Source organism: Eumetopias jubatus, unplaced genomic scaffold, assembly GCF_037043125.1.
Source record: "Eumetopias jubatus isolate StellerSeaLion01/CBP00866 unplaced genomic scaffold, mEumJub1_p1.0 scaffold_5, whole genome shotgun sequence".
Taxonomy (NCBI): domain Eukaryota; kingdom Metazoa; phylum Chordata; class Mammalia; order Carnivora; family Otariidae; genus Eumetopias; species Eumetopias jubatus.
Window position 1 is genome coordinate 17,147,612 of NW_028274811.1, and position 144,179 is coordinate 17,291,790.

Consider the following 144,179-nt stretch of genomic DNA (forward strand, 5'->3'; position numbering starts at 1 on the left):
GATTCAGAAAAATTATAGGATGATATGCAGTGAAATTCATAGGACAATTACAGCTCCTGGTAATGGTGAGTGCTGCCTGAAAATTATTTCATGGAAGTAATTCAAAAATAACAAACTATACTTTAAAAGTCTTTGTCATAAAAATTGCCACAGACAGTAGCTGGGGGGCAAATTAGGGAGATGAGCCTCCGGCAGTCTAGTGAGCTTGTAAGATTAACCAAATGTATGTCCATCAAGACTAAAATGTATACAGCTTCAGCACAGCAAAGGAATTGGCAAGTCACTAAGGTTAACTGTTAGAGGTACACAACATGTACACACAGCACTAGCCATCACAAAGCCCTCTCCACTCTCCACCACAGGAGGGGCACGTAGGACAGACTGGAGACAACAATTCTCTATCTGCCTTCAATTCATGAAAGTAGGGTTTGGATCAAGTGTCCATTCTTACCACTATGATATCTTACTGATAAATATTTATTCCTCCTTCTCACATGGTCTTTCAGTCTGCTCCTTCCTCCCTTCCTTTCCTTCCTTCCTTCTCTGCCTTTTCCTCCCCACCTCTCCCCTCCATTTCCCTTCCCTTCCCTTGCACCCTTCCACCCTCCCTCCCTACTTTCCTTCTCACTTTCTCGTTTCTTTTTTTTGTTTCTTACTGAATAAATCCAATTGTTTATAATATACTGTTCAGGGCTATCATGATTACTGGTCCTTACAAGGCCTCTTCGGTTTTGTATCCATTGTTATATTACTTGTATCTTTTATTCCCTTCAACCAGACATCCAGGTATTAGCTTCATACAGATTTATCCATGAAATGTAACAGGGTCATAGGTGACCATAACTTAGAACTTAAAATAATGGTGCTTGACAAATTTTCTGTTTTTTACTCTCTACATACAATCTAAATTCACTCCTCTGTCCTCTACATAGTATTCCAAAAGTATGCCTATGACACATTTGTGGTGTCCAATACCCCAGCAGCAATTATCTTCCTGGGAGATAAAAATACTAACAATACAAGGTTGTTATTGCTGTGATTAAACCTATTTAACACAACGTGTTTATTCTGAAATAATCCTTTCTAACTTGTCTACTCCTTAATCCTATATCAAGTTAACATTCTTTCATTTCTGAAAGTGAGAAAGATATACATAGTGAATAAATAAAGCATATAGTTAATCTTTCACAACTAACCTTTAGCAGAAAAAGACTGTCAAATTATCTTCTTCCCATGCAATTTATCACTGTCCTTTGTTTTCTGAAAAAGTGGAGAGATATCCTTGAGCCAGATAGCTTCACAGGATATTTGATGAGTTCCTAAGCATACATATGAAATGTCAAAGAAATATTCCTACTGGACATTTTAGTACCTTAATGAGATCTTTTTACTCTCCTTCTGCTCTTTACCATTCCCTTAAGGACTCCAGTTGCTTATTACTTTGACAACAATAGAATATGTTACTGATGTGACTACAAAATCTCTAGACTAAAATTCAAGCTCTTTTAGCTTGATGATAAAGGCATCAAAAGTTGATTTTAACAAAGATGTTGAGTCTTTTCTCTCATTCCTTTCCTCTATTTTAGGCTATTTGTACTAACCAGGAAGTCCCAACCAGTAACTTGAATTTAGAATTATGAGAAACAGTATATTCATGGGAAACTATGAACTGATGTGACTTAACTTTATTTGGCTGCTGTGGGGGGTAAATAAAATATGTGTGGATAGTGTTTAGCACAGTGCTTGTTAAAAAGTACCAAAGTCAGATTAATTTCTCTTCCCATCTCCTCTTTCTTGAAATCCCACTTTGGTGCCTTTCTTTGTGCTCTATATTTGGGATTTCCTAGAAAACCAAGTGTCAAAAATCTTAACCAGCTGAGAAATCACCTTCTTAATAAAGCCTCTTCAAATCACTATTCTTAAAGAATTTTAGTTAAATGTACTGACAATATCTTCCATCAAAATTTCTAAAAGAGTGAGTGACTTAAACACAGTGGAAACTCGAATATTTTTTTGAATGACCAATTTCAATTTAAAACTGAAATGGTTAGTTTGGGCATGAGGTCACGGAAAAAGATCCTTGATTCATTCATAAAGATCACCTTCTTCTGCGTATGATTCAAATAGACCGTATAAAAGTAAACCAAGGTTCGGGCACCTGGGTGGCTCAGATGGTTAAGCGTCTGCCTTCGGCTCAGGTCATGATCCCAGGGTCCTGGGATCGAGTCCTGCATCGGGCTCCCTGCTCTGCGGGAGCCTGCTTCTCCCTCTGCTTGTCTCTCTCTCTCTCTCTCTCTGTCTCTCTCTCTCTCTCTGTCTCTCATGAATAAATAAATAAAATCTTTAAAAAAAAGTCAAAAAAAGAAAAGTAAACCAAGGTTCTAGCATCAGAGGGGGTGAGCACATAATAAAAGTACACCCTTCCAATTACTTGCTCAGAGTTCTCAAGTTGAAACTTTAACTTTTAAGAGCAAAAGTACTACAAGGGGATGGTCATAAAAGTGAAGAGCACATCATCCCTATACTATGAGTCTTCAAAACTTTTTTATTGTTCTGCAGTTTAAAACTACTTATTTAGACTGGAAAATATCACTGATAACCTACTGACCTGCCACTAGAATGACATGCTGGCATTTGGAACTGCATGTTCACATAATTATGGTGAGCACACATCTCAGTTTACCTAGGACGATCGTGATTTATAATATGAGCAGCCCCACACTGCCACAGGCAAAATGCAATACAGGACTCAGCATTTCATTACATTCTCCTAGTAAAATATCCTCACAACAGGGTATTATTAACTTTTACTAACTCTTTTGCTTTTTGTATCTTTACATTTTAACTTAATATCTAAGTGTTAAATAAAAGAGATAAATCTTGTAAATTTTTTAATTACAAATAAATCTCTGCTTTTATCTTACCAATGAGACTACTTACAATCTTATCTATAATGTTTAAAGTTTGATCACCACCCACCATCTTAGTCCTCTTTCCTATGCCAGAAAAAACACTACAGTTAGATCGACATGAAACCATCCACATAACTTCTTGTGTATTATATTTACCTACAGACATACATAGCAGTATCAAAAAAAGAATGATCTTTTAATTGAAGAGAGTATTCACATAAATATCACACTGTTGAACTAATACTTCAATTTCCTTTTTCCACTCAACATTTTCTAAATGGTTATTTTTGAGTCTTGTAAAGAAATCAACTAAGTTTTGCATGTTGGCCTCATATTTTTTCAGATTTGATGAATTTGCCAATACAATCTAACAACTCATTTGTCTACTCATTTTAACTTTTTCTTCGTTAATTTCGGTTCTCTATATGGCTTTAGAAAATTGTCATGTCGGGGGCACCTGAGGGGCTCAATCGGTTAAGTGTCTGACTCGACTTCAGCTCAGATCACGACCTCAGGGTTGTGAGACAGAGCCCCGTGTCAGGCTCTGTGTGGGGTGTGGAGTCTGCTTAAGATTCTCTTTCTCTCTCCTTCCACTCCTCCCCTCCTGAGTGCTCTCTCTCTCAAAAAAAAAAAAAAAAAAAGGAAAAAGAAAAAGAAAATTGTCATTTTCTCTAGACGTTCTAATTTTTTTCCCATAAAGTCTGTCATCACCTTTGTACTACTGTCTGGTAGCACTACAAGCAACAACAAACTGAAGTCATTTGTGCTTTCTTCTTGATGACATTTACCAAAGGTTCTTATTACTTTCAAAAGAATATTAAATTCACTGATGAAATCTTCTGGGATTTTTGTTTATTTATATTTTATTTTTAATATGTCTGCCTTCTTTTCTGTTTCAGTAATTTCTTCTGCATTAAATGGAGGTATATTTTATTTTTAGTCTCTTAAAGTTCATTTCATTTGCTTTCAATATTTCATTAGTTTTACCACATATTTAAGTCCTAAATTTTTTGAGTGTAATGCTTTACCCACACCCACAAATCTGGATATGTGATACCCATATACTTGTTCAATTATGAACATCTTATAATAGCCATCTGCATTTCCATTTCAACACAAGCATCATTTAGAATTGTGTTTTTATTTTCTAGTTGTGTACTTTCCTGATTATTGATATCTAACTACATTATATTGGGATAGGAAATGTATTCTGCAGGAAAACAATTTTTGCCATTTGTTGAGATTTACTCCAAGGTTAAACATAAAAAAAATTTGAAAAATATTTTTATTTGTTTGAAAATAATGTATATTCTATATTTTTGGGAGTAGGAAATTTGTGCAAGTCTATTAGATCAACCCTAGTATTGAGGTTGTAATTTTCAATAACCTTAATTTATTTTTAATCTTTTAAGCTGTCTTTTCTGAGTGATGGATATTAAAATTTCCCTCTATGTTTGTAGATTTTATATTTTTCAAATTGTCTAATAAATTTTTTTTAAGATTTTATTTATTTATTTGTCAGAGAGTGAGAGAGCACAAGCAGGGGGAGCAGCAGGCAGAGGGAGAGGGAGAAGCAGGCTCCCCGCCAAGCAAGGAACCCGATGCAGGACTCGATCCCAGGACCCCAGGATCATGACCAGAGCTGAAGGCAGACACTTAACCGACTGAGCCACCCAAGCATCCCAAATTGTCTAATAAATTTCAAGCAAATTTGTTAGGTGCATAAAGGTGCTATTACATGTTTTTGCTCTTCATGATAAATTGTTCTTATTATGGGGAAACACTCCCCCGTGTTCCTCTGCTTATTCAGTGTTGTAATGAACATAAATATAACATCTATTATCTGGATTTACCTAGATTTACAGGTTTTTAAATTAATTTAAGCTCTGATTTTTTTTAAAGGTACATTTAACATATTCACATTCACTGTGGTTACTGATCTGTTTGTTGTATCTCTTACTGTATTATTTTGTATTTTTATTCTTACTATGCTTTTTGTTTTTCTTCTTTTGTGGGTTTTTTTTTTTTTTTTTGGCTTGTGTCATTGTTCTTTTTTCCTCTATTGGTTTTACATACACACTCTACTTCTTTCTTCTAGTCGTTAGGAAATTGCTACCTCTTACACTTTTTTTTTTAATAACATCTAGAATTCATCAATATGGTCTCCACTTCAACAGAACAGTAATATGCTGTATCTGTCTTATTCCTTCTACTTGCTTCTGTCCTTCAATTTTCCATGTTGATATAGTTTGGAAATTTCATTTCCAATTGTTTTTAAGCATTTTAAAGATTAGAGTTGGCACCGTTTCCTAATTCATTTTCTCCCCATTAATTTTTGATTTTCACTATTAGCTCATTCGTTTTTATTTTGCTAGAGTAATCCTTTAGTAATTCTGGGAATGCTTTATCTTTGAAATCACGTAATTTAAATTTTTGTCATAATAATTTGGAATCTATAGGAAGTTACTAGGTTTTTGGTTTTAATAATTTATAAATTTAATCATCTGCTTTTAGTTATATAACTTACCAATACAAGCACAACTTTATAAAATCTATTTGGTTCCATAGTTCCTTAGAGAGTTGTCTTTGACTACCACTGCTGCTCACTATGAACAATTAGGAAATTTTAATACTGCCAATTTTTCTTTCCTCATTTTCTTCTCTATCACCTGATTTGGGATGGCTTTATAATTTTTCCTACTTCAAGTGTTTATCTTCAAAGTTTCTGAAATTATATTTTGTACTTACCACTTTACCTATTAGTTCAGACATTACCTAAAACTGAAAGTGAAAGTCAGGATTCTTCTATCACCAAAATCCATTCTGACTTTTAAAAGCTCTAATTCTAATTGAATTTGCTCCATATTTTTCCTTAAAGAACTACAGAATGCTCATTTGTAAAGCCACCAATGTATAAAGGCCTCTACTGTCTGTGGAAAGTGAAGGTGAATTCAATTAAAATTTACTAAGAGATAATAATTCGGTAAGTACATACACTACTTAAATCCAGCACCATTTTTTTTTTTTTATTTCCAAGCTTTTCAGGGTCTATTCGCTTTAAAAAAAACAAAAACAAAACAAAAAACAGAAAGAAAAAAACTGTTCTCAGAGATAGTCTATAACATCAATCTACTGGCAATTAATTGTATGACATATTAACTCCTCAGTTTTCATAGCAGATAATTCTAGGACAAGGGGGAAGGAAAGCCTAGCATGTGCAAGAATAACTATGTTGCAGAAGTACCTAAAAATAAGACCACCAAAATCACGTCTGCTGATTCTATACAGGAAACAAATTATTCCGAATCCCAAATAAATTTTCAAAAAGAAATGTACAATGGAAACAGAGTAAGAATAATAATCCTGAAAAAATAGTGCAATTATGTAGATTACTGCATTGACAATGAAAAAGTAACAGCTATGGAAGGGTTGGATTTTAAAATAGCAAAATATGGGAAAATTTTCAAAAAGTAGTATGAAATGAAAGGGTTAACAGTTACTTCATGTAGGGGGTAAGGGAGATGAAGGAATTAAAATCATTCCAAGTATCCATGGCAACCACTGAAATGGTTCATTATCTTTACTATTTGTTAGTTTACAAGACTAATGTATGCTGCCTATAAAATATTTAAGTATAACAGAACTATGTAACATAGAAAGAAGTCTCCCATGATCCAAGCCCAAAGTAAAAAAACAAATTAGATTTTTTTAAAGCATACAGACACACTTGAACAATGTTTTTATATTTGTTTTGTGTTTCTGTTTTTAGGCATTTATAACATTTAATAGTTTGGGATTCCTTTTGACAAAAAGAAGGGCATAGATGGGACACAATTTGTTTAACTTGTCCCTTATTAGGCAACAATTTTCTTGTTTCCAATTTTTCACAATTTGCAAATGAGGGTACAATGAATACTCTCAATGGATATGTAAACATATCCATATACATTTGTGAAGTGTACCCATAGTTCTCAAAATAAGATTGCTAAATCAGGGGGTATAAACAGTTCACATTTTAAGCATATCACTACATTTCTGTAAAAATTACTAGAGTATTAGAGTATTATACACCTATCAAGGGCACTGGCTTTTCCCTCTCATTATCATCAACAGTGGATAAGAAATTAAATATGTTGATTTTAAGAAGTTGTTAAAACATTCTATTGGAAACACTCCAACCTATTCCCCCAGGACAGCAGAAAATAACAATATTGACAAAAGAGAAGGGTGTCTGGCGGGCTCAGTCAGTGGAGCATGCAGCTCTTGATCTCAGGGTTGTGAGCTCGAGCCCCACACTGGGTGTAGAGATGACTTAAAATATGTTTTTTTAAAGACTTATGTACTTATTTTAGTCAGAGAGAGAGGGTGCGTGAGCATGCATGCACACACATGTGCGCAGGGGAGAGGGGTAGAAGGAGAGAGAGAGAGAGAGAGACTCTCAAGCAGACTCCCTGCTGAGCTCGAGCCCAATGCCGGGCTCCATCTCATCATCGTGAGATCATGACCTGAGCCAAAATCAACAGTTGGACACTTAACCAACTGAGCCACCTAGGCGTCCCTAAAAGTACAACTTTATAAAATCTATTTGGTTCCATAGTTCTTTAGAGAGTTGTCTTTGACTACCACTGCTGCTCACTATGAACAATTAGGAAATTTTAATACTGCCAATTTTTCTTTCCTCATTTTCTTCTCTATCACCTGATTTGGGATGGTTTTATAATTATTCCTACTTCAAGTGTTTATCTTCAAAGTTTCTGAAATTATACTTTGTACTTACCACTTTACCTATTAGTTCAGACATTATCTAAAATAAAACCTAAAAAAAAAACCCAAAAAACAAAAAAACATTGACAGGAGAGAGACACAAATGCAAATGTGAAGCCTAAAATCCTAACTAAGGAAACAGTTAAAGATTATTATGAAGAGTAGTCCACACTCTCTAAAACTCTATTGTTTTTAAAATAATAACCTTCTAAAATGCATAAATTCTATGTGGTTTTTCTCCAACATAAAAAAAAACTTGCCTGTGAAATATTGATCAACCAGAAAATAATTATTTCCAGCTCAAATGTAACTGTTACAGAAGATGTGATAACAAATTACCTGATGTCAATGACAATAAAAGTTAAAGGCTTCTTCTGAGTTCAGACTCAGTTTTTAACTGTCTTTTTAAATCTGTTCAGTCAGAACCAACTGTGTGCTCTATATTTAAGAAGCATTTTAAGCTTTGCTATTTCCTCTAACAGTATCATCATGTATGGTATTACCATTGAAATAGAGGTCTTGTGATGTTGTATTTTCTTTTATTTTAATAGAAAGGAGTAATTAAATAGAAATAAAATTAGACTCAACTTACACAACTAAATTGAAACCACCACTTACCTGAGTCCTTCAAACACTCATTTAATCAATACGTGTTTTTAATGGTGATAGTTACATGCTTACTAAGACAGCTTAATTAAGAAATACAATGATGAAATTAGAAAGGTACTAAAGGAAGCCATCTGGACATTTAATCTCTCAACCTATAGACTATCTGTATTCCTTTTATGTTTTTAAAATGCACTTAGGAACAATTTGATGAGCCAATATAGCAATACCAGATGTACTCTGCAAACTGATTATGAAGCAGATGGTTTTATGATCACACTTGTGTTTTAAAAGGTGTTATTCTATTATGTAAGGTTCACATTTACGACACATGCTTCTTGTTTAGCATTGTGGATGGTGTCATTCTGTCAGAGCATCTCACACATTTCTCTTCCTCTGCATCTGTTCAGTAAATAGGCTGACTGAATCTCATAGCAGGAGGGATAAATTATCCAATTACATTGCTGGGAGGATGGTATATTACACAATCCTTATGTTCTTATTAATATGATGACATCAGTATAACTTCTACTAGAGGCAACCATGGAAAATCAACACAGAAGTCTAAAAGCGAAGTCAGGTTGTGTCCAGTTTATTAAGTGACTGATCCATGTAACCTAACAAGATTAAACATGAACATTTTATTCCTTAATGGTGTCTTTCTGCTATATACCATAAAGTTTGCTTAAACAAACTTAAAGGTAAAACACACTCTGGAAATAATTCTATATTATGAGACTATAATCATAATTATTCTAGGCATACTAAACTAATAATAAAAATATTAGCCTCTACTTAGCCATAATAGAAAATAAATGTGACTGCAGTGATAAGCATGCCTTTCTGAAGAAAGCAATTAAGTATTATGCTTTTTGCTCATGCACCAAATTTCAATGTTGTCATTTCTTTAGAACATAATGAAATGTAGGACTTTAAGAATGATGGCTCTTGGGGGGCGGAGCAAGATGGCAGAGGAGTAGGAGACCTGGATTTCATCTGGTCTCAGGAATTCAGCTGAATAGGGATCAAGCCATTCTGAACACCTACGAACTCAACAGGAGATCGAAGAAAAGAGTAGCAACGACTCTCTGAACAGAGAAGCGACCACTTACTGGAAGGTAGGACGTACGGAGAAGTGGATCCGAGGCGATATTCGGGAGGATAGACGGCGGGGGAGGGGGCCTCCGACACCCGCTTCTGGCAAGTGATAGAGCCACGGAGCACAAAATCGGAACTTTTAGAAGTCGGCTCCACTGAGGGACGTAGCTCCAGTGGCTAAGCGGGGGTGGAACCCTCGCGGGACAGTGGGGTGTCAGGACCCTTGGGGTCACAGAAAGACCGGGGAAGCCTGAGTGCGCCAGAGCTCCCAGGTATCAGAGCGGGGAAGCCGGCTGCAGAGGCGGAGCCGAAGCGTGGGCTCTCAGCTCGGGGTTGCCAAAAACTGTGATTGGTGACAGTCAGGCCACTGGTCCTCCAGCGGGGACCCAACAAGTGGCAGATCCCAGGAGACTCCCCTTCCTCCCCGTGGAGCAGCGGCGCGGGAGCGCACCGCAGGGATCTGCTGGGTTTGGAGACTCCACACGGGGTCGGGTGCCAGAGACAGAAACGCTCGGTCACAGGCCGGGTGAGCACGGAGTGCGGCGGGAGACCGGGGACACGGGAGTGACTGACTGCTTTTCTCTGGGGGCGCACTGAGGAGCGGGGCCCTGAGTTCTCAGCTCCTCCGGGTGGAGATTAGGAGGCCACCATTTTCACCCTGTCCTGCAAAGCTGTACCAGAGAGGACAGGGAACAAAAGCTCCTGAGAGCAAACCCAAGCAGCTTCCTTAGCCCGGACAGACAAGTGCGGGGCAATTCCGCCTCCGGCAAAGACATTTGGGAACCACGGCAACAGGTCCCTCCCCCAGAAGATCAGCACGAACAGCCACCAAGGCAAGACCAAGTTTACCAATCAAGGAGAACGGGAGAACTCCAGCGCTAAGGGAATACTGCACATAGAATTCATGGCTTTTTTTACCATGATTCATTAGTTTTTTCAAAGTTAAATTTTTAACTGTTTTTTTTAATTTTTCTTTTTCCCTTTTGCAACCAACATCTTATCAGTGCCTATTTTAAAAAAACATTTTTTATTTTTCATTTTTAGAGTCATATTTTATCCCTTCATAGTAGTTACCCTTATTTTTGGCATATATATATAGTTTTCTCTTTAAAATTTTGAGATACAGTTTCTTCTAACAGATCAAAATATTCCCTAAATCACTAGTGTATGCTTTGTTCTAGTCTCCTGCCTGATCACAGCCTCTCCCTTTATTTTTTCTTCTTTTTTTTTTAAATTCTCTTCTTTCTTTTTTCAAACAACTTCTTATCTTATCAGTTCCTTTTCTAAAATATTTTATAATTTTCATCCTTAGAGTCATCTTCCATCCCTTCATTGTATCAACCCTTATTTTGTACATATATAAGTCTTTCTTCCTTTAAAATTTTAGGAGGCACTTTTTTCTAACAGACCAAAATACGCCCAAAATCTAGTGTGTGGTACTGATCTATTCACTAGCCTGATCATATTTGATCATATTCTGTTTTTTTTTTTTGTATTGTTCTGTTTCTGTTTTTATCTTTTTCTTTTTGTTTTTTTTTTCTTTCTTTTCTCTTTCTTTTTTCTTTCTTTCCCTTTCTTTTCCCCCAATTTCAGGTCTCTTCTGATTTGTTTAGTGTATATTTCTCTGGGGTTGTTGTAACCCTGTTAGCATTTTGTTCTCTCATTCATCTATTCTCCTCTGGACAAAATGACAAGATGAAAAAAATCACCTCAGCAAAAAGAACAAGAGGTAGTACCATCAGCCAGGGACCTACTCAATACGGACATTAGTACGATGTCGGACTTAGAGTTCAGAATCATGACTTTAAAGATACTAGCTGGGCTTGAAAAAAGCATGGAAGTTATTAGAGAAACCCTTTCTGAAGAAATAAAAGAACTAAAATATAAACAAGTCGAAATCAAAAAGGTTATTAATGAGGTGCAATCAAAAATGGGGGCACTAACTGCTAGGATAAATGAGGCAGAAGAGAAAATCAGCGATATAGAAGACCAAATGATGGAAAATAAAGAGGCTGAGAAAAAGAGAGAAACAACTACAGGATCACGAGGGCAGAATTCGAGAGATAAGCGATACGATAAGACGAAACAACATTAGAATAATTGGGATCCCAGAAGAAGAAGAAAGAGAGAGAGGGGCAGAAGATATATTGGAGCAAATAATAGCAGAGAACTTCCCTAATGTGGGGAAGAAAACAGGCATCAAAATCCAGGAGGCACAGAGAACCCCTCTCAAAATCAATAAAAATAGGTCAACACCCCGACATCTAATAGTAAAACTTACGAGTCTCAGAGACAAAGAGAAAATCCTGAAAGTACCTCAGGAGAAGAGATATGTAACCTACAATGGTAGAAATATTAGATTGGCAGCAGACCTATCCACAGAGACCTGGCAGGCCAGAAAGGACTGGCATGATATCTTCAGAGCACTAAACGAGAAAAATATGCAGCCAAGAATACTATATCCAGCTAGGCTATCATTGAAAACAGAAGGAGAGATCAAAAGCTTCCAGGACAAACAAAAACTAAAGGAATTTGCAAACACCAAACCAGCCCTCCAAGAAATATTGAAAGGGGTCCTCTAAGCAAAGAGAGAGACTAAAAGCAGCATAGATCAGAAAGGAACACAGACAATGTACAGTAACAGTCACCTTACAGGCAATACACTGGCACTAAATTCATACCTTTTTTTTTATTTTTTATTGTTATGTTAATCACCATATATTACATCATTTGTTTTGGTGTAGTGTTCCATGATTCATTGTTTGTTCATAACACCCAGTGCTCCATGCAGAATGTGCCCTCTTTAATACCCATCACTAGGCTAACCCATCCCCCTACCCTCCTCCCCTCTGGAACCCTCAGTTTGTTTTTCAGAGTCCATCATCTCTCCTCGTTCGTCTCCCTCTCTGACTTACTCCCCTTCATTCTTCCTCTCCTGCTATCTTCTTCTTTTTCTTTTTTCTTAAAATATGTTGCATTATTTGTTTCAGAAGTACAGATCTGTGATTCAACAGTCTTGCACAATTCACAGCGCTCACCATAGCACATAACCTCCCCAAAGTCTATCACCCAGCCACCCCATCCCTCCCACCCCCACTACTCCAGCAACACTCAGTTTGTTCCTGAGATTAAGAATTCCTCATATCAGTGAGGTCATATGATACATGTCTTTCTCTGATTGACTTATTTCACTAAGCATAACACCCTCCAGTTCCATCCACATCATTGCAAATGGCAAGATCTCATTCCTTTTGATGGCTGCATAATATTCCATTGTGTATATATACCACCTCTTCTTTATCCATTCATCTCTCGAAGGACATCTTGGCTCTTTCCACAGTTTGGCTATTGTGGACATTGCTGCTATAAACATTGGGGTGCACATACCCCTTCGGGTCCCTACATTTGTATCTTTGGGGTAAATACCCAGTAGTGCAAATTCATACCTTTCAATACTTACCCTGAATGTAAATGGGCTAACTGCCCAATCAAAAGACACAGGCTCCCAGATTGGATTAAAAAACAAGACCCATCAATATGCTGTCTGCAAGAGACTCATTTTAGACACAAAGACACCCCCAGATTGAAAGTGAGGGGGTGAAAAACCATTTACCATGCTAATGGACACCAAAAGAAAGCTGGGATGACAATCCTTATATCAGACAAATTAGATTTTAAACCAAAGACTGTAATAAGAGGTGAAGGACACTATATCCTACTTAAAGGGTCTAACCAACAAGAAGATCTAACAATTGTAAATATCTATTTACATAGATATAACCCAAATTATCCCATCCCTAACATGGGAGCAGCCAATTATATAAGGCAATTAATAACAAAAACAAAGAAACACATTGACAACAATACAATAATAGTGGGGAACTTTAATACCCCCCTGACTGAAATGGACAGATCATCTAAGCAAAAGATCAACAAGGAAATAAAGACTTTAAATGAAACACTGGACCAAACGGACTTCACAGACATATTCAGAACATTCCATCCCAAGGCAACGGAATACACATTCTTCTCTAGTGCCCATGGAACATTCTCCAGAATTGATCACATCCTAGGTCACAAATCAGGTCTCACCCACTACCAAAAGATTGGGATTATTCCCTGCATAATTTCAGACCACAGTGCTTTGAAACTAGAACTCAATCACAAGAGGAAAGTCGGAAAGAACTCAAATACATGGAGGCTAAAGAGCATCCTACTAAAGAATGAATGGGTCAACCAGGAAATTAAAGAAGACTTAAAAAAATTCATGGAAACAAATGAAAATGAAAACACAACTGTTCAAAATCTTTGGGATACAGCAAAGGCAGTCCTGAGAGGAAAGTATATAGCAATATAAGCCTTTCTCAAGAAACAAGAAAGGTCTCAAATACACAACCTAACCATACATCTAAAGGAGCTGGAGAAAGAAGAGCAAATAAAGCCTAAACCCAGCAAGAGAAGAGAAATCATAAAGATCAGAGCAGAAATCAATGAACTAGAAACCAAAAGAACAGTAGAACAGATCAACAAAACTAGGAGGTGGTTCTTTGAAAGAATTGACAAGATTGATAAACCCCTGGCCAGACTTACCAAAAAGAAAAGACAAATGACCCAAATCAACAAAATCATGAATGAAAGAGGAGAGATCACAACCAACACCAAAGAAATACAAACAATTATAAGAATATATTATGAGCAACTCTATGTCAGCAAATTAGATAACCTGGAAGAAATGGGTGCATTCCTAGAGATGTATCAACTACCAAAACTGAACCAGGAAGAAATAGAAAACCTGAACAGACCTACAACCACTAAGGAAATTGAAGCAGTAGTCAAAAATCTCCCAACAAACAAAAGCCCAGAGCCAAACGGTTTCCCAGGGGAATTCTATCAGACATTTAAAAAAGAATTAATACCTATTCTCCTGAAACTGTTCCAAAAAATAGAAATGGTAGGAAAACTTCCAAACTCGTTTTATGAGGCCACCATTACCTTGATCCCAAAACCAGACCAAGACCCCATCAAAAAGGAGAATTACAGACCAATATCCTTGATGAACATGGATGCAAAAATTCTCACCAAAATACTAGCCAATAGGATCCAACAGTACATTAAAAGGATTATTCACCATGACCAAGTGGGATTTATCCCTGGGCTGCAAGGTTGGTTCAACATCCGCAAATCAATCAACATGATACAATACATTAACAAAAGAAAGAACAAGAATCATATGATCCTCTCAATAGATGCAGAAAAAGCATTTGACAAAGTACAGCATCCTTTCTTGATCAAAACTCTTCAGAGTATAGGGATAGAGGGTACATACCTCGATATCATAAAAGCCATCTATGAAAAACCTACAGCGAATATCATTCTTAATGGGCAAAAGATGACAGCCATTCCCCTAAGGTCAGAAACGCGGCAGGGATGTCCACTCTCACCACTGCTATTCAACATATTATTAGAAGTCCTAGCCACAGCAATCAGACAACAAAAAGAAATCAAAGGCATCCAAATCGGCAAAGAGGAAGTCAAACTCTCACTATTTGCAGATGATATCATACTGTATGTGGAAAACCCAAAAGACTCCACCCCAAAACTGCTAGAACTCATACAGGAATTCAGTCAAGTGGCAGGATATAAAATCAATGCACAGAAATCAGTGGCATTCCTATACACCAACAACAAGACAGAAGAGAGACAAAAAGGAATCGATCCCATTTACAATTGCACCCAAAACCATAAGATACCTAGGAATAAACCTAACCAAAGAGGCAAAGGATCTGTACTCAGAAAACTATAAAATACTCATGAAAGAAATTGAAGAAGACACAAAGAAATTGAAAAATGTTCCATGCTCATGGATTGGAAGAAGAAACATTGTGAAGATGTCAATGCTACCTAGAGCAATCTACACATTCAATGCAATCCCCATCAAAACACCATCCACTTTTTTCAAAGAAATGGAACAAATAATGCTAAAATTTGTATGAAACCAGAAGAGACTCCGAATAGCCAGAGGAATATTGAAAAAGAAAAGCAAAGCTGGCGGCATCACAATTCCGGACTTCCAGCTCTATTACAAAGCTGTCATCATCAAGACAGTATGGTACTGGCACAAAAACAGACACATAGATCAATGGAACAGAACAGAGAGCCCAGAAATGGATCCTCAACTCTATGGTCAACTCATCTTTGACAAAGCAGGAAAGAATGTCCAGTGGAAAAAAGACAGTCTCTTCAACAAATGGTGTTGGGAAAATTGGACAGCCACATGCAGAAGAATGAAACTGGACCATTTCCTTACACCACACACAAAAATAGACTCCAAATGGTTGAAAGACCTCAATGTGAGACAGGAGTCCATCAACATCCTAAAGGAGAACACAGGCAGCAACCTCTTTGACCTCAGCCACAGCAAATTCTTCCTAGAAACATCGCCAAAGGCAAGGGAAGCAAGGGCAAAAATGAACTATTGGGATTTCATCGAGATAAAAAGCTTTTGCACAGCAAAAGAAACAGTCCACAAAACCAAAAGACAACCGACAGAATGGGAGAAAATATTTGCAAATGACATATCAGATAAAGGGCTAGTATCCAAAATCTATAAAGAACTTATCAAAGTCAACACCCAAAGATCAAATAATCCAATCAAGAAATGGGCAGAGGACATGAACAGACATTTTTCCAAAGAAGACATCCAAATGGCCAACAGACACATGAAAGAGTGCTCCACATCGCTCGGCATCAGGGAAATCCAAATCAAAACCTCAATGAGATACCACCTCACACCAGTCAGAATGGCTAAAATTAACAAGTCAGGAAACGACAGATGCTGGCGGGGATGCGGAGAAAGGGGAACCCTCCTACACTGTTGGTGGGAATGCAAGCTGGTGCAATCACTCTGGAAAAGAGTATGGACGTTCCTCAAACAGTTGAAAATAGAGCTACCATACGATCCAGCAATTTCACTACTGGGTATTTACCCCAAAGATACAAATGTAGGGATCCGAAGGGGTACGTGCACCCCAATGTTTATAGCAGTAATGTCCACAATAGCCAAACTGTGGAAAGAGCCAAGATGTCCATCGACAGATGAATGGATAAAGAAGAGGTGGTATATATACACAATGGAATATTATGCAGCCATCAAACGGAATGAGATCTTGCCATTTGCAACGACGTGGATGGAACTGGAGGGTGTTATGCTGAGTGAAATAAGTCAATCGGAGAAAGACATGTATCATATGACCTCACTGATAGGAGGAATTCTTAAACTCAGGAAACAAACTGAGTGTTGCTGGAGTAGTGGGGGTGGGAGGGATGGGGTGGCTGGGTGATAGACATTGGGGAGGGTATGTGCTATGGTGAGCGCTGTGAATTGTGCAAGACTGTTGAATCACAGATTTGTACCTCTGAAACAAATAATGCAACATATGTTAAGAAAAAGGAAAAAGAAGACGATATTAGGAGGGGAAGAATGAAGGGGAGTAAGTCATAGGGGGAGACGAACCATGAAAGACGCTGGACTCTGAAAAACAAACTGAGGGTTCTAGAGGGGAGGAGGGCGGGGGGATGGGTTAGCCTAGTGATGGGTATTAAAGAGGGCACATTCTGCGTGGAGCACTGGGTGTTATGCACAAACAATGAATCATGGAACACTACATCAAAAACCAATGATGTAATGTATGGAGATTAACATAACAATAAAAAAAATTTTTTAAAAAGAACATAATGAAATGTAAGAAAAGCATTTCAAGGAAAGCCTGACTTGTCTATAAACTCAGTCTGTGTCCTGACATCCTGGCAATGTTCCCTGCCTGATTTGTTAAGGTAACTTAATTCTGGATTGGAGCGATCCAGTGGGATTTATTCTATTATCTTAATGACTAGATTAGTACTACTGAGAGGTGAAACCTTCATTCGTTCAACTCAACTAGCACTTATGTGCCACCTACAAAATGCTCCTGTACCAGCCACCAGGGATACAGATATGAGTGGACCTTGTGCGTGCCCCCAAAGGAGATCACCGTCCAGTGGCAACATAGGATGCAAACAATTATTTGTGTGTGTCAAAAAGAATTACCATTATTGTAACAAATATTAAACTGTAGTTAATGGTGTTCATAATGAGGTATTAAAGAGGAAGTTTACTGATGTCTGTCATTTACATTAAAATGCACCTAAAATAAGATAAATTAGTAATGGATAGAGGGATGAATATACAGATAAATAGATACGCTGTATAGCAAATACAGTAAAAAGTTCAGGATATAATCTAGGTAGTGGATATACAGGTATTTACTATAAAACTATTTTAACCTTTTTATATATTTGAAATTTTTATAATAAAATGTTGGAAAGGAAAAGAAAGCAGGATGCTTACAACTGAAATTATGGAAGAAAGAGGGAAGTTGTTAGTTATGGCTAGTTTATAGTAACAACATGAGAGAGTTGGCTGTTTTCGGTGAGAAATGGGATAAATAAATGAAAATCAAGGAATTGAGAAACCAAGGCAGGGAACTGGAAGATTCATCTACTTAAGTCTATATAGGTACTGAAATCATCAAAATTTTAAATTTGTTGTACCAGAAAAAGTTACAGTTAACCAGTATGTAAATATTCAAGGAATGAGAAACTGGCCAATAGAGAGTGACACAGTCTGATGGCAGAAGCTTCGAGGCTAGAGGCTTTTAGGAAGGAGAGAGAGAGACAATGTTCTGGATACAACAGAAAGAAATAAGAAGGGCATTTATTCGAATTTCAGGCTCAGGGGCACAAGGACCACAGCAGAAAAATTAGTCACTACTTGAGAAAGCCACATAAAAAATAGTACAGTAAGGGTAGAACCAAATCTTGGTTAGAGTACTAAGGGAAGGAAAATGTTTAATGAAGAGTCTGAAGGACATTTGATAAAGACGAATCACAAGTTTCAGAGAGTGCACTAGCAGAATTTAGAAAATGAAATTGTGAATAGCAGTAAAAAATGAGTCAGATAAGGTTAAACACAGGCTATAGGAGGATGAGAGTCCAGATCTTCTAGTGGGGAATAAAATACACAGTAATAAAAAATATTATGGGTCTCAGAAGATCAAATGGGATGATTAAGTTTTGAATGATAGAAGGGGAGAAAGACTTGTGGGTGTCTTGTCAAAGCATGCAGAAAGAGTAGATATTTATCATGTAGACAGGCAAGGAAGGGATTTCTAAGCAGTAGGAACAGTCTGAGTAGATATTCAGAAGTATGTAACAAAAGAATGTTTTTCAGGGAATACAACCAGTTGAACATCTGAGGTGTATAAAGGGCAAAGGTGAGAGTTCTAACAGTTGAAGCTCTAGACAGAGGCAGGGTGTTACAGGCCATGGGAAGGGTTTAATAGTTATCCTGTAAGCATTGGGGTACCACGGAAGAATACATAACCTTGTCACAAAGATTATTCTGGACACAATATGGCCTAAATTGGATAATGTCACTCTAGAAGTAGAAAGTCCAGCTAAGAGGATTATTCCAGGAGCAGGTGACAAATGACTAATGCCTGAGCTAGAAATGTGGCATGAGGAATGGAGAAGCATGGATAGGAGATGTCTTTAGAAAAAAGGACCAAGCTTTAGGGAAAAAAAAAAAAAGCCTATAGCAATTGATGCAAAAAGCAAGGTAATGAGAAATATCTGTGACAGACTCAGGTATCTGGGATCATCATGGAGCCAGTCACTATATAGGAAGTAATGGAAGCTGGGAGGATTTAGAGGAAGCTAAGAAGCTTTGATTAGGAAAAGTATAATAAATTGCTTTTGTAATATGAACTTGAATACAAATGTGAATGTGTATAGTCACATTTGGGTTACAGAATCAGAGAATAAGTGAGGATTGCTAAATAATTTTAGCCATTTTAAACACTGAACTAAAATCTGATCATTCCCTGTCTGTCCATTGCTAGTTCAAGCATAACAATCAAAGAATGAAAATTAGTAGGAAAGAAGCATAGAAATCAAGGGAGATTTACAGGATTAACATATTTATTATAAGACATTCTCACTTGAAAAAAATTAATATTCAAAAGGTTAAAATATGCAAATAGGTAGAAAAGTGTAATTCTGATATATGATCTCAATATTTTTGATTTAGTAATACTTTTATGAGTCATAACATTTTAATTATGAGCCTATTACTATTGGGCCCTGATATGTTATGGAGGCAACAAAATGGGAAGGAATATCTTCACTTAGAATAGCTATAGAGTTGAATGAAACAAAGCTTAATGTTATTCCAATATCTTTGCTTGTGTCAACCTAGAAATTCACATGGTTCCTTTATTCCACGAGCAGTGATGACCCAATATTTTGGCTATGGCACCAGATTGGTGTTATTCTGCAAACCTCAATGCAAAGTCAATGAAAAATGGACTTAAGCCCTAGTAAATATATTAAAATATACATGACCATAGGAAACTGTGTTTCTTCAATTAAAATTCAGAATCATTTCATACATGCATTTTTTTTTTTATATCACATTCCAATACACTTAGGGCATAAAATATCTCTGATCAGCGGATCCATGTAGAAATCACTTTTCATTAAGAATATACACCAGGGCGCCTGGGTGGCTCAGTGGGTTAAGAATCTAACTCTTGATTTCAACTCAGGTTATGATCTCAGGGTCATGAGACTGAGCCGCTGTAGGGCTCCATGCTGGGTGTGGAGCCGGCTTAAGATTGTTTCTCTTTCTATACTTCTGTCCCTTCCCCCACCTCCGCTCCTGTGCACTCCCTTTCTTTCTTAAATAAATAAACAAACAAACAACCATACAACATTGCAATTGACTTCTACATTTAAAAATATTATTATGAGGTTTTCTCATGTTAAATATGATAACCTGAAAATTTAAAGTTCACTTCCTGAAAACTGAAAAAAAAAAAAAAACACATATTTATCTCAAAACTAAAAGGCCATTTCTCTGCTGTGAAAGCTATCTTGCAAAAATCTTTATAAGGTAAAATTCATATCTAAAACTATAGCTCTAAACTTATTTTTTCTGACACAAAATACATCATTCTTCTAAATTAATAAGTCCATTTTTCCCATTTCTGTTTAAATAACAGTATTCTAGACTAGGTAGACAATGCTAGCATACTGTCAAAATTCTAACCAAAACTGACATTTCTTAAACTACTTCTGTCACTACTTGGATTTGACATACTATAAGGAGTAAGACACATCTAGAATTCTCACATGAAATATTTCTTTTCAGCCCTTTTCATGATTTCTAATTATCTAGTTTTGTTCTACCCATTCAACCTTGCTGTTCTGTCCATTGATCGAACACTATTTATACTATTGTTCCTTTGGCTTCTATTGCATTTGAAACTTCTAGAGGCTGTCTTCCTTTTATGTATTTGATCGCTAGTATTTCTTATATTAATGACTGGACATATGCTAAGTAAGGTATAATCCTCTTTTAGCTATAGCCAATATAACAAAACTGAGGCAACCGTAAGAATTTTAATACTTATAGTCTGGTTGTGGCCCTGCATTAGTGCTGCTGAATCTATACATTGAAAATAAAGAAGGTAGTTTTTAACAGGGCAGGCTGATGATGCTGACAAGCAATTGTTATCCATCTATCTAGGATTCCTGACAAGAGGTTGTTATTCATGATTGCTTAATTTAAGCACTATTAGAATTAGGTCTTTTTATCATCCAAATAGCAAAAACTGGAGCAACTGCATTTAAAACTGAGTTCTATTCTGATAAAGATATACATAGCATTCAAATCAAGATATAATATGGGCGCCTGGGTGGCTCAGATGGTTAAGCATCTGCCTTAGGCTCAGGTCATGATCCCAGGGTCCTGGGATTGAGTCCTGCTTCAGGCTCCCTGCTCGGAAGGGGGCCTGCTTCTTCCTCTCCCTCTGCTGTTCCCCCTGCTTGTGCTCTTTCACTCTCTCTGTCAAATAAATAAATAAATAAAATCTCTTTAAAAAATCAACATATAATCCAACATACATAATCAACCACCTCCCCAAAATCTGAAACAAATTATGTCACTGCAAAATAAATTAAGGACCAAGTACTTCAGCAATTGTAAGAATTTCTTCCTTCCACATCTTTCTACTCAAGTCTTGTGTAAATGGCTCAATGAAAATGACCTTTGGATTCTCCAACTCTTTTAAAGCAATTATCTTAGACCCTTTGACTTTACCATTGATCTTGATCTCTTTCCATCCTACAGCCTAAAGAGTCCCTAACATTCTTTCCTTTGCCTCCAGTTTTCAGCCCAATAATCACTTCTGGAACTTAGTAACAGAACTTGGTTTTCCTGTTTTTAACTTCTGCACTATCCTAAAATACAACTGGTTCTCCCTCTCTTGACTCTTTTTATACTAGTTTACTCTGGGAAAGCAGTATGTTTGATCACAATGTAGCCTAACTGCACCCTCCCCCAGCAACCTGATTGATTTATGAATCTCCACCTTAAGATAATCCATATCCCTTTGCCTACCCTATTTTTTCCTTATGATTCTCATTCCTGTTGCTTTTTCTCCTAGCAAAAAAGAAAACTATTAAGGAGCAGTAACGTTTCAATTCGTCTGAAATACATCTAGGAAAAGAGAGGAAGAGAGTAGCTGAGTAGCTTATATGTACCTTCTTATGTAACATGAATTACCCTTACTAATTCTCTGACCAACTGGTCAACAGAGTAGGATTAAGAACCCAGTGAGGTAGACTTTTTTTCCAAAGTTGGTGCTTATTTTCTAAAAAAGTATTAAAACAAACAAAAAACCCCAGAAAACTCCTTAGTCAATTTTTTGATTATGCTAACAAACCAATTCATTTTTAACTAATAAAGGCAGGACACCTGGGTGGCTCAGTCCATTAAGTGTCTGCCTTCGGCTCAGGTCATGATCCCAGGGTCCTGGAATCTAGTCCCATGTCCAGCTCCAGGCGCCCCAGATTTGTTCTTTTAAATAAAAGAAGCAGAAATGAAAAGTAGGGAACACCTTAAATTACCCTTGACAGATATTTCTTTTAGATTAATTAGAACAAAATAAGGGTAAGTGGAAACCCACCACTTCATGCAAGAAATGTCAGATGGACTTCCAAAGCATGTGGTTTGCAAGGGTACCGGCTGTAAGTTTTATCTTATGGAATTAAGGCAGTCTATGTAGAGGATCCATCTACTACCCTAGTTTTACAGGTGATGATCCTGAGGTTCAGGGAAATGAAGTGACTTACGCAGGGCCACAGAGCTAATACATTTTATTTTTTTTTAAAGATTTTTTATTTATTTATTTGAGAGAGAGAGAATGAGAGCTAGAGAGCACGAGAGGGAAGAGGGTCAGAGGGAGAAGCAGACTCCCTGCTGAGCAGGGAGCCCGATGTGGGACTCGATCCCGGGACTCTAGGATCATGATCTGAGCGGAAGGCAATCGCTTAACCAACTGAGCCACCCAGGCGTCCGAGCTAATACATTTTAATACTAGGACAACTGACCCTTGAACAGCATGGGTTTGAACTGTGAGGGTCTACTTACACACAGATTTTTTTTCAATAAATAAAGTCCTTCCTCCTCCCTATAATTTTCTGAACATTTTCTTTTCTCTAGTTTACTTTATTCCAAGAATACAGTACAAAATACACATAACATACAAATATGTGTTAATTGACTGTTTATGTTATTAGTAAACTTCTGGTCAACAAGTTATTAGTAGGTTAGTTTCTGGGGAGTCAATTGTATACGTGGAGTTTGAATGTGTGGGGGTTGGTGCCCCTAACCCCATTCCATGTTATTCAAGGGTCAACTGTACTAGATACAGAAGCATTCTTATTTATTTATATGGATCTTAAACCTAGTTAAATATTGTCTTGGCAGCATCGTAAGTTATTCATTAAACTTTAGCTTGCTCAATCTTGGAAAGGTCTCAGTACATCAATTTAGAATTCTCATTTTCAAATCTATGTTAACACTGAGTCAAAAAGCCAGTTTAACTTAGATTCATTCTGTATTTGCTCAATTCTGCATTTTTATGAGGATTCATTTAATTCACTGCTCAATCTGCCTTTATGCTCACACAGATCCAACTTTCTGTTCATCTTCTACTATTAATAAAAGTCTTGGATATTAAGAAAGCCTGATTTTTTTTTCTATGCAGAATATTGTGAATGTAGCCAGGTATTCAATCCCACCCTGCACTACTATGTAACCCTGGGGCATAAAAATCACAGACTAGTCTATGTTAATAGCCTGGCTATTCTGCTAGATGCTGGAGAATAAAATAAGGAGCCAAACTACCCCTGGTACCTGCTGACACTGAGGAGACAGATATTAAACCAGCACACTAATGATCATATGATTTTAAAAGTTATTTAAGGAAAATAACAAGTCTGGTGAAAGCACACAATAAAGACTTTCAGGAAATGTTTATGGAATAAATTTGGGGGCACAGATCACATATGATGACTGTGAGGACTGGTACAAAGAGATGGTAACATTAAGCTGTACCACATTGTCAAGGATCTTAAACAGCAGGCTAAGTGCTTACACTTTGCATAACAAAATGTATAAATTAAGTGAGCCATTAAAGGTTGTAAAGTAGAGGAACTACATAATCCTATTTACATTTTAGAAAGAAGACTATGATAATAGTGAGATGGTGACATGCTTGGCAAAAACTAGCATCAGGAAGCTAGGTTTGCTGACGATTCCAAGAGTTCAGGTAAAAGGTAATGAGGGTCTCAATCTAATAGTGAGACAAAAGGGGCAGGAATGAATTTGAAAGACATTTCATGGATACTTATAACATACTGGTGACTAATAATCCACTAAAATGTCAGGATAAGAGAGATAAGAAATTATAGTTAACCAAATGTTTCTTGTTTGGGTGACTAAGGCTATGCCAGTAAATAAGGCAGAACAAAGAGAGGTATTGTAAAAAGATCAAAGGAAGAAAAAAGTAGCTCCTGATGTAGAAGACCTGGTCTGAAACACACACAGGTTGGCCTAAGTGTTACTACAAGACGTCTGATGCTCACAGTTAAACTATGATCTGCTCTTGGACACTAAAGATCTCACCAAATATCAACATCAAGCAAGGCAACCCTGAGACCATGACTAAGACAAAAAGATAACCACTGTGTAAACCACAAAACACCAAATAGTTCCCTCCCTCAGCTCCTACTTATTTACCAATTACAGTTTATCCTCACTCTAGTTGGCTTTCCTCTACATAGCTCAAATTTACTGAGCTACCCAATCATAGATTTTCCCTGCTTTCTGAAAGTACCCAAATCTACAGCTTTGTCCTTGCTTCCTTAGCTCCTCTCCAAAATTACTTAAAATAAACCCAAATGCAATAAGTTACTTCTAACATCCTCCTAGTGAGACATCCTGCATTTCACTATGTTGCACATTCTTCCTCATTGCAGCCAGCAATATTCCCAACTTTTTAAATGTACTTCATTGGCCTTTGACTTGAGATCATTGACACAGTGATGGGCCTAATACTGAACAACCCAATCTTGAAGAAACTCTAGGTGTATAAGAGACAGTTGGAAATTCAGTTTTGGAGTTCAGATAAACGGAAGGAGTCAATATACATATATGTATACTGGGAGTTACCAACTTTACCCCAATATTTCCCAAACTAGTATATAGAGTTTCAGTAGATTTAATAAATGTAACGTGATATGACTTGTGCTCCAATGCAGTTGGAGAAAACTGGTTTAAACATGATTGTGAGGGTCTTTTACTTTAGAACTATTATAGGATTTACTTTATATTATAAATGTTACTTTACATTATGAATCATACAAAATTTCTAAATGTATTTCATTATAGAACCATTTTTCTAGCCAGACCGATCACTGTGAAGTTTGACACAGAATATAATTTGGGAAATGTTTCAAAAGAAAGTTGAAAAAGCAAAAATGAACTATTGGGACTTCATCAAGATAAAAAGCTTCTGCACGGCAAAGGAAACAGTCAACAAAACTAAAAGGCAACCTATGGAATGGGAGAAGATATTTGCAAATGACATATCAGATAAAGGGCTATTATCCAAGATCTATAAAGAACTTATCAAACTCAACACTCAAAAAACAAAGAATCCAGTCAAGAAATGGGCAGAAGACATAAACAGACGCTTCTGCAAAGACATACAGATGGCCAACAGACACATGAAAAGATGCTCAATATCACTTGTCATCGGGGAAATACAAATCAAAACCACAATGAGATACCACCTTATACCAGTCAAAATGGCTAAAATTAACAAGACCGGAAACAAGAGATGTTGGCAAGGATGCAGAGAAAGGGGAACACTCTTACACTGTTGGTGGGAATGCAAGCTGGTACAGCCACTCTGGAGAAGAGTATGGAGGTTCCTCAAGAAGTAAAAATAGAGCTACCCTACAATCCAGCAATTGCACTACTAGGTATTTACCCCAAAGATACAGAGGTAGTGAAATGAAGGGGCACCTGCAATCCAGTGTTCATAGCAGCAATGTCCACAATAGCCAAACTGTGGAAAGAGCCAAGATGTCCTTCAACAGATGAATGGATAAAGACGTGGTTTATATATACAATGGAATATTACTCAGCCATCAAAAAGGATGAATATTTACCATTTACATCCATGCGGATGGAACTGGAGGGTATTATGCTAAGGGAAATAAGTCAATCAGAGAAAGACAATTATCATATGGTTTCACTCATATGTGGAACATAAGAAACGGTACAGAAGAACATAAGGGAAGGGAGGGAAAACTGAATGGGAAGAAATCAGAGAGGGAGACAAACCATAAGAGACTCTTAACTTATGGAAAACAAACTGAGGGTTGCTGAAGGGGAGGTGAGTGGGGGATGGCGTAACTGGTCAATGGGCATTAAAGAGGGAAAGAGATGTGGTGAGCACTGGGTGTTATACACAACCGATGAATTATTGAACACTACATCTGAAACTAATGATGTACTATGTGTTGGCTAATTGAATTTAAAAAAAGAAAAAGGAAGTTGAAACATTAAGGGTAGATGAGCTCTCTCAATAAGTAAAAATACACCAAAAGGAGAAAAAAAATCCAAGAATATAATCTGTTGTAAAACATAGCCACTGTTAACAGTTAATTAATATAAAGTTATCATTAAGCAAGTTTTATTAGAAACAAAAGTAACAGATACTCAAAAATAAAAAATACATACCCTTCCTAATTTTTTTACCACACCACACTATCATCTGTGCTTCTGAGATTATGACTGACTGATCTTTATGGTAGATTCCATAAAACAGTGTGCTTCTGCACATCTTTTATGATCCCCCCACTCAGTGATATCTCCTTAGTAGCTTGAAATAGCTAACAGTGGGAGTAACTCTGTGAATAACGGCAAATACTACAAATCAGGGCTTGATTATTTTATTGACTGACTCTAACTTTATGACAATGAAGGAGAAAAAAATGCAGATTAAGAGTTTGCTGTGTGTACACCCATTCATTGTGGATAGCACAATGTTCTTTTGAATGGTATTCAACAACCATATCCAATTCAGCAAAGAAGTGCTCTTGTCATTTCTGAACAAGTGAAGTTTCAGCATATGTCTTCACGGTTTTCACTTTCATCTACTCATTAATGTAAATTAAAATACCAATCAATATTCATGTCAGAATTACACTCATTCATCAACTGAAACCATAATACTTTTCAATTATATTAATGTATTACAAAGGGGAAAACTTATTACTAGAATATTGGTCTGTCAGGGCATTCAATGATAACATTACTATTTGTATTTTCAAGCCTGAAATGCATATTTGTCAAAAACTTCATAAAAAATTGATCTTCATATATTCATGTTTACTAGATAATATAGTCAGATTTGTCAATTTCTCTTCACTTACAGCTCAAGAATGCTTCTAATTAATTTTAATCATGTTTCTTTCATATGAAGCAACATATATGCGACTACTGAAAAAAATCTTAAACCTTAGAAAATATATGGCCGCGATTCCCATTCACAATAATTTCTAGAAATTGTAATACCATCCACATCTTTGTTTCTCCAGGATGTATGCCAGTGTTTCAGTCAAAAGTATTTCCAGTAGAATATTTTCACATTAAAATTCATCATAAATTTCTCTAATAGTGGTTACTACACATTTTTTTTTCTTCTGCAAAAAACAGAGAAAATGGGGGCACCTGGGTGGCATAGTCAGTTAAGCATCTGACTCGGTTTCAGCTCAGGTTGTGATCTCAGTGTCCCGGATCAAGCCCCACTTCAGGCTCTGTGCTCAGTTTAGAGTCTGCTTGGGATTCTCTCTCCTTCTCCCTCTGTTCCTACCCCACTTTCTCTCTCTCTCTCTCTCAAATAAATATTTTTAAAAATCAGAGAAAATGGCTGAATGATAACCAAATGGGCATTATTTAATCCACTGCTTTAGAACAAGCATCCATTCTTAGTGAAAACCATTGAGGCATTCGCCTATACCTATTTTGGTTCTTTGGGTTTTTTTTTGTTTTTAGTGGCAATGTAATCCTGGCAACCTCTGTGTTGTTTCTTTTGGCATTCTTCTTCGAAATTTGATTTTTTTTTCCTATGTGAATGTCCATTTTCTTTTTTTTTCATTGTTGATGTTGCATAGTTAATATCTTCTCCACATTTCCTATGTGTCTCCCTCCAAGAAATTATTTTAAAACTTAGCGTTTCATTCTACAATGTTCAAGGATGATTCTAGCTGTCTGCAAATTTTTTATCTGATAAACCTCATCTAAAACTTCACACTAGAAAATAAAAGCTAACTACAAAAATCACATAGAGCTATCATGATTCATTTTTAATAGCTGTTAAATGCAGGAATATGTACTCTCACAGAGCTGCAAATCAACTGTGTTGAAAAGTGAGCTCAATTGATTCCAAACAATCACAAACTTACTATTGAAGAGGTGTCTCTGAGTCTATATGTATCACAGGCCAATTATATAACTAGCAGTTCTCCAACTTACTTTCATATAAAATACAATGTTTGTTAAAGTTAATGCTAATTTTGGAGCTTACATCTATATTTTTAAAACTCAGTAGTAAAACTGAAGTAATTATTTGGAACTTAAGATGATAAAATATTCGTTTGGTGAAGAGAATTTTATCACTTTTTTTTTTTTTTAGAATTTCTAATGCATGGTGATAATGGAAGCAGGTTGACTTTTAGTCAGGATTGTAACTAATTTCATTTTTTTATTTTTTATTTGTTTATTTTTTAAAGATTTTATTTATTTATTCATGAGAGACAGAGAGAGAGAGAGGCAGAGGCAGAGGGAGAGGGAGAAGCAGGCTCCCCGCAGAGCAGGGAGCCCAATGTAGGACTCAATCCCAGGACCCTGGGATCATGACCTGAGCCGAAGGCAGAGGCTTAACCGACTGAGCCACCCAGGCGCCCAGATTGTAACTAATTTTAAATTCTCTCTCTCTTTTTTTATTATGTTATGTTAATCACCATAGATTACATTAGTTTTTGATGTAGTGTTCCATGATTCATTATTTGCATATAACACCCAGTGCTCCATGCAGAACGTGCCCTCTTTAATACCCATCACCAGGCTAACCCAACCCCCCACACCCCTCCCCTCTAGAACCCCCAGTTTGTTTTTCACAGTCCATCATCTTTCATGGTTCATCTCCCCCTCTGATTCCCCCCCCATTCTTCCCCTCCTGCTATCTTCTTTTTTTTTTTTTAACATATAATGCATTATTTGTTTCAGAGGTACGGATCTGTGATTCAACAGTCTTAATTCTCTACAGAAAAAATCCCTGCTCCCTCCTTCTTTTCTTGCATCCAGAGGTGACCTCTCCCATAACATGGCCCTTGCTTGGTACTTTCTGTACTATAAGGTGGTGGTTGCAGACATGAACATAGAGCAGTTCTCAACCCCAGCACTATCAGCATTTGGGCTGGATAATGTTCTGTTGAATCAACTGTGTACATACAGCTAAGGTTAAGGTCAGGTATGAAAAAGTCTGGTATGAAGTAACACTACAGAGTAAATATATCTGGCAAGGCTTCTAGCTCAGACAATGAGAAATGTGAGGAGACAAAAGAAGAAGGGGGTCACTGGCTCAGCCAACACATTCAGGTGAGTCAATCCTGGCAAAAGAAAGGGGTGATATCTTATACCCTGAACATTCTAAAGTGTAGTTGAGTACCTGGGAGGTCACTGATGACCTTGACAAACACAGTTTCAGTGGAGTGGTAACAGGGATTCAAAGAGCAGTGCCTTGAGGAATAGCTAAAAAGTGAAGCAGAGATAGCATTTTCAAGATCTCATCTATGAGTTGGGGAAAATAACAGAGCTTCTTTCTCTAACCCTAATCCTTCCTAATAAAACAGCTCTGAATTCCTTCAAAGAGAAGCTAAATGAGCAGCTAAATGTAACTCCTCAGGCTATACACCTTATCTCTCTTGGCCTCTCTGTCCCAAATTTCCATCTTATTATTTATTATTATTTAAATATAATAAATAATATTATATTATTTAAATATAATAAATATTATTATTTAAATATAACTGCAGCAAAATTTCCTTTAAATGCATAAATCCTCAGATATTTTGAGACCCATTTCTTCTAGTCTTGGGTTTTTTTTTTTTTGATTCATAATGTTTGATTTTTGTTTTAAAAGATTTGGCTTCACTTTTTAAAAATTTCAGTAACTTAAGAGAACTATCATTTTTGGGGTGTGTCAGGGGAAATATATTTAAGAAATTTAAAAGTTTTGGGGCACCTGGGTGGCTCAGTCATTAAGCGTCTGCCTTCAGCTCAGGTCATGGTCCCAGGGTCCTGGGACTGAACCCTGCATCAGGCTCCCTGCTCAGCGGGGAGCCTGTTTCTCCCTCTCCCACTCCCCCTGCTTGTGTTCCCTCTCTCGCTGTGTCTCTCTCTGTCAAATAAATAAATAAAATCTTCAAAAAAAAGAAATTTAAAAGCTTTTAACTTCTATGTCTAACGATGTTTTTAAAAACTTCAAGAATGTGTGAAAAATCCTTTATATTACTTTATGAAATACAATGTCTTTTATTACCTTGCTTTTATAGGACAAATTTCCTTTGCTGAGAATTTTCTCCCGATTCTCTACTGCTTATGTAAGTATCAGCCTTCTTCCAAAATAGAACTCAAAACATATCTCCTCTAGGAAGTCTTCTCATCAAATTGTTCTCTCTCTCCCCTATGATATTCTTTCTATGGCACTTAAGACAATTGGCCTTGGTGTTAGAATTATTAAAGTCATTACTCTGTAAGTGTATGGTGAACATGGATAGGACAATGTCTTAGTCATTTCTCCTACTGAAATTAGTACAATACTTTGCAAAGTAGATGCTCAAAAATGTTGATTAAAATGAATCAAAGCCATATATTGAAAATGAATATACTGGGCCTTAATAATATTTTCTGGACTTAAATTATTATAGGCTTTGTTGCATAATCTTGAGCTTATCTTGGGTTAAATGGCAAATAATTAAAAGAAACCAATCATATATATGAAGGGATTTATAGTTTATAAAGTACCTTCATTCATTAATTACTGAACAATCAATAAATAATTAGGTGAATGGGAAAGAATAGCATGGTAATCGTAAATTATTAATGCAATTTATACTTTCATATCATAAAGTTGTTATAAAACTGCCACGAGTGATTTTATGTCAAGAGACTTGGATTGCCCTCTTACTACCTCTACGACCTCAGGCATATTTGTTATTCCTAAGACATGACTCCCTCTTATGTACTATGCCTATCTCACAAAGTTACTGTCAAGATCAAATGAGGTAATGGAAAATAATAGCAGTTTAAATTATTGAGAGGTAAATATTCATTAAGAACCTACACTGTGTTTTTGTTTAATCATCACAACAATCCTGAGGTTGATTATCATTCCCATTTTTATAAAGACAACTTGTCACAGAGAGCTTACATAATTTGCCCAAGGGTGCATAGTTATTAAGAGGTGGAATTAAAATTTTTCAGATAGTCTGACTCCAGAGCCAAACCTCTTAGCCAAAATACTACATTGCTAACTAAGTGTCAGCTCCATTTCTTTAGATTTTGTAAAACTTGGCTATATAACATTACTAGCTTTTTCAAATTTATAATGTCTAAAACTCCTAGAATAGAAATTTTTCTTTAGATTTCCTAGAGATATAATAACAAATCTATTCAAAACACTCCACAAAAATTCAAATGAAATTTAGGCAAAAAAATAATGTTGGAGGATTAATTTAGTAAACATATTAGCCTAGTGACTTGCCAATTACCTGTCTTCTATACAGTAACTAGTTACATTCTTCAGTATGTTACATACCTATATACATACATATACATACATGTATATATATATATATATAATTGAATCTTAAATAAATCCATTCTTAAATAAATCCATTTAGTAGTCCACCTAGAGGGTTGATTAGTTTAGTAACTCACTCCAAATCAAAAATTAAAAACTGAGGGGTTAATCTTAGGCATTAAAGAAATACAAAATCTGATAGATCCAACTGTTTTCTAATTTGAAAAATGCTATCATAAGCCATTTACTTAGATTGCTTTCTTTAACATTCCAAATTTCAATTGTAATGTGAAATTTGGAGAACACTGCCATCCAGGGATAGAGAACTGAAAGTGCAGAGACAGAAAACCAAAAATTTACGGCAGTAGTTCTCGGTATTGAAACACTCAGTTGGTGCTGCAATCTCTTGTGAGGGAATTACCAATAACTGTTCAATTATTAAAGATTTCAAATGGCACCACATGCTTAAAAAATGACAGGATTCCCCAAAACTTCTCTTTCACCCACTCATTCAAATAAGAGAAAGGTATAGCACTACAATCACCTTGTTAGTACCAGCCCATGATTTTCCTTTTAAAAACAATTCACTGAGGGGCGCCTGGGTGGCTCAGTCGTTAAGTGTCTGCCTTCGGCTCAGGTCATGATCCCAGAGTCCTGGGATCAAGCTCCGCGGTCGGGCTCCTTGCTCAGCGGGAAGCCTGCTTCTCCCTTTCCCACTCCCCCTGCTTGTGTTCCCTCTCTTGCTGTGTCTCTGTCAAATAAATAAATGAAATCTTTAAAAAAAATAAAAACACTTCACTGAGGTTATAATATACAAAAAGCTATACACAATTAATTTAGTCAACCAAATAACTTTGGAGGTAAGTATATACCAGGAAACCATAACCACAATCTATGCCATTAGTATATCCAACACTTCTCAATTTTTTTCCTACCCTCTTTATTGCTTACAGGTTTTTTTTTCTTTTTGAGGATAAAAACACTCAACATAAGATCTATCCTCTCAGCAAATTTTAAGTATCCAATACTGTTAACTATAAGCACTATGCTGTGCAGTAAATCTCGAGGACTTATTCACCCATATAACTAAAACTCTGTACCCTTTGACTAATACCTCCCCATTTTTCCCTCAATCCAGCCCCTGGCAACCACCATTCTACTCCTTCCTTCTCTGAATTTGACTGCCTTAGATTCATGTAAGTGTTTAATGTAGTATTTGTCCTTCTGTGTCTGGTTATTTCACTTGGCACAATGTCCTAGTATCAATTGATATCTAATACTTAACGATAGAAATGGCAGTCATCAGGCGTGTTAGATAAAGAAAAGATTATTTTTTTAAGATTTTATTTATTTATTTATTTGAGAGAGAGAGAGAGAGAAAGCATGAGAGTGGTGAGGGTCAGAGGGAGAAGCAGACTCCCTGCTGAGCAGAGAGCCCGATGTGGGACTTGATCCTGGGACTCCAGAATTGTGACCAGAGCTGAAGGCAGACACTTAACCGACTGAGCCACCCAGGCCCCCAAAAAGATTATTTTTGAGGTAATTTTCTTTTCTCAGAGAAAGTGTCCTGAATTGTATGTCCTCCCCCCAATCCATATATTGAAGCTAAAATCCCCAATGTGATGGTATTTGGAGATAAGTCTTAGGGAGGTAATTAAGATGAAATGAAGTTCTAAAGGTAGAGCCCGAATCCAACAGAATCAGTATTTTTAAATGAAAATCAATAGACACCAGAGAGAGAAAGACCAGAGAAGTCCCTCTCCAGATGTGTATGTTGTAAAGGCCATCTGAGGACACAACAAAAAGGCTGTGTCTGCAAGCCAGGAAGAGAACCTTCACCAGAAGCAAACCTGATGGCACTCTGATCTTGGACTTCTACCCTTCAGAACTGTAAGAAAATAATTTCTGTTGTTTGAGCCACCCAGTATGTGGTATTTTGTTATGGCAACCAGAGTAGCCAAATATAGTGGGATTTGACAAACTCTTGAGAAACTTGAAACTGGAAAACTGGATCCCCATCCAACATGCTGTTGGATCCTTACTTTCACTAATAGAACACTGTAATAAGGAGGAAAGAGGTCTCACACTAGTTGCTTTTAATGATAATAAACTTGTTGTTTCATATATCTGACAGCATTTAACTGATCCAGGTCAACCCTTAAGGGAAAAAAAAGGTAAAGATGGTTTGATGTGTTGCTTTTGAGAGAAACCTGTAGTTTCTGATTAACACTAAAACATTGTTATTACTAGAGGAAATGTGAATAGCATAATAAGAGGTTAGTAGAGTCATCTTTGCAAAGAATCAAGGAAGTTTTTCAGATTGCAGCATTAAAATGGGGAGATGGATTGAGCTGGAAGTGATGTATCAGGGACAATGGAAAATTACTACTCACTTTTAAAAAGAGCATCTAGGTTTTCCATGAGCTTACATTATAAAAGAACAGTCTTTACAGAAAAAATTTAAAATTAAACTGTTATAAATAATATAAAAATGATCTGCTCATGAGAAAAATTAACCTCTGTTGGGAGCTATGGAAAGGATCCTTTAAAAGAATGGACGGAACTTAACCTCGTCTTGAAAAGTAGCCATTGAGAAAGCAGAGTTGGCAGTGGGAAAGGTCAAGGAGAGAGCCTGGGCTAAGAAAAGGTAGAAAACAAAGACTGACATGAGAAGATGATGCTGGTTGGACAAATGAGGTGTTGGACAAGAGGGATGGTCCAGAGAAAACACTACAGGGCCTTTAAGAGCCACAGACTCTTTCTGAAGTATCATGGAATCATAACAACACTTTTCTCCCCAATGAGAAGACACGTTTTTATAAAGCTCTACACTTATCTTTAAGGTGCCCTTTCCTGTGTATTTATGTATGGAGTGTCTACTACCTACCTTAGTTGAAGAAGCCATTACAGTCTAGGAACTCAGCTTTAAGAAGGAGAAGTAAATGAATGAGAAGACAATTACAATTCAGTGTATGGCTCGTTAGTGGCAAAACCACTTCCTATTCAAATAGGAAGTCAACTATGTATGTATTTGTGCCCAAATCACACATTAAACTAAAAGAATACCAACCCAAATGCAAGTCTGAGTTAACATAATTTGAGTACAGAATCCTGACTTAGGAGCATGGGCTCTGGGCAGGGCCTACAGAGGCTCATAAGTAGGCCTAGTTTAAATGTTCTTTCAATCAGTGCTGAAATTCTTCATTTTATCTGTGAATCTGAGTTTTGTATGTGAAGTCCAGGGAGACAACGAAACATATTTCAAGGGCTTAGTCTCAGGTCACCTGTGGTTCTGCCTCCCACATGCTCCACTTGGGTTAAGTGCCTTCCCACTTTCTTGTCTCTGCCCAGCAACTGCTGCCATCTTGTTCCAAAACATGCATCCACCCTAACTAAGTCCTGGGGTGCAAGTCCCAAGCACCTGTGAGGGTCTGCACTAGATCCACCCATATCCCTGTGCTTGAGAGAATGACACATTACATACCAAATAAAAACACATGACGGGGCAAAAGACACTATGGAAGAAAAGAAAAAAAACTTTTCCTACTTTTTGAAGGAGGGATCTTGCATTTTCACTTTGCACTGGGCTCTGCAGATGTGTGTAACCAGCCCCACAGTCCTCTGGCAGTGGTTGGCCCCAGCTGGGTAACTATGGATGAGAAACCTGGCTCCTCAGAAGTCAGTTTCCACATCTGTAAAATAAGAGTAGTTCCTATGTCCTTACATTTCTGTGAATATTTTGGAAACAATTCATGCAGAGCTTTTGCCCCAGACTTTGATCCATTTTAATGATCAATACGACCAGGTGTTAACTATTAATTAAAAGATTATCTAATTCAGATTGACTCCCTAATGCCTCCGCTGCCTACAGGCTAATACTTCAGCCATTCCCATAGGCAGTTGCAAATGTGCTTTAAACATTTGGCTTTAAACGTTCAACTTTTTCTTTTTGGGTTTCCTTTAAATTTAAACTTTCATTGCCTAAATTTAAACCTTATCACAGTGTACAGAAAAAAAATATGTTCGTGCTTCAGCTATAACGTGAGCCTAGGGAGAAAAAGCTGTATCTAATAAGGACTGTTTGTAATAAGCACAAGAATCTTCACAAACGCCAGATAAAAATTCAAAGAAAAATTGGTCACTCAACTGTTCCTTTCGCAAAAGGGCTGTCACCCCACTGGGACACAAAAACATGGTCCTTACAAAGCCGGGCCACGTCTACAGACGAATATAATAAAATCAGCATCTTGAAAAACTTCTAAACTTGGCAACAGCTTTCGGAGCGCCCCCTGGGCCACCTGCCCGTGCCTGGTTTCCATAGAAACGCGCAGTTCCGGCGCGTAGCACTCCACTCCGGAAGTTGTTCTCACTCGCTTCCGTTCTCCCCCTCGGAGAGTCAATCGGCCTATTGCCCAAGCGTCGGCTTGAACGGACGGCGGATGAGTTTGGGGCCGCAAAGGCTGCCGTAGAGGGGCGTGGCGATGGAGCCGCGATTCGGTTCCCGTAGTTCACGTGCCGGCCGCCGCGGATCTTCTCAGACCTACCATGGCTCAGCCGGAGACGTTAAATCTCAATAACGAGGTAGGCGCAGAGGCCGGGGGAACTTGTGGGGCTGCCCTTCAGGACCCCCTGAATGCCTTCTCTGGGTCTTTCTGATGGGCCCGTGGTCTCCTGGGGGAGAGGGTAGGGCATGTGGCTGGGGCCGCTTCTGGGTGGGCCCAGGCAGGTTTCCCGGAACTGGGAGCCTGGCCACAGTAACCGCCTCACGGTTCGTAGGTGGCTGATGCGGAAGACCTGTTTCTGGCCCTCGGGCCCCCTGAATTTTTATCTGTGGGATGTTGGGAAGATCATGTAATCTTAATCTAAATCAGTGTCTTCGTCTGTAGAACGACGCTCATGATAGTACCCCCTTCGCAAGGTGGTTGTGAGATTTAAAGGTAATTGGAGTATGGGAAGTGTTCGCACAGTGCCGGACACCAAATAAACTCTCTACGCATTACCTGCCTTTTATTGGATGCCGGAAGTGAAGGGGAGGGGTGGAGAGCTATAGCTTTTACTAAGATTGCTGATCTTCAATGCCATCGTATCGTTTATAAGGCTGTGCGCCCAGGACCACGTTTCTTACTCCAGCTACTGTCCCATTTTTCTCCTTCCGTTTACACAAAGTTTTTAAAGAGCTGTTTATACTTGCCGTCCCTAATTTCTCTTCTTTCTTAAATTCGGTCTGAAATCAGGTGTTGGCACTTAGTCACTGCTAACAGAAAATGTCAGTGTCACTAGGCTACCATTTCTGCCGCTTTCCCCTTTTCTAGTTTCTGGTTCTATTTAAGGAAGTTATAAGACACCTGAAGATTTAAAGTAAGCTGGAAAAGCAAGAATCAAATGAAGACCTCACAGCTACAGGAAAGGAAGTTCTTTATGTTCATTTTTCAGTGGCTGTTTAAGTGTTTGCCGTGAGCAAGATAGACTGTTCATGTTGTACAGTTGTGTGTAGACATACTTTCTGCTTTCAGGCAACCTGTACTCAGATAGAAAAGGGTAGGCAACACCCACCGATGGTACAGAATCATGCCCAGAAGAACAAGTGGTGCAGAAAGGTTGCCAAAGAAGGCAAAATGAATTCTCTTTAAGGATCCTACACTGGAATTGCATTATTGATTCAGTGAAGGGGAAGAAGGCATTTCAGGCGGAGAGACTGGTATAAGGCGGTAAGAGATGGTAGTAGAAACCTGCTTGGGTTCTAAAGGGCTAGATAACTCTCCAGAGATGAGAATTTCGGGGATTAAGTAGGAAATGAAACTCAATTATATTACTGCCTTACTGCCAGATTATTAAGTCCGAATTTCAGTTGACAGTGGAGTACAGAATATAGTGAAGGGGGAAATTAAGCTTGTGCTCCTTCCAGAAAACATTTGGTGGGCTTTTTCTCATTAGTTTGCCCAGGACATATAAAATAGTTTAATTGGATATCCTTGGGAATTTTTTGAAATACTAGTGAGCTTCCTATTCAGTTTTGAAATTGCCGTTGGAGTCATTTAGCACTCTTCACTTAAGGTGTTTTCTTTTTCCACCTGACTAATTCCCAGTCCTCTTTAAAACACTTAAAATTAGGAATTCCTCACTAATTCACCTCAATCTAGGCTAAATGTCCGTTCTTTGTGCGACCACTTTCTACTCTTGAAACACTTTCTACCTCTTTCTTAGTTTTTGTGTAGCTGTCTACTACCTACAACGTAAGTGCTCTGACAGTGTTTGCTGGGCGACTAGATGAGCTTATCAAATTAGGAAGTGTATACATCCCATGTTAAAGTAAATCTTACACGTTCTCATATGAAGGTGGGGGAAAGGACAGCGGAAGTGGAGATGATGAAAGGTGTTAGAATTTAAAGCAAATGGGAGAAAAATATCTACAAAGGGGAAAACAGATAGAGATTTGTCTACATAAAAACTGCGAAACATCCCCAAATTTAAAAAAGACAGCCGATTAGAAGAAAATACATAGGAGATATAACAGGTAAGTGGCTAATATCATTACTGTAAAATAGTAATTAAGAAAAACTGCCTCTTAGAACATTGATAAAAGAAATGAATTAACAGCTTCCCCAAGGAAGAAATATATCTGCAAAAGAGGTCACATTCACTACTTTAATGTATCCGTTACTTTTTCATCATCATCCCATCCTAGTCCAGGTTACATCTCTCACCAGAACTACCCTTTGGGCCTTCCAGCTACTGTCCTGCCTCTTCTCCGTCTAGTCTGATCTCCGTAGTGCAGCTGGAGTGCTCTCTTCAAAAGAGAAATCTAATTTCCTGACTCCCTTGCGTACAGCCTTTTTGATGGTTTCCTGTTGCTTTTGGTAAAGACCAGTCTAAACAAGGCCAGTCTCCTCTCCCCCTTAGAGTATACCACTGCTTGCCCCCACATCAGCCTCACTGGCCTTCCTCCACTAGGTAGCATAGCGCTCTTAAACATCCTTTGCACAAGTTCTTCCTTTTACCCAAAACCCCTTTTCCTCTCAGTCCATTTCATATTTCTACTTTACTTGCTATTTCTCAGGGAAACAGGGTTTGACTTTCATTTTAGTTCTGTAAACTTCTGTAACACCATTTACTTCTTTTCGGCACTTGGCAGAGTTGCTGAGTGTTATGTGTGTGTGAATGTGAGAGATTTCTTTCCTCCACCTGTCTGGAAGCTTTTGCTCACCATCCTATCCTCAGTACTGATGTGTTCAGTGAGAAACTTGAGCCATCATTTTTATGATACTTAGTAACTTAAATTAGCTCTCCCTAACTGGGATTTAGGAATTCAGAGATACTATAACTACCTGAAATTTTGGGTAAATTGGTATTTGTGTGCGTGCCTCTTGGGGGAAAAAAGTCCATAGGTTTCATCAGATTCTCAAACATTTCTAAATCTCTGTTATTATCTTTAGGATATTGGTACTTGTTATCTCTGCATGATTTTTAATTATGACTTTTCTTTTAAATAATTTAAATAATTAAATAGCATATTTAATTTCCCAAAATGTCTTTTGTGAAAATAAAAAGCCTGCCTGCGCAGGCACCTATTATATTATGCTAACTTTCAATGTCTTCTACCCTTAATATTTTTATTCTTTTCAAAAATTTTCCAAGGAGAAAAGCTGACATTATATTTGACTACCCGATTCTAAGTTCTTAAAATAACGTTTATTCTTCAGTATGTAAAATCTTACCTTTTTAATTTTACCTTTACTTTTCTTCAAAAAAAAATTGCTTTTTACTTCACCTTATGATCATTTATTACATTTTTTATTTTGACTAGTACTTTACATGGACCTCGAAGTGAGAATATTTAACTGACTTAAAGCAACTTCCCTAGCCTCAAGCATAGTACCTTGTTTACAGGTAATAATGAGTAAATAGTGTTGGGCAGATGAAAGTATAGATGGCTCAACATGAGTTACTTTATGTTCACATGAGGGAGGGAAATCTCCTAACTGTACACTTTTTTTCCCCTCCCTCTCCGTTAGAACTAGAGAAGGGACTCACAATTGGAAACAACAGCGGCCCTAGCATCTAGTGAATAAAGAATTTGTAAAACGAGAGCTGGATTTGCTCCAGTCATGTTTCTTTAGGCAGCAGTGAAATGCAAATTCAGAACTAGGAAGTGAACCAATCTGATCATGTACTTTAATTCTGTAGGAGGGCCAAGGGCCTTTATATTAAAGAGACATTATTTTATTCCTGATAACAAATTACCAAGAAGCCCATTAGACAATTGCTTTCCACTTCCTATAAGATGGTAAAGGTAGACTCTAAAGCGCCAGAGGACAAAGTGATTTGCCTCCACATATTGTAAAAGATAAGAATGTCAAGAACTGTATTTGTATGTGCTTTTGAAGTTACATAGCTCCTATTTCATAATTGAGTGCATAGTACTTTTTAATATTTTTTTCCCGAAGTAGTAAATCAGGGTCTATCCATAAGAAGAGAACCGTTTTGTTTGGTTGTTAAACTATTCTGGGAAGTTTTGCTAGGTGGCAGTATATGCTCAGTAATGATTAAGTTGTAGCTAATCACCAAGCATTCTAGAATTTTTGAATTGCTGCTCATCAAAAGTGAAAAAATACAATTCAACAGTAAGTTGTCACCAAATGGCCAAATTAGAATCCCTCTCTGTAATTAATACCACAATAATTAATACATAATTAATTTTGTCAACTATGAAGTCGTTCATATGGAAGATGATACAACAAATGTCCCTATAATCTACTTCTTATATTTAGCAAGTGTCAATATTTTGCTATATTGTAATGCTTCATTCCACCTACCTTCTTCTCTGTCTCAGAAGTAATTCTTACTCTTCCAGTGTAATTTTCTCATCCACATCTTTTTGTAATTTAGTAACATACCAGCATTTATTATCTTATATATGCCCAGAGTATTATGTAGTATATTTTTAAATTTGCGTGTTGCTGTGTTAATGCATGTTGTACCACCGGTATCATTATAAAAGTTACTTCTCAGGGCACATGGGTGGTTCAGTCCATGAAGCTTCTGCCTTTGGCTCAGGTCATGATCTCGGGGTCCTGGGATCGAACCCAGAGTCGGGCTCCACACTCAGTGGGGAGTCTGCTTGTCCCTCTGTACCCCCTCTCCTGCATGTGTGCACGCGCTCTCTCTCTCTCAAATAAATAAATAAAATCTTTAAAAAAATCTTTACAAGTCCCTTTTCACCACACAATTTTGGGGTTTACTCATGATAATACATGCATATCTCCTGCATTGATTTAGAACACCACATTGCTTGTGCTTTATTTATATGCATTATTTTATCTCTTTTGCACAATTTTGTAGGAACTCTGCAGTGAACAGTCTTCTGCATAGGCTTTTCCTGTTGTTGGAGGTGTGTCTCCTTGATGGGTTCCTAGAAGCAGGATTTTTGTTAGATGTTGGCCAGAGTCTCCTCCAGAAAGAGCATATCAGTTTGCATTTCTGTCAGCAGCATATGCTTTCTAATAACCATGGGTTTTTGTTAGAAGTTAATTTAAATGCGTGGCCAAGTCCGTGAGTTACCAGAAGAGGCTGTCTAATTGACTGGCCCGCAGATAGGTGACAGTTCAAAGTCATATTTACTTCTGTCTTTGGACCATAGTTTTCTCTCAGCTTTATAGATCAGAAACTTGCCATCCTTGTCACCCCAGAAGTATAGCTCATTCTTTCAAAAGCAAGTTCACGTTAACGATAGCCTAGAAGAGGCCATAAAAATGAGGAAGCTAGTTTATTAAATAGATCTAATGTAAGACAGTAATGCTCACATTGTAAAACATTCTTTTATTATCTACTGATCTACATTGGCTACTTGGAATGTAAAACCATAGAAAGGGGTTTTAATTGTACAGTTCATTCTTGTTGGGCTTTGATACATTTGTCCCCATAATTGAGTTACTCCAGTGCAAACTGGATTTCTCATCTCTGAACTGGGGAACACTTCTCTGGAATCTCCGTGAATTAGACATCGCCAGCTTTTGCGCTTTGTGGCTCCCTTTCCTGTATTTGACTCTTCCCCCTGTGCCCACGTGGTCTTTTCCCAAGCAGGTATATTAGGTTTCCACTTAACTTAGTTACGATCGTATTTTTGTACTCTCTGCCCAAGAGGTGATCCAGGTTACATTACTGGGTTGAAATTTTACCAGGTCAACAGAGGTCACCTGCATGCGTAGGTTCTCATTGACCCCTCACTTTCCGCACGTGTATTGTGTGTGTGTCTTTATGTCTTTGTGTGTTCCCGTGTGTGTGTGTGTGTGTGTGTGTGTGTGTGTGTCTCTCTCTTTTTCTTCAGAATGCATTCTTTTGCTGCTTGGAAGCCCTCAGCGTCGGTTTGGCGGTCTTACTGATGATGACCTACAGATTTGTCCTTCAGTGTCTTTCTTCAAGCTCTTCCCTTTCACTTTTTTTTATTTTGTTTCTTTTTTGTCAGTGCATTTCATTCCATTAGTATGCCTCTATTTTCTCTTTCCTCTACTTCTCTTTCCCTCCCAGACAGTATCCTACTCTTTTCACATTTTTAACAATGGTAGTTCTATTTGCTTTTGGTTGGAAAACCAAAGCACATTGCCCTTAAGTAGTGCATTGGCCTTCTGACAGTATTGAATGTTTTAGGCCTGTCTGTTGACTTGTGGGTTTTCTGTCAACCAACTTCCTAAGTGCAAATGAATTTTGAATCGTAACTGAGAGGCTCTTGGTACCTGTTTGTCAGTTTTGCAAAAATAAAGTGCTTGAAGAAAGCTAAGTGCTTGGGGTAGGCAGTAGTGAGAAAAATAAAATAATATTTCCATTGTTACATAAAATGAATGTACTTATTTTTCTAATATATTAAACTTAATCAAATTTTCCTACTGCCTGCACGCAAATACTGGAAAAGTCAATAAGCTATAAAAGGATTTTTTGGTTTTGGCATGAAACTACATACATAAAGCATTCCCTTTTAGAATTCCCTAATGCAGTAATGACAAACATAGTACTTCTTAAATTGGAATTTTAAAATTGGAGTTTAGCTTTCCCATGATTGGAATGTAACTGAGGACCAACTCTGCTCACTGCAATTTATTAGTTAAGTTGGGTTAACAGCAGTTAGTGAATAGCATATAATCATTTTATGCACCTGTAGGGTACAGCAGTTAGAAACAGTTAATGTATTTTAATGCATAACTTATCACTCACTATTGTTTTGTTTTATAAATGACCTTCAAAAAATGTGTCATAAACCCCCATTTTGCTGCATATGAAATACAACAATTTTGGGGTGCTTGGGTGGCTCAGTCAGTTAAGCGTCTCCCTTTGGCTCAAGTCATGCTGTCAGGGTCCTGGGATCTAGCCCCATGTCCGGCTCCCTGCTCAGTGGGGAGCCTGCTTCTCCCTCTCTCTCTGCTGCTCCCTGCTTGTGCTCTCTCGCTCTCTCTGTCAAATAAATAAATAAAATCTTAAACAAAAAGTTCTGTTCTGCAAATCTCCATATATCAACAGATACTGTAGAATTTATAAAAAAAAAAATTTAGTGTAAATGGCTTTTTGTTATGCAAGTATGAATTTTTTTTTTCTAAACCTAACTTCAAAATAAATTCCAAAGTGGTTGGTATATCTAGTGGGAAAGAAACCTGATTACTCTGCATTTTGTTACTATATTAGGCATTTGAAACAGTGAATGAACAAGTAAGTATTACAACTTTTCGGGTCATTTGTTTAAATTTTTTTGAGTATATGTGAGTTTATTGAAAACTCACACTATACCATCACTATGTTAGGTGGTAAGATGTAATGTTGAGTAAAACCAGACACTTGACCTTCACGGAATTTATAATCTGAGAAGACACATCAGATTGTAATCAGATTACAAGTAAAATGTATTCTGGGGTGCCTGGGTGATTCAGTCGGTTAAGCGTCTGCTTTTGGCTCAGGTTATGAACCTGGGGTACTGGGATTGAGTACTGCATTCGGCTCCCTGCTCAGCAGGGAGTCTGTTTCTCCTTCTCCCTCTGCTGCGCGTGCGCAGTCTGTGTGTGTCTCTCTGTCAAATAAAAAAATCTTAAAGAAATATTCTGACTTGGTTGTAGATAACTGGTTGGAGAGGGGGAGGAATGGATATAGACAAACCAATTACCAGTAACTCACCCAAGAGAGCTAGGAGGTCAAGAAAGGGGGGAAAAGTGGTACAATTTGGGATATAATTAGGAGATACAATTAACCCGACGTGGTAAGAGATTCACTGTGAGGGATTTAGAAAAGAAAGCTAGTTAAAATGAGCCCTAGGTTTATAATTGAACACAAGGATTGTTCTTTTCCCTGAAATTTAAAACAACAAAAAAGGAATCCATTTGGGGGTGAAGAACATGAGTTCAGGTGTGCGTTGTAGATGATTTTAAGCATGCTCAAAAGGAAGTATGAAGTAAACATTGCACATTTAGGTCTGGAGCTAATTATTGAGTCATCTTGTTTAGGTGGGAAATTAACAATATACACAGGTAAGCTCACTTAGGTCTAAAACGTATATTGTGAACAGAAGAGTTGGCTTAGGACTGCCCTATGAACTTATGACTGGTTAGGGGTGGATGAGTCTTCAAAGAAGACCAAGATAGAGTGACTGGAGAGAACAGAGGAAAACCTGGAGAGTATTCTGTCCCGGAAAGCAATGAATAAGTGTTCCTAGAAAGAGAAAGTGGTCACCATTGTCAAATGCTGCTGAGATCGCAAGTAAAGTGAAGTTGAAAAATTCCTGTTGGATTTGAGGGACTTTTAGAAATCATTGGTGTCTTTTGTAACAGCTTTTAGTGGACTAATAGGAATGGAAATCCAACTGGGATTATGTGGTATGCAGAAATGGAGTTAGGGAGTTTGAGCCTCTCTGAAAGCTTCGCTCTGAGGCAGTTGTAGAGAGAGGGTACTCCTAGTGATCTTCATAGTGAGAATGTTTTGTCTGTCTTATCTCTATTGAAAATGAATCAAGCACAATTAAAAATCAATAGAAACAACCATGTAAGAGATTGACAATGCTAGAGTAAAGGGGTAGTCTGTAGTAAGGGTTCTAAGAAGGCAGAAAAGATGAGATCCAAAATACATGTAGAAGATGAATGTCAGATATTGTGTAGGAGAATTTGTTAATAGAGGATGGTAGGTGATGAAAGTAAATTTGCATTCATGGTGGTAGAAAGATGGTGGTTCCCCTCTGATGTTCATTTTCTCCATAAAACTGGAAAAGAGGAAGAAGGTCAGATGTTTCAGAAAGCAGGCAAAGGTTTAAAATAGTCATTGTAGAAGGAATTGACCAAAAAAATATAATAGGCTTGCTAAGAGTGTAGGAGCCCATTTCATATTAGTTATGATGAATTTAATATAGATAGACTGTCTCAAGTATTTCCCAGCTCTTGGGGGGACTATGATAACTCAGGATTAGGCGTGCCTGGGTGGCTCAGTTTGTTGGGTGGCCAGTTCTTGGTTTCAGCTCAGGTCATGATCTCAGGATCCTGGGATTGAGTCCCTTGTCTCACTCGACGCTCAGGACACGGAGTCTGCTTGAAGATCCTCTCTCCCCCTCTCCTTCTGCACCTTCCCCCTCTCTAAAATAAATAAAAGAATGAATCTTTGAAAAAAATGAACTCAGGATGATGTTTTCATCCAGGATTAACTAGAGGGATAGTTAACAGGAAGGATAGGAAAGTTTAAGGTATTGACAAGTGTTGATCATGTACATAAACTGAATAAAAGGAGGAAAATTGAAAAGAACAGGACTAATGGTTTGAGGGAAAGTATAGGGGTCAGTGAACTGTTGGCCCCAGGGAAGTCAAAGATGGTGGTGGTAGGTGGAGTTGAACAAGGAAATAAGCATTGCAATCTCAGTGTAGAGTATTTGCATTAATGGTTGTAAAAATGGAATCCTCATGAGTGATAACAAGGACTATGGTGTGACCTTGGACATGGGTGCTGAGACTGAAGAGGTCATGAAGAAAGGAAATCAACAAGTGAGGATATTATAATGGATAGGTTATATTACATAGACATCTGTGTCACCCAGAATGACGGGGTAAGTTAGGACAGAGATGAATTGTAAGCGGATTGCCACTATCTTCACTGAATAAGGGGCTGGAATATACTGAGGGTGAGAGGCGGTGTTATAGCCAAATGTGCAACCTTGAAGAAACAGAATGATGTTGATACTGCTATTTTGGCAAGGAGATTTTGAGGGATTGTATGTTCCAGGTAGTCTAGCAACGCTCTAGAAAAAATTACTTAGGGATCACAAGGCCCCTGTCCTCTAGGAGTGCCCAGAGTATAGAAAAAGATGGTCACATGAGCAGTTAGGGACAGTACAGTGAGTTAGATGCTGCCTACAAAGTATAGTGGGAACATGAAGGTTGGAGGGTTTATCTCCATTTGAAGAAGTCATTGGAAGACTTCTCAGGAAAGATGATATCTGACCTGAATTTTATATAGTTCTTAAAGTGGAGAAGGGGAAGAAGGACATTATAGGAGGAGGGAGAAAATATATGTATGACAGGCAAAGTATAAACTCAAAATGATGGCATCCCATCGTACTAAGTACTTTTATAACGTGGCTCTTCATCGTTAGAATATTTCCATTTCTTGGCCAGTTTTTCTGGTTTTTTTGTTCTTAGAGTTCAGCACTTGTCTAATGGGATGATTTAAAGCATCTGTCAGTGTGTGTGTGTGTGTGTATGTATGTATGTGTGTGTGTACGCATGCACGCTTGTGTTTTTCACATTTCTTTTAAAGTTACACTTGAAATTTATCACCGGAAACGAATGCAGGGGTTGCTGTGTAAATAAGTAAAATATTATCACTTTCACACATTTGCTTTTGGTAACTGAATGGTAACACTCATTCACTAAATTAAAGTCCTGCCATTATGGGTAAAGCTCTGTTTTAAACCGCAAGGGTGCGGAGATGAATATGATGCTCTCTCATCTCAGGGAACTCACCATTTATTACGTTCCAAGCACAAAATACAAGTGCACTATTAAAATATTAATCACCGAGAACGCTATGTCTTTCTAAAAAAGTCCTCAGACACATTTTTAGAATGTTGATTTACTCCCTCACTGTTTATGAAAGAAGTTTGATTTCATCGAACTGTGAATATGGTTGAAAATTTGGTTAAAGTGACTAGACTTAATCTGTAATATTAAGACTCAAAGTATGTTTCTTCTCGAATTAAGAGAGAACCTTTCTAATTTCGATTTTATTCCTCAAAGGTTGTGAAGATGAGAAAAGAAGTGAAGAGAATCCGAGTGTTGGTTATCCGAAAACTTGTCCGGAGTGTTGGCAGACTGAAGTCAAAAAAGTTAGTCACTTGAAGTTATGGTCCTATGACTAATAAAATGTCAGAAAGTTGTTTTTATTCAATATTTACAAAATTTGAGGGTGGGACCAGAAGGAATAATTAAGTATCTTACTCATACAACACTTTGTTTTATATGGAGAGAGGATCTGAGTGGGATACACTGTGCTATGTCAGCATGTCCTTACATGGTTTGGGCCACATTTGCTTAGGATACACAGTGAGTTCTGCTGTTTTTTCAGGGCTCTCCTTCTGGCCTTTTCAGAATGAAAGTCCTTCAGAGTTATTTATGTGTTTTATGTTATTGGAAGTTATTTTAAGATGCTGGTGTAGTTTAATAAGTCTAGTAATAACTTCAATTATGAAGATTTTATGTCAGTTTATTCCTTGAATTGGAAATCTTCATTACCTTGTGGAAGTGTTTATCAAAACATGTGCCATCTATTTTTTAATAATATTTTGTAATGTCCTTATGACTAGTATTTGAGTAAGCATGTTACAGTGTTTACACTTTCAGTATAAATATTTAGTCTTCACATGTATTTTGTTCCTGATTAATTTCTTGTTCTATCATAAATAACCTTTCTCTCTGATGTAATCAGTATTTCTCTTTATGTATTCCTTTAATTCCAGAGAACAAAATTTTATTTAATAAAATTATATCTGACCTTTAATTGTAGCTTATGAAGGTTATGTTACATTAAATGCAATGTGCCATTAAGCAGTTGATTATTCGACCTTCCCATTAAGGAATTAGAAGGCCAGCTGTCTCTCAGTAGTAATGGTCATTAATATAAGGCCAGATAATGCTCATATATGCCAAATACTTGGCTTTATTGATGGAATTGGTGTCTGTGTTGGGCAGTGGGGATGTTCTGGGCAGTGCATGATAAGTGTTTTTTATTTACACTTAATGCTTTTCTAAAAGAAATGAAGAGACTTTTCATTATGATTGGAGTCTAAAATACATGCTTTTCCTGGCTGTATATTTTCATGTATTTTTTACAGGGGTACTGAAGATGCACTGTTAAAAAACCAGAGACGGGCACAACGATTGCTTGAAGAAATTCATGCTATGAAGGTAAGGCCGTGTGTGTGTGTGTGTGTGTGTGTGTGTGTGTGTATTTCTGCGTCTCCTCTCAGCCTGCTGTGTGTGTGTGGTGTTAGTTATTTGAGTATTATTGCCAGTTGACTAAGACTGAATTTTATGGGTCTGTTTGGTGAAGAATGTGGCACATTTAGAAAATTGTAATATGTTTAAGCTTGCATTTTTTCCATGTTTTTTACTGAATTTGTTGAAGTCCTAGAATAATATACGTAGAAGCTATGCCAAGCTAAACTCATCTATGTTTAATAATGCCTCACGCCTGAGATTTTTATTTTTACTCTAACTTCACACATAAAGTCTACGTTAAGTTCGAGAATTAAAGCGTTCATGCTATTTGGTAATGCGGACGGTGATATTGGAGGCTGACATCATGCTTTGCCTATTGCCAACTCAATAAATTTTTGTGTGGTGGTATCAGCGTTTTATTCAGCTCTGTAGTAACTTGAAATAAAATTAGTGCTGGACCAAAATGAGCCATATTTTTGTTTCTTTCAGCCAGACTCTTCACTAGCATAATTTTTAGGTCTTCTCACTGCTCTTACTTTGTGGAAACTTTCATTTACCAAATGACATACTATTAAATGTCTGGGAGACTGTTTTATTGCAGAACTTAAAAACAACATTTGGTACCAGCAATTACCTTAATTGCAGGGTCATTTTGCATGTATGTTTATTACATTTTGGTATAACTTCCAAGTTTTGAGATAGATAAAAGAGCCAGAGAATTCTCTAACAATATTTTAATTGAGTTAGATCATCAAAGCTTCTCACCATTTTTTCCATTGGAAGGGATGATAAAGTGTTTTATAGGACAAAGTTATCACAGTTAATCCGAGTAGAAATGAGGTGGGACATGATTCTTTGTGTGAGTTGTTTTTTGTGGGGTATTTATTTGTTTTATGTTCACAGGTCTGCAGAATTCACAGAATCCATTCGCTGTATCTTTTCTTTCTCAAAGTTTTAATCCCCCTTTTGTGTAGTCATTCAGTCAAAATATTCTGTATGTGAGTCCTTATTATTGTTTGTATCAGTATAGTTCACAGATGATGTTGGCTTTTTCGTACCTTTTTTTCCATGAAATTTCTCCAAGAAATAAAATCTTTATAGAGATTTCTGTTTTGAGTGTAGCACTGAGATAGGAAATTACGATTTATCCCTTTTTCTCTTTCACTTTCTCTTAACCAAGGTCCTTACTAAATTACATTCCTTACCTAAATTTTTCCCTGTAATTTCTTCTGAATAGTCATTTTCGCAGTCCTAAATTATTCAGATGCTTTGAACTACTGGGTAACTGCTGATTTTATTTTACCCTGGAAAGGATATAGTGTATATAAAAAGCCTATATGCAGTGTATGAAGAGTTTGAGATTAAAATATATTTGTTAATCTTCCTTTCTGTAGCTCTCAATAGTAAATTTAATTTAATTAGAAAGAAAAGTCCTTATTTGATCTGTATGTGAAAGTTGTTTTCTGTTACTCTTAATCCTTATCAGCAACAGGAAATTGGGCTGAATGATAATTAAAGTTTATAGGTTTACAAGATTGCAGTGTTGTGACCTTGTTTGTTTTCCTAGTTCACTACGATTAAGACTACTATGGGATCATTGCCTCATAGAAGACTAAAATTCATAACCTATATATTCCTTGCATTTGTAAATTTAATAGTATATAAGTTCTTCGAATTCTTGGTAGTAGTGGTCTAGATTGGCTACTCTGACATCAACTTCTTTCATAATGCTGTTTAAAAACTGGATTACATTGAAATGTAAAAACCAGAATAAAAAGTGTAGTAGAAAGATGGTACGCTTTTCTTACATTTGAAATTTTCACATTCATGATTCTTTTTACAAAATTAAGCTATTTTTCTAAAAGAAGCAAATGCATAGAGGATTTTTTAAAATTGAAAGGTCATTTGTGATTTCCTAAGGAAGTGTTCATCATCTGGGAGTATCAAAGAAGTAGTTACAAAACAGAAAACTTACAGTCTCAAATAAATTTGGAGAAAAACCTCTACTTATTTGTTTTTCCAGATGATTTTTTTCTTTGGCTCATATACCACTACATTTTTATAGACTTGTTCATGACAAGTCCTATACTTGTCAAGTTCATGACTTGTCCTATATAGACTTGCTTTCTATGATAATAGGGTATTTTGTTGCAAGCTGACTTCCTCAAGAAGAAAACCTGAGATATTTTTAGAAATGGGAGTTTGTTTTCTGGCCAAGAAAAAAAAACATGCCCTGATCTTTATGATACTATAAAATCATAGGTTCTAATTTTATAGACTATAATGTATGAATACCAAGTCTTTGCTGCCTTTTCTAATAGTATTCACTAACTTTTAACTTTGACGTTAGTATAAGTACTGTCTTCCGAAACAGTCCTTTTTTCTTTGGAAATTAAAGTAGATAATCAACTTTTACAGATTCCTGTTAGTTAGCTAGAGGAGGATATGGTAAAAGTAAGACACTGAAGTCAGTCAAAATGTTCAAGAAATTCCTTCTTAAATAGTAAAGATAATGACTGGCTTTTACTGTGCATTTACTATGTGCCAGGTAGTACATTGTGTGTTTTATATTCACTATCTTATGAAGTTGGTATCATTCTTACAGTCCCAATCTTACAGGATATGAAACTGAGTCTTACAGAAGTCAAGCAGCTTGCCCAAGGTCAAATAGCTATTAGGTGGTGGGCTTCCCAATGGATTATGAAGTGAACGGAAGTAGCTACTTAATTGTGTTGCTTCAGTAAGACAAGAACTTCCTGAAATATATCTAGATTCTACTCTCCTAGAGATTGGATGAGAGAATATAATAATAAACATGATACTTGTCCTGTAGGGGACAAAGGCCTAAAGACATACAACATGTTTTCAGATTCTTTAATTCCTCACAGCTAAATATATTCCGTTACCTCTCTATTTTTTTCTTACTTCCCCATTGAGGCTGTTACTTTTCGGTATGTTAGGTGTTCCTGTACACTGAGAATGTGTGGATTCTGTGAGACCTTGCTCTGCCTGCTACCCTTACTTCTCTATTTTAAAACTTTCTAATTTTGTGTTCTTCTTCCCTTCTTTTGATGCGCTTAGGTCTCCTACTCAAACCAGCCTTTGAACTTGCATCAGCTGTTAGGATTGCCTGTCCCCATGCCCCTTCACAGCCTGTTTCTAAGTGGTTGGCGTTAGTGGAGCACAAATAGGTAAAATGGTGTAGATTATGATGATATTTATATCCTGTCATTTGAATTTCACCCCAACTCTATAAATTACGCAAATTCATATTTCACAGGACATGTTTAGAAGAGTTCTGGGCTGCATATACCCCCTGGATTATGGGTTTATCATCATATATATTCATATATTAACATTTTGTGACATATCTGGTTGTATTTGCTTTTAAAAAATTGCTTTTAAAAATTTGTTGAGAAATTTCTCTGTAATTTCATATACTTTTGGTTGTTTTCTCCTATGAATGCCATAGAGTAAAAGATGCCTTATTTTTCTTGGAAGGCTACTGTGTTAATTAGCTGTATCAAATTAACATTTAGTTCACTTATCATACTAAAGTAATAGTATTAAATAAGTTAGTCTTAGATAATAATTATTTTTGACAGTTTCATCTTTTGCCTGTAAGCCAATCTAAAGAATCAAATCAGACACATACTAGAGATCTTACCTACGGTCCAGCTTAGGTATGCGGTCAAGGCTATGCAGTCAAAGGCACGTGAAGCCAGGAGAGAGATCTGGGACTCTGGGTGATTCCGCATGTCCTTCCTTTCTACATCAGACAGGTGGCCCAGAGTAAATGATTAGGTGTCTAAGTGAGGAAGTGTAGTTACTACCTCATAGCAAAGAACATTCAGACTTCGAAACTTCTCCATTCTATTTCCAGTGTTGGATAGCTTAAGCGATTTTCTCCGGAGGTCCATGCCTCATAAGTCCATAGATTTTTAGGTTTGTTTACTGTAAAGCGTCCTTACAAGGGACAGCCTCCTCAGCATTTTTCAAATAAGGACTTTCCTCCTAACAAAAATCATTAGTCTGTTTACCAGGAGGACCAGTTAACAGCATATTATTAACAAGTACGTTAAACTCTTTCACCTACTTTTCCTGGAGTTTCTTCCTGATAAAGAAAGTTATAGACATTGGGGAGGGTGTGGTGAGCACTGTTGAATCACAGACTTGGACCTCTGAAACAAATAATACATTATATGTTTAAAAAAAAAAAAAAGATAGGAAGGGAAAAATGTGGGGGGGAGGATCGGAGGGGGAGATGAACCATGAGAGACTATGGACTCTGAGAAACAAACTGAGGGTTCTGGACTGGAGGAGCGTGGGGTGATGGATTAGCCTGGTGATGGGTATTAAAGAGGGCACGTACTGAATGGAGCACTGGGTGTTATGAACAAACAATGAATCATGGAACACTACATCAAAAACTAATGATGTAATATATGGTGATTAACATAACAAAAAAATTTTAAAAAAAACTAATGATATAATGTATGGTGATTAACATAATAAAATTAAAAAAAAGTGAATGGATCCTTTTCTCTAGTACATTGAAGAAATCAAGTAATAAAAATTTCTTGAAACCTTTAGGTTGTCTTTAAAGATCCCCAGTAAAAACTCAGCATGGTACTTTTACCAGGAGGGAGACAAGTAACGCCCTTCTCCAGAAGAGTGGAGGGAGGCATCCAGGCACCCAGGAGAGTGGTGCCATCTGCGTAACTATTGAATTTTTCTCCTTTATTTCTACTTGTCCCATCACATTTTCTCTCCCTGTTCGCTTTTCTCTACTGTAGTTACTGGTAATATCTAATCTGGACACTTGATTAAATAAATAGCTCAGACAATAGGTGAAGGGATAGACTGAGCAGTATAAAAATCAGTGGGTCTTGGACTCAGGTGAATCTGAAAAATATCACTTGTTGGAGAGGACGTCACTACATGGACAGGCAGTCTTATTCACTGTTGGTGGGCATAAAAGGTCATACGCCCTTTGACACAGACACTTGATAAAGTGTCTAATTTAATGTGTTTAATTTATCTTTTAATTACAGAGCCACAGTTGACACGTTTTTACATATTATAATACTACTGACACCCCTTAAATACTTTACTAAATTTCCAGTTATTTATTTTGTATTTTTGGTAGAGTAAGGCCTTTCTAGACATGTATCCTTTTAGTATCTAACATTTAATGATGGCAGTAGTTTTTGATATCATCTTCCTTGTAGTTTGGTGTTTAAAAAGTGACATATGGTGAAGCTCTATAAGGTTTATTATAAGTCTTTGTTTCTTAAGAAACTAACCCTAGACTGATAGTTTGTTCTTACTGGTCTTGGGGGGGAAGGATTCCTTTCCCCTTCTATTCAGGGCCAGTCCCTCTTAATTTGCCATGTCCCTTTCTTTTGCCCCTTTTATTGCTTATGCCTTATTTCACTGATAGCCTCAGACTCTTCCTTAACGTGTGGATGTTCCTCAGCTGATAAACCTGTTTAGTTTGTGCCTGAATACCCATCATCATCTTTTAACTGCCTCTCACTGTCTTCTTTTACTTATTAGAATAGCTTCTTTGTTCCTAATAGTCTAGCCACTGTGATCTCGACCTTCTCACTTCCAGCCGCAGAGTTTAGCTCCTCCCTGCCTGTTCCTCAGTATCCTTGAATAGGATGAACTCTGACCCCTACGTTGGTGTTCCCCCCTTCAGTTCTTCCTTTAGCTTCTCACACTATACTCTCTAGCCTGGCTGCTTGCAAGTTTAACTCGTATGACTATTGTGGACACGAGAATCTCTGAGGCAAATCTTTCCCGTATGCGCTCTTATATCTAGCTCCACTTAGGTGTTTGCACGTGCACCTGAAACTGAACATTTGACACGACTCACTGAGCTAAGCTACAGAGGCCTTTTCTTGGGACTGTGGCGTTTCTTAAGAAGCCTAAGGGCAAGAACTCAGTTTTACCTTGCTGGGGACTGTAGTCGGGATCTAGAGAGCTCTCAGAAACTTGGCTGGTTCATGTATGTGTCTCCTTCTTGCCCCTCTTCCCTTCATTTTGTGCTCATCTCTACTTTTCCTCAGTCTCCACTCTCCAGAGAGCTTTCACTCTGTAGATGTATCCAGGGGCCACCTTACAGTGGCCGCCCTAATCTGGAATCCTCACACCTTCTGTTCAAGGGAAGAACCTACGCTGGCTGAAGTCTCCAGCCTCTCCTGGGATAACGTCCCTTGGCGGTCTCCCACCTGGGGCGCTGGGCATACTGTACGATAGAGAGGAGACGGTGAATGAGCAGATATTCCGAAAGATACCACTGAGTATTGGCCCTGGCATTTTGTAACTCATCATGACTCTTTTTCGGATGTTCTTTTCTTCTCTTTCTGATTTTGGTTTTGACACTATTCATCTAGTTTCCTGAGCCAGAAATCTCGGAATCCCTTTGCATTCCCTTCTTCCTTAGCTACCTGCTACTCCCAAATCTTGTTCTCTGCCAAATCTATTAATTCTCTCTTCTAAATATGTGGCCCCTTTCAGTTTAGGGGTCTGTTCTTTCTAACATGGATCTGATCTCTGTGGCATGGCATACAGGCCCTGTGTGGTCTATACTCTGACTCCTCTCCTCCTCCTCCTCTCTCTCTCCCATTGACCCCGTCCTTTCTGTGCCAACTATACTGAACCCCACACAGATCAGTCTATTTCCTGCCTCCTTGCTATTGATCAGGCTTTTTATCTATGTCTGTCACCCGAACAAAGACTCACTCTTACACCTACATCTTAGGGTTACTTGCTTTCAGAAACTCATACCACCACTCTCACCCCAGACTTGTTCCCCACCTCCTCTCTGTAGCCCTGACCTTGTATCGACTCCTGCTATCATATAGTGGTCTCCTTTCATGCCATTCCTACTACTTAAACCTTAAGAAAATTGGTTGTTTTGGGGCGCCTGGGTGGCTCAGTCGTTGGGCATCTGCCTTCGGCTCGGATCATGATCCCAGGATCCTGGGATCGAGCCCCACATCGGGCTCCCTGCTCTGTGGGGAGCCTGCTTCTCCTTCTCCCTCACGTGTGCTCTCTAGCTCTCTCTCTATATCACTCCAATAAATAAATAAAATCTAAAAAAAAAAGAAAGAAAGAAAATTGGTGGTTTTACTCAGTTCTCTGTCCCCAGCACCTAATAATGTGTCAGGTACATAGTGGATGTTGCCTAGCTAGCTGACTGAGTGAATTTTAAGCAATTTCTTTTCTTTTCTTTTTTTTTTTTTACTTTCATTGGACTTATTTAGAATGTCAAGGTTGCTCTGCATCTCCATAGATAAGTAGAATACTGACCCATTACTGACTGAGAAGAGTCTAAAACCAGTGATTGTTTTTAGTGTTAAATGTCAGCAACCGAAGATGAATAGGCTCTTCATTTCACACTCACCTTTGCCATTGCTCCTAGGCCATTTGCCTTCTAATTTAGTTTTTTTTAAAGGCAGAACTCTTATTGCTTCTAAAGCAGAGTAGGATACCCTGATTTAATAGCGTTCTGTACTCAACTTGTGACATTTGAAATGATAAACAGGAAGGCCTAGCGGTGTTTTAAAAGATCAGTATATACTGCCCTCCTCACATTCAAGAAACAGCGTTTAGAAACAGATCATCACATAGGAATTTCAGTTTGCTTCCTGGCATGTGGTTTCTGCGGCTTTAAGCCAGCATTCTGAATAAGTCATATTCCTGAAGCCCTTAACAGTACTGCATTATTAAGCTGTGTTGATATGAAGATATTATATCAAGTCTCTGGTAGCCTTAAAATACTTTTTTCTTTTAAGTAAGAGCATTTGTGACAGATAAAAGTGGTACCCATCCTCGCTTTGAACCTGCTTGTTTCTGTGTGAAAACAAAGGATAAGTTAGAGGTCCTTGTTGGCACAAGTGATGAAAATATGATTAGCATTTACTGAGTCATTACACATACCTAATTTTAAAAAACTGACTTTGGAATTGCTTCAGTCAAGATCAGCCTAGTTCAAAGAGAAATGAGTGTGTAAACAGGATTGAGGGGTAGGAAGAAAAAAGGAGTATCACATGGCCTTTTAAAAAAAAATTTTGTATCTTTTTGTATTGTTTTTATTAATTTTTTAAGTTTTGTAATTCTGGAAATTTGACCTTAAACCTTGGCAGAACATTCCTACTAACTGTGAAAGTACCCAAAGCCCTTTTCAACTACTAATTTTAAAAATTTGGACAACCAATACCATTATCATAATTCCAGTGCAAAATAATGTGGTGTTTGAGAAAAGAGGCAAATATTACAACATACTTTGTTGGAAATCCACAATGGGAGAGAACGGGCCCTAGGGAAAAGCAGCAATAACAGCAGTAAATAACTGGTCTTGCAAAATAGGATTTTGTTTTTTATTTAATTGGATGTCACCTGAATTTTGGTTAAATTGAGACAAATTTCATTGAAACATTTACACTCATTAACTTGAACACATGTCCTACATTGTTAGATTCCTGTTGTAATGGAAACAGTGTATGGTTTCTGTTCTTTCCTGCATGTTGGAATAACTAGTATTAGTGTTCAGGCTACTCAAAGAATTGATATTTTGTGATAATAAATCTTACCCAGTATATTAAAATAGAATTTGTGGGTTTTGGTTTAGTTAACCAATAAAAATTACTCTTCTGTTCATCACAATCTAAGATAGCATCCCAGTTTATCAGTGATCATTTTTCTTCTTAAAATCCATAAACTTTTCAACCAGAAAAGAAAAGCAAAAGGTACAAGTGAAAAAAAAAATTAAGCATTTCCAGAACAGCTATTATAAATTCTTTATTATCTGTTCAGGTTAGTTAAATACATTTTAATTTAGAACCTACTGCTCTGTATATAGATGAATAGATTTCTCCTGTCAGGGAACATACTGTTCTGTGGGAAACAAGCAAGAAGCATATGAATCTGTTTAGGATACGTACTGTACCAGTATTAAAACCACAGAGTGGTAGAAACCCAGAAAGGGATCAGTTAATTTAATTACTTACAGGACTTAGGGAAAACCTAAGTGAATGGGGGATACTGCGTTGCAGCTCTAAGAATAGATATGATTCTGGTTTTGAAAAGGCAGGCTCCGTAAAGAGCACACCAAGAACAAAGCGTACATGGTGTGATTGGGAAGGAGTGCTCAGTTCTGTTTTTCTTATATAGTATTTAGCACACTGAACTGTGATTATTTCTTTATATGTCACCTTTTTTGAAAATAGGATATTAACCAGTGCTAGTGCACTAATTGGCAAAAAGCAGACATTCAGCAAGTATTTCCTCAGTGAATTCATGTCCTGGATCGAATATGGTATGAATGGAATCACAGATAGTTGACAATAGTGACCAAAATGGTAAATTAAATTAGAGTTGAAAGCCTTTTAGGAAATGTGGATGGTCAAAGCTTTTTGAGTAATCATATTTGTTTTCTGGCAAGATAAATCTGAAGGACTGTGGAAGGATTGATTTAGAGGGAGAAGAGATGGGAGGCAAGATAACTAGATAGGAAGCAATTACTGACTTAATTTTTTCATGCATGTTTATTAAACTTGTCTCTACGGAAGTTCGTATGCCATATGATTCGTTGTTCCTGCTGTGTAAAAATCTGACACTATCAGAGAAAGAAGCTGGTACACACAGTTTTAAAAACAGGGTAAGTTATGATAGGTGCTTTGAAAATTTTAAAGAGCAAGAGATTGCTTTTAGCTAGTAATCAAGGAAGGCTTCCTGGGAAGGGTGACCAGTTTAATAAAAAATATTAATGTTATTACCAAATTGAGTATTTCCTTGTTATTCTTTAATTGTATTCCAGTTAGATAGCAGGATACAATGTAGCCACTTCACATCCCAGACTTATATATTATTTCTAGCACAAGGAAGTTCAACCTCGGATGTAAGAACACTGCTGCTCATGAACAACGTAATAATAATCTTAGTGGTTCTTGAGCGCCTCCTCTGTGCCGGGCACTTTGTTGCAGCCTACACATATTTGTCCTAATCTGCATAGGAGCTCTCCAAGGTTCCTCATTAGCTCCGTTTTACTGACATGGAAACTGGGGGCTTAAGGGATAATTGCTTTGCTTGAAGTCACACACCCTTGATAGATAAAACCAGAATTTAGTGCAAATCTGTCTGAATCAGTGGTCCATGTTCTTTACTAACCTTAACCCCTTTAAGTATTAAATGTATAATTTTATCAAGTATAACTAGGTATATAAAGAAATGTGCTTTTGCATTATAATTTTAATGATCACTATTAATAGAAAAGTGAAAACAATGATGAAATAATATATCAACATTGCCTCTTGGGAAAAAAATAGGATCTGTTCATAATTTGACATAATTAGAATAGTTGGACCTTTCTAAAAGATAGAGTGCCTTATTATCTATAGAAGGTTTTGTGTGTGATTTTAGCATTTAGAAATATTATCTGGAAACTAAACACCAAAACAGTTGCCTTGGGACCATGAATTAGTAGCAGTGATCAGGTTTTAAACAATTTTCATTTCTTGCTGAATTTGGAATTATATTTTAGACACATTTGAATGTAATGTGATTCTAATATTAATTGATATTGTCTTTTTAAACTGTTAACACATGGAGGTATTATCAAGAAATGAATATGGATTTTATTATCATATGCCCTTAAAAAAGATTACAGAAACTTGCAGATTCTAGAGAAAATACTTTGAAGGAATAACAAACAGTTTGACTTCCTTGGGACTTTGCAAGATTTTCCTTTATTTTTTTTTTTTAGTTAAAGACCACTCTCAGCATATTCCTGTATTCCTCTTAGCACTTCTCTATATCTTAGTCATAATTCCAAAATTATAGGAAAAAACTGGCTCAGTCACCTAGTGTAATTTCCCTAAGGCTTTTTGATGAATTCCCAAGTTGATTCATTGTGAGGGGAAAAATGTGCTATAGGCTTAAGTAATTGTCCATAAAGTTTGAGGTTTTGTTTCTGGTTGTGGTTGAGCAGGGAAAACTAGCAAATATATGTAGATGAAATATTTTAGGAATAAAAATGCAAATATAGTATGTTCAGACTGAGCTGTAACTTTGTCCTCTATTTATTTGATGTACTCGGTAATAAAAGTAATACCTCTATACCTGTTACCTCCACTAATTATTTTTGTTCTTAACATGTTATCCTGAAAAAACATAAAAATTAAGTGGTTTTAAGCATTTCATCTACTTCTTATAAATTGGCCACAACATGTTCTTTTAAACAAATGTGTAGATTCTACGCCAGATACAGTAAACTTTTCTCCCCAAGGCCAGCCACTTTTTTAGAAGAGAGTCTCTAGAATGAAGAAATCTGTCTCCTCTGACTTACTAGAATGCAAAAGGGCTCTCAGAATCTTCAGGTTGAGGTAAATACTGGACCTTACTTACCTCTGCCTACCTCTTTAGACATGATAGAAGTGAATAATTTTATGTGCCAGGACTAGTGTAGATTTTTTTTTTTTGTCATGAAAAAATGTAATCCAGTTTAATCAGTTGGGTTAAGCAAGCAGTTTTGTCTTATTTTCTGAAAGGTATTTCTACTGTGAGAGATAGGGCTATATAATGACACAATGGTTTTGGAGCTTCATTTGGCTAAATTACTTGAAATTTCCTGTGAGGTGAAATGCAAACTTAGAGATACTGAATTATGCAAGTTGTTTTCAGTGTTTGCCCACTGAGATTGTAATCATTTTCATATCAGTAATTATTTTCATCAAGATATGCTATGATGAAAATAATTTATAGTAGAAAGATGTACACAGCTTAGTTTTTAGAATATGAAGATGTTATTTTAAACATGAAAGTCAACTTGGTACTGAAGTGAGACAGTACTATTTGTAGACATTTAGTAATTCTCTAACTGGCTGCCAGCAAAAACCTGACACTAGTAAAATTTCCTAGTAGTAAAACTACTTTGCTTTATTGTATCACTCTCCTGCTCCAGAACCTAAATTAACTTCCTATTGTCTCCCACACCTGGTCTAATTCCTCATGGGTATTAAAAGCTTTTTTGTCACTTGGCGTCTCTCATACTGAGCAGCTTTCTCTTTCATCCCTTTTTCTGTCTGCATACTACAGGCAGCATTATATTTCCTGCATGTAAATATGGATTCCTGTTTTTATGATCCTCTAGCTCTATCTGATTAAGCAGCAGTCACCACCACTTCATGTATACCCTTAGAAGACTAGAGTGAATCATTGTCATAGCTTTCACGAACCTCTAAAACAGTGGTTTTGTTGGGGGAAGCAGGGGGTACATGCATGAAGATTCATGCCGTGGACATAGATCATAATGGATGGGAGGTATGTGCAATTTCAGAAAAGTCCCACATTAATTTGTATCTTTCTGTTGTTCCCACCGTTGAGAAGTACAGCACTAAACAGAAGTTGCCCTGCTTACTTCATCTTCAAATATTTAAGTACTTAGCTAATGAGTTTTTAACAGTCTATTGCATTGTATCTTCCTTTGTGTTATTAGGAGGATTATTTTAAAAATTAAACTCTTCTCTTTTTGGTTTCTTTTATTTTTGTAATTGAAGTGTAGTTGATGTGCATTATATTAGTTTCAGGTATACAACAGAGAGAGTCAACATTTGTACACATTATGACATAATCACCATGGTAAATCTAGTTACCATCTCTCATCATCCAAAATTATGACAAGTTTTTTGGCTACATTTCCTATGTTAAACTTTTCTTCCCTGTGACTTCTTTATTGTATGAACTAGAAATTTATACCTCTTAGTGTCCCTCACTGATTTTACTCATCCTTCCACTACCCTCCTTCCCTCTGGCAACTAGCAGCTTATTCTCTGTATTTATGAGTCTGTTTCTGTTTTGTTTGTTTACTTGTTTTTTTAGATTCCACATATAAGTGAAGTTACTATGGTATTTGTCTTTCTCTGTCTGACTTACTTCACTTAGCATAATACCTTATAGGTCCATCTATGTTGTCACAAATGGCCATATCTCATTCTTTTTTATGGCTGAGTAATATTGTGCATGCGCGTGCGCACACACACACGTGTGTGTGTGTACACCACATCTCCTTTATCCATTCATCTGTCAATGGACATCCTAGGTTGTTTGGTCTTGGTTATTGTAAATAATGCTGTGATGAACATAGGGTGCATGTGACTTTTCAAATTAGTGTTTTCATTTTCTGAGCGTAAATACCTAGAAGTGGAATTGCTGGATCATATGGTAGTTCTATTTTTAATTTTTTGAGGAACATTCATACTATTATTCACAGTGGCTGCACCAGTTTATATTTTCACCAAGAGTGCACGACGGTTCCCTTTTCTCCACATCCTTATCAACACTCCTTATTTTTTGTTATTTTGATAATAACCAGTCTTACAAGTACTGGGTAATATCTCATGGTGGTTTGATTGTCATTTCCCTGACGGTTAATGATTTTGAGCATCTTTTTATGTACCTATTGGCCATCTGTTATGTCATCTTTGGAATAAATGTCTATTCAGGTCTTCTGCCTGTTCTTTAATCGGATTTTTTTTTTATACTGAGTTTTAGGAGTTCTTTATATATTTTGGATATTAGATATATCATTTGTGAATATCTTCTCCCATTTGTAGGTTGCCATTTTGTTTTATTACTGATTTCCCTTGCTGAGCAAAAGCTTTTTAGTTCACTATAGTCCCATTTCTTTATTTTCACTTCTGTTTTTCTTGCCTGTAGGCAGATCCAAAAAAATATTGCTAAGACCAGTGTCAAAGAGCTTACTGCCCACATATTTTATTCTAAGAGTCTTAGGGTTTTAGGTCTTACATATAGGGCTTAAATGCATTTTGAGTTTTGGTTTTGTTATGGTGTAGAGAAGTGGTCCACTTTCATAGCTGTCCAGTTTTCCCAATACCATTTATGGAAGAGACTCTCTTGCCCATTGTACGTTCTTACCTTCTTTGTTGTAGATTAATTGACCATACAAGCGTGGGTTTATTTCTGGGCTCTATTCTTTTTCCATTCATCTGCGTATCGATTTTTGTGCCAAGACCATACTATTTTGATTACTATAGCTTTGTAGTATTGTTTGAAATCTGGGATTGTGATACCTTCTGCTTTTTGTTTTTACTCAAGATTGCTTTGGGTATTTGGGGTCTTTTGTGGTTCCATACACATTTTAGAATTATTTGTTCTAGTTCTGTGAAACATGCTATCTGTATTTGGATGGGGATTACATTGAATCTTGGATTGCTTTGGATAGTATAGACATTTTAACAGTATTCTTCCAATCCATGATCATGCTATAACTTTCCTTTTATTTGTGCCATCTTCCATTTTTTTCCGTCAGTGTCATAATTTTCAGAGAAGGTCTTTCACTTCTTTGGTTAAATTTATTCTTAGTTATTTTCTTCTTTCTGGTGCGATTACAAATGGAATTGTTTTCTTAATTTTTCTTTTGATAGTTGTTATTAGTGTGTAGAAATGCAACAGATTTTTTATATAGCCATACCTTGTTTTATTGTGCTTCTCTTTATTGCATTTCACAGATACTGCATTTTTTTACAAATTGAAGGTTTATGGTAAACCTGTGTTGAGCAAGCCTGTTGGCACCATTTTCTAGTAACATTTTCTCACTTCATGTCTCTATGCCACATGTTGAAATTCTTATAAGATTTCAGACTTTTTCATTATTATATTTGTTATGGTGATCTGTGTTCAGTGACTACAACTTGCTGAAAGCTTAGATAATGGTTAGCATTTTTTAGCAATGACTTTTCTAAATTAAGCTATGTACATTGTTTTTTAGACATAATCCTCTTACACTCCTAGTAGATCACAGTATAGTATAAACATAACTTTTATATGTGCTGGAAAACTAAAATATTTATTCGATTCTCTTTATTGAGATATTAATTTTATTTCAGTAGTTTGGAACCAAACCCACAATATCTCTGAGGTAAGCCTATATTGATTTTGTATCCTGCAACTTTACTGACTTCATTCAGTATCAGTATTTATATCAGACTTTAAAACAGCAGCTGTAAGAGAAAAAAGGGTATTACATAATGGTAAAGGGGTCAACCCAACAAAAAGAACACTTGTAAATATGTATGCACCTAACATAGGATCACCTAAATATATAAAGCAAATATTAACTCACGCAAATGGAAAAATTGACAGTACTATGATAATAGTAGGGGACTTTAATGCCCCATTTACATCAATGGATAGATCATCCAGACAGAAAATTAATAAGGAAACATTGGCCTAGAATGACATATTAGAGCAGATGGACTTAATAGATAAATCAGAACATTTTATCCAAAACAGAAGAGTTCACATTCCTCTTAAGTGCACATAGAACATTCTCCAGGACAGATTGTATGTTAGGCCACAAAACAGGTCCCAATTAATTTAAGAGAATGAAATCATATCAAGCGTCTTTTTCAACTACAGTGGTATGAAACTATAAATAACTATGAGAAGAAAACCAGAAAAAAACACAAATATATGGAGACTAAATAACATGCTATTAAACAACCAATGGGTCAAGCAAGAAATCAAAGAGGAAATCAAAAAAATACCTTCAGACAAATGAAAATGGAAACACAATGCTCCAAAATCTGTAAGATGCAGGGAAAGCAGTTTTAAGGGGGAAGTTTATAGCAGTACAGGCCTACCTCAAGAAACAAGAAAAATCTCAGAAAAACTAACCTTACAGCTAAAGTACCTAGAAAAAGAACAAAGCCTGGAGTTAGTAGAAGGAAGAAAATAATAAGGATCAGAGTGGAAATAAACAAAACAGAAACACAGTAGAAAAGATCAATGAAATCAAGAGGTGGTTCTTTCAAAAGATAAATAAAATGGATAAGTCATGAGCGAGACTCATCACCATAAAAAGGGATGATATCCAAAGAAATAAAATCAGAAGTGGAAGAGAAGTATGAAATACGAAGATCATAAGACTACTGCAAACAATTCTATGCCAACAAATCAGACAACCTGTAGGAAATGGATAAATTCCTAAAAACATACAGTCTTCCAAGACTGAGTCAAGAAGAAATAGAATATCTGAACAGACTAATTGCTAGTAATGAAATTGAATCAGTAATCAAAAAACTCCCAACAAACAAAAGTCCAGGACCAGATGGCTTCACAGGTCAGTTCTAAACATTTAAAGAAGAGTTAATTCCAGTCCTAAAGACACTGTAAAAAGACATACAGGCCAATATCCCTGATGAAAAAATCCTCAATTCAAAATATTAGGAAACTGAATTCAGCAGTACAGTGAAAGGATTATACATCATGGTCAAATAGGATTTATTCAAGGGATGAAAGGATGGTTCAGTATCTGCAAATCATTCAACATGATATACCACATAAATAAGATGAAAAATAAAAATCATGATCATCTCAAAAGATACACAAAAAGCATTTGACAAAATGCAGCATCCACTTATGATAAAAACTCTCAGTGAGGTGGGTAAAGAGGGAAATGAACCTCAACGTAATGAAGGCCATATATGACAAATCCACAACTAACATCATACTCAGTGGTGAAAATTTGAAACTTTTCCCTCTAAGATCAGGAACAAGACAAGGATGCCCACTCTCACCACTTTTATTCAACATGGTACTAGAAGTCCTAGCCATGACAGACAAGAAAAAGGAAAGAAAGGCATCCAAATTGAAAAGGAAGAGGTAAAACTGTCACTGTTTGTTGTTGCCATGATACTATATGTAGAAAACCCTGAAGCCTCCAGTCTGTGTTTTAAAGTCTGTTTTATCCGATACACGTTTTGCTACCCCAGCTTTCTTTTCGTTTCTGTTTTCATGGATTATCCTTTTCTATCCCTTCATTCCATCTTTATGTGTCTTTAGGTCTGAAGTGAGTCTCTCCTCTGCAGCTTATAGGGTGGTCTTATTTTTTTTATCCATTCATTCGTCCTCTATCTGTTCATTGGCTCATTTAGTCTATTTACATTTAAAATAATTATTGGTAGGTATGTACTATCAATAATTTTTTATTTGGTTATTTGTCTTTTTACACAGTGCCTGGTGTTCTGCACTATGGAAAGTTCTCAGTAACATGTTTCAAATATTAATATGCATATCTCTTATAAATAGGTTTTTGAAGAGATTATATAGTAAAGAACCATTAAATTTTTCAAATCAGATTGAAGATAAATCTTTATCATAGTTGCTAGTGAATTTTTTAGTTTCCTTTATTTTATCCTCTAACGATAATGCTTGAGACTTTGTTGTTAGTTCATTTTTCATTTCAGGTTTAAGAACTTGAATGTCAAAATTAAGTTCAGTATGTTGATAAATTCTAAGATGTAGAAGAGTGTAATTAAAAAAGCAAAGAAGAATAAAGCTACTTGTGTCATTTCCTAAAAGATTTATAAGTCGGGTTGATACCTTTTTTGTACTTTTGTCTAACTGTATGTTTTTTAGTCTGTTTCATCTTAAAACTGGAAATATTTCCTAGTTGACCTCCTTGCTGTGGGGATTAAATCCATAATGGAATCCTGAACCTATGGGTAGGGTAATGGTAGTCCAAAGGAGGGAACCAAATTCAACAAACTGTACAGGAGAGAAAGCAGAACGGCGATAGGAACATAGCAGAAGCATGACGAAGAGGCCCACAGTGGGAGATGCCTCTGAGCTGTCTCCTCTGAACGGCTGAGGCTGGAGATGCCGTTAATTGCAATAGGGAACACAGTGATAGGCAAAGGAGGAAGACAGAGATACTTTATTTGGAAAAAAAAAAATCCCTTGGCAATATGATGACAGAGTATACCTTATTGAAGTTCCATCTGGTAGAACTGTATTTAGGAAATAGTAGAACAATATTTAGGAACAAAGTTTTTTGTTGTCGCTACCATAATGAGATTTCCATCTGTGGAAAAGCATGAAGATTTGGATGTCAGTAGCTCTCTCATGAGTTATTTCAGACTCTGTATTTCAGAGAAATGCCTTTCTTGCCTGATTTCCAAACAGACCAAAAAAAAAAAAAAAAAGAATCTCTAAGAATTCAGACTTCTCTTGTCACCCTTTAATTCTTTGTATCTGGTCTTGCCCCTTATAACCAAACATACTCCCAATTTTAGTCACATTTTGGAAAATACAAATATGTTTTCTGTTTTATGAAATTAAAAGCCCAACCTTAATGAGAGCCTCTTGGAATTAAAAATGTCAGCATGGTTACTGCATCCAAGTTGCTTTTTGTCTTGACTCAGTCTCCCTCCCCACAGCGTGATATAGAGCAGTTTGACTGCAAACATACTTTGCCCACTGAATCAGAGACAACACTACAGTGGTTATCTAGTTATGAGTCAGAAGATACGAGCCTCAAAAGCCTCTGGAAAGAAGAAAGAAAAGGAGATAGCCCAATAATCAAAATTGGGATTATCTCATTCCAATTAAATTCGCTATTTTGAATATAAGCAAAGCAGTAGCATCCAGCATCATGTGGAATAAGGGAACTAGAATATTCTGATAAATCTTGTTATTAGTGGGTGACTACTTTTAATGTAAGAAACTTGAGCAACTTTAGTTGAATGTGATGAGGAAAGAATGAAAACCATGTCTGATTTATCACCACTGACAACAGGATATGGCAAAAGGCACCATGTGGGAATTCCAGGCCCACCCCTGTTATAATACCTTGAATGGATCTCTTACACTTTCTTGGGTTAACATTTCCTCTTAGGCTCATTGATTCACTGGAAGGATTCACAATACTCAAAAAAAAAAAGCTTTTAGGCTTACAGTAATGTTTTATTACTGTTCAAGGATACAGATTAAAATCAGCAAAAGGAAATGGCAAATGAGAAGAAAGTCCAGTAGACAGCAGGCGTACGCTTGTATCTTGCTTCCTCTTCCAATGTAGTCGCGTGGACATACCCCCAGCAATCATATGTGACAACGCTTGCAAAATGTTGCCAACCAGGAAAGCTGACTTGAGCCTTTGGTGCCCAGGGTTTTTGTCCGGAGCCAGTCACGTAGTCGTGAATTACCTGTATGACTATCCTCATCAATGACTCAGACTTAAGCCTCCCAGAGCTTAGACATAGCCACCGTAAGTCACATTGTTAGCATGATCTATCTCATCAAATTGGTACCCTGTGTTCCAAGAGCTCAGAACTCATCTCCAGAAGCTGGCTGGTCCTGAAGATACACCTTTTTCAGTTATGTGCAGAGTTTGAGCAATCCAGGCCTACTGAATTAACCGTTTCCTACATGGGTGTAGAATTACATAATAGCTTAAGTCTCTTAAAATTCTAATGTCTTAATGAATGGATTACTAACTTCTCTCATATAATTGTAAAAAATTTAATGCTTTATTTCATCTTTGAGATGGATTGGATAATTCTAATGATTTGAAAGCTTAAATAAAAGAAATAAATTATACTGACGCTAGAAAATAAAGCTGAATTGAATTAACAGTGAAAGAATTTGTGTCTTACACAAGTCAACACAGAGCCCTGCTCACTGATGAATAAACTCCCAAGTGAATAAAATCCCAAGATTAAGATTTTCAAACTTGAGTTCTTGTAAGGAAGTCAAAGGAAAAGAAGCTACTTAAGCCCAGTTTCAGAAGCTTAGTCACCATTTGATTAGTAAATTACTGACTTTTTTTTATTTCCCTTGCATTGGTGATAAATTTAAACTTTTTTTTTTTAATGTAAACCCTTTATAGGATTTCTCTACAATTGAGTAAAATTGCTCAGGTTTTACTTGTCTAATTTAGTATGAGTCTCTTTTGCACTCATTTTTAAAGTTGTTTAGTGCAGTGTTCCATATTTTGCATCTGTAATTTAACTCTGGTATCTTCATTTCCCTATTGTTTATCCTTGAGCCATGGTTTTCTAGTTGAGAATGGCTTCGTGTTTTTGCTACTTATCTTTTTTTTTTTGGTCATTTAATGTGTTTGCTCACATTTATTGGATTTTAAAATGTTAAAAAATTTTTTCTAAATTGAAATGTATCTAGGTATTTTTTTCCCACGTCCATAATGTACGACTTTGATATAAAATTTGCAAATTACCATATGGAATAATGCCTTTTGTTCTACTTTTGAAATTGTTGAATATTTGACACGGTTATATTCAATTTAAAATAGAGAAAAACCTTTCTAAAATTTAAGAGAAATACTTTTATCTGGAAAAAAGCTTAAGAATTAATTCTGTATAAAAGAGAACTAAGTGTTCCTGTATGGTTAGTCATTTTATTTAGAACTAACCCCATACACTAGCAATGGCTGAATGCAAAATTAACATACAAGCCCTGAACTGGTATCTTTTCTCTCACATTTTTAATGGATATTTTCTTAACCATGTACATGAGGGGACCAGATAACCTTTCAAAACTAAGTACTTGTAAAATGTCCTTGGAATAAATAAATAGCTGCTATGTAAAAAGTCTGTTGTTGGGTCTAGAAATGGATCTTTCTTTTCCATTTGGATTAAAATCTTTTCTCAGAAGGAACAGTCTTATCTTTTAGTTGCCACCTGCCTAGCTTATTAGCTAATGTGGTTCCCATCCATTCACAACATAATATGTATGTTTCAGTGAGTCCTTAAGTAGTAGTATTTTACTTTCTCTCATTCTAAAAAAAAAAAAGTATAGTAATGTACCATACTTTTGAGTAGTAAATGCTCCACTTTGCAACACCGTAGGAGTCCTCCTTGCCATTCTTTCCAGAATTTCTCTTCAGCTTTGCTTCATAAAGAAAAAGCCCACATTTGCAACTAAATATTTTTTGGCAAATCCTGGATTTGACTTTTCTATTGATAAGAGACTTTACTGATCTCTTTTAGATTTTCTCTTCTCACTAAGAAATAGGCATTTTAAATTTCTTTATTCTGGTCAAATTCTGTTCAATAAATGTGTTGTACTGGGATCTAACAGGCAAAAGTATTGAATAAAACACCATTCATACTCTTGAAGAACCTACACTGTAGGCTTTTCATTCCATTTTTATATCAAGAAAATGGAAGGCAAAGGTTAATATAAGCATAAATTATTCTGTGACTGTTTTATATTGTACCTCAGGCCATTTCGGTTTGACTAGATAGCTTACTGCCTGACCATGTTCAGGTTTGCTTCCTTCCCATGCACTTGAAGCAAAACTGTTCCCAACAAGCTGGTTGGTTAGAGTGTACCTCCACTTCTGAAGAGTGAGGCAGAAAACTGAAATTGTTGCAACTCTCTATTGTTCAAGCCTCTAAATACCATTTGTCTTTCAGAGTTCTTTCCTTTTTACCTAAATTAAGGTTCTTTGGGGTTTTATCCACAAACCTTGCAATTTTACTTGCTTTTGGAACTCTTGCGGGGAACCATTCACTTATAACAAAGATAAAAGATGTATTGACAGCTGAAAATCCTATGAACTACCCATCATCCCAAGTATTCTTTGAAAATTGTGAATTACTTCAGATTTAAAAAAAAAAAAAAGTCAATTCCCAATATCCCTGACAGTTTAAATTACTGATCTAGTGGACTTTAATGAATTTTGGTGTAGCAACTGGCTTTCATAATCCATTTGCAGGGTAATTTATTCTTAAAATATGACTAAAATTGGCCAAATTATAACCCAATGTTTAGTTTTTCACTCAATCCAAGGGAAATGAAAATGTTGTTTAAAACTTCTCCCTTGAAAGTATATTAGATATGCTGAGTCAGAATGTACATAAATCTAGAATTTAGAGCAGTAAGAGACTGTGAATTCTGAAAGTTTAACATGAACTTCCCAAGTAGACTCCACAGTGGACTCTTAGAAGGATTCAGAAAGGCTGTGGGTTAAATTTCCTCTTGCCTTCTGAAGGGAATACTAACATTTGAGGTGCTGTCTATCCACTTTTGACAATACATCAGAAGGAGTCTGACCCTGAAAGGCAATACCTGATCTCTTATGAATAAACATACAGGGAGGGAGGAATAACTTCATAATACACTATTTATTGCCGTTTTTGCATTGTCTAAAAAGACATTTGATTTATTAGCTTCTCAGTGTCTACTTGTGATAGCACTAAACAGAAATTCTAGGTTAACTTAGGAGATAGCATCCCCTATGCTGTCATGTGCTTATATTTAAAACAAAGGCAATAAATAACTTGGCTCCAAAATACTCAAGAATGAGTGTTGTCATAAGGAATGTTTAAGTCATTCATCTCCATCTAAATTTTACTTTGATAATTAAGGTAAGTATTTTATTCTGGGCATTATTTATGGCACAGAGTGCTTGTCCAAATAATATGTGTATAATATGTAATAATCAGTGTAATGAATAATATGAAGATTGGTAGGAGATAGAAACTATGTTAGCTTCCTAGTGCTTCTGTAACAAATTATCATAAATTTAATGGCTTAAAACAACAAGGATATATTATCTTAGAGTTCTAGCAGTCAGAAGTCTTAAAATCAGGGTGTTAGCAGGGCTGTATACCTTCTGGAGACTCTAGAGGAGAAATCAGTCTCCTGCCACCCTCAGCTTTTAGAAGCCACTTGCATTTCTCCACTCATGGCTCCTTCTATCTTCAAGTCCACTAGCATAGCATTTTCAGGTTTCAGTCTCCTTCTCTTGCTCATTTCCTTTCTCCCTCCCACACCTCCACCCCAATCTCTATCTCACTCCTATTCTCTGCTGCTCTTAGAACTTTTAGTTACTTTAGGCCCACCTGGATAATCCAGGATAGTACCCACAGCTTAAAAACCTTAATTTAAGTAAATCTGCAAGATCTCTTTGGCCCTGTAAGGTAACATACAGGCTCTGGGAATTGGGACATGGACATATTTGGGAAGCCGTTCAACCTAGTACAGAGTGTGCAAATAATAGTTACTTATGTTGTAAGAGTAGAGGTTATCATAACCCTAATTTGTGTTTGCTGGTCATACTCCCAAAGGTACGAATGTAAACAGATGGTTTTCCCTTCTTCAGTCTAAGAATATATTCTCTACTTAGTGGCCATTTTTCAGAGGTGTTATATTTCTTAAAGGCTCCTTTAGTTTTGATTGTGGATTTAATTTAAGTTCATTGTCTACGGTGTGTCTGGGGCTTTTGAGTTTTTTCAGAAACAACGGATGAGATAAAGAGCAGGTACTCTGGCTCTTGCTGTTGCTGAGTAATAAACCACTCTTTATCTCTGGCCCCAGAGTTTTGTGTCTTCTGCTGGCATCCACAATACCATGTCAGGCTTACTAACTTTCAAGTAGGGTAAAATCTCAGACCCTTCACAGATCTTGACAGTGGCTCTTGCTTATAATTTACCCAAGAAATGCCCAGCCTTTTTTAGTGGCATTCATGTTTCTTTAAATATTCTCAACCTCATTAAATTCAGATCAACTTCAGTTTCCCTGTTAAGCGTATTCTGTTTATTTTGAACCATCATAACATTTTCCCAATAGTATTTCTGAAAGACCACATAAGTTGCCAGAATTAGGTACTTGGGGTTGCTTAGTGCCTCACATTTATTCAAAAACATATCTATTTTTTGTGTGTGTTGAAAGGTACAGTAAATACTTTAAGCTTCTATAAATCAGCCTCATTTAAAACTAGAAGGTTCTTACAACTAGAAGATTCTGTGTTCATTGGTCACATGACATTGGAACCATGAGGTAGAGTTTAACTTTTGTGTTAGTTTTTACATGAATGCTTTAAATATGGTGGAGATCTTTTGGATTATATCAAAGTGGCAATAAAATAGATTATGATCTAGTGGAAGCACTAATTAGGGTCAGTCTTACCACCAACTAACAATAGGACCTTGGACAAATCACATGATTTAATTGAGTCTTCCTTTCCATTTGATAAGTGAAGAATTGAATAAAGATAATTTAGGTTCCTTTTAGTTGAGCATTTGTTCATTTATTTTTGTTACCTTATTTTTATTTATATAGTTGTTTTAAAAATAAAAACCTCTTTAAATGTGTCCCATAGATTGTGAAATGCAGTGTTGCCTTATTAATTTTCAGAAACCCTGAAATTACTGTTTATATTTTTCCTTTCCCAAGAGTTATTTGAGTTTTTTTTTTTTTTTAATTCCTGGTATAAGAGCCTTTTTGTCCTTTGGTTTTCTTTAATTCCTACTTTTTCATTGTGATCAAGGAATGTTGTTTTTAGTATTTTACTTGATGGAACTTACTAATACCTACTTTGACTTAATATGTGATCAATTTTTTAACGTTCATGTGTTTGAGAAGGTATAATTTGTATTACTAGAATATAATGTTCAAAGTAAATCCATGACAGATACACCTTATTAATTATGTTAAGATTTTCTAATGCTTTTCCCCTTACTCTCAACTTTCTTGAACTGAGGGTTGTGTGAAAGTCTTCTATTAGTAGTGTGTTTCTATTTTTCCATATCTTGTAGTTTCTGCTGTGTCTCATTTCATTTTTTTCTTTACTTGAATTATTCTTCATCTGATACATGATCTCAACTCCTGCTCCCTATTTGTTCCTATTTGTCTTGTATATCTTGGTGAATTCCTTTGTGTTTAGCCTTTTTGAATCACTGTGTTTTTTTGTATCTCATATATTTAGCGTAGACTTAGGTTTTGCTTTTTGATACAATCTGGATGTCTTTTTTTTCTAGTATCAATTTCCCCAGTATCTTAATCTTCTACTCCCTGGCTCTCTGTATGTGCAAGCTTGTAATGCAGTGAGTGCTGTGTTGAATTTGGTGTTAGTTTCTCAACTTGGAGATATTTTGAAGTTTATTGTATCCTCTTCCTCCTAATAGTGATGAAGGCATGGTTCATGTAGTCCTTGTTGAATTTATTCTTTTGGAGGGAGTATGTGGATTGGTTGAGATTTAAGCAGCATTATCTTCTGCACGTATTATGTTCATATTTGCAATAACATTTAACTGATTTACTCTTCAGAATGATTTTTTTACTTACAGAGTAGAAAAAGATACCTATAGCCAGCCAGCAAAAAAACTTGGATTTTTTAAATTATAATTTAAATAGTTTTACTGACTTTAAACTGACAGGGAGACCATCTTTCAAATTAGCTCATCAATTCCTAAAGACATTATGCACACACACACACACACACACACACAGACTTAAAAGAATCTATTATTTTTATTCTCCTTACATAGATTTTGTTTTACATACACATTTTTTCCTAATTGTATTTGTGTATACAAAATAAAATTGAGTATTTTCAGAAACTGTGCTTTTTGATCTTTCTGACATCAGACCATTATCAGTATTTCTTTTTTTTCCATTCTGCTCATTTTCCAAAAGCATAGTATGGTTCTTTAATACAGAATCTGTGGTAATTTTTCAGGAGTTACACAAATCAGTATGTACAAGGATAATTACTCCATTCTTATTTAGAAAAAGATTTAAAAAATCAGAAAACATACTAATGTCCGATAATAAAAGGTTGGCTAAGTAAATAAGGACAGTGATATAAGAGAATGAAAAGAAAATGGATAGATATTTGCCCTGTCATTAAATGATAAAGCTAGTTTACAAAATGCTATGGTCCTGGTTTGTGTGTGTGTGTGTGTTTAGGATTTATTTGAGAGGGAGAGAGAGCGTGGACGTGGGTGCACGTGTGGAGTGGGGGGAGGGACGGGAGAAAGAGAGCAGACTCCCCACTGAGTGGGGAGCCCCAGGCAGGGCTCGATCTCATGACCCCAGATCATGGACTGAGCCAAAACCGAGAGTTGGTGCTCAACCAACCGAGCTACCCAGGTGCCCTGGACCTATTTTTGTTTAAAATATTAGGGGCACCTTGGTGACACGTTCGGATAAGCCTCCAACTCTTGGTTTTGGCTCAGGTCGTGATCTCAGTGTTGTTAGATCGAGCCCCATGGTGGGCTCCATGCTCAGTGTGGAGTCTGCTTCAGACTCTCTCTCTTTTTCTCTCTTTCTGCCTAAAATAAATAAATCTTAAAAATATATATAATTTAAATAATTTTCATGGAATAATTCCTGTACAGTTTTTGCCATATCATACATTTATCTAACTTACTATCACTCAGTGTTGTTTTAAAACCAACTATCTGATTTTATTTAGCTTTCTTCCAGATAGTGTTATGAAAAAAATACACAAATGTTCATTGTATTTTTTCATGCACAGTAGAATAACTTGATAACTGTTAAGAGAAATTTCATTTTTTATCATCTAAAATCCTCATTCTTTAGTGAAATGTATATCAAACTCAGTTCTCTTAAACATACAGAAGGGTGTACGATAAAATTATAACCATGTAAACATTGTTAGTAATTTTACTTATTTTTTCTCTGCTTTTCTGGTTTTTAATTTTCTAAAGTAAATTTGGATGAATTCCTTGTATAATATAAAAGTATTTTGTAGCTTAGATTTTTTAATGATTAATTAAAATTAAGTATTTCTCTATAAATCTTTACATTTCTCTATGAAATGATGTAATTGCTAATGCCCTGAAATGTCATTAAAATAAGTAATGATTTCTTTGAAATTTAGAAGTCTTAAATTAATATTTTGAGTTATAGTAATCTTATTTCAATTAAAGAACTGTTATTAAGCTGGATATTTAATGGCACATGAAATTTTCTGGCTTCCATGGAATCTGAGTGTAACTGTCTTAAGAGGATTAGCTCTTAAATTCATTTTGCTGTGGTTTTTCATAGTATTATAAGTTCATACTGTGATAGGAGTTATTCTCATCCAAAAATTAAGAACTTATTTAATTTCAGATTTCTTAAAAGACAAACATGGGAAGGAATGTACCTCATAATAACGAATGGTACGTTAAAATTAGATTCATAACTGGGCGCCTTCGTGGCTCAGTTGGTTAAGCATCCTACTCTTGATTTCGGCTGAGGTCATGATCCTCAGGGTTGTGAGATAGAGCCCCACTTAGGACTCTGCATTGGGCATGAAACCTGCTTAAAATTCTCTCCTACCTCTCACTGCCCCTTCCCCACAAAAATAAAATAAGTAAATAAAATTAGACTCATAACTAAAATTCTTTTTTTTTTTTTTTTTTTTTTACAGGAATTGAAACCTGATATAGTAACTAAATCTGCTCTCGGTGATGATATCAACTTTGAAAAAATCTGCAAAAAGGTATATCTGCAGTGGATTGTCTTTCTTTTAAGAAAAGTTCCTTATTTATATGGTTGACTTTCTTTTGTCACCTTTGTCCTTGAAGAAAAAACTTATCAACAAGCCAGTTACTATTAGTATATGATGATTTTTCCCCACTTGAGCTCTGTTATTGCCACCAAAAAAATAGTTTTATGGTAATTTATGAATTTTGCTTTGCTTGTGATAGCACACCTTCAAGGTCCTTAAAGGTATGTTGAACTTAATGTGCCATTTATGTATTAGTAACAATTAGTTTGTTAATCTTACTAAACAGAACAAACAATATTTTTATTTTTTCCTGGTAACTTTTATGACTATTTCATTTAATCTCCATATTTAGTACTCGTGAAAGATTATTTTTACCCCCTTTTTACAAATGAGGAAACTGTAGGTCAGAAAGAATGAAGTGAACTGAGTAGAGCTATACCACTGTTAAACGGCACAGTTGGGACTTCTACCCAGTTCTCCTGCTCCTACTATTTTCTCTTCTTCATTTCCACCTGATTTGCTAATGTCTACATAAGACAATTCCAACCTGAGAGCAGATTTGGATTAATGGATGTTTCTGTGTTGCTTTTCTGTTCTCACTTTCATTGGCATTTGCTCTAATGTGTATTATTTCTTGTTTCTTGCCTTTATGTCCACTTTGCTCTTTTTCTAGTTTGTTAATGTGGAAGCTTCAGTTACTGATTTTAGAGCTTTCTTATTTTCTAACAAGCATTCAGTTTTACAAAGTTGCCTTATGTAAGCACTCCTTTAGCTGCGCCCTTAAATTTGATGGGTTGTATTCTCATTTTCTTTGCGTTCACAATGTTCTAAATTTCCCTTGAAACTTCATCTTTGACCTGTGGTTTAGTTAGAAGTATATTGTTTAATTTCTGAACAGTTAAAGGGTCTTCTGAGTATGTTTTCATTATTGTTTCCTTTATGATCCATGAGCAGACTTTTTATGATTTTTATTTCTGTTATGGTCCAGAATGGCTTATCTTGGTGAATATTTCATATGCACTTGAAAACAGTATGTTTTCTCTTGGGATCAGTGTCTTAAAAATGTCAAGTAGGTCACATTAGTTGTTGGTGTTGTTCAGGTGATTTATATCCTTACTGATTTTCTGCCTACTTGTTTTATTAATTACCCAGAGGCTTATGTCGAATCTCCATCTGTAGATGTCAGTTTGCCTATTCCAGCCCTCAGGAAAGAATGCTTTGATTCTTTGAGACTAGCACTGACTTTTCTACAAGTGATATGAGACATCTTAGATTTTAGAGCATTTTAAGAAAGCCAGAATATGAAAAGTTTTTATTTGTTTGAGGGGAGGGAAAACTTGTTGGTGCCATTGTCCTGATGAGAAAAGCAACACTAAATCCGTGAACAAGACTTTACAACAGTGTCTTTATTTTGTACTAGAATAATTTTACAGTAAATATTCTTATTTCTTGGGATTTTTTTCATAAAGAGAGGAAAAAATATAGTTTTAAACTGTGGTTTGGTCTGTGTCTCAGACAAAATAATGACATGTTAAATAGAATAATGGTAACTGAATAAAAATGTTACAGAAATTTTTTTTGTTGTTTTCTCTTGAAAGTTTAAAAAAAATAATCATTTTTCCAGAATAAGTTTTTTGAGCTTTCTGGTTGCTAAATTCTAAAATTATTCATTGATGTTTAATTTATGGTGATAAAAAGCATCTTCTCTGCCAGATTGTTTTCACTTTGGAAGATTAATATTAGTGTATGTGTAATATTTATAAAATCAGTTTTTTACGGTATTCTCTTCCATTTACAACCCTTCCTTCAGCTTTCCAGTGTGTGAAGTGTCACTTCTCCAAAAAAGGGAGGCAACAAACATCTATATTTAGCTTATCATTGTTATTTTGTATTAGTAAATTCATTTGCATATGACAAGATTTGTAGTCATGAAACTTTTTAAAATTTATTTATTTTAGAGAAAGAGTTGTCCGTGCGCATGAACAGGGGCCCGAGAGGCAGTGGGGGGCGAGGGGAGAAGAGAGACAAGCAGACTCCCCGCTAAGCACAGAGCCCGAAGAGCTAGATCTCACAACCCCAGGATCATGATCTGAGCCAAAACTGAGTTGGACGCTTAGCTGACTGAGCCACCCAGGTGCCCCCATAGACATGAGATTTTTAATACGAATTCAGATAAAAAGTTTAGGATCTTGGAGCGCCTGGGTAGCTCATCCAGTTAAGCAGCTGCCTTTGGCTCAGGTCATGATGATCCCAGGGTTCTGAAATCCAGCCCCACTGAGCCAGGAGCCTCCTTCTCCCACTGCCTTTCCCACTGCTCCTGCTGTCATTCTCGTGGGCAAACGCTGTCTCTCTTTCTCTCTTTCAAATAAATAAATAAATAAAAATCTTTTAAAAAAAATACTTTAGGATCTCACTGTCAAGGGTCAAGTGAAACCTGATTACATTTCTGCTCTGTTTATGCCTTCTTCTAAACAAAAGCAAGGAAGGGGGCGGGCGCCTGGGTGGCTCAGTTGGTTGGGCGACTGCCTTCGGCTCGGGTCATGATCTTGGAGTCCCGGGATCGAGTCCCACATCGGGCTCCCCGCTCCGCGGGGAGTCTGCTTCTCCCTCTGACCCTCTTCCCTCTCGTGCTCTCTATCTCTCATTCTCTCTCTCTCAAATAAATAAATAAAATCTTTAAAAAAAAAAAAAAGGAAGGAAGGGAAGGTGGAGAGAGGGAGGAAGGAGAAACAGTTGTTTCATCCAAGTTCTTGATGGAACCCTGGAGGGATTTAAAGCAAAAGGAAACTGCCCTGATTAAGAAATCATTTCAGATTCCTCGCAAGCTATTTGATTTCACCTATTTTGTTAGTGTTGTATTTCATTTATGATACTCTTCCATTGGATTCAGTCTCTTCTGTTTGAAAACCTGTTAATAAATTAAACCTCTAAAAAATGAGGCAGACGGCAGTGTTGTTCTGTAGAACGGATTGATTGTTCTTCAGTGTGTCGTAGGAAGTGAGCTCAGTGGAAGATAACCTCACAGGAATGAAGTCTATTACACAGAGCTCTGTATGTTTGAGGCTATCTGACAATCAGATCAGAGCAGAGCAAAATAATTTATGTAATATCTTACAGCTTGCACAGTTCTTCCATATACATTCTTATCTCAGTTGATCTTACAACCGTGATCTCATGTAGAAAGCATTCATTTGCACATATGTGCACACGTGGGGTGTGTGTGTGGTAATAGTAGTGTCTTCATTTTTCAAATGCAGAAAAGGGGTAGAAAGGTTAAGTAGGCAGTTAATATGTATAGGATGAAAGTTTAAAGCTAGAGAGTTGAAGAATGAAAATTTTGACATTTCCAGGCAGCTGGTGCCAGGATTTCAGGAACTTCTCAATTCAAAACATGTGTTGCATGCAAAGCAATCAGCTAGGCAGTGTAGAAGATCTGAAGGGAATAGGAGACTCAGTATTTTCTAGGGGAATATATAGTCTAGTAGGGAGTAAAAGACAGGTATATTAAACAACTACCATATAAGGGGAAGCAAATTAATATTTGTTAACCTGTGTTAACAGTTGCCGACTCATTAGGTGTTTTATATACGTTCGCTTTCTCAGGGAAGATGATAACTGGGACAGATAGGCCCAGAAAGGTCAAAAATATACCTATAGTTAATCATTAGCAGATAGCAGGTCCAAGGTCTAAACCCTGGTCTCTGCCTACAAAACAGAAGTTTAGAAGAAAAGGCTGGAATGGGTCCCCTATTTGTTTTTTGTTTGTTTTGTTTTGTTTTTCCAAAGATTTTATTCATTTACTTGACAGAGAGAGACACACAGCGAGAGAGGGAACACAAGCAGGGGCAGAGGGAGAGGGAGAAGCAGCAGGCTTCCAGCCTGAGCAGGGAGCCCGATGTGGGGCTCGATCCCAGGACCCTGGGATTATGACCCAAGCTGAAGGCAGACGCTTAAGGACTGAGCCACCCAGGCACCCCTGGGTCCCCTATTTATAAGATGCCATTTTAGAATCATCGTGTCTCAGGGATTATAAGAGCTCAACAGATGCAGAAACGTCTCCCCTTCAGTGTGGACTCTAAGCCTTAGGTTGTCACAGTTCTGATCCAGCTGAATGCACTGTTTCTTATTACCTCCCTACATGTGTTTAATAAATGCACACATTAATATATCTTTAGGTGAAACCTAGAATTGAAATTAAGTCTAAATATTAAGACTGCTGCTACCAGCATTCTGCCTCTACCAGTTCACTCAGAGTCAGTTTGCTGTAGATAGCTTTTCACAGGAAGGAACATTGCATGTAAGAGAGCTTTTTCATTTTTAGACTGTTGTTTGTATTCACTTGTACATTCTTAAAATTCTTTTCAGAATTGAACACCAAATGCTTGTGTTCATAAAAAATACCCATATGCCAAAATAAAATTTTTCCATAAAAAGATGAGGTGTTTTCCCCCTTTTTACTTAATTTATTTGAAATGGAAGAAACTGGAGGTGTGTGAAGACCACAGTTTCCTGAGAATTTTCCATGGCAAATGTTGTATCAACGTTAAATAAGGAAAGCTGTGGTTCCTTCATACCCTCTAATATTATGAAGACTTTTTTCCTGCAGGTGTAAAAACTGTTCATAATTAGTCTTCTAAGCTTCAGAATCAGTTTATGTAAATTGCAGATATATGACTACTCAGATTTCTTCTGTAAACCTCCGTAACATTTTTCATCTTTCCAGTGAAGTTTATCACATTCTGTCCTGGATGAATTAGTTGTTCATTTGTCTTAACTGTTAAAATTAGAGCAAGATTGTGAGCCTCAAAAGATGGTGTTTGTGTCCTTATGTGTGAGACCATGCCTTCCCATTTATTTAGACATGTTTATATAAGTATAAATATCAGTGAATACAAAGAGGGATAAAGTGAGGAAGGAAGATGGACAGTAGTGAAATAAGGAGGAATAAAGAATTTAAAAGGTCTCATGACAGGTTCTGCTCTGCTTATTCTTGTAAGTTCTTACCCTCTGCCCAGAGACTTAAGCAAACCATAGGCACAGCAGACTGCTGCCGAAACCCAAAGCACAGCCAGAGCTTCAGACCTCTGCCCATTTACTTTACAAGCCTCTTTTTTACACTTATATTTAATTTCTCTCCAAAAGGATTTGAGAGGGGGACTTAGAGATGAGTCACAAAATGAGAGAAGGTTATCTCAAACAATTTAGAAGAAAACCGCTTGAGAATACTAGACTGAATTCAGAAACCTGTCAGTCCTAGCTTTTGTTCCCAGCTAGCTAGGTAATCTGGAAGTGAAGTCAAGACTGTTAGTCTAATTATTGGATAAAATCATTGGTCTGTATTCCCTTTACCTCTTGTTAAAATTTGAAGTTAAAAAAATGCATTGAATGATTTCAAATTGCTTTGTTAAGAAACAGGTTGAAAATGTTAAATTTGACATTGTCTACTTAAGAGAAATAAAGTTTATTAAAATAATTGCTGTCAGCGGTGCCTGGGTGGCGCAGTCGGTTAAGCGTCTGCCTTTGGCTCAGGTCTTGATCCCAGGGTCCTGGGATCGAACACCGCATTGGGCTCCCTGCTCAGTGGAGAGTCTGCTTCTTCCTCTGCCTGTGCCTCTCCCCCTGCTTGTTCTCTCTCTCTCTCTCTCTGTCTCAAATAAATAAACTCTTTTAAAAAAACTAAATAAATAAAAAATAAAATGATTGCTGTCATTTATAAAACATTTTTAACTAAGACGTTCTTTAAATCAGACATTTTAAGAAATACATGTGTACCCTTTTTTTATCTTTGAAGAATGAAAACTGAAATCCTTAGTATTTGTAAAGCATGCAACTATGTGTATGCCATTAACAGTTTTTCCCCATTAGAATATTTTTTCTACTCCCCAAATCTTTGCAGATTAGTAACTGACCATCAAGAACAGATTTAAATTAACTAAAAACAACTAGCAATTAAACATCAAACATAAGTTTGAAAGACTAGATGTATCCTAAGAAGATCTGTACAGTGCATTCTATTTGCAAAAATTGCTGGTTAGCAAAGGGAAGAGGCTTAAATTTCTAGGAGTTTCTGCATTCTGACTAGTGTTGCTTTGCTGTTAGCTGCCTGACTTCAGGCAGTTCACTTACTATTTGTCACTCTTGCTTTTTTGTTTTTTGTTTTGTTTTTTTTTTCATTTCTCTAATAAACTCTTGCAGGTCAAACATTCTGGTAATGCCTTTTTGACCTGCTTAAAGGCCTTATTGTAGCAGATGTAAAAATAACAGGGCTTATCCTCTCAGTGTTCAGTTTCATTTTGCCAAAAAATTAAGTGTTTTGTGCACCCTCACATACTCAAGCAAGAGTTTTATGGCATTTCTATGCTGTATTATCTGTTGATGTTTAAGTATTCCTAAATGACTGACATTTTTCATATTTCAGTATAACAACAATAGTTCTCTAAAATATTTGGTGATGGTGTTAGGTAGCCAACTTTAACAAAATTTCCAGTTTATAAAAATTAGAAGCAATAAGGACATGCTGAACTGTGTATTTGCAAATATCATTATGCTGCAAAGTAGGTTTGTCACATATCTATAAGACCACATTATTGTTAAATAGATTGCCAGCTAAATGAATGAGAATTTGAGAAGCTATTTCTTTGTTTTTTGCCTAACAGTGCTGATATACTAACGTTAAATATTTTGGTAAAAATTTTTGTATTTTTTGTTTTTAGCTTTACTGAGATATAATTGACATATAACATTGTGTAAGTTTAAGTTATACAACCTGATGGTTTGATCCACATATATATTATGAAAAATAACCATAATAAGGTTAATTATCACATCCATCACCATATATAATTACAATTTTTTGTGGTGAGTGCATTTAAGATGTACTCTCTTAGATGCTTTCAAGTATATAATGAAGTATTGTTGTCTGTAATTACGGTACTGAATATTAGATCTCTAGAACTTACTCTTCTTTTAACTGAACGTATGTACCCTTTGACCGAAATCTTCCCATTTCCTCCACTACCACCCCAGTCTCTGGCAACCAACATTCTGCTCTTGCTTCTGGGAGTTTGTTTTTTTTTTAGATTCCACATACAAGTCATACTATGCAGTATTTGTCTTTCTCTGTTTCTTTCAGTCATTGTAATGCCTACCAGATTCATCCATATTGCAGATGGAAAGATTTTCTTCTTTCTCATGGCTAAATAATACTCCATTTGTGTGTGTGTGTGTGTGTGTGTGTGTGTGTGTGTGTGTGTACCTATATATGTTTAATTTATTCACTTCATTTGTCAGTGGACTCTTGGTTGTTTCCATGTCTGGGCTATCATGAATAATACTGCAGTGAGCACAGTATCTCTGAGATTTCGTTTGCTTCGGTGTGTATCTGGAAGTGGGATTGCTTGATCATATGGTGGCTCTAGTTATAATTTGTTGAGGAACCTCATCTTTTTTCCCTAGTGTCTGTCCTAGTCTGCATTCTCACCAGCAGTGCTCCAGGGCTCCCTTCTCTCCATATACTCACCAATACTTGTTAGCTCTTGTTTTTTTTGAGAGTAGCCATTCTAACAAGTGTGAGGTGGTATCTCATTGTGGTTTTGATTTACATTTCCCCAGTGATTAGTAATGTTGCACTTCTTTTCATGTACTTGTTGGCCATTTCTTCTTTTGAAAAATATCTGCTCAAGTCCTCTGTCCATTTTTAATCAGATTTTATATTTATTTTGTTTTATTTATTTGATACTGAGTTGTATGAGTTCCTTCCATATTGTGGATATTAGCCCCTTATCTGAGATAGGGTTTGCAAATATTTTCTCTGATTCTGTAGATTGCCTCTTCACTTTGTTGATTGTTTCTTCTGTTTTGCAATAAATTTGTAGTTTGATGTAGCCCCACTTGTTTACTTTTGCTTTTGTTGCTTGTGCTGTTGGTGTCACATCCAAAAAAACATTACCAAGACCAGTGTCAAGGAATTTTTTTTCCCTACGTGTTCTAGGAGTTTTATGGTTTCAGGTCTCACATTTAAGTCTTTTTAGTCCAATTCAAGTTAATTTTTATGAATCGTTTAAGATATGTGTCTAGTTTCTTTCTCTGACATATGAATATCCAGTTTTTCTAATACCATTTATTGAGAAGACTGTCTTTTCCCCTTCAAGTATTCTTGGCCCTCTTGTCAAACAGCAGTTTACTGTATATGCATTTGTTTATCCCTGGGCTCTCAATTCTATTCCATTGCTGTGTGTGTCTGTTTTAATGGCAGTGCCATACTGTTTTTATTACTATAGCTTTGTACTGTAGTTTGAAATTAGGAAGCGTAATGCCTCCAGCTTTGTTCTTTCTCAAGATTGCTGTGGCTATTTGGGGTCTTTTGTAGTTCCAACAAATTTGAGGAATTTTTTTTTTTTTATTTCTGTGAAAAATGCCATTGTAATTTTGATAGGGATTACATTGAACTTATAGAAAGCTTTGGGTACTATGGATATTTTAACAATATCAGTTTTTCCAATCCATAATCATAAGATATCGTTCTAATTTTTTGTGTCCTCTTCTATTTCTGTCATTAAAGTCTTAGTTTTCAGTGTACAGATCTCTCACTTTCTTTGTTGTATTTATTCCTAAGCATTTTATCGTTTTTGATGGTATTGCTTCTCCATCTCCCTCTGCCTTTTCCCCCATTCATATTCTTGTTCACTCTGCTCTCTCTCCCTCAAATAAATAAAAAGTAATAAAAGTTAAAAAAAAAATTACCTTGGGGGGAAATAAGTATTCTTATCAACAAAACACTTTGAACAGAATAATAAAATTTTTATTTACTGATGGCATTTACTGTTTTTTAAAAAAATACAAATTGCATGTAATTACAGAAGTAAAGCTGTGGTATATATAATTCTTCATATTAAATTATTAAGTAATCATACCTGATTAGTAACTACTTAATTGCGCTTATATCTATATACCTTATAGACTCAAGCCTTTTATGTTCTTTGAACAGTATTGATTCTGTTACATATGGATGCATAAGCTCTGTACTGCACACTCCCATTGTGATGGTACCCCTGGTGTTAGGCAATGCAGTGACCTTTTTAAAAAGTCAGTCTTGGGCGCCTGGGTGGCTCAGTTGGTTAAGCGACTGCCTTCAGCTCAGGTCATGATCCTGGAATCCTGGGATCGAGTCCTGCATCGGGCTCCCTGCTCAGCAGGGAGTCTGTTTCTCCCTCTGACCCTCCCCCCTCTCATGTGCTCTCTCTCTCTCTCTCAAGTAAATAAATAAAATCTTTAAAAAAAAAAAAGTCAGTCTTAACTTCTTGTTAACCTGATATTGTCTTCAAGTAAGTCTTCCATGAAGGTTGCAATATAAAAGCACAGTTATAGGGGAAGACATGTTAACATCCAAGGGTAATAATGTCTTCATTTATTAGAGTAATACATAATTTTAGAATTATAAATCCTATTCTAGGACCTTTTTTTAAAAAAATAGAATTTACTGAAGTCAGATCACTGAGTCACAGTTACTCTGGGATATCTTCCAGGGCATTGCTAAGTAAACTCGATGATAAAATGATTCTTAACAAATTATTACTTAAAGTCAGCAATAAACATGCAAGTATTATCAGTGGTCTTCTAAACCTTGTTATAACTAAGATGGTGGGATTTAATTAGCTCTGGAAAAAAGAATACACAGCTCATCAGAGCTTTTAGCAAGTTGTCAAAGCAGGGGTTTGGAACAATAGTAGGTATGTTTTTGAAAAATTTTATATGAACACATTTAGCCAAAATATTTGGGATTCCCATAACTTATCTAAAACGTGAAATTAACTCATGCTTAGAACAGTTATTTTCTAATTTATCTGTTTTACAAATATAGATGTTCATATATTGGGGATTATCTCTAAAGTGAGTTATTAGTAGCTACAGGGTGGAAATACAGTGAAAGAAGCAGTTACAGAGTAACAGCTGCTGCTGGAGGTTCTTTTCCCTTGTAATGTGGAGGGAGGGTAGGCTCTTGGGGTGTGTATATTTCTCAGAACTAATTGGTTCTGTTGTCATTGTTTTTACATTTAAGTGTACTGAGATAAGTAAGTCCTGGCAATTAAAACATTCTGCTTTTTCACTGAATACCACATTTTCTCTACTAAGCCAGAATCTCATATTACGTCACCATTCAAGAAAAACAGTCAAATGTATTTAAGGCTATTCCTTGTTGCTTTGATTTGGCAACAAAAGTCTGTCCTGATAGTGTTTTCGTTTTGTTTTTTCTAAGACTTTATTTATTTATTTAGAGAGCACATGTGAGGAAGGGTAGGGGTAGAGGGAGAGTGGGAGAGAATCTCAAGCAGACCCCAGTGAAGCACCAAACCCAACACGGGGCTCGATCTCATGACCCCAGTATCATGACCTGAGCCAAAACCAAGAGTCGGACGCTTAACCGACTGAGCCACCCAGGGGCGCCGTTTTTGTTTTAAATTTAACTTTAGAACATCATGAACCTGCTAAAAATTTATTTTTTATTTTTTCCTAATTTTTTAGTTTACCCCCACCAAGGATTCTACTTACATATTATTAGAGCAGGTGTCACACTTTTTCTGTAAAGTAATTCTATATAATAAATATTTTAGGCTTTGCAGGCCATACATTCTCTGTCATGACTACTCAACTCTGCCGCGGGTCATAGTAGAGCTATAGATAGTATGTAAATGAATGAATTTCACTGTGTTTCCTGAAACTTTATTTTAAAAAACAGGCAGCAGGTGAGAACTGGCCCATGAGTCAGTTTGCCAACCACCAGTTTTGAGAATCAAGTACTTCTACAAGATTTGTTTGTGAAAATGACAGTTCTCTATTAGTGCTTCCTGACTTTCAACTTCAGTTGGTTTTCAGGGGATTTACCCCACACATCAATATGTCAATATTAGTATATTTTAAGTATTAACTATTGACTTCCTGTGGTGGTTTATAAGAATTTATATCTCTTTCCTCTTCCAGTCCCTCTGTCATATATGTACCTTCCTTATCACTTCCATCCTCCTAATGCACTTGGGTCAAATTTAGATTAGATGAACATTTAGTGATTCTGTTATTTTGACTACAAGTCATGTAGTGAGTGATTATTATTTTTCCTTTTCTGCACAATATTTCTATTTCCTATAGTTTATTTTTCCTTGTTAGTTTCCTGGTTTCTCTCTAGTGTAATACCAAGCTGCTCTTCAGTTACTGAAGTCTCCTCTCAAGATGTTTAATACACCAGGGATGCGTGGGTGGCTCAGTTGGTTAAGCGTCTGACTTCAGCTCAGGTCATGACCTCAGGGTCCTGGGGTCAAGCCCCATGTTGAGCTCCGAGCTCAGGGAGGAGCCTGCTTCTCCCTCTCCTTTTGCCCCTCCCCCAACTCACGCGCCCGTGCTCGCTCTCTCAAATAAATAAAATCTAAAAAAAAAAAAAAAAAGTGTTTACTACACCAGGTATTCTGAATCTCCTTGTCACCATCCTGAGACTGCCTTCTGCCTGTATCTCCCGTTTCTTCTATCCCGTACATTCCTCATTCTTTGTATCCTTCTTCATTTTAGTGGAGCTACTACCTTCTAAGGAGAAAGGTTCAAGAGATATTTTTAGTCAGTTGTCTTTGACCTCCAGCTTTGATTCCTGATTTTATTTATTTATTTTTTTTGGTAACTTTGTTCTCTCTGGAAGCATGTAGACTCTAGTGTTCTGATGTGACTCTCAATTTTCATATATCATGTTGGCCTTTTCAGCTTGAAAAATCATGTCCCTCATCAGGGGGTTCTGTGTTAACAGCTTTTAATATACACCCTATAAAACTAAATCATACATATTTGACCTATACGTTCAGCAGCCCATCTTGTTGTGGAGTGACTCAGGATACCAGCACTAGGTTTTCTTCCCAGATTCTCTCACATATCTCCAAGGGAGATAAAATGGGCAAGAAGTCCTACATTGGACTTCAGGAAACCCAGCAAGGTATTGAAACAATGGGTTATCTTAACACTGTACTTAATGAATAGTCTCCAAATGGACTACATTTCTTTTTCTTTTTTTTTTTAATTTGACAGTGAGAGAGGGAACACAGGCAGGGGGAGTGGGAGAGGGAGAAGCAGGCTTCCCAGCTGAGCAGGGAGCCCGACGTGGGGCTCCATCCTAGGACCCTGGGATCATGACCGGAGCCAAAGGCAGACACTTAATGACTGAGCCACCCAGGCGCCCCTGGACTACATTTCTTGGACAAGACTGAACAGAGGCAATATCTAAGAGCCTAAGAGAATCAAAGTTTATAGTTACCCTAAGGCTGCTGTAGCAAAGTACCACAAACTAGGTGCTTTAAAACAACAAAATTGTATGCTGTCATGTTTCAGGAGGCTAGAAATCTGAAATCAAGGTGACAGTAGTGCTAAGATCCTTCAAAGTTTCTAGGGAAGAACCCTTCCTTGCTTCTTCCAGCTTGTGTGAACCATGGCCTGTGGCCTTCCTTGGCCTGTGGCAGGATAACTGCAATCTCTCCCTCAGCCTTCTTCCCTCTCTCTGTGCCTCTATCCAAATGTCTCCCTTATGAGGACATCGGTCATATTAGATTGAGGGCCACCCTAACCTAGCATATTCACCTTTTAATTATATCTGCAAAGACCCTGATTCCAAATAAGGTCACATTCTGAGTTTGTAGTTGGACATAAATTTTAGGGGGATGTTCTTCAATTCAATACACAGGTAATTAGACCACAGATATAATTTAGAAAAGTTATTCTCTGGGTAACATTGCCTAGATAAGTCCTCCAAACACAGTAAACTTCAGAGAGCCATCATCTTGCATTTACTAATGTCCTCATATGTTTGTTTTACTAGGGGGGAAAAAAACTTTATAGTGGGCTATTAACAGTGAAAGATAATTTAAAATAAAGACATTTGAAGCTCACAGCTCTATTTTGACACACAATGAAATGTATCCATTTGCCTTATGGGATGTTTATTGAATGCAAACTCTTCCCAGTTACTGTTCCAAGCCCTAGGTCTATAGCAATGAGGAAAACAGAGCCCCTGCCTCACAGATGGGAAAATATCTACGCTGGCATGCAATGTTAAGTGATAAGTAAATAAAGAGTTATAGGAAGTGTTGTTCAGATAACATTTGAGCAGATATGTGAATAATAAGAGATGGTCAGTCATGCATATATTTGGGAGTACAGTATTCCAGGAAAAGAAGAGCTTACAAAGGAATAGCCTAAGCATCAGAAGGCAGTAAAGCTTAAAGAACAGATAGTGGCATAGCGTGATCTGGCTACCTTTTTAAAAACTCACTGTGATGCTCTCTGGAAACTCAGGGGTAGGGGAGCAAGTGACCAGGTTTGAGTGTATTACATTGGTGCTGCGGATGAGACATGTTGGTGAATTGGTCAAAAGTACTAAGAGTAGAAATGGTGAGAAGTGACTGGTCCTGAATATATTTTGCATTTAGAACCACAAGATTGCTTAAAGGACTAATTGTGAGCTGTGAAGGAAGGAGAAGTGTGATAGAAGAATTCTTAAAGTTTTAGTCCTGAGCAACCAACAAAAGTGGAATTATATATAATAAGACAGGAAAGACTGAAGAAGTAAGTTTGAGAAGGATATCAAAGAATTCTCGGGGCACCTGGTGGGTGGCTCAGTAGGTAAAGCATCCAACTCTTGATCTCAGCTCAGGTCTAAATCTCTGGGGCATGAGTTCAAGCCCCATGTTGGGCTCCACACCAGGGATGGAGCCTACTTTAAAAAAAAGAAAAAAAAATTCTCTTTTAATACGTCAAGTAGGAGGTTCATATATGAGTCTTGAGCTCAAGTTAGAGTAGCAGTTAGATATTTGGATATGTATTAGAAGATATTTAAGGAAATTATCCCAAATCATGAATTATCTAAATTCATAAGTATATTAAATATATAATAAGCTCTAACTCAGTCATCATCAAATATTTATGAAGTGTTGGCTCTTAGACAAGCAGTGGTAGAAGGTTCCGAAAATGCAGTAGAGATACTAGACTTTCAAAATACAAATATTTAGCATCAGATAGTTTTTACATCTCTATTAACTGGAATTTCAAACATTACAGTAGTTATAAATTGTATCACCCAGCTTAGCACTAACATGTTATTTGATTCATACTAATTTAGTCTTTAAAAAGATCTAGATCTAGATCTTTTAACCTCTTTGAAAGCAGAAGCTATATTGCATTTTTTTAATAACACACAGGATGCCTACCAGAGTTCTGGTAAGATATTAAGTCCCCAAAGGGATTTGTTAGTTGATTACATAATAATTTTATTTGTTTCGGGGGCAGTTGTATTTTGTCATCTTGAGTTTTATTTTTCTTTATTATAGATTATCCAGGTGACTTATCTAGAGAATACTAACAAATTCCTGTTTCCTAACTCTCATTTTTAAAAATTATTTAAAAATTACATTTTCTTTTATTCACTTCTTAATAGTACTATATTTTTCTTATTCATTCCCATGTTTGTTGTTTCAATTTGCAGCCTGATTCTACTGCAACTGAAAGAGCAGTTGCCAGACTAGCGATGCATCCGCTTCTGAAGAAAAAAATAGATGTGCTGAAAGGTATGTATTAAATGACTTTTAAGCCATGTACTTAAGTGCACTTATGTATAAGATTTTGAATAAATGGCTTTTCACTTATTTCTTTAGGGTTTTTGTTTATTTGTTTTGAGGACCTTTTATAAATATCTCCTTCAAATATTTTAAATGTGGGAAGGTACCTGAAAATTTGAAAGTTATCTGATGTCTAATTAAATCTGTATTTTTTCCTAAATTCTAATATATGAATACATTTATGTTTATATATAATATATTCATGGTAATACTGAATACAATTGATTTGCTAAATATTGGTGTAATTCATAGTATCACTTTTGATGTTGCTACTTAGTCACATAATTTTCATTTATGTGTATATTATAAACTGTGCTTAAAGAATTAAATGTTACTGTCACAGATTATAATATATTTATTTTTATGTCTGAAAACAGTTTATAGTGCACCACAATCATATCAATACATTATTGCTAAAGAAATTAAAGTTGCCATTTTATTTTATTTATTTGTATTCAGTGATGTTTTTGCTACTTTTAATAGCTCCAGGGCCTGAAAGGATGGTTAATTTTAAGAGTTTTAAATTGAATACTTCTAACCATTTCTTCTGAGTTTGGTTTTTAAAGTCAGTGAAGTTGTGACCCGTGATACATACTTAACATAATTGTGGTTGTTCTCTTAAGTGTTTCCAAATAATTTAAGAAATACTGTACTGAAGTGATGTTTTATATATTTGTTTTAATGATGAAACAGATCATGTGCTTTTCTGTTGTAGCTGCTGTCAGAGCCTTTAAAGATGCAAGACAAAATGTTGTTGAAGTTAAATCATCAGAGAATGCTTCAGAAGAAAATCATTCCAAGGACACTTTGTGTTCAAATGATGATGCCAGTAAGTTACAGCATGAAGGAACTATTATCAGTGAGCAAAAAGAGAAAGAAGCCAAAATATTGGCAAAGAAACCAGTAAATTCAAAAGAAAAAAGAACCAAGGTGGAACATGGACCCAATGCTGTAGACATTCCAAATTCTCCATCAAAGCCTTCTGAAAAGGCTGGTGTAGTTTCTTCTGAGCCCCAGAAGACACCTGCTGACCCAAAAATGAAAACCTTAAGTAAAACCAAAAAAGAGAAAGAGTCCAGTAGCTCCCTTGATGGTAACAGTGATGGAGAAGAATTACAAGAAGAAAAGGAGTATTTTGATGATAGCACAGAGGAAAGGTTTTACAAACAGTCCTCCATGTCTGAGGATAGTGACAGTGGGGATGACTTCTTCATTGGGAAAGTCAGACGGACACGAAAGAAGGAAAGTACTTGCCATTCTTCGATTAAGGAACAGATGCCCCCCAAAAAAGTGTTACCTCAGGAAGATCTACTTGAAACCCATCAGAGTATAAGAAATGACATAAACAAGCCAAGTACAGAATCAAGGAAGTTTGAGTCAGTGTTTTTCCATTCTTTATCTGGATCTAAAAGCTCTAGAAGGTAAGAGTAATTTTTTCTATCCTGAAGTATATTATTCTTAATTTTTTTGAAGATGTGAAATATCTACACATCCTAGCAATGACAGAAGAGAATCTCTCCCATATGAACATGTAGTTTATACAGCACATCCTGTGTTTAGACTTGGCCCTTTCCAACTTTATACTCGGATAATATATGAAAATACACAGACAACAGTGCCACATCAATCCTGTAGCCAAATAATTTGTCTAGCTAATTTCAGTTTATCCCTTCAATTGTCAAAGTTTCCAGACTTTGAGTTCGTTTTTGGTGAAAACCTTATCAAAATGTCTCATGTCTTACTCTTTAAACAGAACTTTCTGAAAAGAATGGTGGTGGTTTTTTTTTTCTTTTCTTAATAACCGAGGGCCATACTGTAAACCTCAGTCATTTTCTTGTGCATTGCTATTTCAGTATATACAGCTGTTTGCTCTAACTCCGACTTCCTCCAGATTCCTTTATATCAGAGAATATTGCTGTCTGTGTCCCTGCTGTTAACCACCACCTTTCACAGCTCTTCTGTTACACATCAATAAGTTTCATTTCATTTGTAATTCTAATCTGAGAGGGAATAACTTCACATTTTAGGATAAATATCATGGTTAGCTAATTTCTTCAGTAATAGCTACCTTCTTCAGGAAACTGTTTTCTATTTATATATGTCAGGGATAATTTTTAATAGAATAGAAACACATGATGTAAACATTTTCCAAAGAAGTAGGAGTATGGAAAAGACACAAACCATATTTGAGACCTTGAAATTAATTAAAATATTTTTTATATCTCCCAAACTTGCTCCAGAAGGCTCCATTTTTTTTCCTCACTTGAGAATAATACACTATTATGCTTTCCATCTCCCACAAAATGGTTTTGTGTAATATGTGACTCATTCCGCCTTTAAGAAGACTTTTGAAATTCTTTATCTGGATAGTCCTCAAGAGTAGACACAAGTAACCAAAATAGGATATTTTACAACCAGAAGTCCCTGTGGGGGGGGGGGTAAGAGGGAAACTCCCATGTTTCTGCAGTATCATTGGGAGTCTCACAAACTTTGATACAGCTAAAACTAGGGGTTTTATCATTTTTTTGTTGATTGCTGGTGGGATGAGGGAGTACAATAGTCCTTTGAGTGGGTTTTTTTTTTTTGCCTCTTTTTTTTTTATTATGTTATGTTAATCACCATACATTACATCATTAGTTTTTGATGTAGTGTTCCATGATTCATTGTTTGCATATAACACCCGGTGCTCCACGCAGAACGTGCCCTCTTTAATACCCATCACCAGGCTAACCCATCCCCCCACCCCGCTCCCCTCTAGAACCCTCAGTTTGTTTTTCAGAGTCCATCGTCTCTCATGGTTCGTCTCCCCCTCTGATTCCCCCCCCCTTCATCCTTTGAGTGAGTTTTATCCCGTTTTTTTTTAACGTTACCTTCTTAAGGTCAGTTATCTTTTTTAAGTCCTAATGGTCTTTTTCTTCTTTTAGAAATTACAGAGAACAGGCTCCAAAAAGCAAAACCCCAGGTATGTATTAATGGCTACCTGACCTTGATATGAAATTGACTAATGCTTTGCCAGAGTAGAAGAATGAAAAGTTCTGGTTATTTAATAGCCTGAATGAAATATGTACCCACAGGAAGGGGACAAGAAGATCTTTCAATTATCAGGATAATTTTTAAATTGTAATTGTTTGTTTTTACCTATCTGCTACCAGTATGAAAGATATAAGCAAAACTTACCAGGAAATACTGGGTCTATTTGTTTTTTTTGAACTGAATAAACTAGTACATTCTTCAAATCTTAAGTATAACTTTAAGTTATATCTTATTCGGCATCATTCCATTAAACATTCAGTAACTAGTATGTCACTTTCTAGGTTCAGAGTAAAATCAAAGTATTTTCACATTAATTCATAACAAATCAAGTTACATATATTTGGGTAGGCTGACTTCTGTACATAATTCCAAACTCTAACTGGCTTAAAATAATAAAAATATATTTTTCAAGCACATCACAGTCCACTGTGAGATGGCAGAGGGGCTGTGTTTCATATAGTAATTCAGGAATCAGGCACCTTTCATCTTTTGGTTCCTTCCTCCTGCAGTTTCCAGATACTCCTCCAGAAAGGAAGAGTACATGGACAGTTTTGCAGGAAGTTTTCATGGGCCAGGTCTGAAAGTGGCAGGAATCAGTTCTGCTCACATTTCATTAGCCAGAATTCAATTATATGACGCCATCTAGCCACAGGGGAGCTAAGAAATTCAATCTAACTGTGTGGTTAAGAGGAAAAAGGAAGTAGAATTTCTTAAACATGTAACTCTCTGCCAGTGACTATCCTTTCTCTCACCAGGCGCTCATTTCACTGTCCCTCCCCCACACAGAGCACACTTTATCTCCTTCCCAAGGAAGCCAGCTCAGAGCCCCACCCAGTCTCTGCATCCAAGCTCAAAGCCCAGTATCATCCACCAGTGATGCCGTCCTTTCTTTCCATCCGGTCTCATGGATGTGACTGCTCAAAATTTGATGGCCTGGGCACTGAAAGACAGACTGCCTGTCCCCAGCTCAAACCAAATATTTAGTGGCAGATCAGGGACAAGGTAACCATAATACAAACTCCCAGTCCGTTAAGGGAAAATTGGGAGGCACATAACATGTCTATCTAGAGGAACTTTTTTATCCATTGTTCTTCATGTTTTCTCACTTGAGTTCTGGCCACATCTGAAGTGGACATTAATTTCCTTGGGAGTTGCCCCAAGTGACTGGTAAAAACACATGGTCCTGAAGACAGTTCAAAGTCTTTAACATTCAAGAGAGAGTTTTTCAGCCCAGACACAGGATTTCTTCCACAACAGAGGTCTCTCAGAAATGTAGTGGATTTCTGACTTCTTGGTTTCCATTTAGTCCATCCATTTCCATTTAGTCCATCCATGAGCTAGTCACCATACCAACAATTTTCCCCCTAGAGCTAGTTCTCAAACTTGCCTTCTTTATGTTTGGGGGTATTTTTTCCCACCCCCACCATCATTCAGTGTCTGCTGTGTTAAGATTCTCAGGTCTGGTTGAGAAGACCATACTTGACTCGTAACTCTGCTCCAGGGCTGAATCTCCATAGACCTTTCCTGCTTAAAATGTTTCTCAGTCTTGTGTCTTACCGTTTGAAGTCCAGAGGCTTTTCTAAACCTTAGTTCTCAAATATCTGGACACTCTGTTCCCTTTAGTTTCTGCCTGTGAGCTGGCAAGTTCTTTTCCTGTTTTGTAGTCCATTGCCAAAGAGCCATCAGTACGCTAATTTTTTTATTCTTTCCACCCACTTACCCTGGTGCTGCAAACTCTATAGGCCCGTAGCCTGCTTCCCAAGTTCTCAACTGGCCACAGTTTTACCCGCTTCCTTGGCATAAGAAGCACGCGTACTTTGCAAACTAAGGCGTCCACTTCCTTACTACCTACCACTAAACTGCAAAGCCACTGCCAAATTTGTCTGCTGTTTTAATGGCTGTATCCTCCTTCCGAGTACCACCGTGGTATTTGTAGTAGACTGCCTGCTGTAACAACTGCCACATCGTGCTGATTCATTTCTCATTCATCACCGCCTCTGCGCTGCTTGTACTCTTCTTCCTTCTTGTGCCTCTACGAGTTCGCTGTGCTCCCTGTGGGCAGAGAGAGAGGGTGAAAGGATCAAGTGTGAGATGTTTATGGTCAGGCCATTTGTTCTTAATGCCATTGGCTGTAACTCAGTTACATGCCTCATCTATTTGGGTAGGCTGACTTCTGTACATAATTCCAAACTCTAACTGGCTTAAAATAATAAAAATATATTTTTCAAGCACATCACAGTCCACTGTGAGATGGCAGAGGGGCTGTGTTTCATATAGTAATTCAGGAATCAGGCACCTTTCATCTTTTGGTTCCTTCCTCCTGCAGTTTCCAGATACTCCTCCAGGAAGGAAGAGTACATGGACAGTTTTGCAGGAAGTTTTCATGACTAACTGTAGTCAGGATGGGCAATGCATCCAGCTTGTGCACCTAGCCGGAAAAGAAAACTAGGTCTGGCAGACACATGGCAATCTGCCTCACTGACCTTATATTCATATATAAGGAGAACTGTAAACTTGAGGCACTCCCACATTTTCCCTGGGAGGAGACCCAAGTGATGAAAAGGTTTTTGTTTTTTGCTTAGCTTATATATTTATAGTATTTAGTATATCAGTTTGTTTACAGATATCAATTTACTTTCCATGGTTATATAAAGTATATATTATTTTAAATACTGCCTTATTTAAATCAGTTTTTTATGTAACAGTTTAATTAACATTTAAATTCTTGGTTCTTCATTACTAGAGCCATCCTGAGTATTATATTGGGTTTTTAGACCACGTGTGATTTGTACAAGATTCAGGACGTGTTGCATTCTTTGTACAGTAATATTTCGGAAATGTTAGCCCAAACTCTGTGCATTTGTTCGTGTAACATTATGACATTTGCTTTGTAAGAAGATCTTTAAAAGGCTTTTGACAGTGAATGATGTCTAACTCATAGTAGAGAAGGTACGCATCTCTAAGACTACTTCAAAAAAAAAAAATCTATGTTAAATTTTTGTCTCCCTTTGTTTTCCCTCTGATTCCATAAACATGCATTGATTCATGTGTTTTCTGGCTGGTGTGTCTCTCCCAAACACTACCTTATTGTTCAGAATAACATAGTTTAAGGTATCTTATAAGAGGCTGTAAGGTCTAGCAACAATTTGCCACCCTCTTATCTGGTGGATAATTTTATGATTGGAAAAGAACCTTGTCTTATATTTGAGTAAATTCAGTAATTTATTTTATAATAATTTTATGTTCAGTAATAGAAGGGAGTAGAATCAATTAGTAGCCCTTTAAAAATACATCTCTCCGATCAACGTTGTCAAATCCAATAACTTAGTAAATTCCTGTGAATTTTCTGGCTACATCGGCTCCATATACAGTTATCTTAAACCAATGATATTCCTTTGAAAATAGAATATGCTCTTTTGGGATTCTTTTGGCTTTCCATTATGTCTGCATTCTTTCCTTTCTTATTGCCAATGTAAATAAGACAGCACAACATATATTAGGAGACAAAACAATTTGCATCTGTTTAAAAGATTAGGAAAAAAAGATAAAAGATTAGAAAGCATGTGTCCCAGAATTGCCTGTTGATGTGTATATTTCAATTTCACACTGTTCCCTGTTGGACTTAGATTTTAAACTGTAACGTATTCTGTTTAAGTAAAACTAAATTCCTTCCTTAAATACTGATGTGAGAAAATGAAATCTCTTTCTCTTATACGTTATGTAGGTATATGGTTATTTCTCACTATTTTTGCTTTCTCCTCCCAGGTTTTCAGCAAAATGAACCTCAGCTCAAGAATCTGTTTAATAAGAGTGCACAAAGAGGACTTCAAAGTACAAAACAGCAGTCACAGCTGCCTCTTCATCCTTCGTGGGAAGCAAGCAAGAGGCGAAAAGAGCAGCAATCTAAAATTGCTGTGTTTCAGGGGAAAAAAATTACGTTTGATGATTGATTAGTATAGTACCTCTTTTTGTGAACCAGTCCATTATTAAAGTTATGTTTACATAAGCCTACCACAAATCAAGTACTTACTTAAATTGATTTTAAATAATATACCCACGCTGTTCCCTCTGTGAAAAAATTTTGAAATAACTGTCTCAGACTTCCTCATTTGTGCTTATGAAGGGTATTTCACAGGTTTAACTCTGTCTTGCTTTGAAAATAAATTTTGAGAAGATACATTAAAATAATAATGGAAAATATGAGGAAATTACAGTTACTTAAAAGAGATCACCTTTGCTAAAAGTTATTCTTAGCAAAACTAAGATAGTAACTTTTATATGGGTATAGAGATAATAAATTAACAAATATTAATTTTTATTATATTTTTAATCATTTGTGATCTAGTTTTTGTTTTAAAATAGATTCAAGGGCAGTTTTTCATTTCTGAATTATACCTATTCTTTAGGCAACATACATGTTTAAATGTAGTACCACAACCAATAATTTGCTATATATCTCACTGCATAGAAATATTTGTTTAAATCAAGAATGTTTAACATGTAGTTACTTGACCATGCTCTTTTATGGAAACATTTTTTTGTGGAATTGTGGATTAGAATTCAAAAGGATAAACTCTGAAGGAGGTGTGATTGAAGAAGCATTTCCAGATAACAGTGCAGTGATGAGATGACTCGAAGGAACTACTCTCTGTGGAGTACTGTTAATTTCAAAGGAGAACAGGATTTTAAAAATCCTTTCAAATGTTTCACTTTCGCTTCTCTGGAAGAAATTAAAGATTCTTGGTTAACTAAATAAAGATAACTAAATTCCATCTTCCTGTTAATGGCAGAGAAAGCCCCCTGGTTTGCAGGAATTCATAAGCTCTGGAGAGTCATTTCTATCATTTTCAAGAGCTTAAGAGTTTAGATAACTAAAGCAATGGAATTCAAGAGATTATACAGAAAAAATTATTTTTGCTATGTTGAAAGCAAAATTTGTTTTTTCTCCTTTTGTCTTTTAAATTTTTATTTTGACATGTCAATTACGCAAAATTAAAATTAATTTCAATGAAATTTTAATTATGAAAAATTATTACAGGAAAAGTGAAAGAAAAATGTCTCCATGGCTACCCAGATTTAGCCAAACTGCGAGGTTGAGAGCAGTGTCCTCCAGGCTACCAAGTCTGGCCAAGACTTCTTACCCTACCACAAGAAGTTAGGGTCCAGCTACAGAGTTAGAGGGAAGAGCCCCCACAAGACCACTGTCACTTCTGACACCAGCTGCAGGTTTGGAGATGGAGTTGGGTGGGTTCCCCAAACACCCTCAGGTTCAAAAATTTGCTAGAAAATCTCCCAGAACTTACTGAAACCTATTTATATACTCACATGGAACCTACTGACAGTCATTGTTTATTACAGGGAAAGGGTACAAATTAAAACCTGTCAGAGGAAGAGATGCACAGGACCATGTCTGTGAGGGTTCTAACACAAAGCTTCTGTTGTCCTCAGGACACATTACCGTCCTGGCATCAATGTGCATAGAGTATTGCCAGTCTCAGAGGCTCACTGAAGCTTTGGTGTGTAGATTTTTTGTTGTGTCTGCAATATATAAGCATAAGCAGTTGATTGCCCAAATGATTGTTCCAGATGACTGATACCACATGACCCCAAATTCCCCATCCTCAGTTCCATGGTTTGTCTTTTTTAGTGTAGCTAACTGCTGCCCTAAACAAACATACTTGTATCAGGTATTACATAGATGCCTCCAAGAAACCAAAGGCAAGGCAATTCTCGGGCAAAGCCAAGTTCTTTGCCACACAATATCCTTCACCCAGGTTCTCCAGTCGATAACACTTTATTGCATTAGCTTTATCCTTCGCTCTCATCCTTCTACCCCTCCTCTCCTCGTCCTCATCTTCTTCCTCCTGCTCTTCTCTTTTCCCCCCTCTCTGCCCTTGTTTTTGTTGTAATATTACATATGCCTTATCATGTTCAGGTTTTTCCTCTACTTCCTTGAACATATGGAATATTAGTAGCTATTTTAATGATCTTGTCTGCAGTGGTTCTCCATTTGGGGCAGTTTTACCTTTAGGGAACATTCGGCAATGTCTGCAGACATTTTTGTGTCACATCTAATAATGGGTATAGGCCAGGAATGCTACTAAACATTCTACATCATATACAACAAAGAATTATCAAGTGCGAAGTGTCAACAGTGCTGAGATTGAGAAAGCCCGGCCTAGGGCTCATTTGGCTCCAGAGACATTACCATTCTAAGCACTCTGCCTAATGGTTTTTCTACTAGCAAATCTTTCTTTTACATCTGGTGAGATGAGAACAAAAACTATACCTGACCCAGTGTTAAGTTGCTTCACAAACTCCATTCTAGTGAATTTTTTCCCTGGCCTTGGTAGATTCCTCATACACATTGCACAGATTAGTCTTATGCCGTAGATTTTAGGGGATCATTCCAAAGATCTCCAGAGCACTTCTTTCTGTTCATCTCATCCTCTTTTGTATTTTGCGTCACAAATTCTAGTCACCGTAGCCTATGCAAACCCTGAATTCTGTCTCCAGGAAGGCCACTGAGTTACCTGGAATTCCTTCCCCCTGTGTAGTGTAGTTTGGAAACTTCATGCAATGAGCTAAAGCACTCAACTGGTTTGTTTTCACTCTCAGGTATTACTATGCTGTACTGCTTTTTGTCCATTGTCTGAAAACCTAAGTCATATTTTTTCCAGTGTTCTAGTTCTTTAATGTAGAATGGCAAATCTGATTCCTGTTACTACAGAAGTAGAAATCCATTATTTATTTTCATGTTCAAATTGTCCTTAATTTGGCCAGTGGGAGCCTACTCAGGCTGTGTCTTGTGTCCTTTTCCCATCTAACAATAAGAAAGATGGTTCCCATTATCCACAAAACCCTAGAATACAGTTTCAGAGTTGCTAACTGATGCCTCCGCAAAATAAAAGTCTACTAGCCGAAGTTCAGTATGTCTAGAGTTCTTTTTTCTTTTGCTTGAAGACATATGGTCTCAAAACTAAGTTTGAAAGTTGCCTGGGATGGTGTCAGCAAAAATGATGGAGTAAAGATGTACAGAAATTATTTTCCCCATAAAAAGCACTGAGAAAACTGTCTGTTACCAGAATCAACTTTTTTAGAACTATGGAGTTAACCACAGGTTTACTACAATCCAGGGAGTATTTTTCAAGAAAAATGGATGAATCTTGATAGGAACAGTAATCTTTGTGACATTTTAACTTTCCCTATTTGCATCTTTCACTCCTCAGATCCATGATAGTTTTGAAAACCAACAGCCAACAATCACAGTGAAAACCAGCAGCCTGGCAGCCACTAGGAGAAACAGAACAGGGTTGGAGCTTCTTCAACGATATATTCACTGAGAATTGTCGTTATTTGACAAATACGGTAGTTCACTGGAAGACCCCACTTGACTGAGAATTTGCTCGGTGCGAAAGCCTTTTTCTTGATACCACTTTTCAAAAACACTCAGAGGTAATTGTTTAACATCACAGTTGCTTGAGGCAGTGAGTAACAGTTGAGGCAAACAAATTTGTCAAAAAGCTTAAAAGGAAATCTGGAGAATTCAGTATCTCTAGGGACTTCGAGGAGTTCTGACGTATTTCTTGGAATTAAGCAAGTCATGTGCTGCTTGCGTAGTGCTGTGTGTATATTCAGGGAAGAGCTGAGAAGGCCCTAAACTGACCGTTCTAGCTGACCTTGAGGTTCTGCTCCGGCAGGAAATGAAGGCTCAGGTGGAATTGTCAACTTCCTGGCTGTGTTGAAGGTGTGCCCCAACACACACACAACACACACACACACACACACACACACACACACACACACACACACACACACACACACACACACAGTCTCTTAGCAAAATCACAGTAGTCCAAGCAACTTCCTGGCTGTGTTGAAGGTGTGCCCCAACACACACACAACACACACACACACACACACACACACACACACACACACACACACACACACACAGTCTCTTAGCAAAATCACAGTAGTCCAAGCAAGGAAGTCCGTCTAGTTATTAGTACCACACACACACACACACACACACACACACACACACACACACACACAGTCTCTTAGCAAAATCACAGTAGTCCAAGCAAGGAAGTCCGTCTAGTTATTAGTACCACTAAACTAATGAAGCAGAAACTTTAATGGCCACACTCAACAAAGAATATAGACTTCACAAGTTCAAAAAAGTCCACTAAACAACAACAAAAAACAATAACAAGCCCTAGGGAGGGGGGAGTATCTGCTTTTTAGATTTTCACCATTGTAATATATTACTTAAAATGACCAGTTTTCAATAAAACGCTAAGACATATGCAGAAACAAACTATGCCCCATATACAGGGAAGAAGAAAAACAAACTGTCCCCAAAGAGGTCCAGACTTTGGATTTACTCAACAAAGACATTAAATAAGCTATTTTGAGAATATGTGCAAAGAACTAACAGAAGCAAAGTTTAAAGAACTAAAAGTCTGATAACAATGCCTCACCATATAGAGAATATCAGTAATGAAATAGAAATTATAAGGAAGAGACAAAAAGAAATTTAGGAATTGAAAAGTACCATAACTGATAGGAAAAACTTCAACGTACGTGGTCAACAGCAGATGGGAGCAGGTAGAAGAAAGACTTGGTGAAACTAAAGATAGATCAATTGAGATTATCCAGTTTTAGGAATAGGAGGAAAAAAACATGAATGATAATGAACGGAGATCCTCAAAGACTCATGGGATACCGTCAAGTGTACCAACAGGCATGGTGAGAGCCCCATATGAACTGCATTTTCACTAGTAGCCACAGACCCTAAAAGAATTGAAAACACGTTCCAACGGAAACTTGATCATGAATGTTCATAGTAGCATATACATAAGAGCTGAAAAGAAGAAACAAGCCAAATACCCATCAGTTGGTGACTGGATAAGCAAAACTGGTATATGCATACAATGGAATATTATTCAGGCCTAAAAAGGCATGAAGTACTGATACGTACTATGACATGAATGAACTTTGAAAGCATTAGGTTAAGAAGAAGCCAAACACAAAATACGGTTCAACTTCTAGGAAATACCCACAATAGGTAAATCCATAGAGACCAATTAGTAAACTAGTGATAGCTAAGGTCTAGGGGAGGGAGGGACAGTGAGTGACTGCTAATGGGTATGGATGGCTTTCTTTTTTGGATTGATGAGTGTGTTCTGGAATTGGATGGTGGTAGTAGTGGCAGAACTTTGTGAATGTACAAAAATCCACTGAATTATGTACTTTAAAAACGTGAATGTTACGGTATGTGAATTATATCTCAATTTTTAGAATAATAATAAAAAGTGACCTGGGTTAGTGCATTTTCACTGCCTTCCATGTAGAGTACTTCATTTGAAATGCACTTTAATTCACATTTTTGATGTGTTTTACTTAGAGGAATTTTCCTCCATCCTTGGTGATTTTATTTTTTTTTTATGTGTGTGAAACATGAACATTGTTCCATAAGTCAGAGCTACACAAAATGATATGCTTTGAGAGGTGGCAACTCCTGCTCTCCTGCTTCCAATTGTTTCTTTTCTTTTTACCCCATTCCCACCCATCCCCTGTAGATAATCCATCTCAGTCCCTGGTATATGCTTTCTGTGTTTGCACAGGTGAATAAATGTGTAATATATTTATATTTATATATATGTATGTGTATTTATTTTCTGCTCTTAATGCAAAAATTAACATTCCTAGGTGATTTTATAAATTTTACTTTTTTTCAAGGCTCCTGGGTGGCTCAGTTGGTTGAGTGTCTGACTCTTGATTTCAGCTCAGGTCATGATCTCAGAGTCATGGGATTGGAGCCCTGCATCAGGCTCCACACTGAGCCCAGAGCCTGCTTAAGATTCTTTCTCCCTCTCCCTTGGCACCCCACCCCTACTGTGCTCTCTCTCTCTCTTTCTCTCTCTCTCTCTCTCTCAAAAAAACACCTTTTTTTTTTCATTTAAAAATATATCCTGGACTCACTGCACATATGTCTATAAGGGTTTTCCTTATTTAAAACAAAGAAACAACAACAAAAATAACTTTCTAGTACCTCATTAGGTAGACCCGTCAATTTATTCAGCCACTCATCTGTGTCTGGGCATACAAGTTATTCTCCATATCTTGTAGTTACAAAAAATATTGCAAAGAAAATGTGTTTTCATATTGTTGGAGTTAGGTCTTTGGGGTAAGTTCCTAGGGTAGAAACATTAAGTCAGAAGGTGAGTACATTTGTAGTTTTATTTACTGCCAAATTTTCCACCATGAAGATTGTGCTTAACACCAGCAACACAAGAGAGAGTCCTGTTTTCCCACAACCTCTCCAATAGACTAAGGTGTTCTACATTTTTAATTCTGTCCGTTGGATAGGTGAGAAATGTTACCTTGATGTAGTTTTACTATGCATTTTCCTTATTACGGGTATAATAGAATACTCATTAAAAATTATTAAGTGCATTTTTTATATCTATTTTTGTGAATTTTTTCATGTCTTGCCCATTTTTCCACCAGTGAGTTGTTTTTGTTTTTTACTTTTTCCCATAATTTTTAAGATTTATTTATATATTACATATACTAGCCCTTTATCTGTGTATTACAAATATCGTTTCCCCAATTTGTCAGTTGTCTTTTTTATCATGTTTTTCTGTCGCTTATTCTATATAGTCAGATGCTTCAGTTTCTTTTTCTCTTTATTTTTATTTCATTTTTGTATATGAATTTGAAATTATAGTCTGAAAACCTTTCCCTACTATTGTTTCCTTTCTACGTGATCTAACATCAGTATTGCTGTCCCTGCTTTTTTAGTGTACCCATTTGCCTGGAATACATTTGACCATCCCTTTCTTTTTAACCTTTCTGAATCAGTCTGTTCTAGGTATGTTTCTTGAATAGAGCATATGGTTAGGTCTTTATGAGCCAAGCTGAAAATCTTTCCATTTAATAGGCAGAGTCAGCCCTTGCACATTTGTTGATAAGGTGAATATGTTTGCTTTCAGTTCTATCAGATTATCTTATGTAATTATTGTATTTATTATATTTACTATTTCTCTTCAAACTGTATTTGCTGTCTTTTTTTTATTATATTTGGTGCATAGGAAGGTTAATATTTCTGTTCTCGTTGTTATACCATTTTTAATGCCCATTGTCCCTACTTTTTTTATTCGCAATCTATATTGTCCATTTTTAATGACATTCTCTTACACCTAACTTATATTTTTTAAAAGATTATTAGAGAGTGTGTGTGTGCACACAAGTTGGGGGAGGGGCAGAGGGAGAGTATCTTCAAGCAGACTCCCCACTGGTCTAAGAGCCCAACTCAGGGCTCCATCCCACAACCCATGAGATCACGACCTGAGCCAAAACCAAGAGTTGGACGTTCAACTGACTGAGCCACACAGTCACCCCTCACCTAAATTACATTTAATGGGTTTATTCTACTTCTCTCATTTCATTGAGTTTATTCTCCTCCCACTTTTAGTTGCATTATTTTTACTTCATTGAAACATGGAACACACAACATAGAGCATGCTATCTAACATTATTCTACCCTTGATGCACCTTAGTTTTCATTTTGATTTTCAAAGAAGTATATATTAAAGCTGAATTGTTAAAGCTGTCCCAGTCATTTTTTGTTTGGATGAGGTTTATTCTGTAGTAGAGTCCTCAAAAAAGGACTCATGGAAAGAATTCTTTGAGTTCTTCATGTTCAAAATCTTTTGTGGTTTTCATACTTAAAGGACTGCGGGTGGATCCTGTGATTCTGTCACTCTCCTTTGTGGCAGCTAAACTCTTCATTGCATCTTTGATGAATCTTGTTTGGAAGACTTTCTTGCCCTGCCCCAAGTCAGGAGATCTATCTCAGTCTGGGCACTGGATAGCTTCCTTACCCTCCCCAGGGATCCAATTTTTGTTTTGTTTTATTTTGTTCCATTTACCCTTCCCCAAGCCACAGTAAGTTTTTACCTGTGCCCTCTTGACAGTGTTTGGTGACCTACAGTGATAGACTTTTTTTCAGTAGGGAACAAGAGTCCTCGTGGGTATTTGTGTCTAAGCAGTAACATCTCCTTTCAGGTGTGTACCATCAGTGAAAACTTTATCTCTGCTCTGTCCCCCATCTCCTGAGTGCCCAGTGTAGTCCCATGAAACCCCCATACCCTGCAAAGTCCTTGACATACATAAAGAGTTCTCCTCTTCTTCTAGTACTTTTTTTAGGCTTATGTTATATTTACTTCTTAATCTGTTTGGAACTTAACCCTATATATTCTGACAGATTGGCATACCTAATCAAATCAATTAGTACACAATCAATCTGTATTTCTCAGCATCTCTTGAAGTTAGGTTGGGGTCCTGTGACTTAAGAATTGCTTAGTGGAATGTGGGTCAAAATTGTGTCAACCGCTTCCAGGTCTAGCCCATAAAATCCTCTTCTACCCTCCACTCTTCTTGAATCGCTCTGCTGGATGTCAATTCCCAGCAAGACATTAGAAGATCCCCCCGCCCCAAGATGTAGCAACAACCATCAGCCTGGGAACCTAAGTAAATGAGAATCATAGTCATCTACTTATTCCTCCACTTAAGCCAACTGGATTTAAGTTATCAAAACAAACACCTGTTGCGTTAAACAATGAAAATTAGGGATTATTTTTTGATAGGTACTGTTAATTCTGATTCAGAAATTGGTGGTGAAAAGAGGATGCTGCTGTAAAAATAAATCCAAAGTACATGGCATTCATTGGTCCAGCAGTCAATCAAGATGAAAACTAATACCCAGTATTAGAAAATGAGATTTGTGTAAAACAGTGATGAAACAGTTTTTTAAAAGATTACTTGCAGTTACTTGGAATGTGAACCACATGCCCTTGACCCCATAGCTCTAAGGAAAGGCTAGAAAATGTAATGTTGGTAGTGAGTGTTGACTTTTACTACCTGCATTTATCAAGGTGATAGAAGAAAAGAGATGGGATGTGACAAGAATTTTACCTTGCAAGTACAAAAAAAAAAAAAAAAAGAAAAAGATAAAAAGGATAAAAACCATTGCTTCTAGTCACAAATGATAAGAGGTTATGCACAAAGATCCATTAAGACTTCTTCTGGCTCCAGCACAGATCTGAATAAAATTGTGGTATTTCCTCCTAAATATTACTGCTTTAAGACAGGGGGCAAAGGGTGGAAAAAGTAAGTCAACCTTGAGAATTATATTTAGGAAGGAACTTTGGGAGATGCTACTAGCATATGTAGCTGAACAGATACTTTTCTCTCAAAAAGATAGTTTGCTTATTTATAATTCCAAAAAAAAAAAAATGCAAGTCTTTTCTTTAGCAGCTTTTGGATGCTCTGTCATTAGAAGTATTTGGGGGCTCCCAAACTTGCTTAGGGAGGAAATGGGTTGTATACTTTAAAGGTCTTCGAGGAGGGTCAGTCCCCATCATTTATTTCAACTGTGCTATTGACAAAAAACCTGCTAAAGAGTAGATCCAGAGCTATGAAGAACTTTGAGTAAGTAGTTCCTCCCAGATAGCAAAGTTGAAATCAAGGATATATTCTTACTGCCAGTTTTAAAGGACCTCATAATTCCTGCAAGAAGTTTATCATAACTACAATAGACCAGTGCCTTCTGTATGCCTCTGATGTACCCTTTCCCAGATGCAGTTTTTAGTACAAATTTATCCTTGCTTGACCATAGTATGTTGGGCCAGGTGGCAGTAGGGAGATTTCTATAACTTGTGTTGTTTGTGCAAATATCACTGAATATCAAGAAGCTATATCCATATATGAACCATGTCATCATTCAGAGATCTTGGACTTGAAGCTGGTTGCAGTAACTGGATGGAATTTGGGGTTGTCTCACTTGGGGAGGGAGGAGGTGTGCTCTAGTTGCGGTAGGATACTTGGTAACCAGAAAGACATAACTGTATTAGACACTAGCAGAGCGCTCACTTCATCTATTTCTTCTTTCCCTCAGGTACTTGGCTAACTTACATTTCCCAGCTTCTTGCATTTAGGCAAATGCTGACCAATGGAATGTAGGTAAAATGATTACATGATGATCACCTCCCCACAAAATGTTCCAGGCAATCTTCCACATTTCTTCCCTTGTTTTCCAGCAGGATGTTGACATCCTGGGTTCCCTTGCAAGATAGCTTTTGAAGACAAAGTTTCCGCCAGCCAGGGTCCTTGCATGATTGCATGGAGCAGGTCCCCTCAACCTGATCCCACCACCTGTTGAGCTTTACATGGGCAACAAGTAAGTATTTGGTTAAGTCATTGAGATTTAGATTGGTTATGTTGCTGAGCTAAGGTTATTTTAATATATGTATGATATGTGGTGGTGATCTAACTATTCTCTTTTTCCAGTATGTATATTGTCCTAATGCTACTTTTGAGTAGTTGGGTCATCCTTTGTCTACTGATTTGAAATGTCACTATGCAATACCAGGAATGTTCCTAGGTTCTCTTTTCCTCTATTTCTCTGATCCAGTATTATATTCTGAATTATTCTAGCTAATGAATGGGTAAAGATGTGGTATATACATGGTAGAATATTACTGAGTCATAAAAAAGAATGAAATCCTGCCATTTGTAATGACATGGATGGAGGCAGAGAGTATTACACTAAGCACAGTCAGTCAGAGAAAGACAAATAGCATATGATTTCACTCATAAGTGGAATTTAAGAAACAAAATAAATGATCATAGGGGAAATAAGAGAGAGATACACAAATCAAGAAACACTTTTTTTTTTCTAAAGATTTTATTCATTTGCCAGAGAGACTCTAGAGAGAGAGAGAGAGAGAGCACAAGCAGGAGGAGGGGCAGGCAGAGGGAGAAGCAGGCTCCCTGCTGAGCAAGGAGCCCAATGCGGGGCTCGATCCCAGGACCCTGGGACTCTTAACTATAGATAACAAATCGGTGGTTACCAGAGGGGAGGTGGTGGGGGAGGAATGAGAGAAATAGGTGATGGGTGTTAAGGAAGGCACTTGTGATGAGCACTGGGTATTGTATGTAAGCGATGAATCACTAAGTTCTACACATGAAACTAATATTATACTGCATGTTAACTAACTGGAATTTAAATTAACCATAAATAAATAAATAAATAAATAAATAAATAAATAAATTATGGCTTTATGTTTTCCTTAGATATCCACTAGGCTGGTTTACTCATAAGTCTTTTTTTTTTCCCTCAACATTTTCTTGGCTATTCTTAGGTCTTTTCTTTACAAACAGATTTTAAAATTAGCTAGTAAATTTTATTTTCAAAAATTATGTTGGACTATTAATTTTGATTACTCTGAGAAACTATTTTCTGACCTGAGAAGTCCTAGCTTCTCACACAGAACTGCATAGAATGATAGGTCCACTTCCGTGAATGGGCCTAACTTTTAGAATTGTAGAAGAAATGATATGTACACGAACATGTTCAGTAGCCTAAGTATGACGTCATCATGCAGAAATTAAGTAGCCTTAAGTCAGACTCTGGAATGTTGTTTGTACTTTGAACATGTGTTTCTCTTCAAGGGAAAACTTGTTTTGAAAGAAAGTCCTCCATGTTGTTTTCAGGATTAAATTAAAAGGATGTTTTTTAATAAAGACAGCCAAAACTTAGAGGGTAAGTGAAGGAAGGAGGGTTATTTGTGTTTATTTTAAAACTAAGCATGGTATAAAAATTCAGTGTTTGGCTTAACTCTCCCTATTATGGACAGAAGTTCATAGTCCTCACATGTACCAACAACAACCAATTTGTTTTATGTCTGAAATAGGTGTGGACTAATTCTGAATTTTTTTTTTTTATCACTGGCACTGCTTGTGATAAAGGAGAAGTTTTTCAGGCCCTGTAACATTTTTATTTTTTTTAATTTTTTTTAAAGATTTTATTTATTTGACAGAGAGAGACACAGTTAGAGAGGAAACACAAGCATGGGGAGTGGGAGAGGGAGAAGCAGGCTTCCGGCTGAGTAAGGAGCCCAATGTGGGGCTCGATCCCAGGACCCTGGGATCATGACCTGAGCCGAAGGCAGACACTTAATGACTGAGCCACACAGACACCCCAGCCCTATCAAAATTTTAAAGATTTTGTAAGCACTATAATTGCACTATTAACACATAGCATTTACTTTATTTAGTGCTTGAATTAATGTTCTCCACATTGATATTTGCATGCCATCCTGTCAGGGAGAGCTTCTCTGACCTCCCTTCAAAAACATCAACCGGTTATTCCTCCCTCCTTGCCTGATTTTTCTTCTTTGACATTCACCACCTAATACACACACACACACACACACACACACACACACACACATGTATGTATTTATATAGCCATCAGCCTCTCCATCTAGAATATAAGCTTTGTGAGTGCAAAGATTCTGTTTCCTTCTCTGCTGTGTCCCAAATTTGTATATAATAGGTGCCCAGATAAATATTTGCCTTTTGAATACATATGCTATAAATATTTGAATAAATGTGAGTTTGAATACATAATCATGGATATATACAAGTTTCTTCAGCTTATTAATGACTCCTATAATTGAATAGCTGATAGGAATCTATCAGAGTAATCCGAGTAAGAGAGAGGGCAGCTTGGACTTGGGCAGTTAGCAGTGGAGAGTAAGAATGGGAGAGAAGATAATGTCTGATTATAGAGGAGAAGGTATGACTTAATCTTCTACAAAAAGTATGAGAGTAATTGAAGTAAGAAACTGGCATGAGTCCTGGGCAGCATTAGGAGCCCATTCAAAGTTCACTGTCACTAATTTAAAGTGAGAGCAATCAGCACAGTTTAAATTTTCTTTTCTGGGACCTGTTTTTTGGTCATATTTATTTGGGGCTCTTAGTATTTTTATTCCCGTTTGGTAGGGTCTCTTCCTATGTTAGAGCAATAAGCCCTTTGCCTATCATGATTTGCAAAAAAATCATTTATCTTTTGTCTTTTAACTTTGATTTTCTTTCCAAACAGAATATTTGATTTTATTCATGTTATAAATGATGTACTTTAAACCTTTTAACTAGTTATGGTGCGAATATGTGAAGACTGTGTACTTCTGCATATCATCAGTTTCCTCAGCCACAGGTTATCAAACTCTCATTGTTTTTATTTTTTTTTAAGATTTTATTTATTTATTTATTTGACAGAGAGGGAGAGCACGCGTGCGTGCATGTGCCCAAGCAGGGGGGAGGGGCAGAGGGAGAGGGAGAAGCAGGCTCCCTGCTGAGCAAGGAGCCCCATGCAGGACTTGATCCCAAGACCCTGGGACCATGACCTGAGCCGAAGGCAGACACTTAACCAAATGAGCCACCCAGGTGTTCCTTGTAACTCCATTTCTTTTACCTAATTAGAATGGCTACTACATCCAGTACAACATAAAATCACAGCACTGAAAGTAGACCTCCTGTCTATTCCTGACAGCAATAGTAATACTTCTGGTGCTTCGTCTTAAGTATGAAGTTGACTTGTAGATGTAGGTAGATATGTTTTATGATATTAAGATCTATTCCCCTTATTCAGTGTATTTTTGTAAATCAAGAATGGATGTTGAATTTTATCAAATACCTTTTAAGTGTTTATGAAAATGATCTATGTGATTTTTCTCTCTTGTTCTTCAAAGACTTATTGAAGAATAACTGAAAAACATAGTTCAGCCTGGTGCATTTTGACAACTTTCTCTCTCTTTTCTGTATTAATTTGTTTAGATTTTCACCTGAACTCAATTTATATTTATATATATAAATTATAAATATAATTAAATACATTTATAAATAAATAAATAATAAATATTAAAATATATATATATTTTGAAAGTAACTTTCATTCATGATATATTTTATCTTAGAGCAAAACAATATAATCTGTTGGCTTTTAAAATTACTTCTGCAAGTTTGAGGTAGTTCACCATCAACCTTTAGAACAGCCAGTGATTTTAACAGTGAAATGGGTTTATTTGGGAGTAACAGAAGAATTGCAATTCAGGATACGCAAGCTATGGCAAGTCCAGAGATCAAAGGAGAGGGATGTTACTTTATAGAGAAAAGGAGAAAATTGGGAGGGGCTGCTCTGTACCCAAGTCCATTGGAAGGAAGTGACAATTCAGGGTGGTGATGGCTTCTCACTGACTTGAGTTGCTGGTTGAGGAGAAATCCTTCCTTCCTCCTGATGGAGCAGTAAAGCAGGTTTCTTCCTGTGGAGGACGACAGTAGGGAAGGTCTCCCACTGGAGTTTGCAGTTGACGACCAGTGGTAGGGCATGAGAGCTCCCCCTTCTGTCCTCCAACTGTATCTTAAATGAGGTTTCTTTTATTCCATTTCACAAGTCTTTTGTCTTATTTTGCATGTCTGTGTTTTACACGTTTTTTTCTAGATTCGTTAGTTAACAGTGTGCCTAAGTAAGACAGACAGTGTTTTCTTTGCGCTTTTAACCACATCCCATGGATTCTGATACATTGTGATTTCTATGCTACTGGTTTTCCCTCTTTCTACCTTTTTTCAGATGCATTTCAAATGTTTTTTTCCCACTTTCCTTCTCTGCTATTTTGGATTTTTTTTTGGCAATTACCCTTTAAATTTTAAAGTGATTGTTTAAATCTAAATTTAAATCTAAATTGAGTAAGCCTACCTGACAACACATAGGCTTCATGACTCTTAGTTCACTTTTTTATCTTGCATGCATTTGTATCAAATATTTTAGTTCTACCTTTTAATTTATCTCCAAATTAGACAATATCATTATTGTTTTTTACAGTGTTTATGTAGACCTCCTCACATGCTTACCAACTTCTTTGTTCATCAATTTTTCTTTGTCTCCGACCTCATTTCTCCTATTATTTGCCTATTTTCTTAAGTACATATTTATTAACATTTTATTCTTGAAGATCTCTTAGGTGGTATGCTTTCTTAGTTTTTACCTGTCAAAATAATGTCTTTATTTTAATCTCATTCTCAAATGATAGTCTACTAGGGTAACTAATCTTGGCTAATTATTTTCTTCCGTTACTGTGAAAATACATCATTGTTCTCTGATTTAGTTTCTATTGAAAAGATGGCTATCAGTTACATTGTCATTCTTTTTAGGCAATTTTTGTGTGTCAGTGATTTTTTTATAATATGAACTATTTGTATTGTTTAATAGAAGCTGTATTTATCCTTGTAATTGTATATACTATACTTGATACTCTATTGCTTTAGAGCAGGTGTCAGCAAACATTTTCTGCAACAGGCGAGACAATAAATATTCTAGGCTTTCCAGCTTAGCTCTGGCAGTTACTTGACTTGCGTGTTGTAGCATAAAAGCAGCCATAGATAATATGTAAACAAATGGCTGTATTTCATTAAACTTTATCTGCCAAAACGGGAGATGTGCCTAATTTAGCCACTGATTCTTATGTGTCAACCCCTGCTTTAGACAGTCTGTTTGGAATAATGATTAAATTAATCCATTTCTTCTTCCTTCCAATATCCTTTCCTCAACTGCTAAATATGAGCTTAGGGCTTATCTTTATATTAATAAATCTAAGAATAGGCAGATGAATATATTTATCAACTTTAAAGTACATATTTTGACCCAAGCTACAAAAATATAAAGAAGTAGCAAACTTGCCTTTTCTTTTCCATCCCTTCTCAACATTAGGTAATTGTGCCATTTTAACCTTAAGAAGGTTTAGAACAGTTACATTCTGTTCTGTCACCCTAATCCTTTTTGGTCAGGTGACTTGTTGAAGGTCACACAGCAAGTAAGTGGTTGAGGCCAGGATACTCAATGAACTCATTGACAGTGAACTTAGATGACCATGTTGTTAACAACTACCTCATGCTGCCATGTTTTTTCTGAAGCTTAGCTAATTTTCATACTAAACCTAACAAAAATTATGGGGAGGTGAAAGGAGCCAAATCATTTATAAATGTGGATCTGAAAATGTCAATCCTGCAAACCAAATTCTCTGTATTTTTTAAAGTTGTTCAGCATGACCATGGTTAATTAAATTTTAGGAACTGAATTTGATTAAAAACATCACTCTAGTGAGACCATTAAAAAAATTTTTTTCATCCCAATAATAAACTCGAATACTCAATATATCCATTTCTAAGCAAAGCACTTAAAAATCTAGGAATAGCAGGATAATTCCTCAACATGAAAATGGGTATCTTAGGAGGGGGAAAGATGGCGGTGGAGGAGGGGACCCTATTCCGACCAGTCCCCAGAACTGAGCTGGTTATCTACCAGACCACTCTGAACACCCATGAAATCAGCCTGAGATGTAAGAAGATAGATCTGGATCTCCAGAAACAGAATATTGCAGGCAGTTGGTTTCCATTGGTTTCAAGGTACAAAGCGGGAAGCTGTGATTCCAAGGGCAGATATAGGAATATTTGCTCATATCAGCAGACATTGAGGGCAGTGGGAGGGAGCCTGGCCATGGGAATCCTACACCGCTGGTGAGTGATAGCCTCCCGCGCTGGGGACAGGGCACAGACTTGCAGACTGGTAGCGGCGGGGAAAAGACTTTAGGGCAGCCCCCCAGACAGAAACCGGAGTGGTGGGGTCTCTTGTGCAAACTGGGGGTGGCTGGCAGTTTTAGAAGCACAAAGGGCAGGGATGTGCCCCAACCTGGAGGCGAGGACTGGGAGCCCTGCTGAGGGGAGCACAACCCAGGACACTGCAGTTTATAGCAGCACAGACAGAAATGGAGAGAGGGTGGCCTGGATAGCTCACTGAAGAACAGACTGCGATCTCTCTGCTCTGAGGCAGAGGGTTGGAAACGGTCTCTTCTGCTCTCTCAGAAGAGAAGTGGAAAGCCGCCAGGGTATGCTGCCAGAGAACAAAAGCCCCCAAAAAACCAGTTTCACTGTTCCCATCCCAGGCTGGGTAAACAAGAGGCCAGCAACCCTAAGGTCTTTAGAACAGGTTCATGTTGCTTGGGTTGTGGTCAATAATTTGGACTCTGTACGTTCCCTCAACCACCCCTCAACAGAATGACTAGGAGGAGGAACCCCCAAAATAGGAAAGACTCAGAGATTATGATTTTTGCCACAGATTTACAAATGGATAAAGATATAACCAAGATGTCGGAGATGGAACTCAGGCTAGCAATTGTGAAGACAATAGCTAGAATAGAGAAATCGATTAATGGCAACATAGAGTCTTTAAGGGCAGAAATGAAAGCTGAATTGGCAGAACTTAAAAATGCTATCATTGAGATCCAATCTAATCTAGATAATCTAACAGCTAGGGTAAGCGAGGCAGAAGAACGAATTAGTGACCTTGAAGACCAATTAATAGATAAAAAGGGAAAAGAGGAGGCCAGGGAAAAACAACTCAGAATCCATGAAAATAGAATCAGAAAAATAAGTGACACCATGAAACGTTCCAATGTCGGAATTATTGGAATCCCTGAGGGGGTGGAGAGAGAGAGAGAGGACTAGAAGATATATTTGAGCAAATCATAGCTGAGAACTTCCCTAATCTGGGGAATGAAACAAACATTCGTGTCCTAGAGGCAGAGACGACCCCTCCCAAGATCAAGGAGAACAGGCCAACACCCCGGCATAGTAAAACTCCCAAATCTTAGAACCAAGGAAACCATCCTAAGGGCAGTTAGGGGGAAGAGATTCCTTACGTACAGAGAGAGGAACATCAGAATAACGTCAGACCTATCCACAGAGACCTGGCAAGCCAGAAAGGCCTGGCAAGACATATTCAGGGTTCTAAATGAGAAGAACATGCAGCCAAGAATAGTTTATCTGGCAAGGCTGTCATTTAGAATGGATAGAGAGATGCAGAGCTTCCAAGACCTGCAGAAACTAAAAGAATATGTGACCACTAAGGTGGCCCTGCAAGAAATATTAAGAGGGGATCTATAAAAGGAGATGGATTCCCTGGGGAATTCTACCAAACATTCAAAAATAATACCTATCCTCCTGAAGCTGTTTGAAGGAATAGAAACAGAAGGAAAGCGTCTAGACTCATCCTATGAGGCCAGTATTACCTTAGTCCCCAAACCAGGCAAAGACCCCATTAAAAAGGAGAATTTCAGACCGATAATCCTGATGAATATGGATTCCAAAATCCTCAACAAAATCCTAGCTAATAGGATCCAACAATACATTAAAAGGATCATCCACCACGACCAAGTGGGATTTATCCACAGGATGCAAGTGTGGTTCAACATTCGCAAATCAACCAATGTGATAGAACACATTAATTAGAGGAGAGAGAAGGACCATATGATCCTATAAATTCATGCAGAAAAAGCATTTGACAAAAGACAGCATCCTTTCCTGATTAAAACTCTTCAGAGTATAGGGATAGAGGGAACATTCCTCAAGTTCATAAAATCCATCTATGAAAAACCCACAACGAATATCATCCTCAATGGGGAAAACCTGAAAGCCTTTCCCCTAAGATCAGGAACACATCAAGAATGCCCACTCTCGCCACTATTGTTAAACATAGTACTAGAAGTCCTGGCAAGAGCAATCAGACAAAAAAAGAAATAAAAGGTATTCAAATTGGCAAAGAAGAAGTCAAACTCTCTCTTTTCGCAGATGACATGATACTTTATGTTTAAAACCCAAAAGACTCCACCCCCAAATTACTAGAACTCATACAGGCAATTCAGTAATGTGGCAGGATACAAAATCAATGCACAGAAATCAGTTGCTTTCTTATACACTAACAATGCATCTGTAGAAACAGAAATTAGAAAAACGATTCCATTTACAATAGCACCAAAAACCATAAGATACGTCAGAATAAACCTAACCAAAGAGGTAAAGGATCTATACTCTAGGAACTACAGACCACTCATGAAAGAAACTGAAGAAGACACAAAAAGATGGAAAAACATTCCATGCTCATGGATTGGAAGGATAAACATTATTAAAATGTCTATGCTGCCCAGAGCAATCTATACCTTCAGTGCCATCCTGATCAAAATTCCAATGACGTTTTTCAAAGTGCTGGAACAAACAATCCTAAAATTTGTATGGAATCAGAAAAGATCCCGAATCGCCAAGGAAATGTTGAAAAAGAAAAAGCTGGGGGTATCACATTGCCTGATTTCAAGCTATATTACAAGCAGTGATTACCAAGACAGCATGGTACTGGCACAAAAACAGGCATATAGACCAATGGAACAGAATAGAGAACCCAGATAGGGACCCTCAACTCTATGGTCAAATAATCTTTGACAAAGCAGGAAAAAGTATGCAATGGAAAAAAGACAGTCTCTTCAATAAATGGTGCTGGGAAAATTGGACAGCCACATGCAGAAGAATGAAACTCGACCTCAATGTGAGACAGGAATCCATCAAAATCCTAGAGGAAAACATAGGCAGTAACCTCTTAGACATCGGCCACAGCAACTTCTTTCAAGATACATCTCCAAAGGCTAGTGAAACAAAAGCAAGAATGAACTTTTGGGACTTCATCAAGATAAAAAGCTTCTGTACAGCAAAGGAAACAGTCAACAAAACAAAGAGGCAACCCACAGAATGGGAGAAGATATCTGCAAATGACACTACAGATAAAGGGCTGCTATCCAAGATCTATAAAGATCTTCTCAAACTCAACACCCAAAAAACAGATAAGTCAAGAAATGGGCAGAAGACATGAACAGACACTTCTCCGAAGAAGACATACAAATGGCTAACAGAAACATGAAAAAATGTTCATCATCATTAGCCATCAGGGAAATTCAAATCACAACCACGTTGAGATACCACCTTACACCAGTTAGAATGGCAAAAGTTGACAAGGCAAGAAACAACAAATGTTGGAGAGGTTGTGGAGAAAGGGGAACCCTCCTACACTGTTTGGTGGGAATGCAAGTTGGTACAGCCACTTTGGAAAACGGTATGGAGGTGCCTCAAAAAATTAAAAATAGAGCTACCCTATGACCTGGCAATTGCACTACTGGGTATTTACCCCGAAGACACAGACGTAGTGAAAAGAAGGGCCATATGCACTCCAGTGTTCATAGCAGCTATGTCCGCAATAGCCAAACTCTGGAAAGAGCCAAGATACCTTTCAACAGATGAATGGATAAAGAAGATGTGGTCCATATCTACAATGGAATATTACTCAGCCATCAGAAAGGATGAATACCCAACTTTTACATCAACATGGATGGGACTGGAGGAGATTATGCTAAGTGATATAAGTCAAGCAGAGAAAGTCAATTATCATATGGTTTCACTTATTTGTGGAACATAAGGAATAGCTTGGAGAACATTAGGAGAAGGAAGGGAAAAATGAAGGGGGGGGGGAATCGGAGGGAGAGATGAACCATGAGAGACTATGGACTCTGAGAAACAAACAGGGTTCTAGAGGGGAGGGGTGTGGGGGGATGGGTCAGCCTGCTGATGGGTATTAAAGAGGGCACGTTCTGCGTGGAGCACTGGGTGTTATACGCAAACAATGAATCGTGGAACACTACATCAAAAACTAATGATGTGTGGCAACTAATGTAACATAATAAAATAAAATTTAAAAAAAAGAAAATGGGTATCTTAGACTGATAGCCAACATTGTATTTAATGAGGAAATATTAAAAGTCAGAAACATAACAAGGGTGGCTGTTATTACAAGATTAGTACATTTTTACTTACACAGTGTACTGAAAGTTGAAGCCATTACAGTTTGAAATAAAAAAAAATATGTATAGCTAACTGGAAAGGAAGAAATAAAATTAACATGGTTTTACCACTGCCTCATCTGTAGGGAAATTGCCTATTGATTTTATTCAGTTTCAGTTTGATTGTGTTCACAGTAAGAGTTTTGTTTTGTTTGCCTTTTTAACACCACCATCTTCATATAAAGATCGAAGTTCCCTTATCCCTTTCTTCAGGAGAACCCACAAGTGTCCAGGAGTAGTGAGTGAGAGGTTATCCATAGGTGAAAAATCAGAAAACCTTCCACTCTGTTCCCTGAATCTCTGAAGGTTTTTTTCCTTCTTCCTTCTGACCATTTCCTTCTCCATTTTGGCTTCCCACTCTACTCTCTGTCTCTCCTTTTTCCAGGTCCAGTTTTATTTGTTCTTTTGAGGTCAGAGAAAACAGCCCTCCAAGTATGCCTATAAGAATTCACCTGACACTCTAGGTCTACGGTATGTTTGAATCTTGGTTCCCGAGTGAATATGAACGAGGAGGAGAGAAATAACCCCCTGAGTGTAAGTGAGAAAGAAGAGTAGATGAGAAATACCCTGAATACCACAAAATAAACAGAGACATGGTTCTGCCACATTTGCAAATATGATTCTGTACACAGCACATAGGGTTCTTTGACAAGCACTCTGTGAATATTAGCTATTGATTCTTGAAAAACTCATCTGGCTGCCAAATAATCATTTCTAACCATTATTAATCTTTTAGTGACTTTGCTTATAATTAAAATTTTATGGTGAAAGTATCTTTAAATCCGTCTGGCTCAGGACGAGGAGCTATCTACTGTTTGGTGTAGGGCACCCTGATTAACAGGGCTATGTGGGGGAGGGATTACCCCAAAAGGAGTTAAGGTGATCATTTCTTTTTTTTTTTTTTAAGATTTTATTTATTTACTTGAGCGAGAGAGAATGAGAGATAGCACGAGAGGGAAGAGGGTCAGAGGGAGAAGCAGACTCCCTGCTGAGCAGGGAGCCCGATGTGGGACTCGATCCCAGGACTCCAGGATCATGACCTGAGCCGAAGGCAGTCGCTCAACCAACTGAGCCACCCAGGCGCCCAAGGTGATCATTTCTTTTAAAAAGCAGGAGCACAAGGTGCTAGCCAAGAAAGAGTAGCTGTCCACTGCAAGTCTAGTAAGAGACCATGCATATATGTGAATCTATACAGAAGAAGGTGTTTACCTTAAGTAATAGGGAGGTAAAGCTCCCGTGTGTCCAAAGGCAAGTACTTTTCATCTGGGAGGACAAGAGGTCTAAGGGGAATGGTGAATTATTAGAAGGGAAATGCACAAAAATGGTAGGGTGTAAAACCGATGAAGTGGGGAAAAGGGGCCAGATAAAGGCGGGCCTTGAATATCGTTAGGGTTCTTGAAATTTAGTTTACAGGAAATTGAGAAACCAAATTTAAAATTGAAAAGTCTGAGGAAGAAGAAAGCTATGTACTTGCGTCGAGATTTAAAGTATGTAATATATCCACCTTGCCAAGTGTCCTCAGCTTTCTTGTCCGTCCTTTCTTGTGTTTCCAGTAACCTCTTTGAAAATGTTCTAGGTCGAAGTTTTCCCATGATATTTCAAATCAACAGATCATTTGTGTGAGGTTAAAATTACACTTGACAATAATAGAGGCAAAATACACACACACGATAAAAACAGCTCCAAAAACAACGTTTTGGCTTTTCTTGTGAAAGAGCATAGCACCTTAAATGTCTTTGATAAGATTCCAAAATTATCTCAAATTACTAAAAAGGAGGGGGGCAAAAAAAAGGTCGGTTATCAAGTTTCATGTTAAATGTTATTTAATTTAATAAAGTACATTAATGAAAGAAACAAGTAGTTCATTTCAAATGAAAAACCATATATGCCATTATGGAATACTCTCAGTTCTTAAAAAAAAAAAAATCAGTGACTCTGAGCATTTGAGAGTGGATCTGGCAGTGATCATTAATGACTGCTGAAATGAGTAGGTGAAAATGTGCTGGGGGATTTTACAGTGGATGGATCATATTGACAGCACGGAACCCATGATCGATGTTAACATCACAAAAAGACAGACAGCGGGAGACATCCTGGGCTAGCATACCTCATATGATGTAGGTATGAAGGAGATACCACCACCTAGCCAGTCTTTGTGCTCTCCCAAATCAAGCCTAACCTGTATCTGGTCATGCCTCTAGATCTGAATTTTTATAGGAAATACAAGGAACAGAGGAGTGGATTAAATGACCACCAGGATACAGACTCCAAAATCTAGAATGTGGGAAATTCTGAGACAATAGGTATTCTATAAAAATCCCTATTTTTTTCATACACATTAATAGCAAAAAAAGGAAAAATGATGAAAGGGAAATATATATATTCTAGAGAGACTGAAAACATATAATAACCAAATTCAATGTGTCGTCGTCGTTTGATCCTGATTTAAACGAACCAACTAAAAACAAAGTTATGAGACAGTTTCTGACGTTTGGATACTAACTAGATTTTTGCTGATATAAAAAAACTATTACCTTAGTGGTTACCTCAGTGGGTATTATTGATTGATGACTACCTACTTAAATAATTTAAGTGGAAACAGGATGGAAATACTGATTTTGAGTAAAGACCTAAAATATTCTGATAGGGTGAAGTCCAAGTCTTGGATTCTTGGATTTTTTTTTCCTAGTAGATTCAAATGAGACCAGTGTCTGAGGTTAAAGCATTCATGCTGGCCTCTTGTTGATCACTGAGAAAGAATCCCCGAGGGCCCTCTGTAGCTAAATTGTGAAATCCTATGCATGAGGAGAGAGAAAAGGAGAATATGTCATTTTTTTTTTTCCACAATGCTAATACTCAGAGTATTCTCCTGAGAAAACTGGGGATGTGGGGGCTGGGAATAAAGCTATGTGTACCTTGCTCCTGATGAAACTTCTCAAACTCTGAAACAATAACAGGACAATTCCCTGGAGACTAAAAAGCATCCCTGGTCAGCCTGGACCTTGGACACAATCTTGGCTTGGTAGGGCATTTTCCAGAGAGTAGGTTGCCTAAATTAACCTAAGGTAGGTTAATCAGGGTGCCCTACAGGGAAGAAGCCGCACCACGTGTATGTTTTTATTCCCATCTCTCTGACCTCATCTCCTTAGATCTCTATCTGCAAAGCACATTAAGCCCAATCACCGACGCTCTTGGACTCAGTCTCAGACACCTCTGGGATGAGTTGTCCTACCTGTGCACCACCCTCACCTCACCCCAGCATCAACCACATGTCAGTTTTTCTATACCCTGGATTTAAAAGAACGGTGTGAACACTAGAATATTGAGAGAGGGATGAGCATAGCTGACCGCTAGTTCCTGTCACCCAAGCTTCTCATTACCACTGCTGTTCCTGGAATTTTGTCGTGCTTTTCTCTGAGTTTTCCCTCTGTATTTTTTCTACCATTGAACTGTACCCATGCTACAGGGACTGTAACTGTGTTAAAAGCACAACATAACTCATAGAAATAAAGAGTGCAATGCCCCTTCCCCAAGGTACGCCTGCCAGAGAGAACTTCTCACTGATGCTCAACAATTAAGAACAGATAGAAGGATGGGGGAGGGGTCAGTGGGAATGGGTAGCAACTGGAGGAGCAAAACCTTAAAACAATGGCTTTTCCTCTTGTTCTTTTCCCTTTTTTTCTCTGGGTTGACCCTCCTTTTTGCAACTCTGGTGTGAGTGTTTGGATAAGAAAGAACTGAAGGCTCACTGGTAAGGATGAGCTTCCCTTCTGAAATACCCTAAGACTTCATGACACACAGAAGGTGGGGTGAGTGAGCAGGCTATTTAGACCTGCCAGTAGGGAAAGTGGATGGCGTTGAAAGGGAGAGCAGGATGGCGTTAACTTCCTTCTGGAGGAAAAATCAACCCTTAGATGCTGATAATATGGGTTTTTTTGTCACAGAAATCAGTTGAATGAGTAGCTGGAAGGAAAGGTCATGAGTTGGACTATATAGATGTTGATTTTGTTAATCTTTTTGTTAGACATAAATAGGGTGGCTTGCTGGCTCCCCGTAATCTTCTCATCGACAATACCCATAATAATTCACCCCCTTCCTCTGGAGTGACCATTTTCTTTTCCCTCACTTTCCTTTCACACCCACACATAAAGCCAAAATGCAGTCATGTGTTTGGGTGGGAGCTGCCATTCTCTTATTTGACCATGTATCCTTGACTTTGGTGATTGAACAAGAAAGAGCACTTGACTCAATCTAGACCGATCATAATATCCACATTAACTGGGTCTAGGTTTGGCACATAACTGAATCTGAGCCTACGAAATACCATCCCCTGGATTTTCAAACTTGAGCTGTGGATTAATGTTGTTTTCTTTCCGATCAATAAGCCAGATAGAAGTGCACCCAGTACACCCAGATGTGTTACCTGTAGGCAACACAGTTTCCATCCTCATGGAGAAGCTAAACCAAGAGAAGGAAACTGACACACAAATAACCAGAGTAAAGGCAGTAAGAACTTGGCCTTGATGGTGTTTGATTTCCTGATGACATCTGCCTCCTCCTTAGCAAACCCTAACTTTGCCTTTCCATTTTTTGGTTACATGAGCCTATGAATTCTTTTTTAGACTAAGCAATTTTAAGATATATTTCTGTTGCCAGAAACCAAAGAGCCCTAAAACAAAAATGAAGTGACCACAACTACCAGGTTGTTGATATATCCAGGAATGTTAGCTCCAGCAGTAATCCAACTATAGATTGCTATAAAAGATTTTTTTCCTAATACCATCCCTCTAAAAAAAAAAAAAGTAATGTCATTGTAGTAACTGAAAATAGTTGACTCTGATGTTTGCTGTCTAACAGTAGTATAATTTGCCTGTTTGCAAATGACTGGTTGCAGTATTGGTAATACCGGCTCCACATTTGTCAGGCTCCAAATTTCTGTGTCAGTTCAATAAAGATAAGTGAAATGAAGAGTCAATATTACTTGAATCATCTGCAAAAAGGAGTTGTTTCTTATCAGTCTCTATCATTACATTAGTCCTCAGTCCTTGTTATATACAGTTGTCATAAACTCTGGTTTGATTTGGTATTTAAGAAATTGGGAACTAGCAACATTCTCTTTCTAACAGTGGCATAGGCACATCCTTGGTCCTTGTATTGATGGTTCACCTTTTGGTTTGTGGCTTTATTTTTTCTCTCCCTCCAGATTTGGTGCCTATTACCCTTAGTTAGGCAGCAAATTATAAATATATGCATATGTCTTTCCAAGTCATTCATTTCCAATCTTGTTTTTCCCTGCCTGCTGTGAGAAGTATTAGGATTTGCTTGAAATTTACTTAAATTATGCTATTACATATAACAAAATTATTTCAGTTATACAAGATGAATGAACCATGAAGAAAATGATTGGTTCACCCTGAATGTTATAAACAACTAATATCTGGGAGAGGAGAGATTTTAATAAGGAGTACATAAAGCACTCAAGTTATCTGACAAATAGGAAAGTCTAGATTTCCTTCTAAACTAGAGCATGGTTTAGAGACTAAAATGATTGTTTTCACTGAAAGGATCCTATTTAACCATTAGGTTTTTAGAATGCAAGGCAAGCAGTAAGTTAATGGGTTTTAGGTGTTTCTGTGTCCCACAGCCCAAATACTACCACTATCATATATTTGCTTTAATTAATTTATAGATTATCTCATTTTTATGAACTGATAATTACTTAGTATGTCATATCCCAAAGTCTTCCAAGATAAATGGTTTAACAGAATAACGAGTGTCATTTAAAAAAAAAAAAAAAAGGTTTTTGTGGCAAAACAAGTTTGAAAACCACTAAGTGGTTTCTTTACTGCAGGGGCTCTGAGATTCTTTAACATGGTAATATGTATTGGGAATCTCCACCATAGAGATAACGTCTCTCATACCTATTTTTCTATGGAATTCTTTCTGGGTAGCATATCTTGTGAAACTGGAATTCCTCTACACATATGTTAATCCTTTACTAATATCATTGGCAAGGATTAGAAATATTAATAAATGATGGGGGCCCCTGGGTGGCTCAGTCAGTTAAGTTGTCTGCCTTTGGTTCAGGTCATGATCTCAGGGTCCTGGAATCGAGCCCCGCATCGGGGTCCTTCTTCAGCGGGGAGCCTGCTTCTCTCCCTGCTTGTGCTCTCTCTCTTGCTATCTCTCTCTCTCTCTCTCTGTGTCAAATAAATAAATAAAATCTTTAAATAAATAAGATAAGGCAGTCAAATTTTCTTTTTTTTTTTAAGGAAGGATACAAGTTTATTTATTTATTTATTTTTAAAGATTTTATTTATCCACTCATGAGAGACAGAGGTTGAGAGAGAGAGAGAAGCAGAGGGAGAAGCAGGCTCCCAAGGAGCAGGGAGCCCGATGCAGGACTCGATCCCACGACCCTGGGAATATGACCTGAGCCGAAGGCAGACGCTTAACCATCTGAGCCACCCAGGCGCCCAGGCAGTCAAATTTTCTAACAGAAGGAAAGATCCTCCCTCCCCTGTCTTTGGTTCATGAGCTTTTGGTTGAATGAACAGTGCTTGAAACACCACTGATCAGACAAAAGAAATCATCTTTTCATTAATAATGAAAATATGTTCAGGCACTTGGCCTTGAGCAGACGAGGGAAGCACGAAATCGATGCTACCATACAACCCAGATCGGTAAACTGCCAGCCACAAGCCTACATCCATTTTACCTGCAAGAACTCATTGAAGGTGAATTGTTTTTGTGAGGTAATTTGGCAAATTGTCCCCCCAAAGCACTTGCCCACACTTTGGGGCCTGTTTGCCCTTCTAGGTTACCAGCTTCCAGGCTAATCTGGTACACATTTCAGTAAGGATTACTGTGATAGCAATGGTTCTCTTTTTATAAATGATTGGTAGCTTGAATTGATAAGTCCCCTGAGTATTTAGGTTCAGGTATATTTCTTATAAATTCTAATCAGAGTGCAGTTCTTCTCATAATGCCTGCTCTGCATCCTTAGAAGTTGTTGGTAATGGTGACAGAGGTTAGGATCCATTCATGTATGAGTTTCTTGTTAAAACATCAGCTAGAGGGGCATCTGGGTGGCTCAGTCAGTTATGCATCCAACTCCTGATTTCGGCCTGTGGTTTCAGGGTTGTGAGTTTGAGCCCCACATCGGGCTCCACACCCATGCTTAAGGTTCTCTCTCCCTCTTCACCTCCCCGCTCCCTCTCTTGAAAAAAAAAAAAATCAGCTAGATTCTTATCCATCAAAAACAAGTTCCATGTCATGTGAGCTCGTCAAACAATTTGTTGATACAAAAGGCAGTTAAGCAAAACAACCAACCATAGACATGGTTTTAAGATTTTAACCTAAAATGAAAGTCCTCTCATTTATTTATACTTAACAACAAATGACCACTACAGACACTTGAAATCATTTATTCAAGGCATTTTTACATAATCTTGCAATCCATAATATAAGCATATAATAAAAATGTGAGAGTGTAAAGAAGAATATAAAGCCAGTGTCTGGGCATTTAAAATAAGAGCTCTTCAAAAAAGTTACAAATGTTTTACACATAGGTTACCTGAAAAATTTGGAAGAAATTAAAACTTCATTAAAAACATTACTATACCAGATCACATGTCACTTAGTTCATAGCAAGCAGTTATATATTAATTAAAAGTTTATATCCTGTGAGCTAAAACTTAATACATTTTACATTCAAGTTGAAATATTTCAGCACCATTTTGGTTTGAAGGATAAATGAAATGCTTTAAGTGTTCAAAAGTGGCCCAGGACTTTTGGTAATTGGGAATGAAATCGAGCTGTTGATTGAGTATGTTGATGGTGAATATGAATTCTAGACATAAAAAGTAGAGAAAAAGCGTAATTTTTACTTATCAGTGATTATATGGTTAATATCAAAACAAGTTATGTTTAAAACAAAATATTGTCTGTATTTTCAGAAAGTTTGCTGAAGATGAATTCTCAGTGCCACAATCATTTTAGTGCACTGAATTTCCTCCAGAATCTGAATATTGGGGATGTTCGTAAGTGTGATTATCCTATGAGATGTCAGAGAGAGAAAAAATTGTTCATTATTATGAATAATACCTAGTGAATAATTAGATGATAGAGATTGTGAATAAAATTACTATGTAAAAAAATATAGATTTCCTGGAAATAGGCAATGGATTCTTGTGGATACGTGTGGATTTGCATGTTGTAGTACTGTTGGGAGACTGAAACTTAGCCTCAAAAGTCAAGACATCTTTAATCTAGACTATGGTCTGAATAATTTTGAAGCCACTAATATGGCATATGGAAGGAGTCAATAAATTATTTTCCTATTTAGCCCTTTTTTTTCAGAGTCTTTATTAGTCTAAAAGCCAGTCCCTTTTCAGTACTCAACACTCTTAGGTTTACTTCTACTTCCTATTTGTAAAAATATTTTATGTGGAATTTGGTAAGACTGGATTAGGTTTTTTATTTAAATTTTATTAATGGATGACTTTTACCAGCTAATCATTATATGTGAGTTTTTGTGGTTATTCAGAGGAGAGATTCCTTGAGGTTCAAAAATACTGAGTGTTAAATCAATACTTGGGAGTTCTTTGGGAGTGTTTAGGCGTAGGAGGAAAGAATATTTACATAAGGGATAAGCAAGAATCTTTAGCTTCCTAATTGAAACTTTTTTTTTTCAAAATCAACCAAATAGTAGGTGTTATATTTAAGAGGCAGACATTTCAAGGATTGAAAACATAGTTTTAATTATTAGTAACACATACATGCATATAACTATTTATTTTAACTTATTTTTTAAAATAAAATATGGTCATGAAAAACAATAGTGCTAAAAATAGAAAATTTTAGACATGTACTTATAGTTGTTAAAAATGAAACAAGGTGAACCTAAAGGGTAATAATGATATTTTTAATACTTATTGAGGTTAGGGGACAGGTTTTTTTTTTTTATATATATCCCAAGGCCTAGCATGTAAGTGCCTGACATGTATTAGGCCCTCAAATGATGACGGGTGGACAGACAGATGGAAGGCTCAGTGAATGATAGTAAATGTCTTCTCATATGTGTCCAAAGACCGTAATATAGTTTTTACAGGGGTAAGAATCTCAATGAAACGATGGGCCTTAATGTGTAGATGCCAGTCTGGCTCAGTATTAATACTGACAGTAGTTTTGTTTTGTTTTGTTTTGTTTTTTATAAAAGCAAGTATATTAAAATACCTCTATTAGAAAAGACTATGACTTGAAAGGATGATCCTACAGTCTTAAAACTAAAAAAGCAACTTAAGGCAAAGAGGTACATCAAAGAAGCTACTCCATAGCTCAGATACTAGCTCAATGAAAGTTCTGGGCTTTCTCAAGCTGCATTCTCTGTTGGTAAGTTTGTGCCCTGGTAGATGAGGATGGCATCCACCCCTGGATGACAGTCCATCTCTAGCCCCTCTTGCTGCGCTGGGTACTAGTGAGTGCGGGATGACTCTTAGTAGTTGGTGTTGACTTCACAACTCTATGACATATGATACAGGGATGCCAACTCACTTTTAAATTCCACCAAACTAGAAATCCCTCGCTGGAGATTTTAATACTGGCTAATGTAGGAAGACTTCTGCCTAAGCACTGCTAACTTAAAAGTGTCATTTGATTTCTCTCTGTACCTTTTGGAACTAGGAAACAAAGCAATCTTCCAAATTTTGTTGTGGCACATGTTTCACAGTTTTAAAATAAAATCACAGCTGTCTCATTATGCAACACAGTCGTTTGTTTTACAGAAAGTTATTTTTTCCCCTTATTCACCAGCCCCTCAACTATGTAATGTTATGTGCTTTGCTAATTTGGTTTATACTTCAGACACACAGAAAGAAAAAAGAAAAAAAAAACATGTATTACTGAGTCCTGGATGACCTGATAATGTTCCTATATCTAGATATTATGTTATGTACTCTGGATAATTTAAATTTTTTTTTTAGCATTCTTCATTTTAAAGCTGAACATTAAAAAAAATGTAGAAAAGCTGAAAATCCTAAGATGTTTTTCATTAATGTTTTAAAATATTTGAGAGACAGTTGTGGTTTTGGGGACTTGTTTGTATGATTTTTATGTCAACCAGGAAAATTTTTCAGTTAACTGTTGTACATACTTAAACACATACATAGTTTCTCTGAATGTATCACATCTATCATCAGAATGACTTCCCATAGACAAAGCTGTCCTCCATACACCAGTCCCCAGATTGGTGATTTTAAGAATGCCACTCAAAAGGTCTCTGCCCGTAAGAAAATTAAAGAATTGAGGCAGCATCAACGAATGTCAGACAGGAGTTAGGCAGCTCAGTTACTTAATTTGTTCCGAAACAAAAGCTGACTTAAGTCAGAATGAAATTGTACACTGAAGAGAAAGACAGGAGTTTACTAATTTTAAAATGTAAACATAAAATTTTATATAGGGATGTAACTATCTGAGTACATATATTGCCATTTCTCTGCTATATAGTAATATTTCTTGACACCAATGGTATGTTTGTTCCTTCGTCAGCACCAAATGTGTCTGTATCTATTTGAACAGTAGGAGCCTCCTTTCTAAATTAATCTATGCTAAGACAAATACAAGCCAGTTATTGTTATGGTTCACTGAAATCAAGAAAATTCTCAGTTAATAGTAATTTTTGGTTCATTCACTAAAATGTTATTTTCCCTTTTACACTATAATTTCCAAAGGAGCATAACAAATTTGGATTTCCTTCAAAGAGCCAAAGTGTACCTCTACAGAATGGAAACACTGTGTTCATTCACAACGTAATATGAATAATATTAAAAATTTCCCAAGTAATGCCAATTTAAATGTTCAAAATCCAGTTATGTGCTTTGTTATAAAACAGTCCAAACAAAAATTCCTTTGTTGCTTTCTGTTCTCTCTTTCAAAATCTATAAATCCTACTGAAGTTAATCTATTTTTTCCCACTTCAGAACACCAGGCACTGATTTATCCATTAGGAGTTCTGGCTTGCTTTCTAATACCTAGATTAAGAAAACAAAATAAGACAAATCATTAACTTGATAATATAATGAGTGAGTACAGTAGACAAGTTTAACATTGACCCTTTAAAAAACATTTGTAGCAATTTCCCTCCACCTATGCAGTAGTCACCTCGTGAAATTACCCACTAATACATTATTTTAATAATGTTTGAAGGAAGTGACTATGTTAGCTGCCGAAAGTGTATGCTTGATACCTACAGACTTAATGTTCAGAGTTAAAAGAAACAGCCTTTGAATTAATCAAGAGTAAAGCAGGACTTAGAGAACCAGCCGCCCTGTCCAGATGAGTTCCCTCCATGGAGTGGGGCGTGTCCATCTAGAAGCAGGTTCGTGGCCACTGCACCATCTCAGGTTACTCCTTTCCCAGCGTGGTTTTGGATGTAAATGGATGCCTTCAAAGGCAGAGACTGAGTCAAAGCCAACCAATCCAATATGTCATTTATACTGTGATCATAGATCCCCATGTAAAGAAACTAAGCAGTCCAAATCATAAACCAGTGATTTCCAAATACTAAGTTTTGTGAGAGGAGAAATTAATCGTAGTATCATAAAACTGAACTGGGCCACAGTCCCTCAGTCCATTTGTTTTGTTGACAGTGAGGAAAAAGAGAGAGGTGGTACTCCTGGGTGGTTAAGCGTCCAGCTCTTGGTTTCAGCTCAGGTCATGATCTCAGGATCCTGAGATCGAGCCCTGCATTGGGCTCCGTGCTTAGTGTGGAGTCTGCTTGACATTCTCTCAATCCCTCTGCTACTGCCCCAGCGTACATGCGTGTGCACCATGTGCTCATGTGCTCGCTCTCACTCTCTCTCTGTCTCTAAAAATTAAATAAATCTTAAAAAAAAAAAAGGAGAGTGGGTATGTCAAAGGCACACCCTGTTCTCCTGGGTAGTTTTTACACACCAGTGGAATGTTCTCCAGTATGTGATGAGCATGAAAACATTGAGCGAACTGAGGGATGATACGTCTTGAAGAGTTGAAAAGGTACAATAACATCACCAAGGGAATCACATGCCGCGCTGCTCTCAGACCTACCAGACCGACCACGCAGCTTTAGGCAAGTTACACTCCTTGCTCAAGGAACTTCAAAGACTCCCCATGGCCTTCAGAATGAAGTTCAAACTTCCTAGCTTGCTCTTCAATGCTCCCTTTGATCTGGTCCCAACTTACTCTTCCACCCTTTTCACCCAAATCTTAACTCCTTAGCCACACTAGAAGACTTGGCTTTCCAAATATGCCCTGCAGTTTCTCCCTGCTGTGGGTGGTCAGTGATGCTGACTCCTCCTGGCATGCCCTTCCTTAACTGCCCCCCAGTCCAGTCCTCCTCAGCCTTCAAGGCCCAGTTCACATGCTGTCCTAAAGCCACTCCTGACTCTCAGCCAGAGGAAATCTCTCCTTGCTCTGAACGCCGATTCCTAGCAAGGGAGACTAGAAGCGAAAGTCAGAATAAAGGAGGCAGGCATCATTCTCCTGAAGGTGAGGGTTCCTCTCTCAAGGTCTCTGCACATCTCTCATTCATTTCCACTCATAGAGTGGATCTTGTTATTTGATTACAAATCACCATGGGTCCTTTCACCTTCCCATATTTCCATCTGATCCATATTGCTTATTAAAATTTTACCTCAACCACTCTTGCAATTTAGTTACAGTCAGTGACAACTGGTTTACGAAAAAGAAAGAACAACTCTGTGCTGGAGCAATATAATGATTTTTATTTGTACTAAATACTTGGCAGTATCCAATTCAGTAGATTCTACTCATGAACATGCTATGCCACAGGAGTCACATCTCCAGATCTGTTCTTAGTGCAAGGTCAGCCATTGTACCTGGGGTCACCTAGCCGATAGCAGAGGTCTTTCTGTTTCCCCTGCATTTTATCTTACCCCTCATAGAGTTTTATAGTGCCTCTCTACTACAGTTATATGTGTATTACTCTCGGCCTCTCAATTCCACATCCTAAATTCCCTGAAAGAGAGGGTCATTTCTGTACTGTGCAAGTGTTGAATGAGAGTCTACACGGTGGCAGGCCTGTACCTGGGAAATGGGTGGGCAGGAGTCTAGGTCCCAGCCATGTCAGAGTGGATAGGAGATTCACAAGTAATTAATTGAGAATTGTTGTAACACAACTACAAGGGAAGAGTATAAAGCGTCAGAAATCATACTTAATCTTTGCCTTACTCTCTGATACCTAGTGTAGGGCCTCAGTAAAGACAAAGTGCAAAAGTGAGAATGCCAATGAATAAACAGAGAATGAGTGAATAAGGAATCCTAAAAAGAGAAATTAATTAATCCATGTATTTTACATCATTTTAGTTTATTTTAGCTTCAATTACACTGACGTGCTGAGGATTTTCATTTATACTTTGACCAGCTCCACACAATAGGGGCCATAAACCCAGCCCAGTTTTCTGCCTGGTGGGCACGTTCAGGAGAATATATTGGATTTTCTTTTTCCAGTGCTGTCCCTTTGCTGTCATAGGCTGCATCTATCCCTAGAGCTGTGATGACACTTGTCAAGCACAGGCTCAGCTCCTTTATGGAAGAAGGAAAAGGCTCCCTCCAAGGGGAACGCAGCCCAAGCCACAGTGCCTGGCCCTGTCCATGGAAAATGAACTGCTCTATAGAAGCCTCACACTTCCCCTGGCCAGGAGCCCAGGGGTGGAGAAGAACCTGCACAACCAGGCTGAGGTGAGTTTGGGAAATCCCACAAACTTCAGATTTACGTGTGGCCAGCCACTGCCCTGGTTTGTGAATCCGGGAGAAATGTGTATTAAGTGTAAATCGCTAGTGTAAGCTCTAGTGAAAAGTCTCCATGTGACCCCTGAGGCACTGGTGCCTCTCCCATGTTGCTGCATGTTCAGCATCATTGTAATGGTGTTGTTATGGTCGGGATCAGTCACAGGTGGCACAGGTGGTTAGGCTTGCTAACCCAGCAACACTAGAGCATCCTTACAGGATGAGGAGAACAGAGACAAGCCAATCACACTACCTGACTCTGCTCCCGTTACTTTCATCACAGCGTCACCCCTATTAATATTCATGTGCTGGGATCCCCTCTGAGATTTCATTCAAAGAAGGGTTTAGGGGCTAGGCAAATGATGGAGGAACCTCCACACAGCACTCCTTTTTGTAGGGTATTTTTCTAGTACTTGTGGTTTTAGAACTCAAATTTGTAAAATCTTGGTTTCTACAGAACAGTGGGTCTGAGCTCTTCAGTGGAGTGCTTTAAGGCAGTGATTTTAAAAATGCACTTTAAAGAACTCTTGGAATTTCTTCAGAGCTGCTTCATGGATGCTGGCAAAGAGACAGGAAATCCAACTGTTGGGGATCCCAAAGGTCACCCACACAGCATATGGCATGTTTTACATACTCAGCCACCACACGGGCTATTCGGAGTAAACAGTTTGTTCTGTGTGCATGTCTTGTCTCAGAAGGTAAGCTTTAGGATGATAAAAACTGGCATACATCTCCCCACCCCCTTCTCTAGCATCATCAAAGAAAGATCGGTTCTAAATATGTGATAGCATGGACAGACCATTTTTCAAGGAAGCTGTAGTAGTAGTAGAAACAGACACAGGTAGGGGTGCCTGGGTGGCTCAGTCAGTTAAGCATCTGCCACATCAGGTCATGAACTCAAGAGTCCTGGGATCGAATCAGATTCCCTGACTCAGATTCCCCGCTCAGAGGGGAGTCAGATTCCCTGCTCAGATGGGAGTCTGCTTCTCCCTCTCCCTCTGCCCCTTCCCCCACTCGTGCTCTCTCCCTCTCTGTCTCTCTCTCTCTCTCTCAAACAAATAAAAATCTTAGAAAAGAAAAGAAACAGACACATGTATAATGCCTGTCAGTGAACTAAAACACTTCGAGAGGAGAATTACTAAGCTAGGCAAAGAGGACTCACGGTGAAATTGTGCAGCCCGAGGCATAGGCATGGTGTCCCGTGTAGCGGATTTCACAGCGCACAACGTTGTTGGAATAGTCCGATTCAGGCACCAGGTAGCTGGGGTTCACACTGACCTAGGCAACGTAAACATCATCCATGTTTCAGATTTCATCAGCAGTGTTTGCTGGTTAATTTCTTCCTATTTTCACAGGGCTAGAACAAGGAAATGCTTCAACTAAATCAAGCAGGGAGGGGATTTAAAAAGTAAAGCAAGTGGTGAAATTCTGGAGAAGTTATAGAAGGAGGCTCTATATTTTCCCCTGAAGTTCCTTAAAATATTTTTTTTCATATAGGTTGGTTTAGAAATATTTCTAGGAGATACTGAATTGCTTGCAGGATTGTGGTTATCTCACAATGAATTCAGAAGGGGAAGCCCACTGAGTTGCAGTCGAAATAGATTAAAGTTTCTATTTTCAAAGGCCTCTACCTTTAGAATGTAGTTTCCAGGTTTTACATCCGTAATATCAATCCATTGGCAGTCTATGTCTGCATTATAGGTATCATAACAGCCAGGACTCAACCCCTAAAACAAATAAAATTTAAAAATGTAAAAAGATGGTATATGGTTAGAGTATGCTAAAGAATGTGCTTATTATTTGCAAATTAAATTTTAAGTTAGTACTTACAAGAGTTTGACATAAAACTATACTTATATTGCATCTCCTTTGAGAAGTATATATTACTCAGCCTTATAGCACCTCCAGCTAAAAAAAATACAGGACTAATATAAGTAGTAGTACATCTAGCTTCTTAAAAGTGTCATCAATCACCAGTGATAAATACAATCTTAAGTGACAGAATAGGCCTCCATCAAAATTCTAGAACATCACCAGTTCGGGAACAAAGGCCATGTAATAATCCACCTAACTCACATGTCCTCAGTACAACCCTTCCCACTTTCTCTCGGAAATTACCTTCCTTTACTCTGAATGCCCCGATTTTATAGTGTTTGTCCTCAAATGCTCTGTATTATAATGGTACCGTATAAGAATATATCCAACTAGAGATTATAAACTCTCTGAAGGTGGAGTCTTTATTGCATTTTTGAGTAGATAACATTTATAAAGTATGTAGTATGTGCCAGGAACAGTTTTAAACATGTTACATCTATAAATTCAATTTTCACAAGTACATGAGATAGGTGCTATTCTTATCCCCATTTTGCAGGTGAGGAAAATGAGTCATTTTAAGGTCAATCACGTCACTTGATATATAGATAGTAAGTGGCTGAGCTGGCTTTCAGTTTAGATGTTGAGGGCCGAGGGTCCCTGGGTCCCCACCACACTATTCTCTCTCTCACATTACCACTGAAATATGTCATTGAATTAAAGGGACGAATGTATGCCTCAGTAAATCAACACCACCACATCACTCCACTTGCTAAGATACTCACTTCAATAAGGAAACGAGTGCCTTCTACAGGCAGGGAGGAGAAAAATTCCAGTAAGATAGGGTCCTTGCTCTCCAGAAAGTTACCGTCTGGGGAAATTTGCTCAAATTGGAGTCCGTAGGTATATTCTTCATTCCATTAGTTCTTCTTGAGAAGTTTGAACTGTATTTTCATTCTAATACTAATCTCAAGTACATTTAAAAGCGTATGCTAGAATCATTTTAACTCATTACTTCTATTTCATTTCAGCCCCCCAAATTTCTTCAGTGCTTAAGATCACTTTGGTCACGGGGTGCCTGGGTGGCTCAGTTGGTTAAGCGACTGCCTTCGGCTCAGGTCATGATCCTGGAGTCCCGGGATCGAGTCCCCCATCGGGCTCCCTGCTCAGCGGGGAGTCAGCTTCTCCCTCTGACCTTCCTCCCTCTCATGCTCTCTCTCTACCATTCTCTCTCTCTCAATAAATAAATAAATAAATAAATAAATAAATAAATAAAATAAAAATCTTTAAAAGATCACTTTGGTCACCAAAGAGATGGCAAGATCCTCTAAACATATTCTAGTAATGCTGGTGTGGCTCTTGCTGGATTGGGGAAGAAGGGCACAGCACTGTGCTCTTATTCAGCACACAATAGTACAGAGAGGCCAAACTCAAAAGTACCTGTGCCGCAGCAGGGAGAACCATATGAAGATTTCTCAGTTTCTGGGCCCAGCACATTAATTCTGATTCTGGCACATACTAGATACTCAGTAAGCGTTAGCTATTGTAGTTGTTGCCACTGCTCCTAACACCAAGTCCCACCACCTCCCATGGCTTTGTAACACCTCCATTCATTGGATGAGCTATGGATTTAAGACTGTTTAAACAATGCCACAATGCTGATCTTACCTTCAAGGGAGCAAAAGAGCTTTAAGGAGTGCTGAAATTGGTACTCCTGCTAGCAGGATTTAAGTTTTAACTTTGATTATTTGAACTAGCACACAAAGAATGGGAATTTTTAAGGCTATTGAAAAATAAGGCATGTCCTGTATTCAAAACCAAACTTTAAAAACAGATGAAATGTAGAGAGCCTTGGGACGCCTGGGTGGATCAGCCGGTTAAGCGTCTGCCTTTGGCTCAGGTCATGATTTCAGGGTCCTGGTATCGAGCCCTGCATCAGGCTCCCTGCTCAGTGGGGAACCTGCTTCTCCCTCTCCCCACCCCCCACTCATGCTCTCTCTCTCTCTATCTCAAATAAATAAAATCTTAAAAAAAAATAAAAAGAAACATAGAGTCTTAACTAATGCTGTCTAAATTAGCTGTTTGGTTTTAGCAAAAGAGAAGCAGTGGTTACATTAGATTAATGAGGTTAATGTAACTGTTTCTAGTTTCATGTATGTTGAAAATGTAAATGTGTCATCTAAGAACTTAAGAGTTATATGGAAGGATAGATATAAGGAAGTGATATCTACTTTTATATCTGGATACATTCAAACAACATTGTAATACAACTATTCTAAGTCAGCATTGGGGTTTTGTGAGAGTTGTTTTTCCCCTTTAAGTGAAGTCCATGTTCAAGAAACACCAGTCTAGTGAAAAACACAAATACGTCAATCACTTGCAATGCAAGACCTGGTGAACAGTGGTTTAAATAGGACATAAACGGAAGATGATTAATAAGAAAGCTACCATAGAAAATGAAGTGGGGTCACCCCAAGGAACTGGAAAACTAGAAGCGCTATAAATACCTAGAGACCTAAATTCAAATATTTCAATAGAGAGCTGTCCAGAGTGCCTCTTTTTCTAAATGGAAAGAACAAACGCCAGGGCCTCTGCATAGGCGGGCAGCCACTGTGGAGATCGCTGAGCGAAAAGGGAATCCCTCTGCCCACATATGTGTAATGTGTGGGTAGGTTGCATCAACTTTTAGTTAAAGGGTGAGTGCTGCCCCCAGAGCATGTGGAATTGAACCTCTTCTTCCTCCCATTGCTCTGATGTTTTAAGTTCAGAGAAAGAAACAGCGGTAACGTTTAGGTCACTAAAAAGCTTCTCGCCACAGCCCGGGATTTGCTCCCCAAGATGCTAGCTGCTGATCCTTTCGTACCCTGCGTTATGTACGTTCACTGCTCCTTGCCAGGATTTCGGCTGCACTAAAATTACAACGTCCTCTTACAAATGAGGGTGTTTTGTGGAAATACTGGCATGGCTTTTAACTGACACACATTTTCCCATTATAAGACATACACACTGCTTAGGTCAGCACTATTTTTAAAAATCCATCCAAAGGACATCTGACATCAATTATACTGTAGGTTTAACTACATATGCGTGGAGAAAGAAATTGTGTCCTTCTGCTCCCATTTGCATGCTTGAAAGAGACCGGTTTTAAAGTGCTTTTTAAGAAACTTAGGTTCTGTCTTTTCTAACCCCAATCACCATTCTCTCTCTAGCTTAAGAGGTGGAGGGAGGAATGGTTTTAAGGTGAGAACACGGAAGTGTCTTCACCATTATTTACCAAGCCAGTTGAAGAGTACAGAATGAGTGCAGATACGGGAAACCAGTCAGATTTGTTCAGGGACTAAACCACTGCTTTTCAGTGTGGAACATAGCGACTATGCACATTCACCTTCTATGATGATGAAATGCTTTAAAAATAATTTGAATCTGGGATCCTGGGTGGCTCAGTCACTTAAGTGTCCAACTCTTGATTTCAGCTCAGGTCATGATCTCAGGGTTGTGAGATCAAGCCCCATGTCGGGGCTCCACTCTGGGCATGGAGGCTGCTTGAGATTCTCTCTCTCCGTCTCCTTCTGCCCCCCCCTTCTCTCCCTCTCTAAAAATAAATACATTAATTATAATAATTTGAATCAAGTGACCAGCTTCCTTTCCCCAATTATTTTCCATCTTGACTAGATGACCCCCTAAATCAAACAGTTTATATAAAAAAGACTGGCAGGAGGAAAGAAAAAGAGAAGACCACATTGTTTTCTCTCTCAAGCCTGCGGGTTCCTGAGGTCAGGGGGTCAACCCACCTGTGTATGCGCAGTACATGCAAATCGCCTGTGGTAGCCATAGTCACAGGATGTGTCCTCAAGACAGAAACTCGCTTTGTGGCCTTCAGCCACTCTCCTCTGGGTCCCAGCATCAAGTAGGTCATAGTGGCTGAATTCATCCATGCTGTGGTAATGTCTGATGTCCCACAAAACACAGAGACAGAGATCAGTAACATACGGAGAAAGGCATGAGGACTTTAGATGACTTCCCCACTGCCTCCCACACTTGTTTTCACATTATAATCGAGATCCAGTTTATCTTCTTAAAGCTAGATTCATGCTAGCTTTTTTTTTTTTTCCCCAGGAAGAGCCATCTATCAGAATTGTAAGCCTTTAACCTTGCTTCTAGGAAGAAAGGACTTCTTTTGAGTGTTTTGTTTTTCTATTCCACCCTGTTTTATCTTTGAATATTAAATAGAAATAGACACTAAATGATCTGTGTTTAAGTAAAACCTGCCATATGCTCTCTAGTCTGTTTCTTTTGGCTGCCGGTACTGATGTTTCATTCCAAATAAAAGAAGAGCACATGACTCTTGGGAGGTTTCTGTGAGATTTTAAAAAAATGTAAAACCATTACTAAAATGCAAACAAGAAGTACTGGTATGTTTCCCCCATCATTATTATTTAACTAGTATGAACTTTTATTTAGAAATAAAACAATTCTATTTTATCAGAAAATTAGGTGTTCACATCTGCTTTTCTCATTTCATTAAAGAGAAGGTGCTGAGCCATGTATCTTCTCACATAAGGAAAGAACAAGAAAAAATCGCTCAAATTGCAGGAGGTTTCAGGGCATCCGTCAGGATTTCCTGGCATTATCGGGATTCCCGGGCAAGTTACCAAGGCAAATTATAGAATCACCTTATATAGAGATCTTTAAATTTAGGACAGAACAGACAATTACCCTGGGTTTAACACAGGCGTTTTAAAAGATAGAGAGGTAGGTCCTTCTCAGCTCATGGAGTATATCATCTCTATCTTTCTTTGAGGTTGGTGTATGAATCCTTCTGACAACAACTTGTAGTTTTTATTAAATGCTAACTAGGGCGCCTGGGGTGGCTCAGTCAGTTAAGCGTCTGCCTTTGGCTCAGGTCATGATCCCAGGGTCCTGGGATGGAGCCCCGAATCAGACTCCCTGCTCAGCAGGGAATCTGCTTCTCCCTCTGCCCCACCTCCCACTGGTTCTCTCAATCTCCCTCTCTCTCTCTCTCAAATAAGTAAATAAAATCTTAAAAAAAATACTAACTAACTGTAGATGATTTCGGCTATAACAAGCTTCTTTTAGAAATCTTACCTGTAGTATATTGGAATAAAATTCTAGTGAAGCCAATTGCTGTAACCTATCAGCAATTTTAATGAAGTGGACTTAGAGTTTCCATTTTGAAAACAGGATCTGGTAGTTGATGTATTTTCTTAAAGGAAGACTCCCTTGATGATGTCACATTACACAGAGAAATTTCTAGAAATAAGACTTTGCATATGCACATCAAGAGCTACCTGAAAAAGGAAGACGCAACTTGGAAGTACCCAGGAGGCCCATCCACTTACTGGTGACAACTGTGCCATTCCCAGGAATATCTCGGTCGGCTTGGTAAGAAATCTGATGTCCCTTGGTTTTTCACTCTTTGGGGGAATCTTAGCAGCACCCTGTGATCATAATCTCTGACATCTGCTCTGTATGCTGTGCTGTGATTTTGAAAACGAAAACATTACTTTCACAGGATATTAACTGAAGACAAATTCCAAGCAAAACCTTTTCCATTTTATAATGGCAACTACCTCCCACCTCCAACTAGACTATCAGTTGCAAGAGGCATTTTCCTTATTTTGTTTATTGCTGAATCTCCAGGTCCTAGAACAGTGCCTGGCAAGTGGCCAGAGTTCAGTGAATATTTGTGGAATAAGTGAATAAATGACAACTATGGAAATCTGCAGTAAAATGTGAAAAGGGATAATAAAATTAGCACTACAAATGTACATGTGATAAGTAAATTCTGTATTTATAATCAGTTCTTGTTTAACCACGTGAATGAGTAGAAAGTATCCCAAATAAAAAAAAAAATCCTATGTACTTATTAAGAACTTTGAATTCATCAATAGGTTTCTTCTTAAACACTTTCCTAAGATGTAAAGTGGGGAAATAATTCTAGAAGCATACACCCAGATTAGATAAATAATTTGTAACTTCACTATCTTGAAAACAATGGCATGACTGTAATAATATCCTAGGGAGTGCAATGGAGTGAGTGATGCAAGACTCAAAAATGAAAATGGTAAGTTCGGCTTTCTTCTCTTCCTTTAGCCTGACAGTTCTAAAGGGTCAAAGAGAGAGAAATATACAACTGAACAGATAAATATCACTCTGTCCCTTCTAGTATATTTTGTGTAAATATATATATTCACATACTGTTGAGTATTTTCACTTTCCACTTGAAAAATTTTTATGAGACCTATCAGAACATCTTTTGCTCCCTCTGCTGGTTTCCCAGAAGCAAAGTCAGAGAATTCCATTCCCCAAACTGCTATGATTTTATTTTAGGACTGATTCAAAAACAAAGCTCTTGCTCATGCTCTTATTCTGGCTGAAGTAATACCAAAACAACTAAGTTAAATTGTGGCCTCAAACAAAAGATGAAAACCTAAACTTTGCTGATGAGGGGTGCCCCACTGGCAAGTTAGCCCTCTTTTTTTTTAAGGGGTCACTGACCAGCTCTTCCATTACAATATTTTTTCCACGTTATCGTACAGTTCTTTAATAGAAAGTTATGGGAAACCATTGGCTCCAAAGTTTGAGGATCTTGGAAAAAGAATGTGAGATCCCAACTCTCCAGGATAAGGATTTGCCCCCAGCTCCCTGATTTGTGTCACAGTTTGAAAGACAGAACCCACAGAAATCTTCAAAATGTTAACTCTCCATCCAGGTCCGCATGCCCAGGAGACCACATTCCACTTCGTAGTTCTTGCCCCATTTCCCAACTCTTGTCTGCATGGACCGAGAGCGGTCAGACCAGGCACAAGGGCAGCGCCTGAAGCGAGATGGGGCAGCCAGGCCGCGGAGATCCCAGCCAGTACCTGGCCAAGCAGTTTTCCTCTGCAGCGCATCTCAGGTTGTACATGGACATCTTTTGCACGTACGTGGACGCCTGGATGTAGTACGGGTCTGGCACCAGGTCCGGGAGACCTAAACGTCAGGAGGCGATGGGGGGAGGTAGCTGTGAGACAACCCAGTGGCCCCTACTCCAGCTCCGGGTCCCTCCGTGTCCCTTACTCTTCACCCTTCACCCAACCGGGCTGCGGGTAGCAGGAGAACGGGGGACGCCCAGGGCTGCAAAGCAAAGTGGAAAGAAAGCAGGAGGGGCCAGGCGCGCGGTTTGCACCGGATTCCAGGGCTGCCTCTGCAGGCGCAGGGGGAGGGAATCGGATCAGCGGGACTAAGGCCTGCCGCGCCCAGGCAGCCACGTTGGGGAGCCACAGCATTGGGGAAGGGGTGCGCGGCTGCTTCCTGCGATTTGGGGGGTGCTTACCGTACTGGAAATAGCCGGTGCCGTATCCGGGCCGGTACCTGCTCCCAGGCCGGGGCCTTTCGTACGTGTCGTAGTAGTTGTAATAGGGGTTGTCGTCGGAGTACTTGTAGGGGTTGTACGGGTCGTCGCCCACCATGCCGTCTACGCGGCTGGGCGGCTGCAGGTTACTGAGCGCCGGGCGCTCCCCGGACGTTGTCCGGTTGCCGTCGCGGGAATCCCCAGCGTCGCGGGCTCCGGACGAGGAGTAGCCAGCTTGGAACCAATGGCGGGCGGCGGGTCTGGGTCGGCCGGCGACCCCCGACGTGCCTGCAGTGCGCTCGCGTGCTGCCGCCGTGCGGTTGCGGAGCAGCAGGATCGGCGTGCGCGGCTGCGGGGCTGCGGCGTTGGCAGCGCCCGGGGCGGTGGTGCCCGGGTCCCGTCGGCGCTGCGGCTGGTACTGCGAGCCCAGGCTCAGCAGGCTGAACACCTGCCCGTTGTTCTCCCATTGGATCCTCTGGCGCCAGGCGGCCGGAGCCGGCGGCTGCTGGCGAGGGGGCTGCTGCTGGCCGGCGGCCGGCGGGGCGCAGCGCAAGAGCGCGCAGAGCTGCAGGGGCCCGAGCAGGAGCGCGGTCCAGGCGAAGCGCATCGCTCCCTTTGCCTGATTGTCCCCACTCCGGGAGGACGTAGGTCGGAGAAAAGAAAAACGGGGCCCAAATCACGTGAAGGAGGGAGAAATCTTCAACAAGGGAGGCGGGCGGAGCGCGGGTAACTCAGTCACTACAAGCAGTGCCAAGGGTGGGCTGCAGACCCTTGTCCAGTAGAGGCGGCTGCTGGGACGTGGCACCCGCCTGTCTCCTCTTTCCCAGTCCTTCTGGAAGGCGACGGGGAGCGGCGCGGCGGCCCCGGCGAGCGGGCAGCGTCTGGAGTGAAGGAAGGAGGAGAGATTTTAAACTTTCTGGCACGTTTGCAAAGTTACACAAGCAGTTCTGGCCCGGCAGCCCCTCCGCTATTTGTTCACGTAATGCGATTGGAAACGTGCAAGGCGGACAGCTCCTCGCCTCTGCCCCTCCCTCCCTGTCCTCCTCCCCCCAGACACGTTGCACAGGGAGCGTTAAGGGGAAAGAACAAAACGGAACACACATCCTGAGACACACTCGGCTTAATCTGGGGCGAACATGCAGGAATTTCAAAAGACTCAGACAGGCGAAGGCAGCCAGGCCATGGGGCGACGCCAAAATATGCATGAAGAAAAATGCTATTAGGTCACCAGCCCTGGAGAGGCGGGAAGTCGGGAGGTGGGGAGGGTGCTGGGGGCGAGAGTCGGGGAGGGGGGGCGGGGAGGGATGCTTGTGACTAACGTTTATCCATAAGGAGTTAACCAGACAAATTTCCCAATGCATACTCACTCGCTTTTATGGGAAGCGCCCTCAGCAACTAAACCCCGGGATATCATATTTTGTTTTTCTGTGTGTAGGTAATATGAGAAATGGGTTACAAATTTGTTTCCTACAGTGAGTATTTTAATAACCAAAAGTGAAATTTTACAGAGAACAAAGCCATCTAACATTGAAGGGATGAATAAACCTGTCTCTTTTTCAAAATGCTGGCCTGACTTGTACTTTGAGTGGGAGTGGAAAACCTCTTTCATCTGGACGGTATCTACCGGGACATTTCAGTAAAGGGGGCTATACCAAGTCTGCCTAGGATCGCACTCAGAAGGCAGCTTCAAAGAAGCATTTTACATGACTTTTCTCATCCTGCATCCGATGAGGAGGTTTGACTTCGGATTAAAAAATAATAATAATAAACAGTTTAAATCATTGTTTGTTAAATTTTTGAAAAGTCAGTAAAACATCCTATGGTGTTTGGGTGATCTTCCAATGTAAGCAAAGGGGTTTCTGAAGAAACAGCCTGGGGGTTCAGATTCTGCTAAGGACAGGGGAGTGGGAGGGGCCAGACAAGAATGGGGGGCAGTTGGGTAGGAGGCAGGTAATGCCAACTAGTAAGGGATGCTTAATGGGCCTGTTATTCACATACCACACAGGGTTGGGGCAGTGTTGGAAACATTTCAAAGAAAAAAAATCTTTAGCCTGATTTAAAACTGTGACTCAGAACCAGATTTTAATAACCTTTTTATTGGTTTCATCATTGGGCTGTTGTCTAAATAGACTTCATTATTCGCCTCTTCATGTTGATCTCTGTCTCCCCGCATTTAATCACCCCGTTGTGATGATGTGGACAGCTGCTGATGTGAATGCTTAGCGTCCATTTTCCCTTTTTTCTAGCAAGAACAACTGTTATTTTCCTTTGGGAAAAATCCCTACCCAGTTGCATGGTACTGACTGAGCATTCAGGAGACTTCTGCCTCTTCAAGCAGTGGCAGGGAGATCCCAGCTCGGTTCATCAAACCATCTCCCTACCATTGGAATCATGACCAGATGGACACAAGGCTCAAAAATTCTGGAGCTCACACTCCCCGCTACTGAAGAAAGTTTCTACGAGTTCTTGCTACACAGATTCCCCCTGAGCTGTTTCAGACCTGTACCTTCCAAGACGTGATTGTTCAGCTTTTCCTTCCTTTTCTCCATTGCAGTCCTTTGTGGCTTGACACAGTCAGACTCAATTGCTGTTGGTTGCCACTTTAAGAACCTGGACAGATACTGAGGGGAATTGTGATTGGTTCTCTGAGTTAATCAGATCTCATGATTCTGCATCCAACACACAGGATGGGTTTGGCTCTTTTTGAGTCAAATTAGATTTGCTCTGCCCATGACCGCACAGCATCCTTGATTACAGAAGAGTTCCAGATGGAAGCTTGCCGGTAGATTGATGAATCTGTTGCTTATATGATGAAGGCAAAATCCAAGTGCGCATCCCACTCATGGCAGGTGAACAGTGCCCCATCTCTGTCTGAAAGTCAGAGACATTTTGTAGACTTGCCGCAGAACTTAAAATTAAAGTACTCAATGTCTCCAAACCCACTAAGAGAAGATGGAGCAAAAAAGAAGCAGGTGTATATAATTTAGATAGACAGGCCAAATGATAGGGGAAGCAGGAAGGGAGAGAGAGTGTAATTATCTCTCATCTCTCCTCTGCCCATTAACAGCTTATTCCCCAGAAAGAGAATCCCATAACTGCTAGCACTTGACCACACATCGCTGAGGGAAGATCTCTTCTGTGGAGATGACACTGTCAGATTGGCAGGCCAGAGCAACCCCTAATGGGAGGGTAGAAAGTTTATCCTGGATGCTGGTTAAAATACCCTTGTTTCCCATCCTGGTGCTCACATTTAAAAAAAAAAAAGCTCTGTATCTTTGAACAGCTGATTTACTTTCCCTGGCTCTTTGTTATCTGTAGGATTCAAGGATTAACTCAAATTCTTTTTAAAGTGTTTTTCCTAGTCTTAAAGCCACTGATTTTTGTGAATGTCTACGTAATTCCAGCGACTTTCCATCTATTCACTATAATGTTGCATTATGATCATTAATATTTCATTAAATAACTCCTTTAGTTGGACTTTAAAACTTTGGGTGTATTTCATGTGTGAGTTAGAGTCTGCAGACTGCTATTTTCCCCTTTTATGTATTTCCCTTCAGTGAAATTCGGTATACATTTTTGCTTTACACGTCTCTTGATCACACTTATGCTATGAAGTGTAGTACACCGTCGTGTTGATTTACACACATGAATACTCAATGAGTGTCAACTGATTCCCTCATTTGCAGAATTTATAGCTGAAT

The 144,179-nt window shown here is 37.7% G+C and overlaps 2 protein-coding genes across 3 annotated transcripts; one reads left to right on the forward strand and one right to left on the reverse strand.

The window, feature by feature from the left end:
• Nucleotides 1-36,097: 36,097 nt before the first annotated feature.
• Nucleotides 36,098-100,688, forward strand: SRFBP1 (serum response factor binding protein 1). Of its 2 annotated transcripts, XR_015768154.1 has the most exons (9): nt 36,098-36,283; nt 46,951-47,039; nt 48,045-48,117; nt 75,146-75,217; nt 89,733-89,814; nt 90,581-91,286; nt 92,790-92,827; nt 96,664-98,124; nt 100,128-100,688. XR_015768154.1 is itself a non-coding variant. In XM_028103644.2 (8 exons), exons 1-8 carry the CDS (start codon nt 36,248-36,250, stop codon nt 96,846-96,848), a joined length of 1,281 nt encoding a protein of 426 aa, XP_027959445.1. In that variant the 5' UTR covers nt 36,098-36,247; the 3' UTR covers nt 96,849-99,822. The 2 variants fall into 2 exon arrangements, 1 of the variants encoding a protein (XP_027959445.1); XM_028103644.2 differs by lacking the exon at nt 100,128-100,688 and having other exon boundaries at nt 96,664-99,822.
• Nucleotides 100,689-132,470: 31,782 nt separating this feature from the next.
• Nucleotides 132,471-141,085, reverse strand: LOX (lysyl oxidase). The gene is made up of 6 exons (XM_028103725.1): nt 140,461-141,085; nt 140,009-140,117; nt 138,485-138,622; nt 136,916-137,072; nt 132,944-133,039; nt 132,471-132,590 (listed from the first exon to the last, which is right to left on the reverse strand). Exons 1-6 carry the CDS (start codon nt 141,083-141,085, stop codon nt 132,471-132,473), a joined length of 1,245 nt encoding a protein of 414 aa, XP_027959526.1.
• Between the last annotated feature and the right edge of the window lie 3,094 nt (nt 141,086-144,179).

Coding starts and splice junctions, on each gene's coding strand:
- SRFBP1 (XM_028103644.2), top strand. CDS start 36,248: ATGGCTCAGCCGGAGACGTTAAATCTCAATAACGAG. Junction 36,284..46,950: donor CGTTAAATCTCAATAACGAG/GTAGGCGCAGAG, acceptor TATTCCTCAAAG/GTTGTGAAGATGAGAAAAGA. Junction 48,118..75,145: donor AAGAAATTCATGCTATGAAG/GTAAGGCCGTGT, acceptor TTTTTTTTACAG/GAATTGAAACCTGATATAGT.
- LOX (XM_028103725.1), bottom strand. CDS start 141,085: ATGCGCTTCGCCTGGACCGCGCTCCTGCTCGGGCCCCTGCAGCTCTGC. Junction 140,118..140,460: donor CACCGGCTATTTCCAGTACG/GTAAGCACCCCC, acceptor CCTGACGTTTAG/GTCTCCCGGACCTGGTGCCA. Junction 133,040..136,915: donor CATGTACTGCGCATACACAG/GTGGGTTGACCC, acceptor TATTTGTTTTAG/GGGTTGAGTCCTGGCTGTTA.